The sequence below is a fragment of the Centruroides vittatus genome, unplaced genomic scaffold, assembly GCF_030686945.1.
Source record: "Centruroides vittatus isolate TY-2023 unplaced genomic scaffold, ASM3068694v2 contig_2604, whole genome shotgun sequence".
In the NCBI taxonomy this organism is placed as follows: Eukaryota; Metazoa; Arthropoda; class Arachnida; order Scorpiones; family Buthidae; genus Centruroides; species Centruroides vittatus.
Genome location: NW_027121655.1, coordinates 523,430 through 667,608, shown reverse-complemented (window position 1 = coordinate 667,608; position 144,179 = coordinate 523,430). Strand labels below are relative to the sequence as shown.

The window sequence follows — 144,179 nt, the reverse complement described above, 5'->3', positions numbered from 1 at the left end:
TCACAGACAGTATTGGAAAACATCACGCACAAAATGTACGACGACAGAGCCATAAACACAGATAAAACAATTTACCACAACAGACGAGACAACACACTCATTGACAAACACAATAATATCACATACATTATAGACATATCCATTCCAAACACTCACAATATACAAAACGCATGCACTGAAAAAATCAGCAAGTACACAGAACTTGCCCAGGAAATAAGGCATCTGTGGAGGATGGATAGGATGCTTATTGTATCTGTTGTTCTCTCCTTTACAGGTGTCATACCACACACACTATACAAAAGCCTGGGTACATTACAATTGAATAGAAATACATATATCACACTACAGAAGGCCACTATATTGAATACATGTCATATTGTGAGGAAATTCCTGAATACAGACACACACACTGATACACTTCTTTAATTTTTGTTTTGGTCACTATGCCTTGACTTTGGTCTGGCATAGTACACAGCCACCGGTGTTAACCGAGTATATCTCACATAACCCAACACAATAATAATAAATGTCCATAACATCAATATTGATAAAATTAGAAAATAAAAAATGTGAACAATATAGTATACGGTTCATGTTGTCTGAAAATGTATTTCTTTATGATGCTATTTGATTACAGTTTGTAAACAGTAAAGATATATGATACTGTATTAGATTTTATTCTTGACCAATAAAATGACTTTTCAATATCATTTATCCAACAATAAGATCAAATATAAATGCAAACTTTTTTGATATCACTTAATATCCATACAATATATTATAATAATTTAATTAAGATTATAAGATTTAAGCTTCTCATTATGATGAAATTATCTTAATTATTTTAGAAATTTTAATCTCATTATTTCCAAATTGAAGAAATAAGTTGCTGTCCGAAATATTTCTTTTGCCTTTACATTGAAAATTTAAAAAATATAAAAACATTAAAAATGTAAAATTTTGTTCAGTATATTTTTCAAACATTTAAAATTTAGATTTTCATAAATTTGCAATTTTTATTAACTAAAACTTATATAGAATTAAGTAGGCCTTATACATTTTACTTATTTAAATATGCTATAAATACATTATCTTATTTGAATATTAAACAGAAATTTTAAAAAAAATGTTCAAATGTATAAATTTAGAAATTAAAAATAAAAAAACTGTAGACATAAATCTGCAGTTAGTTTAAATTAGGAAGCTTTTTACAAAATTACATTTGATTCTAAAATAGTGAAAAATAAAACAAATAAGAATTTTCAAATAGTAAACTAAAGCATAACTTAAATGGCTACAAAAAAAACAATTATTATTATTAAATTTTCTAGTTTATAAATTTTAATTAATAAAATGAAATAAAAATATAAAAACTAGTTTAGGTCACAAAGCTTTTAACCTTTAAATAAAATATGCTTCTTTTATTCCATTATCTGATAAAGTTTCTAAAAAATATTTCTTCTTCCTTTATGCATTTAATATAACAAAGTATATTTTTTATAACATTACAGTATATCAATTTTTTTCATAAATATACAGATAATTTCGTTTTTCTTACACAAATTTTGTCATAGTTAAGTAACTATTCATAGACGCTTGCAATATTAAATATATATATAAATATATTTTATATTGATTCATCTTTTCTGTATTTATTTCCCAGAGAAATCTAGATAAACTTCTGCTTTTTCATAATTCAGCAAAATAGAATTTAAAAAATTAAATTATATACGTAGTGAATAATATATTAAGAAAATATTTACCTTACTGTTATGCAGATTTTATAGTTCTTTACTAAATTATGATTTGTATTATTTAAAAAATGACTGTAGCAAAATTTTCTTACACTTTAAAACAAAATATACTTCAGAATACATTTTTCAATGTTAGATAACTTTTAGAAAAAAAAATCTATATTTTTTCATTGTTTTTACATTTTACTGATAAATTTTATTAAATAATTCTGTTTATATTTTAATAAGAATTGTTTGTAAGTAATTAATGTATTTACATATTTCCAAATATTTTAAAGTTAGTTGATTAATTAACAAACTTAAAAATTTGCTTTATTAGAATTCATTAGTTTACATTGAGAATCAGTTTCCAACAACCAAATCCATACAAAAGTGCTTTTATCTCTTGATAGGTTCAATTGTCCATCATCACGAGATGCAAAAAGTACTCTAGAAACTGTCCACATGTTTCTATATTCAACGATTGACTCAACGGTGAAAAACGATGTTTCTAAATAGACCGTTGAGATTAGTGACGTCAGCCCTGTTTCATCGTTGGACTCAATGACCTTAAACGCCGTTAAGTAGACAACGAACTAACATGGCAGCTTCCATGAAACAAGTAAACTTTTTGTACAGAAATTATCAATTCACTCTTGCTGTGGACAATGTAATAGCGGACAGATTATTGAAAGGTATATACAGTAGAGAGTCGAAAATCGGCATCAATTGGGGACTGGGGTTGTTCAGATTAGGGATTTGTTCCGATTACGGTCTATGTACGAAAAAATATATTAACCTGTCCGATGTTCAAATTTTTCTTCGTTGCGTGTCGCTTCCTGTTGAATTTTTCTCCGTTGCGTGTCGCTTCGCGTTTAATTTTCATCGATTTTAAGCCTAACGAAAATTTTTATAATAATAATCGAGGCTATCATATTGTTAAAAATTATTTCTTTATTTTGTACAAACAAAATAAATATATTGAAGAATATAAAAACATGAAAATTATACTTTAGAAGTAAATTTAGTATCAAAAACGTTCGATTCAGCACGATACAGTCCGACTGAAAATCGTGCCGATTATCGGGCGATTCAGATTACCAGGGTGCCGATTTTCGACTCTCTACTGTATACGATAAAACGTGATTGTACGATTACATTGGATAATTTGGTCAGTATTGAAATACTACGCTTTTTTTTTGTTCAGAGGCAAATTATCTCAATGAATTCTTTAAAAATTTGATTGGAACAGATATTTGGCCATCTTTAGGTTTGCCTAATGACTTAAATATTGAAGAAATCAAGCTTATTGAAGATAGATCTAATATAGAAAATGATACAGGTAAAAATTTTTTCCGAATAATATTTACATGAATTACTTTAGTTATTACTTTTTGTATTACATTAACAGGAAAGAAGGACCAAAATTATTCAACGAAGAAAAGAGGTAAGCATATGATTTAGCATCTGTCTTCCAGCTAATGAGCATGTCATAAAATCAGAAATAATTTTAGTTTAGCTATTCTTGACATTTTTTATTTCCAATTTTACAGATGTATGGACAGATGCCATGATTAAATTACTAATTTCAGAGAGATCGGTAATTGAGGAGCAGTTTGGAAAGCCAGGAAATAAAAAAAAATTATGGATAAAAATACAAGGGATAATGGAGTCACAAGGATATAATTTAACTGCAGAAGATTGTGACATGAAATGAAGAAATTTGGTGGCAACATACAGAAAATACAAAGATAGGGCTAGAAAGAGTAGTGAAGATTGTATCACCTGGCCATATTTTCAACTTTTAGATAAAAAAGTATGGTTATAAAACAAATATATCTCCTCCAGCAGAAACACTATTGTCTTCTCTTCCCAGCCCTATCTACTCCCAACAACCTTCACCTATTAACACATCAAATTCTTCTGAAAACTCTACTATTGCAACTACTACTAGTCACAATTCTCCCTCAGCCTCTAATGACCAAAATAATACTCCACATCCAAAAAAACCAAAACTGTCAAAAGAACCTCCAGCATGGTTTAAGAAATATGTTGAAAATAAGAAAAAAGAAGATAAAGAAAGAGATGTTGGAGGGAATTCCAAAAGGTGGAAGAAGAGAAACTTAGTTATGAAAAAATTATTAGAAATATTGAAAAAATAACTGAAATGCTTTTATGTACATATTTTTTATACAAAATAAATATATATATTGTTTATAACTATAACTTTGATTTATTCTTTAATTTGTGGATTATCTAGAAATAAACTTTAGATAGAAGTTTTAGGGAGGTTTCAGTATATTCAATTTCTTAGGCCGTGACTCCACTAGCGTAAAAACGGCCGTAAAAGCTTTTAATCACGTGACCTATTTGCGTTTGCGCTCGGATTGCGCTGGAGGTCCAGCTAGCAAAGCTTTTTACGGCAATGGTACTATTACGGTTGTATACATAATATATCGATATAAAGATAATGCTTACATTGTACGAGTTTTTTTCTGTACTATAGTTACAAATGTAGTAAAAATAATATCTTTACTTTCATATATTAACTTTTATTATTGTATTTTTAAGATAATATACAGCACTTATAAGCTTAGCTTTTTTATTATATACTCCTCTAAATGAAGGATTTTCCTTTGGCCGTCCATATCTCGTGTTTTAGGCATTCATTATTATAAATCGGGATACCTCTTGTCGTAGCTATATGAATACTTTCAGATGTTTTCGATAAATCTTTCCGGATCTATTCTAGTTCTTTTCCGAGTAGCCACGAGAAAACGTACACAAAAGCTTGTTTTCCGCCATTTTTGCACTGTCACAATGACCTAGATTTCACTGACTTCTGACTGGTGGATGGTACCGTTTTACAGCAGTATTCGCTTCTAAAGTTGAACACTGCTCAACTGCTCTTTTACGTTGGTTTTACAACCTGCTTAGACACAAAATATCATGGTCACCTGATTAAAAGCTTTTATGACCATTTTTACACTAGTGAAGTCACGGCCTTAGTTATTATTACTGGTTCTTGGTATTATATGTATATTTTTAAGTTTGTACATTAAATATAAGATGAAGTGTGTTTTACCAACATTGCAAAGGCTCATGGACAGTATCTTTTGATAAAACACTTTTTCCTGTAGATTCAATAGATTTCAGCCAGTATAGAGATAAACATAGTTGATTTAGATTATTTTAAACATTTATTCTATAAGATTTATATTGTAATGTTTGTAAATCACATAATTCATAAGAAGTTACCGATTACATATACCAATAAATATTTTATTAATGTAGTGTTTATCTGTTTGACAAACTCAGGGCAAGTAGACAAAGATTACAATTTCATTTACTCTCATTATATAAGAGTAAGTTTTATTACATTATCTTACATTACAGAAACCTACATGTTAATTATTATATATAACAATTCTAATACATAAGAGAAATTTGTTTGCTAAATTTATTTTTACTGGCAAATTGTTAATATATCTATTAGCAATATGTTCTCTTTTTTTTACTGCATCATCTCTATTCACTTCTGGTCTTTGAGTAACATTTCCAGAGACAGCTGCATTCCAAGATGATGCAGAATCACAATTATCAAATACATCTATGAATTTATCATTTTCTAATATACATAAATTTTGTAGAATACAGGCTGTTACAATAACTTTTGGGAATTCGATCAACTCAAAACAAACAAATAGTTTAGTCTTCTAAATCGCCCAAATAATTGTCCAAATGCTTGTTCAATGATGACTCTGCTCAAACTTAAAATTTGATTAAAAAGTTTCTCTTTCCTTGTCAAATGACCATTGTCTTTATATGGTACCATCATATTTAAAGAAAGTGGATAAGGTCCATCTCCAAGGAGATGGGCCCCTTCTGGAATCATACGACAGGGCTTCACACAGGGTGAGTTGCTACAAACTCTGCAATCATGAGAAGATCCCAGCCACCCTGTAAACACATCCATAAACAATAATTTAGAGTCACATACTGCTTGGAGAATTACGGATGTATATTGCTTTCTATTAAAATATGCATTTTTTGGTGCTTTTGGGGCTGATATTGATATATGGGCTTCATCTATGCATCCAATTACATCCAGAAAGCTTATATCTCATAAGGTCTCAGTTCCTTATGGTGCTTTTAGCTTTTTTGCCTTTAGGCCAAACAATAATTTTAGACCTTAACAAAGAGACAGTTTTAATAAAATATACAAATTCTCTATAGGCATGTCTTCTTATTCCAAATCTCTCCACGACCCCATGAAACAACACCTGATTGCCTAACAACCATAGTGACATCAACACAATTGTTTATAGTGATGTTTCTCTTAGTCCTGTTTGACCAGGGCCAGTCCTTTCTTCAGGAAGCTGTTCCATTAACCTCTAAAATATCATATTATAGTATAACACAATTATTTATTTTTAAACTTTAATAAAAAGCTAAAAAAGCCAAATAAAGCAATTTTTCTGTAGATAGTTACTACAGCTAACAATTCTTAGCAGAGACTTACTTTGACAGTGCTTCTAGAAAGACGAAAATGAGACTTCAAGTCCATTTCACTGTATCTGGGAACAATATTTTCGACATAGCCTTCTATTTTGGCCTTCTTCGATTTTTCTACTGCAGCAGCATACAGAAATGGAATAACTTCACTATCTTTTTTAGATTTTAAAAACATCTCATAACCCCCCTCTACTCTCAGAAATACTATTTAATAAAACAGTCATAATCGCCACCTTCTCATTAGTTAAGTCAGCCATCTTGAAAAGCAACCTCTCAACGAAAGCATTTTTTTTTCCTACAAAACATGACGTCAGATCGTTCAACAGAGGGACTCAACAGAAAATCACCGTTGAGTCATCCATTGAATTTAGAAATGTACAGTGTAAATTAGCTCCAATAAAATACTTTTTAAGTTCATTAAAAATATGAGATTTTATTCATTTATTGTTATTAAAGTAAATATTCCTCTGATAAAACTTAATATAACTGTATGAAAATATAATTTTCACACAGATTTTATATTTTTATTTAAAAAAAGACATTAGAGACAATTTCAAAATCCTAATGATTATCTTTGATGTTCTATACTGTACAATAGGATAAATTTTGCAATTAATGGAAAATAATTAACTTATCTAATCAAATTTTTTGTTAAATTAACTTGAACTGAATACTTTATCATTAAATGGCAGAGTTTTAACTACTATTCAATTATTGATGAGAAAAACATTCCAATTATGGCATTGGAAAATAAGTTTTTGCAGCAATGTCTACATCACAGATAATATTAAATTTCAATAAATTGTCCAAAATTAAACCATATGAATTACTACTAAATCTAATTATAATTAAATTCATTTCTTCCTCACAAGTTTAGGCCAAAATAGCTGTTCTAAGTTTTCTAACATCCATTAAAATAAGTTCTCCCATAGTAAATCACAAGTCGGAATTATCGAATGAATCATGAATTACAGAGAGAGCTAAACATATACTTAAAAATGATTATTTAAAAATATATTTGTGCAGAATTATTAGCAAGTTTATTAAAAATCATACAAATCGATGAAAATGAGAATAGTGAATTCAGTTATTTAGCGACTCGAGCTGTCATGAGCATGCGCAACTGTCCAGCGCCATCTTTGTGACTTGTTTACGTTTTGTGTGTGTTCACGTGCGCTTTAACTGGAGTCCTTGTGTTGTTTTTTTTCATTGCGAATATCACTATGGTGATTTGTTGTGTAATTGGGTGTAATGCTAGTTCACTCAAGAACAAAGGAACATCATTTTTTAAAATTCCCAGCATTATTTGTCATCAAGGATTCCAAACTGAGGAGCTTTCACGACGAAGGCAAACTGCATGGCTCTCGAGAATTAACCGGAAAAATTTCGTTACGAATAAAGTGAATATCAAAACAAGAGTTTGTCACAAACATTTCATTTTAATATTTATGTTAATAAACACTAAGTTATATTTTAAAACCTAAAAGTGTTTACTGATTTGCTTATATTAATTTAGTTAGGTATAGTGCATTTATAAACGAATAACTAATGTAATTTCAGGCTTTAGCTAGTGCAAACTTATAAACATTACACGTTAAAACTAAAAGCAAATAGGCTTATTATATGCTAGTTTCAACTAGAAAATAAAGGTCCTGAACAATTTGAATTTAAAAATTTCCACAGCTATTTTTAATTAGACTTTTACTTTCAGACAAAAATTCTTAGTTAAGAAATACGTAAAAACACAAGTTTAAACAAACAAAAGAAAACATATCTTTCCAAGTAATATTACTTTGCTGTTATTCATTTCTTTTACTTTTATATCAGGAGAAACCCAGCCACTTGTTAAATAGTTATGGGCCTCTAAAGATTTATAAGCTTTCATTTGTGACAGGGTGTAGAAATTTGTTGTCAAAACCAAATAGTTTATATCACCAAATTCTACTTTCGGCCACAACTCTAGATCTACGATGAAGTCTGATAAACTGGCTTCGTATGGATCGCCTTGACATAACGAAATTTTCTCTTCGTACAGAGCTGCATCTCGTCCTGTTAGACTGCTAGAATAGCCCGCAAGAAAAGAATCTTTTTTAACTTAATCCATGATAATAGAACTGCAGTATTTTTGTACATTTAAACTAAAAAAAGACGTCGAACAACAGACCATGTGCAAGCTAAGCGAGCAAAAACTACCACAAAAATGGCGAATGGGTGGAGCAAACGTGTGTTTTATCACGTGACATGCGACCTTGAAACCTCTCTATTAATGCTAAGTAATATCGTAGATTCTGTTGTTCTGTACAAATTGGCACCAATTTCAACGTCCTATCTCTTCATCATCAAAAATTTTACTGCCCAAATGCTGCACTGTGTTGCCATTTTTATTTTCATGTGAAACTACTACCCTCCCCACGCAGAGCACAGCCCTACTAACCACCATTTTAAATATGGACATAAAACTTCTATCCGACAAAATTTAAATCGTGAGGCTATCATTTATAGTTCACGATATATAAGAACAACAAATTTTGACATTTGTTTGGTCGCTTGTTATCGTAAACCTCCTTATACCGAACCGAATTTAAAGACATGTTCGGATCAAAAGAGAGTGAGAGTGACAGACAAATTCTGCAGTATTTGTGGGTTCCCTGACTTTCAGGTCTGTACGGACCCTGTATATGAAAGGGATTTTTGTTTCCTATAACTTAACAACACAGCGGCAGTTGTGGTTTTGAGTCCTGCTCAGGCCGAGTATTTTCTTCCAGAAAAATTCTAATTCGATAGTTCGGCAGATCATCTGGCTTTAAAAGTATTTTTGATTGGTTCCACACCTTCCTAATTAAGCATGTGGAAATGACCAAAAAAGTGAGATAATGACTTAAAAAGTGAGAAAAGGGAGGATACTTCAGAAAGGTGAATACAAGTGAGAAAAGTGAGCAACTCCAAGGCCTGCTTAAACTGTGACAATTTTAGTAGTGGTAACGTATTATTTAACATTTTGACACACTATAATTTTGTTTGTATTACACATTAAAAAGTAAGTTTGTATTTAGATTTTACAATATTTATTTTATTTAATTTAATCAATTTGCAGGCATTTGTGTCACCCCACAATGATACACTTTTTATTACTCACTAGGCCTAGTATCAATTTCCACGCAGTGATATTTCATCATTATTTTAACTCAAAATTAATTTGCAAATGCACTTATGCTTATAAGGAGAACCAGGGAGGTTGTCATCACAGATTTCAATGAAATTTTGTTTACTTGTAGTATTTCCTCGTACAGTAAGACCTCGCTTAATGTGGAGGATGCGTTCCTAGATCACAAAGTGCTAAATAAAACAGCGTTAAACAAGGTCATTTTAACATAGAATAAATAGAGATAGGGAAACACGCAACCAAAAATTTCTGTATGAGAAACCTGCTGTAAAACCTCTTCTTTTATACACATTGTAGGTGTCACTACTGCCACCTGCCTTGCATCAATGCGTTGAAAAGCTAATCATTCGCATATCACAGCATGTTTTATGTTACGCAAATTTCATGTGTGTGGCATGCCGCCTTCCTGGTATAGCAATTTCAATAACCAGTAGTATATAAGAATCTACATTACATTATAATCACATTTTGTATTGTTTATGTATTTTGTAAATATGCAGAGATCAAATTAAAATAATAATAAATTTTCAATGACTTTAAAAATTGTACATAAATTCAATGACAATAAGATTAAATTATAAATGTAAAAAATTTTTATCTCATACGAGATTCAAACCCACATATTAACATTCTTTATGAAATGCCTAACTAATCATGCCACACCATGAACATATGAATGATGCTTCTCCATAGGTATTAATAGTTCTAGAAAAACTTTAATTGTGATTTTCTGAGAATTTAAGTACAAATAAATACTACGTATCAACAAAATTTCTTTAAAACTGGTGATGACAACCTCCTTTGTTTCCCTTTTTAGATATGGATCAGTGTTTGAAAACCATTACAGTAGAATAGTTGAAATACAAAGTTTTGCAAAGCCAGAAATAAAAAATTTGGCTGTACTATAGATTGCCACTATGGAATTTCAGGACTTTGAGTATATATTTGAACTTGGGGTTCAATGGTACCCTACTTTTTGACAAGAGACAAAAAATAAGAAAGTTAGCATATTTACAATTTCTTGCCTTTCACAATGCATTCAACACCATTTTAGTTTTCCACTAGGTAGCATTTGACTGTTCGTGCTCCCGACAGACCTTTCGGAGGGGAGCCGCCAGCAGGCCGCAGAGTGTTTAACATCACTAGTTATTGATTCAAGGTAGTTCTGCGGCAAGTGACATGACTCCCAATCACAATAGCTGGAAACTTAATCCAGGATTTTGAGGACTTACGTCCTTGAATATCGAATCCACTGTAAAAAAATAGAAGAGTTAGTGATTCACCCTTTACTACTCACATAACCTAGGTCATGTTTCTCATGTATTCCAAGGCCATACTGTCGTGCGACCAAAGTGGCGAGCAAAGCAAGCCACGAGGCTGCAGCTCCCCCATAGAGTTAGTGGAACTGAGTTGAGTGCCACCTGTACGCAGGCAAAACAAACTGCTTCGGGAAAACACGTGCATCTTTGGGTTGGATACATACTGAAACAATGTGCTTGTTTTCTTCCTGTGATAATGAACCACAGCTTCTGCCACACAAAACTTCAAAAAATAACTGTAGTGTGGTTGGTTGTAGCGTTTCTATATTACTGTGCAGCCAGGTACAAAGTTAACCAGTAATGTGCAATAGTACAGTACAGCATCATTTATCCGAAAGCCAGTCAACCAAAACGTTGGTTAACTGAAAGCTTTCCAGTCAGACTGTGACATGCTGAATCGAACGTTTTTGATACTAGATTAACTTCTAAAGTATAGTTTTTTTGTTTTTATATTTTTCAATATATTAATTTTGTTTGTACAAAATAAAGAAATAACTTTTAACAATACAATAGCCTCGATTATTATTATAAAAATTTTCGTTAGGCTTAAAAATCGACGAAAATTCAACACGAAGCGACACGCAATGGAGAAAAATTTCAACATCAGATAGGTTAATATATTTTTCATACATAATCGGTTATCCGAACAACCCCAGTCCCCAATTGATTTGGATAAACAATGCTCTACTCTATTTTTTTAAACATTGATATTAATATCGATAATACGACATACGTATGTGCAGACTCAATACATTAAGTCAAAATGATCTACAGTCACTTCAAGTTACGATCACCTCGACTAACAACAAAAAAAATTTTTTAAATGTATCAACTTTTTATAGTTTTTGTCAAATTTAATACACTCAAACCTGTTTTTGTGCGGTCTTTTTTTTTTGTGAGATTTTTTATATGTGCAATGTGTTTTCTGCAATTATTTTTGGTGCAGTATACCAATTTGAGTGAAATTCATATACCGCACACACAAAAAATCACACAAAACAAATCGCACAAAAAAAGACCGCACAAAAACAGGTTTGAGTGTATATCAAATACACATATATCTTGCAATTGATTGTATCATCTTTAGTTTTGTTCTGCAGTTAGTTACCCTTTGCGTGTGCCTGTGTAAAATGATTAACTGTTTTGTTGTCAAGTACAGTCACTTCTCAACTTACAACCATTTCGACTTACGTCTGAAGTTGCAGAAACAAACCCTGTCCATAAGTCGAGAAGTGATTGTATTGACTAATGAAGGCATTACTTTGACCGTAAATTGAATGTATGTATATATTATATATTATTTTTAAATATATATTTATAAATAATATATAAATTTATAATTTATCAAATTTCTATTTATTAAAATATATATAGTGTTACATGTAACATATAAAATTCATACAGGATAAATTCATATATTGCAAGAACACTAATATTCCTCAACATCAATCAAATGAACAAAATGTTGAAACAAAACCTAATGAACATGAAGTACAGGTAACCCCATATAACATGAAAGTTATGTTCCAAAAAATTGCTGTGTTATGCAAATCCATGTTATACGAAACAAAGAACTAGTACAAAAAGAGGGGTTAGGTTCCAAAAATTAAAAAACATCCTATTATATTTTCATAATTAAGATAAATATTTTTATTAAAATTTTCTTAAGTGATACATAATAATATAAATTAAACAAAACCAAAAGTAGAAGCGTCGAAATCTGGCAACATTGTAACAAGTTTCGAGACAGACCACGTGTATCAACAGAAGGCAGGAAAAGAAAACTTACATACTGTACTTAAGTACTAACAGTTCACAAAAATTATGCAGGAAAATCTAATAGTACATATGTACTCAAATGAAAAATGTCAAATGAGGTATCTTTTGCACTTAAAAGCTTTATCATGTTTATTAAACTGTTCTACAGGAATTTCCATAATTTCAAATTAGATAAAGTTCGCTTTTAATAGTTTTTATTACATTTCATGTTGTACAAGGGTTTTACCCAATTCTTGAACCATGTTAGAGTGAATCCATGCTATAAAAGCACTGTGTTATATGGGGATGTTCCCAATTCTCAAACTGTGTTAAAGTGAATCTGTGCTATCGAAGTGCAGTGTTATACGGGGGTTACCTGTACTAAACTTTAAAATTATCACATTGAAAAATCACTAATAAGATCATCATCAGAATCTTCCTCACTAGAATGTTTTTGTATGGTTGAAGCAGATGATGGTTTCCAAGTGTAACATTTTATCATTGTTGCTTTTAAGTAACTCCTTTGCTAATAACAGTGCTTCACAGGAATCGGTAAGAGCTTGATTTTGTAGTTTAGTTTTTATTAAATTTAATTGCAAAAAAAATACATTCAACTGCTGCACTTGAATGAGAAAGCAATAAAAACATCTATTTACTGCCAAAGTAAAAAAATATAGAAGAAAAATGAATGTTTAGAAAGGTACTAAATTGAAAGGAAAGGTATTAGGATTTCATGAATGGTACTAGGAAAATGGTGTTGAGTATCTTGGTACTGAAACAAGTAAAAAGGTACTAGATTAGTACAAAAGTACTAGGTGGAACAACACTGGTGCTGCATTTGTAGCCCAAGATTTGTAGCCCTGCATTCTGTTACCTGGCATCGCTGCTACAGGCACCTTGATCTAGTTTTGCTGTTCCTTCCACTAGCTTTATAGGCTAAAACTTATACCTCATTCGAACCGAGCGTTTCAATCTAGATTGTGACCAAGGTCAGTGACTAGGTTTTGGTGCAACCTCCCTCGACCGAAATGATATTCAATTGCGATCGACTCGAGAGTTCCTGAAACTAGATCCAGTCATAAGAGAGATCCCACAATCCAACACGTGCAAGAAAATACAAGATGGCTGCGGAACACGTGTCAGGCTACCAACAGAGAAATAAAAAAAGATACCATATTTAGAGAGACGATGACATCTGTCTATTATTAGATATATGGCAAGAAAAAGTACTGTATTTATTTCTAACCAAAACTTCTATTTTGTTTGTTGGTGTTTGTGACTTACTGCCTAGTTATGTTAGTTTTATCATTGCATGTAATAGCCGAGTTCTCGAGTGGACTGCATGTGCGAACAGCACGACATTCAATTGGCAACAGTCGCAATCCAGATTGTAGGTAAATCAAGATCAAAGTGAGTCGTGGATTGTGTGCTAACGTAGTATTACACTCCAGGCAAATCCTGTTTGAACCACTGATGTATCCAATCTCGTAATTCACTGTAGGTCCAGTTATCGATGGTTTTGAGGTAGACAATTTTAATTTAACCTGTCGTCATACACGTGCGCAGTCAAATAGAAATTACGCGCTCTCAGTCAATTCAGCACCAATTTAAAAAATTAATTAATGAAAATTTAGTGTCTAAAAACGGGTATTTTCACTTTAATCCAGTTTAAGTATCTACATACAATTGTGGAACACCGGGGATGTAAACCACACTTTCGGGAACCTTTTTCCGATGTTGGATGCAAAACGAAAATCTTATTTATTTTATTATCTATTATTTAGAAACTTATTATTTTTCATATAACACAAAACTGGCAAGGAGACACTTAGCACAGGCTTCAGTACAGATACACAGCTGGATGACCTTGAGAACAGCTGATTGTAAACTTTTCGCGGGATGTTCCAAACAACGCCAGAGAGGGTGTAAGTTTTCTACACACGTCTGAACTAGTTACTGTAAATACTCTAATGTATTTCATTATTTTCTAATAATTTTTAAATCAGTTTCTTCTTACTACTTATATGCTAAGCCTAATCTCATTAACGGGTTTTAAGCCGGACCAGAAAATGATGTAAAATGTTTTAACATGTTGCTGTTTACACGTTCTAAACACAGTACACAAATTATTTATAACACAACAACAACACTATTTGTAATTTATTTTCAACACTAGTGAGTAACACTCAGGCACCCGACAATTAATAAAGGCACAACACTGGTTCTTTGCCAGCCACACAGCCACACACTCCGGTCAGCACTGCTACCCTCTCTCGTCAGCACTGCTCGGCCACACCAAAGGGAAAGCACAATTTTTCCTTCTCTAGGCAGGAAGACCTCTCCCCGCATTCCCAAGTCTATAGTTACACAACACACCTGACACATGTGACAGAGCTGTGGACTGTACATCAACACTACATAACATAAACACACGTGTTACAATTTTGTTAAATTGAATATCAAACTTAACATCCTACCGCCTTGCACCATTTCCCTTAGTCACGTAGTGGTTAAAAATTTGTATAGAAGACTGCGTACTTCGTTTGCATTTATACTTTTGTTAGAACAGTGTAAGGATTCAAACATCGTTGCTTTCAACTACATCAATATGGAGCAAGCACACTTTTTACTTTCAGACACGGATATGGAAAGAATTCTATATGATGATGAATTATCTGAAGGTGAATCTGATATCTGTGAAACAAGAGAGGAAGACACTGATACAGAACAGAAAGAAGAGCTTGATGAGAAACAGACTATGATACCATCAACTTCTCAACAAGGTGAGAGCGCGTATTATATAGGGCGTGATTGTAATACCCGCTGGAATAAATTTCCAACATTGCAACTAGGAAAAACAAAGCAGCATGACATAATAATGCATCTTCCTGGTACCATAGGCGATGCCACTAAAGCAACCTCCATTATGGATTGTTGGAATTTATTTATAGGAAAGGATATTTTAGAAATATTGGTAAAATTTACAAACGAACAAATTAAAAAAAATACAACCAAATTACGGAAGAGATAGAAACCCAAACCTAACTGATTTAATTAAAATAAAAGCATTTATCAGAATTTTATACTTAGCAGGTTACAAAAAACTAAATCGGGGCCTTTTTATACTCTCTTTTGAGTGGTAAAGGGCCTTAAACCACAAATAAAAAAAATAAAAAAAAACTAAATCGCTGCAATTGCGATGAATTGTGGACAATGGATGGAACTGGCCTTGAAATTGTTAGAACCGTAATGAGTGAAAAAAGATTTAGATTTTTACTGTACAATTTACGATTCAACAATAAAAATTTAAGAAAGGAGCGAATTAAAACTGACAAGTTGGCTGCGATGAGGGATATGGTGGACATATTTGTAAAATCTTGCCAGCAAAATTATTGTATATCAGAATACTGTACGATAGATAAAAAATTAGAAGGATTTAGGGGGCGATGCGGATTTCGACAATATATGCCGAAGAAACCTCAGAGATATGGCATTAAAATTTGTGTGTTAGCGGACGCACGAATGTATTACACACATAATTTAGAAATCTACTGTGGAAAACAACCAGAGGGCCAGTATTCTGTTTCAAATTCACCAGATGAAGTCGTAAAACGATTAATAAAACCTATAGCGAAGTCAGGGAGGAATTTGACAGTCGATAATTGGTTTACCAGTTATGGCTTAGCCTCAGAATTGTTACGGAACAGATTTACAATGGTAGGAACAATAAGAAAAAACAAACGAAAACTTCCTCTTCAATTTACAGATGTAAGAGGTAGAAAAGTCTATAGTAGCCTATTTGGATTTTCAAAAGATTTAACTTTAGTCTCTTATGTACCAAAAAAAAAATAAGAATGTCTTGCTTTTGTCCTCCTTTCATCATGATGACACTATTGACGATAATACAGGTGATCATAAAAAACCCGAAATAGTTACATTTTATAATTTGACCAAAGGAGGAGTAGATACATTAGATCAATTAACTTCAAATTATAACGTTCAAAGAAACACAAGAAGATGGACAATGATTATTTTTTATTCTTTTTTAAATATTGCTGGTGTTAATGCACACGTTATACACCACAGTAATAAGATTACAACAAACGATATAAGCCGGAAAGATTTCTTAAAGCAGTTAGGAATGGAACTAATGATCGAACAGATTAATAGAAGAAAACATATGTACTGGCTTCCAAAAGATATAAGAGAAAGCGCCGAAAGGATATGTCCATCACCCAGCTCATCTACAACTTCAGTAGAAACACAAAATAAAAGAGGAAGATGTGCATTACGTGGAAGGGCAAAAAACTGATATACAAGGTTTAAATGTAAGAAATATAAACAATTTTTATGTTTGTCACATGTAATACCGGGTATACTATAGATTACTCCCTATGGAATTTCAGGACTTTGATTATATATTTAAACTCAGGGGACCGAGACAAGTTCAACGATACCCTATTTTTGAACCGGAGACGAAAAATAAAAAAGTTATCATACTTTTTTCCGGCGATCGCGTGATGATAGGGAGTCGCGTCGCTCTCCGCTAAGTCAGCTTCGCTATTGCAATCGGGAGTCGCGTGTTTGCCGTTAAATTGCCTTTAGTAGACGTTTCCCTCCTTTTTACTTTGTTCAAGAACTACCGTGAATCGATCACTAGTTTAGCACATGGCGGAGTGTGATGGCTCCCATACAAGAGGTCAGTCGGGTTGCCATGTTCGCTGCCATAAGTAACATTAACCGAAATGGCGATCGCGCGATGATCAGAAGTCGTGTCGCTCTCTCCGCTCTCGTATCGCGTGTTTAACGCTCCGGGAGATGACCGTACCCCAACGTCACGGTTTGCAGACTTTACCGCAAGATGGCAATACTAGCAACTACGGTGCCGTCTGCATGAGAGCATTAAAAAAGTATGGTAACTTAAAATAAAATAAAAAAGTGTGCTAACTTTTTATTTTTCGTCTCCGGTCCAAAAATAGGGTGCCGTTGAACTCGTCTCGGTCCCCGAGTTCAAATATATAATCAAAGTCCTGAAATTCCATAGGGAGTAATCTATAGTACACTCGTAATACCTATGTGCGAAAACTGCACTGAAGAGAACTGAATTTCTATTTATTTTTTCTTCAATGCAGGTCCTGCGTTGAAAATATCGCTACAGATTGTACCGTACTTTTCATGTTATCTATATATTTTTAATTTTTCTTCCTTTTAGACTGTATTTTTGTATTAGCAGTTATGAACAGTAATGTTTCATGTATATACTTAAATTCTTTTCATTTTATATTTTCTGTTTCACGTAAATGATTTAAATAAATTTTGTTAACCTTTTTTAAATAGGGTTGTTTATTTATATAGCACAAATTTAGTACCACAACGCATTCATATAAGCCGTTATTCTGTGTTTTTAACTATCAAAGCAATAATACTAAGGAAAGATAGTAAATGTAAACAAAAACGCCACACCCCTTTTCAATTAAAAAGTCTCATAGATATAAATAAACAACAACTAACCCGTTACATATAAAGATCAACAACTGCCGAATTATCGGGCTAGCAAATGGCTATAGTAATATTAATAATTAAAGTTAATTTGCTACTAGAGTTAGGCGTTAGGCGCCATCTCTTGCTAAATTTAATAATTAGAATTTTAATTAAATAATTTAAATAAATTTAGGCCTAACTGGAAGAAAAGAATCGGCCCGAAGCGGGATTCGAACCCGCAACTTCTGCTATCCGTGCAGACACGTTACCAGTTACGCTACCCGGACCTTCGCTCCGATCTTCCCTTCCAGTTGATATAAGATTACCATACCACCATCGACGGTCATTACAATGCCGGCTGGGGACACATTATTAATTATTAAATTTAGCAAGAGATGGCGCCTAACACCTAACTCTAGTAGCAAATTAACTTTAATTATTAATATTACTATAGCCATTTGCTAGCCCGATAATTCGGCAGTTGTTGATCTTTATATGTAACGGGTTAGTTGTTGTTTATTTATATATATATACGCTTTGCTGGGGTTTGCGATGGCCGGTTGAGTGCCTTTGGGAGGACGTGGGCAATTAATTTGTCCCCAGCCGGCATTGTAATGACCGTCGATGGTGGTACGGTAATCTTATATCAACTGGAAGGGAAGATCGGAGCGAAGGTCCGGGTAGCGTAACTGGTAACGTGTCTGCACGGATAGCAGAAGTTGCGGGTTCGAATCCCGCTTCGGGCCGATTCTTTTCTTCCAGTTAGGCCTAAATTTATTTAAATTATTTAATTAAAATTCTAATTATTAAATTTAGCAAGAGATGGCGCCTAACGCCTAACTCTAGTAGCAAATTAACTTTAATTATTAATATTACTATAGCCATTTGCTAGCCCGATAATTCGGCAGTTGTTGATCTTTAAAGTCTCATAGTTTTGTTGAAACAGTGTCTTCTATTTCTTGTTTTGTTTGATGTCACAACTTGGTGAATTTAAAGACACTTGGCAAGATTCATCGATTTTTATTTCATCAAGTTGTGACATCAAACAAAACAAAAAAATAAAAAGTCTCTGACAAGGTCAACCCTCTGACAAGATAATAAACACAGTGGGGAGTCAATTGCTTCTTGTAAGGGGAGAACTAATGCACTTAGAACCTTCTAACTTCTTTCGTTCGAAAGATAAGAAAATATATGTAGCTAAGAAATGTGGCACAATTCTAGATGTTTATGAGGGGGTCGGGACCTTGACAGGGCGTTAGAGCATATTAATAGGAACAAAAAAAGTCTAATAAACCATGGGTGTACGGGCGACCCTTCGCGAGATATAGGCCCCCAAAATGACTATCGACATCAGAACTGAAGCCGCTTTCTCCGCTAAGCCTATCGCGCGTTTAACAGGCAGCAAGCCCTATTGGGTGTACTATAGATTACTCCCTATGGAATTTCAGGACTTTGATTATATATTTGAACTCAGGGGACCGAGACGAGTTCAACGGTACCCTATTTTTGGACCGGAGACGAAAAATAAATGTTACTTATGGCAGCGAACATGGCGGCCCGACTGACCTCTGGTACGGGCACCACCACACGCCGCCATGTGCTAAACTAGTGATCGATTCACGGTAGTTCTTGAACGAAGTAAAAAAAGGGGGGAAACGTCTTCTAAAGGCAATTTTAACGGCAAGCGACGCAACTCCCGATTGCGATAGCGAGGCCGGAACTGACGTAGGCACATCTTTCGAGGGCTATATCTCACGAAGGGTCGCCCGTACACTCATAGTTTATTAGACTTTTTTTGTTCCTATTAATATGCTCTAACGCCCTGTCAAGGTCCCGACCCCCTCATAAACATCTAGAATCTTTCCAGAAATGTTTCAAATTAAGCAGAACGTTGGCAGTTTTTTAAATTTTTACCCTTTCCTAAAAATACTTAATTTCTTAAAAAATTTAAAATTAAGTATTTTTTAAAATTTGTACTACATTTAATAATCGTAAACTGTGAGACTTTTGCGACAAAAATAAAAAGAAATATCGATTCTAGCCAGATTTTGAAGCGAGATATCGCAATTTAATATTAAACTCAGCGAAGTCTGATTATACACTGCGAGAAATCTCGTCGCGCGCGAAAAATAACAGCGACAAAAACTTTAAAACTTAAATTCGCGAATACAAATTGCGCTAACTGTACAATTTTTGTTTCTTGCGTAAGAATTTCATTTACGTATTGTCACAAATGCATTTTTTTGATGAAATTTCGAGAATATTTTTAGTTATAAATAAACGAATTTGCGCATTCGACATCATGTGGTAAATTGCCGAATTTTCGATGGTCCACACATTATTTTTTTGATTGCTTCATTTCATGCACACAAAACATTTATATCTATACTATCAACAAAGAATTTTGATAGATTGAATAATATTTTAAGCGATGTCAAGTTTTATATTAGATGATCGAGTTAAGCCTAACACACGACTATCATATTCAAAATTAAAAATAAAATTCATGTGTAGAAATATAAAGAAAATATCTGTTAAATTTTAAATACAACATTCATATGAGTAAAACAAAATAATAACTTTGTCAATTAGTCGATTTGCAAGTCAGAAAGAAGCATTTGAAAATAGGGTCATAAAACAATCAACGTTTATTGACTTTCGCGATAGGGGGTATAGCGAGGTATATTGACAAATTTTTTCGCAGTAGTACGAAATTTTTACTGACTTCACTTGAAAGTGTCATATTTCTTCCGCATTTACGAACAAACCCGATGGCGATCGGTGAAACTTGAGAGAAATTACGGCGAGTTGAAATTTGATGTTTATTTTTTGCGTTTTACGTATCCAATTACGGTTAATGTTACCCTTGGTGGCGAGATGGCCGCCATAGGGATTTTTCCCTACATTCTAGACGGCGACGGGGAAATTTTTTCCTCCGTGATCACGTGACCGACGCGTTTCCGGTCGCCGACGTGGTCTTCTATGGAGTCTGCGCGTTACGCACTGTATCGTAATAACACGACCTAGTAACTCCTATACTATAATAAGCTAATTCGACCCTATTTTAATAGAAATAAAAACATTTTTTTACTCACGTTGATTGTCTGTCATTTCCCTTTTTTACTTTTCTTCCGGCCTTTGGAATTTTGATCTTCGTTTGTTATAGATCTTTTTTCCCCCCTTTAACGGCTTCGTTTACTACTGTCGATGACTTCTTATTTCTTCCTTTTTTACTCGCGGTGGACGATGTTTCATTATCCTGATCCTTCTCTGATTTCTTTGAGTAATTCTTCTTCTTTTTGTCGACGTTTTGAACGGGTGCAGACGGAACCGTCTCGGGTTCAACCCATTTCGGAGTTTTTCCTGTCCCTGGATAAATCATAGCAAGATGTTCGATGAAAGTTTGAAATCTTTCTCCGGCAGTTTTTTTAGGCCAGTCCATGAACTTCTTGTACATGAACAGATACATGTATGAGTCCGATAAATCGGTTGTGTAATGCTTTGGCAGGTGTTTTTTATTTTTTAGGTATCCCCATAAGCGTTCTATGTTTTGAGTGTGGTCCCCTGTCTTCGGATTCACGAAGTTTTTCGAGTGATTTACAGTTCTATGCACTACATCCACGCCTTCGATGTCGTCAATGTGGTTGTACCCCTTCCACTCGTCGGTTATTATCAAACTTCCCGAATTGACGTATTTGTAAACTATCCAGTTTAGAGTTTGTTCAGATCCGTCGTTTACCTGACAAATAAAACAGTTTCCGTCCTGTCTACATATGCCGCCCACAACCCATTTCGTTGATTTCAATAACCTGCCTTTTTCGTACTTCCTTTTGCAAATGACAGTTTCGTCGATCTCTACGATCTTGTTCGGCCCGCCTATTTTGAAGCTCGTCATGTTACTTAGTGATATCATCATTACTAGACGTATGTGATTCGACCAATCCACACCAGCTTTTCGAGATATCCCGGATGCTAAAGCCGAAATGGTAGCTCCACATTCTAGACATAGGTAGTGCCATATGAATGACAAGATACATCCCCAGGAAAGACGACCGCACTTGCTTTTAAAAGTCCCTTCGTAAACTGAATATTTAACTCCACACGAACTGCATCTTAGAAGACATTCATTTCTTTCTCTTCTGTAATATAATTTGCATATCTTATCGCACGCAGAACACGTCGACTCTATCTGCTGTATACCTAATTTGACCGCAAATTTGAATGCATTATCAATTGCCGGGTTCAATCCCAAATCAGAATAATCTGCTTCCATCATTTTATAAAACTTCCTTGTAGTGCATTTTGCCCATAATTCCTTCGAACTGAAATCAACGTCGCCCATGACTAGCACAAAATTAGTACCCGCCTTGAAAAAAATATCCTTAGTACCGAAGTTACTAAAAAATAAAAAAAAAACAATTTAACAAAACAAACGCGCAAAAAGAAAGCAATTTCGTATTGTTTGTATTTGTAAAAAATATAAATTACCTCTTTAACAATTCGGAAAGAACAGATATTGTAAAAAAAAAATTCTATGCCAACAACGAACATGCACCACACCACTGTCTTCTACACTCCCACCAAACAAAATTTGCATAATTCGACGATCTCGGCACCAACACATTACGTCACATTTCTAAAGAGCTCCCTCTCACGTCACAAACGCGAAATCGCGCGTCTCCGTTTCGAGGTTACAGGAAACGCGGTCGCCACGTCGAACGCAGGGAAAAAAATTTTCCCCGTCGCCGTCTAGAATGTAGGGAAAAATTCCCCCGGCCGCCATCTTGCCACCAAGGGTAACATTAACCCAAATTACATTAAATTCGACACAAATAAAGCATTTGTGTCAATAAGAAAATATTTGACACTGTTTAAAAGTAGAAAGAATAAAGAAAACAAAGATGTAATAATAATTTTTGAAGCGAAGCCAAAAATTTTACAATTTAAAGATAAAAAATGGATTCTGTCAGACGCCGCGCGATAAAGGGGGGTGGAATAATCATGCGACTATAGAAGTGTTATTTTACAACTTCAGAGTAGTAAAGCTTGTTTGTTTTTTCCAGCGAATATAATAGACTTGCTAGACCTCCACTGTGAAAAAACAAACTGCTAATCGTTTTATTTATCCGACGGCGACTGTTGGAAGCGAGACGCGATCACGTGACTACCTCGGAAAAACGCCGAGCCTAACTAAAAAAATGTATGTTGTATGTAAAAACTACTACTACTACTGCCACTACTACTACTACTAAGTATTCGAAAAAAAAATTTACTCACATTTCCGAAGGCTGTCATTTTCGTTTCTTTTTTTGGCGACGACGACGTGGTGACCGGTTTTCGATTCGGCTTGGGACGATTCTTTTCTTTTCTTCGTCCGTTTTACATTCCCACTTGTATTTTTCTTCCCCTTAGTTTCCGTTTCCTCCTTTTTCTTTCTGGGTTCTGGGGCGGCGGGCACAGACGGCGGTTCCTTCCATACGGGGATCTTACCCGATCCCGAATATATGTAACTTAAATGTTTCGCAAACAGTTCGAATCGTTTTCCAGACCGTAGTTGGTGCCATTTAAACAACTTGTACATGAACATGTACAGATAAGAATCCGACAAATCCTCGGTATAATGTTTGGGCAAATGCTTTCTGTTTTTTAAGACTCTCCATAGCCTTTCTATCTTCAGAGTGTATACTACGCCGGTTTGAGAGTCCACGAAATTTTTCGAATGATTCACCGTCTTGTGAACTATTTCTACACCTTCCAGGTTGTCTATGTGATTATAACCTCTCCACTCGTCGGTAAAAACCGTGCTTCCAGATTTGACGAATTTCGAAATTATCCAATTCAACGTCTCCTCGCTCCTGTCGTTGACCTTGCAAACAAAGCATGCGAGGTTATCCTCGCGACACACTCCGCCGACTACCCATCTCGTGCCCTTCAGTTTGCGACCCTTTTCGCATTTACTTCTGGCTATCACGGTCTCGTCGATTTCCACGGTTCTGCCGGATCCTCCTATTTTAAACGACGAAACATTCTCCACGGCTATCATCATTACTAGACGGAAGTAGTTTGCCGCCCAATCGACAGACGTGTGACTACTGATAGAGCACGCAAAGGCCGCGTTCTTTAGCGTGCATTCCAAGCACAGCAAGTGCCATACGAAGGAAAACACTTTGCCCCAAGAAATGCGTCCGCACTTACCCCTAAAGGTACTGTACGTTCGAAAGCGGAAGAGTTCTTTTTACAATAGGCGCATCTCATCGCCACGGAGTTCCTGTCGGTACGGTACACCAACTTAGACGCACGGGAACAAACGGCCTCGACATGTTGCAAACCTAGTTTCACGGCCAATTTCACGTCGGACGGAATTCTCTCGTCCATCCTCAAATCGTTAAATTCGCTTCCCAGCAATTCGAAGAACATTAGCGAATCACACTTAGTCCAGAATTCTTCCGAAAATATCACTTCGGTCGACATTATTATTCTCGGGGGTTTTCTTTTTTTTTCTAAATTTCGAAAAAACGAAATAAACAAAATGCAAAATGTCAGGAATAAACCTCGATACGAAAGGAAGAGGCACGTACAGTACCGTAAAAACAACAGTAGGAAAATTCTGAAGAACCAAAAAAAAAAAAGTCTTGCATACGCCACGACAATGAGAAAGGAAACGAAAATTTGCATAATTTTACCGCAAGGAAAAAATCTACGACGAAGCAATTTGCATACAAAAATTGCCAGATTTCGAAAAACGCCCTCTACAGTCGCCAGTGCTAAGCTTTCCGAACGGGTCACGTGATCGCGTCTCGCTTCCAACAGTCGCCGTCGGGAGCGTCGGCAGTCGCAACCGGAAACGCCGCCATCTTGGACTACCTAGGTGCATTTTAACCTTACTTTTTTCAAAAACTCTCCTCTGTCAGCTGAGGGTCAAATAGCTGAAAAGTTGTGTTCTTCCACTCAGGGGAATGTTATGATGGTGTCATAAAACTTTATAAAATAATTAAAAAATACCATTGTAAGAAATTAAATTATTTCCGGTCAAATTTCAGTTTATTAGAAGTAATTCACTTTGAAATAACGCGATTATAAATAATGAAGCACGCGGGCGGCCGCTGCGGCTATTTTTAGTAACGACGACTGGCGGGAAATTTGAAATCCGAGATCACGCGCGCCATAATGCCGTTTTGGCACCAATAATTAAACAGAAATAATGAAATGGTTTAAGCAAAAAATGAATTGCGCATCGTAAAATTGAAGAAAAATTAGACAGGTAATAATTTTTTCAGATTTTTCACACAGAATTTTTACACGAACTAATTAAAAATCGATTGGTGCAGAATCGGCACTAGGCGCGTGTCAACGGGTTTAAATACCAATCGATTCAGCGTGTCAAATTACATCTAGATATATCTCTGTCTACTCGTTAAAATAAACAATTTAACAAAACAAACGCGCAAAAAGAAAGCAATTTCGTATTGTTTGTATTTGTAAAAAATATAAATGGCATGATTCTAGGACGGGTGAGGAGGGAAACCATCAAACGGTAGACCCCGTCTGCGATCACAAAATGTCTAATGAATCACAGCCGTAGGGGTGTGATTCATTAGACATTCGGACCTAGAATTGTGCCGAGGAAACAACGATCGACGCAACGTCATTTCGCTTTCTCGACTACGTGTATAGAGTGTTGCCAGGTGTTTTTACTTTTGCAGCCAAAAAATTTTTTAAAAAGTAGCCTAAACATAGCCTAATAAAAAAAATTCGTTATCGATAAATAACCAGACGTATGACGATAAATTTAAAAGATCACCAATATTTGCAGAAAAAAAATTTTATTTTATTACGAAACTGAAGACACCATCGTTACTGTTCCTTAGAAAACAAAGCTTAGAACAACTACGGTACAGTACATTCAATATCATTTTAGACTATGACGACCAGACGTTCCGCTTTTGCCAGGACAGTCCCGGGTTTTAAAAATTTGTCCAGCGTCCCGCAGCGTTTTAAAAAAGTACTGAGTTTTGGAAAGATTAGGTTTCTGTCGATTATATTTCATAAACTTATGTCTTATGTTTAAGATTCGTAAAGATCATTTTGTATCACACGTATCATTACCAAGGTGTGAGTTAGCAGAAAAGCGAGAAGAGGTACGAATAATATTTTTTATAAATTAAAAGAAAACCTTAATTAATCAAAACATTATTGGTGTTGGTTGTACAGCGCACATAATACATTACGCTATTCAAACAGCTGCCGACTTGTTGCCCATAGATGTGGAAAATATTATTAAAATATATTCATATTTCTATATATACACTGTGCGAGTTGTTTGCCTTAAAGAATTTTGTGAAACTGTAAAAGTTGAATATCAGAAAACACTTGGATACAGTAAAACGCTCTGGTTAGCTCTTGTTAGCTGTTGAATGAATTTTGAAAATATACAATCCTTTGAAATCCTACTTTCTATCACAGGATAAATGTCCTAGAATTTTAGAAGTGTTTTTGAAAGAGAATCTTCAAACTTTGGATAGAGTTTGTACACAATCAAGCAGCTCTTTTTCAAAATGCTGTAAAATTTATTGAAGGTGGCAAAATTTCGGTAATCGAAGTAGCAAACGAAATTAAAAATTTACAATAATTTCAGTATCAAGAGCGGTTAGAAAATAATTTTCTTCCATTAACCATTCGTAATAATATAAGTCAGTTAGAAGAACGAAGTGCGATAAATCGCGCAGATTTCATGAATCACGTCGAAAAGTTCTATAGTAAATGCTTAGATTATTTAGAAGAGTAGACGGTACATTACAATGATATTGAACATTTTCATCGGGTTATATTAAAACAAGAACTTAATTGGGAATATGTGCAAAAATCATTCGATCGCATTAGTCAACATTTTCCAGATAGTAATACAGTATTTCCGAAAATGATCTTTTTAATGAGTAATCATTATTAAAAAATTATATTGATATGGAAAAGGTTAAATCTTGGACATCGGCAAAAATCTCAACACAGAACAAATGGTTAGAAATATTTCGTTGTGTTGAAACAAACTATGTTACATGCATTAAAAATTGTGGAATACGCGCTGTCCTTACCAGGAACTAATGCCGCAACTGAACACGTTTTTTCTACCGTAAATAAAGTATGGTCATCTGATAATTCACAATTAAATGTTGAGACTTTGAAAGCTATATTGTGTGTGAAATATAATTTAACAAATTCTTGTGACAAACGACAGTAATCTACTAAAAAAATTAACTCAACTGAGAAATATGCAAAGAATACAGAGTTTTTAAAGATTTATAATAGTATATATTTTACATATGTTGAAATTTAAAAATACAGTCGAATCGCGATAAGTCGACACCCGGATAACTCGACACCCTCGGTTAAGTAGTCACTTTTCTGTAGTCCCGGCCGACTTACATAGGCATTAATGTTAAAAAAACTCCGGTTTACTCGACACCACTGGTTAAGTCGACATACTTTTGCCGTCCCACACTCCGATACATCGACACCCCTCCTGAAAAAATGAATTCACTCCGCACGTGTGGTGCGAACTCATTTTTTTCAAGAGGGGGAGTCAATTTATTTATTAATATATAATTAATATATTTAATAATATAATAATACATTAATATATATATATATACATATTAATAAAAAAGCCTTAACATTTTATGAATTTTTATGTATAAAATAACAACAGATGAACAAAAAGAAAATATACAATCTACATCAACGTCACACCAGAATTCAATTTTTTATTTTCTCACGCTAGAGGCATTAAGAATCCTTAGACGTTACTTGCCAACAATTGACAATTGCGAAGATGATGTTTTCAAGGCGTTCGTGATCGTTGAAAAGAAAGTCGAGACAGTTAAGTGCTCAAAACAGACAACACTAAACGAATTTTTCAGTTTATCATCTACAGAATAATTGTAAATAGAGAACACAATGTTTTGTAAGTCTATGCTACTGTATAAAGTACTACTGTATTTTATTAATTGTAGTTTTGTGGTTTTTTTCCAACTTCGCTTTAGTCGACACATCGGATAACTCGACACATTTCCACTTTCCCTTGGGGTGTCGACTTATGCGGAGTCGACTGTATATAATACAATACAATTTTTGCCTTCTTTGATGATAAAATTTTGTTGCTCTACAATTTTTACAAAACAACCATTCCCCTTCCTGTCAATTTTGTCCCGCTTCATCAATGTTAAAATCTGGTCACCTTATTTTAGACACAACATTAACATCTGTCCAAGAAAGATTTCAACAAATAAAAACTTAAGAATAAAATAAGGTTTCTTTTTAATATAACTAAAATAGGCCATTTAAACGGATTAAGAAAACATTGAATTGTAGGTATATATGTTCCATTGTCAACAAGGCTTCTTCCCAGTACATCTTCCTTAAAAAGTCTTAACACTTTTTAGTTAACATCAGGACCATCTGATCCTATCATCAAAACAAGGGCAAATGACAGGTTGGCATCATTGATAGTTTTGATAATGTGTGTATGTAATGTTTCTGCATCTGCTTGACCAAGAAAACGTATTTAGGTGCCTGCAGACAACTTGTTCTTTTTGCTCATTGCTGGTTTCCATCATAACTACCGTAACTGTAAAGAATAAAAACTGGGCTTCTTCTAGCATTGTTTTTATTTTTTATTTTTTTTGAAATATGGAGCCAATGCTTGTTATTAAATAGCACAATTTCTTCTCTCATTGATATTCATTCACAAAGTTTAGTTTTTGGAAGCATTGCTTGTAGTGTTGGAACCATATTATATGACCTGAAAAGTGAGCAACTCAGAGGCCTGTGCCGTACATATAAATTTACTTGATTATCATAGTGGCAATATTCTATGTTAACAATTATCATATAACATAATATATTCAAAATAATTCAAATAAGAAAAGTTGTAAATTAATTTCTGAATTAAATGAAATAATAAATTAGGACAATGAGTCATTTAAAATGTTCATTACAACTATTTTGAAATGCTTTTTTCGTAATTAGATTTTCTTATATAATATGTATACAGTTGTTAAAAGAAATAAATATCTGTATATAAATAACTATTTGTGACCAGATGGTTTATTTAAATGAATCAGAATATCCAAACAATTGTCTTTTGATGTTAGATGACATTATAATGTGATTTCAATTGTATATTCACATGAATTCTTAACTTTTCTGTCTTCTAAATGTTTTGTAAGCAGTTAATAAAAAATGTTTATCTGTTTCACAACGATAATGAACTAAAATTAAAAGCAATAATAATTAAAATAAAAAAAACTTTTAGTAAATATATACTTTATATGAATGCATTTAACAAGCTGACGCCAAATGATTATGTAAATATCATGGATATACAAGTGAAGTTAATTAAAAACACTAATCATTATTTTTTATTTATAAATATCAAAAAGTATATTGGTTAATCTTATGTTGTTATTACTAGAATTAACATTTATAAGTTTTGGAGAAATTATTATTTTATTTTATTTTTGCTCTGATATACTTCTACGGTAATCATTTGCAGAGGTCCCCAAAAAAACAATCATTCTCTAAATCTAGAAACCAAAAAATGCTGTAAAAGATAGCACATGTGTTAAAATATATGTAAGATTCTATGTTAAAACTACTACTTCATTTTCTTGTAGATAATGTAAATGCTAATAACACAAAAAAAAAAAAAATCAAAACTTTTAAAGAATCGCAGATGCTTTTTACATAACAAGATAACATATCTTTATGCTTTCCATAAACCATTTTTAAAATATTTTTAATCACTCTGCAAATTTCAATATACTGTATGAAGATTTTCCATATGATCAAAATTTGTAAACATGAATATCAGCAAACATTTGTATGTCACACAAACAGATATTAAGCAGTTATGGTCTTCTCCACCATGTTATCAGGAATTGTAGGTAAAATTAAATATTTCAAAGTATTTAATTTTTTATATTATATGTATTTGTCAATAATCCATTATTAAAAGCAATTTAAATTTGGAAAAATGCCATCCTACTTTCTCCAAATTATTATCTAACCAAAATTTATTGTATTGAATTTATCCATTTTTTATTTACTGTGGTAAGTATTATGTAAGGAAAGCTTTTTTAAGAATAATTTTCCTTTCAAAACAACCTCAACGCTTAATTCATGAAGATGAAAAAATTTTCTAATTTATAAAAGTAATGACTAAAGTTTTCTAATTTGCTTTCAGACACAAATTTCTCTATTGATGAGCTAATTAGCTCATTAAGACATATTTAAACATAGACAACACTTTTCACAATTAAAAACAACAACTGTACATTAGATTTTTTTAAACTTTCAGCCTATGGGTACTAAGAAGGGCCTTTTTCCATGCTACAAGAGATTAGGATATCCTTACAAATTAGGTGTCAAATTGCCTAATATGTAAATTATTTCAATATAACAGATATCGAAGAAAAACATTCTTTTATAGTCAATTTTAGAAAACCAAGAATTTTCATAATAGGCCTATATGTGTTTTTTTTCTTTGAAGCACTCTCAATTAAACATCATAAACGATACAGATTGATTCAAAAGTGGTATGGTCAATTATTCAATTCACAATATAAAATGTTAACACAGTCTGGTCCATTTGTCAAGGATAATAGAGTTAGAGAAAAAAATCCTTATTTCAAATCAGTTTGTTATTTCAGCATAAACTAGCATGAATTATTAGTTTAGAAACAGGTTACATTTAGTAAACTAGCACTTATAGAAGAAAACCCGGCTACTAGTTACTTAACTTTCCCAACAATAAAGTGAAAATTGTATGCAGCACTATCTGCTATTAGATTTTATTTTAAAAAGTTTTTATGTATTATTATTATAAAATGGCGAAAAAAGCTTAATTCTGAAGGTGAGAATGAGTTTTATAAAAAGTTGTGAATGCTAATAACTAGTAAAATCTTCATTCCGATTCCAGTTATGACATACAATTCCCCTTTATATCCCCACCTCCTCGACCTTTAACCACTAAAACTTAATAGAATCAATCCCCCTAATAAGCAAACCTCCTGGCAAAATTTCAGAAATTTTCGACAAAAAGCACAGGAGTTTTTAAGCTTCAAACAGGGTGAGCAAAGTTGAGCTACACTCGCACACACATCAACGTCGATACATACAGAAAAAACTATATATTATTGCTTACCATGTATGTACTGTACTTACCAGAGTTATGAGACAGTAATAAACAAGTAAATGATTGAAATCAAATAAATAAGTATATTTTTAAAAATGTTTTAATTGTATTTAATTAAGAGCGGTGATTCCTAGATTTGAAAAATAACGTGTTAATTTAATTACGTATAAAAAGCATTTTAAGTTTAGGTGTTAATTTTTTTGTGACATACGAACTAGAAATTTTGTCCGTTAAATCGAGGTTTTATTGTAATTATTTGGCAATCAATCAATTCATATTTAATGAAACTCCCCAATAACAGTCAGTAGGCTAATAAACTAGCAGTGATGTGTTATAGCTTCATGAAGCCCAGACAAATTTGAATTAGGGGACACCATGGAGTGTTGACTTCAGACATTTTTCTTTCAGGAAATTTTTGAGGGAAATATTTTCTTATAAGGTTAGTTTGTGGCCCAGAAACTTTTTGCCCTTTTTGCTCATAGGATAATGCTCCCCTGCATTGTATGCATATTTCGAATTATCTGAATTCAAAATACATGCAAAATCTCACTCTCTTGGTCATGGTCTAAACTTGACTTCAAATTTTCCATAAACAAGATTTTGAATACAGTATATCAAAATAAAGAAGTTTTACTGTACAGCGATACTAAATAAAACTGCAATAAAGAAACAAACACTATCAATAGTTTTAGTAATAAGTATCAGTAATAAGAAAATTAAAAACATTCAATTTTCAAGACATCTATCTGGGACAGACCATCCATGAAAAATTAATTTGTCAATATTGATAATGAAATTCTGATTGTTTTATGGCAGCAATATGTACTAGCCATTAGAGTATGCTGGTTGGCTTTGCTGCAATTGATCAGACACTACTGATTTTGGAATGCTCAGACTTCTTGCTGAAGCATGGTAAATTTTACACTTCAATATGAGCATTTTGTTTCAAGAAGCCTATGATTATATATGTTTTTTTTTTATACATCTTTTTTCTATAGTTATGTAATAATAGTTTAATGTATTAATTAATAGTACCTGCAAGTCCCCTTTCTAAGTGCTGACTAACTAGACGGACAATGTGCCTCATAATGAAGTTGTTAATCCTATTTACACCTCACTTGTCATCCTTTGACAAAAACTCAGCATTAAGAGAACCCAAAAAATATGCCAATTCTTCCAGTTTTATTTTGGCTTTATAAAAGACATGATCAGAGTCAGTTTTGTGCATGTTTTCTATATGCTTCAAGCAGACTGGCATGGTAATTAAATGGCACTTTCCTTCAGCTGAGAAATGTAACATCAGGTACAAATATGTTGTGCTCCTTTTTATGTCAAACCAAATATTTTGCAGTTCTTTTGTTAAATCTTCAAATGTAAGACAGCTACTAAAGTAGAAAGGTGTGATAGTGATGACACCATCTTCACACAACCACCTCCATCGTCAACCATTATCAACATTTTAGTCCTCTCCTCCTGGAGTTAAGTGATGTAATATATGGTCCGCTTCTTGGCACATGAGAATATTTTATATCATAGATTTAGCAATTTTGGCACACACAATTACAAATGTTGCCCACTCCTGGCCTAGGGTTAAGGCATAACCTACATCTCTGGGAGACCCAGGATTGAATCCAGACGAGCATTCCCTGGAGTTTTCTCAGGGAGTGGTGTTTCACAGAGCCCATCCCTCAATAATGATTGCCATATTGTGGAGGTTGCCAAACATATGATGGGCCTGTAGAAAGTTCCTGTTAATGCCCACAGAACAGAGTCAAAAAATAAGAGATCTGCCACTGAGAGAGCAATTTTCTTTCTTGCTCCATCCTGTGGGCATTAATGAAACCTTTTCTTCACTGCAAGAAATACATTAAAACAGCTTTTCAATTTAGATACTGTATTAGACAATGTATTCTAAAATTGTTTTAACAGATAGGAAAAAAATTTTTATAATGAAATGTATTTTTAATAAACCATTAGTTTTCATAATGCTTAAATGTTTTTCCTCTCTGCAATCTATCTACAATCTGAAGCACTCTCACTTAAACAGTAAATATCAGTAATTTAAAGGTTTGCTAATTGTATAAAGGTTTAATAATTTGATACACATGTAATGAATGAACTTTATTCATTCTATTATTACAGCTTTCAATGCATTAATGCAAAGTGTATTCTTCAGAATATACAACATTTTTTTCTTTTTTATTTTGTAATTTACCATATTTATAACAACAAATTTTTATAAGAAATGTTTTATAAATTGCATTTAGAAACTGCTTTAAGTACTGGAAAATTCCTCAGTACATTTTCAAATAAATAAATAAATCACATATTTAATTCTTTAATATAATAAAATTATTTATCCTTTCAAACCAAATGTATTTAAATATAAGGATTCTAAAAGAAAGCTATTAAAAAGTTACTATTACTATATTCATAATAACAATGTTTATATTTAAATAGAGAAGTTTAAATTTTTTATCAATAATAAAAAAAAAGTAAAATACAATATTCAAATTTATAATTTAAATCATGTGAGATTACATGAATAATGACCACAATATAAAAAAACTATACAAACAAATTACATTATATAAATTCTAATTACTGCAATTCTGAAGATGTAAAATGCACATTATTATTAAGATAACTCAAAGAAAATATGGATAAAGTATACTATTTTATATCAGTGAAAATAAATACATATAATTTTGGCATTTCACTTAAATTTATTTTTTATATTTCAATTTAATTCAAATCAACTTACAGGAAAATTGTCTTCATTCATTTTAAATTATTATATTAATAAACATGACAACATACTATAATTATTTAAAAAGTAAAAAATAAAGTTTTTATGACATTTTCGAAAGCATTTTATGGTATGTGTTGACATTATTGAAAGAGTTAACATTTGTAACAGAACACAATTTAACATTTTATATAAGAGAAGAAAAAAGCACACTTTAAATACAAATATATTGTTTAATAGAAAATATTTATATATCTTTATCAATAAACTTTTTTCATGATAATGGCCTTAAAAAACTTTTATATATGGTGAAAAATTACATTTGTTAGTTATATTAGTAATTTATTATACAACAACTTTACACACAATAACTTACAAATATACATATTTGAACAATATAAATTCAAATTAAACTTCACAAAGTCTGAAGAAAGAATAAAATATGCACAATGCTGGAATGTAAATCACATAAAAAAGTATTTTACAGGTTACAATAATAATTATTAATAAATGTACCTCAACATATATATGTTTACATTTTATACAGCATAAAGACGTTCAGATCTCAAATCATCTTGAAATATTTATGGTACGTAAATGAATATAAATTTAAATGAGACGTTTATTCCAATAACAGACAGATATTATTCAAAATACTAGAATATTTTTCTTGTTTTATCAGGACTACAATTCTTTAAATTATATTTAAAATTATTACAAGTATCCAGAGAAAATTTAATGATATTGTAGCTTTCAAATAAAAATCACTATTTTAATTAAAACAATATTGGCAAACATAAATTATTATTTTATTGTTATACAGTAATATTCTACAATAAACATGTTTTAACAACAGCTATAAATCCAACTCAAAAAGGATGGTAGTAAATTTATATATAAGTAAAGAAACCTATAGTAGCTTACTTTCTTCAAATGAAAAGTAAAATGTGATAACAAAATATTATGTCTCCTAACTTGTGTTTCATCTGAAGAAGGAATAAAGCTGATGAAAGCTTAAGTACATCTAGCATATGCTCTGCATTTCATTTGTTTCAATTATATATTTCATCATAAATGTAACCTGTAAAACTGTACACTTTTTATAGCAAACAGTATAAAAAAAAACTTAAAATGTTTCAGTTAAGATATTTTTCATTGATGATGCAAAAAATATTTTTTAATAACAAAAAAAGTTTTACATTATTTTGTAAAATTGTAAAACACACAGCGAGAATACGGACTAAAGTTAATAAGCTTTATAATAGTTTTAGTAATATATTATGTATACTGTATAATTTTTAGCATATTTTTTTTTTATATATAAAAAATTGAATATATGTTAAAAATTAATTTATTTCAACTTTCATCTAATCTAATCACATTAATATTGATTAATATGATAGTTATAACTTAATAAAAACAACATACTGAATTGGTATGCAATTATTATTAAAACTGCTAAATTGTCAGAATTATTAGACAACTAATACAAACTGTCATGATGATTGTTTTTATCTATTGTTTGACAATTCTTTTTTTATCTTCAACAATTTGGAAATTTAATTCAAATTCAGGGGCGTTACCCATTGGCTCCATGAGCCTTACTATTGATTGTATTGATTTATATTTAAAGTAAATAGATAAATAACAAACAAATCTAGTTGTCAGTATTTTTCTGCATTTCACAGATTGAGTTTTGTAATCTACTTCTAAACATTGTATACACAAATAATCGATATTATGTCTTAAACATGGATTTAAGAGGCAAGATGAAAGTACTTTTTCTAACAATTATACTATCATCATTAAATATAATCAGAGAAGAAAACAGGAGGAAAGTTTGATTATTTTCTTTGTTTTCTTATATGTGCTTGACAATCTTGTGATGAACAAAGAAAAAATTACATGCATCTCCTTAAAATATATCTTATAATTATAAATATAAACTGTATTCAGATGTTTATATTAAAGTTAATAATTATATTGCTGTGTATTTTACAACTTGTGTTTTTGAAATTAAATTATAGAAAAAATTTAGATGTTTTGCATGGTCCAAAATACAATTCATAGCCAGCGTTATACTTTAATTAAACTATATTTCACTTACTTTCCTTGAAAGAATATTTTTAATAACTGTATTAATGAGATAATTCATTGCAAAATAAAATTTATAATTTTTTAGAATAAATTTTTCATTTTAATCTCATATAATAATTTGTGCATAAAAATAATAAAACAATAACAATCATAGAAAACTAAAATTCTGAATCAATCATTTATTATTAGAATATAATTTTTAAAACATTTACACGTAAAAAAAAATAAAATAAAATCAAGTTTAACAATATTTTATTTTATATAATTCAACAATTTTTAAATTTTTTAAAACTAAGTTCATTATATGTGAAATTATATGACCATGTATTATATGATCCAATCATTATTAATACACAAAAATATGTAATTTTTATAAACAGAATTATATAAAAATAGAGTAATTTTTTGGCCACATTTTGACTAGTTATTACATTGATAACAATTTCAATCATTGACTAATGAAGAGTTTCTAAAAGCTATACTGATAAAAAAGTATTTTATTAATATTGATTATAAGAAATAATCATTGTTTGATATTTATAAAAACTTTTTTGTATCTTTATTAGACTTACATTCACTATTTATTCAATTCAAATCAAATGATTCTTGCATTTTATTAAAAAAAATGTCCCTCACTTATGCTTGATAACCTCCAGTCCTTAAAAAGAAAAAAAAAGTTTGGACCATGCTGGCATAAAAAATATACATATTGTTACTTAATAAAATTCTTTATTTAAATAAAGAAGGAATGTTAATTTTTATTATTTATAAAATTTAAGAAAATATGACTAGAAATAAAATTATATGAAGTTACTGCTGTGGTGGTGCATATGGTGGTGGTACGTGTATATCGGGAGAGGTGCGGACTGGACTTCCAGTATCGACGGGCGTTTTTGGCACGCTTTGTGGTACAGGATTATCAATATCTTCATATGGTCCCCGTCCTAAGGTGTACATAAAATTATATAAGCTCATATAATTGAAATAAATTTTATTTTAAGTACAAAATAATAACTTACCAAAATTAAGGCCAGGGATACTGAAAGTTGAATAGCGGCCACTACGTTCATTATAAATTCGTAATAATATTATTGCTGATATTGGACGAATAACTATATTTGCAATACTCATACTGATAAATATCAAGGAAACTTTCTTATAAAATCTTTCAAAATCCATTTAGTTAATACGTTTTAACTTATGTTATTTTGACTAATAGACACTGATATTTCTAAATTTCTTCTATGAAAACCTCCAACATTTATAGAAATTGTCTAATTCCACATGGTAATGAACTAGACAATATACAAACACACAAGAATGCATATTTGATCATGTACATATTTAACAGTCTTCCAAAAATACATTCAGACAGATTGCAAGCTACATGTCCAAACTTAGCAGAGTAGTGTATTTATCATCCATTTACTAATTATTTAGTAATTATTTCAGTGCATATAAAATTTTTCATATGTCCTGAAACATTTCAAGTCAAAAAATTGTACATTGAGAAGTTCAATAATAACTAAATATAACAGGACATAATCATCATAAAAATATAAAACTAGATATTCAATACTACTATTATGGTAGTTTCATTTAACATATTTTTTGCTTTCTAGAAAAATGCAAATTCAGGATATGAAGGCACTTATCATTTATTATATTAGTTTTAAAATAACGTACAGGTCTATAAAAAATCAACATAAACACTTTTATTTTGCTATAAATCTTATATTTGTGTTTCTCAATGTGTTCCCCTTTTGCATAGTACAGGAAATCCTTTGTTCAAAATTCAATACAAAATATTTGCAACTTCAAATTATCGAGTTTTGAATTATCTGAGATTATTATTATTATCTGATTAATATATATCTGTACAATATGTCAAATGCCATGTAACTGATGTAATTTATTAAGCAACGAAATACGGATACGTACAAAGGATGCTATTTTTGTTAATAATAATAATAATAAAAATAATATAAATGTGAAGGTAAACAGTATGTGTCCAGTGAGAACCTTTCAGGTTGTCAGATAGATTTTATAAAAAGTAAACTAGAATTTCTCAAAATGTAGCCCAAATTATTTTTTTAAAGTGCCCAAAAGGTAGTAATTTGCCCAAACATACTAGCCTATAATCCTATAAATATCTCAATCTGCTACTTGTAGCCCAATCTTGCAATACTGAAAACCAGCCATATTTTATGAGATGAGAGGGGAAAAAAAACGGTAGTCCATGGGTAAGGTGACACCTGAAAATGTGTTACTGTAAAACCAAAGTCATATTGATCAGATTAAAGTTGTCCTTGATCTATTGTTCTCTTATAGCATGGAGGCACTTTGATCTAAACAAATAAGTTAACATACTCTTATCACAGTTCAGACAGAATTTTCACTTCAAATTATGAAGTAGCTGTATTTCAAACTAATGAAATTCCTTAATATGTAAATCGCTATATCCATGGCCGAGACCAAAGTATGGTTATGAACTAACAGGATTTCAAACTATCCGAGTTCAAATTAATGAGGATTTCCTGTTTATACTTCTCACTCCACATAGCCAAGCCTTTAGTACCCGATCTATCATCTCTTGGGGGATTTTTGTAATTTCTTCCCAAATGGCATGTTTTAATCCATTTAATGTGTGTACATTTTGATTCTTAAGTGCTTCAGGTAGCTCTAAAACAAATAATTGCACCAAGCATCATCAGGACTGTTTGGCAACCATTGTGAGGATTTGATAAATGCAATTTTACTTACCTATAGAATGCAATTGTAGCCTTTGCTATATGTGAAAGCACAGAGTCCTTTCAGAAGAAAGGATGAAGAATCTTCTCAGTATAGTATTTTGATGATACTTTTGCCACAGGATCTATGAAAATGGACTTCGTTGCTTCCTTCACTGAAATTCTGCCCAAACATAACCCCTTGTAGATGAGATGCTGAAGTTGATGGTGATGGATGATACTTCAGAGTGATTTTGATTCCTGTTAGGGTGTAACTATGCAGACATGAGCGAGCGGGAATATGTGGCAAGAAGAGGTGAGACGTAATAAATATCAAAACCTGTCAGATATGTGCGAGAACCAAAAATTCGCTCTCGCCAGTGTTATTTCTCGCTTCTTGCTTGTGCATGGCTTCCTTTGAGAAAACCAAATCTCTCGCAACCTCTTGCTCGCTCTAAATTCGCGTCTGCATAGTCGCACAGTTAATGTAGCAGACCTTCCTCTTGCCTTAGGATTTAGTGAGATAGATCCAAGCTTTATCAGTTGTTCTAAACTTTTGCCATCTATTTTATTTCGGTAGGTGATAGAATGGTCAAGACCTACAGTATCTCTACTGGGTTGATGCATTGGAAAGCTCATGGCATGCAGGTTTATTAACAAGTTTAAGGCCCATTTTCTTTAGATTATAATTGGCTACTTGCTGACTAATACCAAATCTTCGTCCCATTTCTGATTGCAATGGATTCTCCTTACTGGTCATAGTCTTTAGTGTGTAATATCACCTTTAGTAGGATGCATTTTTAATCACCATTGCTTTGCTTCGATCCTTGTCTGGATGCTCTTTGCTTATCATTTTAATGTTTGAAATCTGTCTAATGGAAATGCATTGTCCTTTCATCCTTAAATTCTTCTGAACTTGTCTGAAGGCCCATCCAAGTTCTAAAAGAGTCCTAATTATCTCAACTGTTTCATCACTTATTTTCTTATTCTCCATTTTGTCCTAGATAACTGATCTGGATACAAGCACTTGCTAGACTTTCTGCAATTCAAATGTCTCTCGTATAATTATTCAGTTTGTTTGAACGTTACCAAATTCAAATTTGAAAATGATTGAATATATTATACAAATTTTTTCATCTGATTTTGATTCTTCAACTCTAAGGCACAATTTATTTATCTATTTTTTTTCCAAAGCAGAGATGCCCTAGAAACAATGAAATCTTATGTTCGCAGACCAAAACAACAATCAGAATTGATCACAAGCTTCATAAATAATTATGCAAATCACTTTCATTACTCTACATTCACTAAAAGTATTCACTTTGATTTTTGTAGACCTGTATAGAGCTTATATTTTACATGTAAATAATATTAGATATAATACAGGGTTATTACAAATGAATCATTGAATTTCAAGCAACTATATTTCTGAAAATAATTCCAATGTAACAATGAGTGATACATCAAAAGAACTAGAAACCGTCCAAGTTTGTGTTGTAGGAATACAGATGTTCTGTATGTGTTCCATTGGTAACATATTGCATGTCAAAGCAGTAGTCCAGTTTGCCCCATCCATTGTAGCTTGTTTCCCTGGATAATCATAACTGGAGTGGTAATGAAGTCCTGGAGCCAAAAATATAGGTAATGGCAGTACATAAACCCTGAGCTTTACATACCCCAAAATAAGAAAAATCACACAATGTGAGGCCTTATCTGGGAGGCATTTGTACAGCACTAAATCATCATTACTGCAATGCCCAATTCAGAGATATGAAAGTTCTGCATTCAGGTATCATCATATCTCAGTGTGTAAATTAAGTAGAGACTATCTTACTAAAATACAAAATCATTGAAAATGCCTTCTGCTACTTAGCCATTATTTTGATAATAAATGTCATGCTGCCACCTGGCATGTTGGAAGGAAATCATTACATGTATATTTCAGATTTGGAGTTTTTTTCTTTCATTTCATGTCTAACATGGATGACCCAACTCAAAACTTTGGGAAATTACAGGACTTTAATATCTGATGATTCATTTGTAATAACCCTGTATTTATAATGTCATATACACCAGGGGTCACCAAACTTTTTTCACGACAGGATAGATAACCGAGAGAATGATGAGTGCGGGCCACATAACCATTTTGTTTAATACAGTATACTGAATACACAAAAAATAAAGAGAACCAACGTATTTATTTGCCAATACACAAACATGATGACTGCAGCAAGCTCGTAATCGCTTTTCTTAGAAACTTCATTGCAGATACACAAAAAGCACTCTGATAACCAAAGTCACAAAAAGTCACCAATTTTTTTATTTCACTGATTTTCCTAAATATTATATTACTGTCAGATGCAAAAATCAGATTGAACCAATTTCGACATTTTTACTTACACTTATTTTAATTTTTTTACATAAGTTTCTACAAGCTATGGTATTTCCATATAAATAATTATATTTTAGCTCACTTGTGGCACAGTGCTGTGGCGGGCCGGATAAACTGACCTCGTGGACCATAGTTTGGTGACCCCTAATATACACTATCAAGTCAATCTTATTTTTTTTAAAGTTACTGGCAATGGTATATTTTTTTTAATATAAAAATATTGATTAAAAGCAAACTTAAAAACAAAAACTGATGACTTCAGCATTTACATTATTATATATAAAGATTAACTTACTGACATATTCTGTCAGTAAGCTAGTTTTTAACATTAAAATTTATGTAAAGGATACACAATAGCAAATCTCATGGTATGAGAGTTAGCTGTGAAAATAAAAAAATTCCATTATATAGTAAATATAATAATACAATAAGAAAAAATAACAATATTTTTTTAAAACAACTTTCTACAGAATTATTAGTATTTCATATACCCACGGTGGCCAAACTGTGGCTCTTTTCTAGTATACTTGTGGCTCACTTCAAGATACTTAAATTTATACCAAATTTGTTTTTATTTTTTTTAATTTTGCTTTTATTATTTTTTATGTATGATTCCTGGATAATATAAAATAAATAATATATTGTTTGAAATAAAAAAGTCAAAATGTGGTAGCGTTATACATTATTTATTAAAAAATAAATGAAATATTTATTAAATAACATAATACGTAAAAACATTAATAGAAAAAATAATTATAATTATGGTCATTTAAAAAATGCAGCATGTCGACTGTTATCATTATTTGGGTCAATGTATGAAGTTGAATCTTTATATTCTAATATGAAATTTATTAAATTGAAATTTCGTTTGCAGCTTACCAATTCCCATTTAAATGAATTGCTCAGAAGTGCCGTTACAAATTACACACCAAATTATCCAAACTCAGTTTCCAATTTACAAATTCATCCTTCAACTAGTAAAGACTAAATATTAAATGATTTCGTTTTGTATTTTTTTTTTTTTTTTGCGTTAGTCAGTCAATTTATTGTTATTATTTTTAATAGTGGTGCAATCTTTTAAAGCTTTATGTATCAATGTGATTTTTTTTTATTTTCCTGCAAGTTAATTAATAAATGTAATTTTTTCAAAATTGTGTTAGTACTGTTTATTTTACTATATAAAAACTGACCAAATTTGTCTTTAGCTGTGGAAAAATATGTATATATGTATATGCGGCTCTTCAACAAATTCTGTTTTCAATATATGGCTCAAGTTCTAAAAAGTCTGGCCACCCCTGTCATATACCATCTATCAATGTAGTAATAGAATTTATGAAATTTTCAGTATAACAAATATATCTTGTTCATTATACTGAAAATTTCATTAAACTGGCATTCATTATACTGACATTTCACAGTTTTATGTGAAAACACTAAATTTAGTACACTTTTTTAAATATGAAAATGACACATTTTACTAAATGGTACAGTTAATCTGCATAATACATTTTTTTTTAATTAAAAATTACATAATGCATATTGACATATGTTTACATTATAACTGGTCAAAGCTGAATGTAATTACTGTATTTACTCACATATAAGACAAGGTTTTTATTCATTTTTCATTGCTTCAAAAACTTTGATCATCCTATATATGCAAGCGAAGCATTCTTTACATTTTTGCAATAATTTTTGTGAACCACGTTATTCTCATTTTTTACCAGTGCTCACCCCCTGGTGTTTAAAAACAAAAATATTTTACCTGGGTCATTTCAATTGTTCTTGTATATTGTCAGGAGTAAAGATGAATAGCAATAGGAAAAGCAAAGCTTTTGAATTGAATTCCAAATTGAAATTCCAAAATCACACGAGAGTCCGATATAAGTTTTAATCCATTTCCATGCAAGAACAGATGATTATTCAAAAATCATAATTCAGAGAAACTCATAAGTGTAATCGACAGAGAATGGATTCAACTATTAAGAACTGGCAAAAAAGTTCCTGATTGTCCAGCTTTACATGAACAAATTATGTTGTCAATTTTACAAAAATTTTTCTTAAAGTTTAAAATGCTAGTAATTTTTGCAGTACAATGTGTGCATTTACTTGCATTTGATATTTTATTTGTGATTAAATGAAATAAAATTAGAATTGTATTAATAAATCTAATTTTCATTATTTTGATCTTTAAAGTCACACCTCATCCTATATACAAGAATGTCTTGTATGTGAGTAAATAAGGTAGATTAGTAAATTATTATCCTTAATTATTTTGTTGACAAACTTAGTAATTAATTATAAACATTGCAGTATTTGGAATTATTTACTTTTGTGAAATTCTTATACTATACCTGCCAATTTTGTGTAACCACCTCAAAAACTGCCATCTGCCATTCAAAGCCTAGGTATATTGTGTCTGTTTAGAAATCAGTGTTATTCAATTAGCAGTTGTTTTATTTAAATAACCATTAAAGGTATTTTGCTGAAACTGACAATTAAAAACACAACTATTTTAAATTGTTTCATCTGACTCTTGGTTCATTCAGATTAGTTTTATTTAAAATAGCTGCTAAATAAAATCTGCTTCAAATACTTTTAATTGAATTGAAAGTATTCAAATTCTTGCAAAATAATATTATTTGAAATAATTAGATCAATTTGAGAGATGAGACAATACTTTTAATTAAATAAAACTAATTTAATCTAAGTCACATTTGTTAAAAATTCCATTAAAAGTATTTAAATAAAAATATTTTAAAAATGTTATTCAATTTGTCATTTTGAATAAAGATTAACTGGACGCAATCCACATTGAGGGGAGCGAAGTAGACTAGATGAGTGCATTAAAAAAAGTGGCCACATATAAAGAGACTTATAAATAGTGTATTGACTAGTGTGTACAGACAGCATGGATGAACTGTTTGCTTCTCTTAAATGTGTAATTGGTGATCAAAATGAAAACACCTATTACAGATGAATTAAAATTGATGATGATGACAAAGTATTGCATCATGCAATCTAGATTCAACAAAGACAGCGATAACATCACTTAATTAGCTCCAATTTCACACCTCATTTGATGGTAACCTTTTTTATATACAGGTGACCCCCGTATAACACGGTAGTTACGTTCCAAAAAATTACCGTGTTATGCAAATTCGTGTTATATGAAACAAAGAACTAGTACGAAAACGGGGGTTAAGTTCCAAAAATTAAAAAACTTCTTATTATATTTTTATAATTAAGGTAAATATCTTTATTAAAATTTTCTTAAGTGATACATATTAATATAAATTAAACAATGTTTTCTTCGTCATCACTAAGCACTATTAACCGAGGGGGTGTGGTGTTCGTAACAAGAGGTACACGATCCCGCGAGCGAAATGGTACAAAATAAAACTTAATACAAAGTAGTTTTATTCTTTCTGAACAGGTTCTTTACATAGGATCCCAACTTTACAACTTCTAGAATTTTATATATACAGGAATTAAAAGTTTGTCCTCAAAAAACAGTTATCTTGCACACACGCGACAATCTGACGAGGACCGTATTCACTTACACTAACTTATACTAACTTAAAACTAAAAGAAATTGGAAGAATAGAAGAAATAAGGAAAGATAAGAAAAGTAGTAGAAATACCCGGGTTTCTTTGCGATGTGTCTTTTGGTGGGGAACAACTTCGGATCTCTCTCTTTTGTTACGTTTGTAGCCCTTTTCCTTATAGATCTTTCGTCTATAATCTTTTTCTTTCAGACTGAGTCGTCTTTCCTCGATGATCTCTCTCTGCACTTTATCCTCTTAGATCACCCTTCTCCCTTTCTGGAGCACTCCTTTTCAGCTCCTACCTCTTCGGGATTCCAACCCAGACTGGCACTCTTTCTGTCTGTTTTGCTTCAGGGCCTCACTCCCTCTTTTGTTCTTACTATTGAGGGAAAGATAATCCTCCCCCAAGGGCAAAGAGTTAGACAAAGAGAGTTCTAGGAAGAGTTAGACAAAAGAAAGTTCTAGAAAGAGTTAGACAAAGGAACAAAGAAAATCTAAGACTAATTCAATATAAAATATACAAAATATACAATATCATGGCCGACGGCCACATACGCCCCCCTCATAAGAGTCACACTCCGTAGTGCAATCTACGGTAGTTGACTTTACATCTACGCGTATTATAGGGGTGTTGCGGCGTTTTTTCTTTATCATCTTCAGTACACCTTTCACCGGCACCCTCGTTCTCGACCTCTTCCACATCCTGTGTGGGTGAATTTAGTATGGGTCTTCTCCTGGGTAACCATGTCCGTATGTAATCAGTGGGATCTTCATCATTCTTCCTCATCTCTTACGGGTGACTCTCTTCTCTTCACATACTGAGGGTTCCTCCTCCTACCTTCTTTATATATTGGAGCATAACACGGTTCGATCCGGTCGGTGTGTACCACCCATTTCTCATCTTGGCGGTTACTGCCAAGTTCAACAGTTACAGGACCCAACACTCGTACTATTCTATATGGGCCCAAGTACTTTGGAGAAAATTTTCCGGTGCTCTTTCTCCTCCCTCTCCGGAGTAACCATACCCGCTGCCCTTCTTCCCATAATTTTTCCTTCCTACCCTCGTTTTCTCTTCCCCTATTTTTTAGGTTACGTTGCCTTCCTAATTCATATGCAACTTTCCTGATGTCTTCCCTTCCGATATGACCCTTAAAGTTTTCCCTCGTCTTCCTTAAGAACTCTCCATCTCCTTGTGATTCCACTACTTTACTCCAGAGTTCTTTATTCTCTCTTACATTATTATTCACCTTCTCGGCCCTATTGCTATTAACGTTCATCCGTGATAAAGTATCCGCCACCTTATTGCGCTTCCCTTTTATGTGACTTATTTGAACATTACAGTCCGCTATCTTCGCTGACCACCTCATTAACCTTTTATTGTGGTTTCTCATGTTACCTATAGTATCATTTGCATAATCATCGTACACACCTTTACTTCCCCCATTACTGCTTGCACTTTCCTCCATTGCCCTTCTCACACTACTGATTATTTCATACATTCTCCCGAGTATATCCATTCCCAAGATACCGTCGTATTCTGTGTGTCCAGGAAGCTGCATGCATGCTACGGTTATCTTGGATGCCTTATCCCTATATCCCACCTCGGTGTACAAAACTCTCTCACATTCTGTTACTTCGCCATTTATGCCTCTTATCCCTAAAAATTCACCCTCAATAGTTGCCCTAGCTATGTCTTGTCTGGAGATACGTTTCATTACCGTGGAACTCAAGACTGACCTTTCGGCTCCCGTATCTATAAGAAAGCACAGTCTAATACCCTCAACTTCACCATTAATTAGTGGAAGACCTTTTCGTGACTTAAAAGCTTTGTCGGCCAGCTTAATTCTTACACAAGGAGCGCTATGCCGGCCTGTATGGCACTCCTTTATCAGGTTAACCGATTCCCTTTTACGTTTTGGACAGTTACGGGCAAAATGGCTAGCATCACCACATACGTAACATCTTTTATCATTCACCCTCCTATCCTGATTCCCTTTATCCAATATCTTATTCACTGCTTCTACTAATGATTCGATTTTCTTTTCCAACCCTTTAATTTTTTCCTCATTTTTATTATCCTGAATTCTTGGATCTTCCCATCTTTCGGCACCCACGGCAGATTGTTCCCCAATGTTCACATTTACCCCTCTTTGTTCGAACCTGCCACCACACACTATTTCTATTTTTTCCTCTCCTTCCGCTACCTCGAAAGCTTCTTCCAGAGTTTTTGGCGCTCTCCTTAGTACGTTGGCCTTAAGGTTCCCCCTCAATCCCTTTATAAATCGCTCCAAGATTATATCATCACACAGTACGCTTATTTTATTATTTTCCCTGGTAGCCCGTGCCAGTAACGTCTTTGTACGGATCGTGAAGTCCGTTACGGACTCGCTATGCCCTTGCTTCAAACTTAACAACTTATCTATGAAGTCCTTTTCTGCAGCCTCTCTCTTCCCAAAACATTTTATTAAATCACATTTTATCTCCTTGTATTTTCCAGGGTATTGCTCTACCAAACATAAGAATGTGGCCAATGGTTCACCTTTTAACCGCGACTGCAGTACCGCTACCTTGACCTCGTCATTCCATCCGGCCAACTTAGCTATATTTTCTATTGTCTGGAAAAACTGCTTAATGTTGACCGTATCACCCTGCGTTCCAGAGAACATAGGGATCATGCCCAAGAATCCTGTAACGACTAACGGTGGGCTCGGATCGAAACCTTCACCAGAATTCGAGCTCCCCACTTGGTTGTTCGTGGCCATTACAATACGTATATATACAAATAAGATAGACTAAAATTACAATGGGATATTACAAGGAGAAAGATATACGACAAAATGTCTTCGTGTTACAGTTGGGATCCTGTCGCGGACGCCATTTGTGGTGTTCGTAACAAGAGGTACACGATCCCGCGAGCGAAATGGTACAAAATAAAACTTAATACAAAGTAGTTTTATTCTCTCTGAACAGGTTCTTTACATAGGATCCCAACTTTACAACTTCTAGAATTTTATATATACAGGAATTAAAAGTTTGTCCTCAAAAAACAGTTATCTTGCACACACGCGACAATCTGACGAGGACCGTATTCACTTACACTAACTTATACTAACTTAAAACTAAAAGAAATTGGAAGAATAGAAGAAATAAGGAAAGATAAGAAAAGTAGTAGAAATACCCGGGTTTCTTTGCGATGTGTCTTTTGGTGGGGAACAACTTCGGATCTCTCTCTTTTGTTACGTTTGTAGCCCTTTTCCTTATAGATCTTTCGTCTATAATCTTTTTCTTTCAGACTGAGTCGTCTTTCCTCGATGATCTCTCTCTGCACTTTATCCTCTTAGATCACCCTTCTCCCTTTCTGGAGCACTCCTTTTCAGCTCCTACCTCTTCGGGATTCCAACCCAGACTGGCACTCTTTCTGTCTGTTTTGCTTCAGGGCCTCACTCCCTCTTTTGTTCTTACTATTGAGGGAAAGATAATCCTCCCCCAAGGGCAAAGAGTTAGACAAAGAGAGTTCTAGGAAGAGTTAGACAAAAGAAAGTTCTAGAAAGAGTTAGACAAAGAAAGTTCTAGAAAGAGTTAGACAAAGGAACAAAGAAAATCTAAGACTAATTCAATATAAAATATACAAAATATACAATATCATGGCCGACGGCCACAGGGGTTTTCTTTTTGGCAAGCTATCCTTATCTTCTGAGCATTTTCTGCATTATCTTCAGATCCATGCTTTACCTTTTGCAAAAAGTATGTAATTTTAGATTGCTTGCTTTTAGTTAACAGATCCTTATAAACTTCTTTATATGGTGCTAAGCACTTATGAAGAATAAAGCAAGTATGGAATAAGGAAAAAACATCTGGCAACCTCAAAAGCAGAAGTGTTGAGATCTGACAACATTGAAACAAGTTTCGAGAAGGACCATGTGTATCAACAGAAGGCAGAAAAAGAAAATTTACATACTTAAGTACTAATAGTTCATGAAAATTATTATTTTCGTGAACTATTAGTACTTAAGTATGTAAAAATTTATTACATTTCATATTGTACGAGGGTTTTACCCAATTCTCGAACCGTATCAGAGTGAATCTGTGCTATAAAAGTACTGTATTATACGGGGATGGTCCCAATTCTCAAACAGTGTTAGAGTGAATTCATGCTATAGAAGTGCCGTGTTATACAGGGATTACCTGTAAATACAATGGAAGTAAAATTAAATATTAAATTTTTATCACATTTTTATTATCAAGCACAAATCACTAAGTACAAATACTATTTAAATGAACAAATGGACCTAAAAGCTTTGTACCAGTTTCCCTTACTTAAGACATTGTTTTTTCTGTTTCAACCAGGGCAGTGGAGTCGGAGTCGTGGAGTTTTGGTATTTTAGCCAGAGTCGGAGTCATCAAAAATCCCCCGACTCCGACTCCTTTTTACTTTCCCAACTTGTTATGTATATAAAAAACGAAAAAGTATTTCAATCGTGTCACATTTGACTCTCCGAGTTTTTTGCAAATCTATACGTTTGGAGATCTCTCGAACCCAAAAAATGTCAAATAAAGGGAAAAATTCGCACGTCCACGAGTGTATGTTGGCGTCTAATTTGTTTAATTTCTTTATTCTGTTCCGAACTATTAAACAATATCTCAGAATGAGTAAAGTTTAAGAAACAAAATTTGGCACAATAGCTTGTGTATAAAGGGTATTAATGCTATTAAATTTTGGTTCTTTATTAAAGGTCGACAGGGTAGAGACATAGAAGGGGTCGTGTGTCATATCTCCAGTGTGGTTGGACTTAATGAATATTTTACTCGTTATTAGCATTCACAATTTTATAATATAATCGATCTTATAATATAATAATAGTAATAATGTAATAATAAATAATGATAAGCTCAGAGTTCAAATGGTTAACAGTGGAAATTTGGTGCACAGTTAGGATACATCACAGGAATGTACACTAAGAAGGGATTTTTCGAAATTCCTCTCATGGGGAAAGAGGGAGAAGGTTAAGCATTACCCTGAAGAACTCCGTTTCTACCGTACTATTTTAGATGAGGTATTTTGCATTTTTGTGAAAAATCGAACATACTCTTAGACCCATCTAAAATTCTCTAATTAGTCTCGGAAGAGAGGACCTAATTCTTGCACCCAGTGGAAACGGGTAAAATTGGCTATAATCTAAATATCTTAATCTTCGTTATCATTACTTTTTGCGTGAGGAACATCTGGCTCATCTGCTAGTTTTTATTTTTTTTATTTTTTTATAAAACTCGTCTCTATCTTCAAAATTATGCCCAACTTCTAATCTGAGAACAGACAGAAAAGGAAATCTTACAAAATTTGAAGATGATATTTATTATGCACTGGAAAAAATAAATCACATTGACCACTCTTCAAGTTTGGATGTTAAAACGGCAATACTGAACTATTCAGACATTATCCAAAATACAACATTGTCACAGCATTGCCACAAACCAAGTTTCAGAAGAGCATTTATTTTCTGCTCTTAAAATTATTAAATATGATTTAAGAACTTCAGTGAATGCTGACTTAATAGAAGTGATTTTTTTTGTAAGGAGTAATTCAGATTATAACAGAGATGAAAAATAATAAATTAATCAACATGACAAATTAAGCAATCTCTTTTTTACCAGTCTAAATGTTATATTTCTCATTCTTGACTTAGTTTGATGTATCTGTATACTTATATATTACCCAATATACTCGAATATTATGTACTGTACAACATTTTTATTAAACTAATTTGTTTGTATAAGAATGTATTTACTATTTTTATTCATACATGCTTACCAAATACCAATGCCATTATCAACTGAACTTATATATTCAGTAGATGTGTCAAATTTTAATGTTTAATTAATTTTTTTAAATCGTTTTATTTTGTATTTTTTTAAAAATAATCAGAATCGTCGTCATTATTACTTTTCCGGCTGTTATACAATATAGGTCTATAGCAAAGGAAAAGAATGACAATCAGTCAAAAAATGATTTTCTCAGATTTTTACGCTTTTGGACTCAGGAACCCTCGAAATGTAAAGAAGTGCAAAAGTATTCGGGGTTTTTTTCTGTACACACGGATGTTAGAATGTGTACCAACCGATTTAGTTCAACCATTTTCAAGCTTAATAACTTCTGTGTTAAACCATCTGACTCTGATTCAAAATCGTGCTTCCCATACAGTCTAAGATTCATACATACAGAAAAAAAACCCAATCTTTTGCATATCTCGACATTTCGAGTGCCCTGAGTCCAAAAATGCAAAAATTTGGGGTGGGATCATTTTTTGAACAATCGCTACACTTTTCCTCTGTTATATATAACAACAGAAAAGTAAAAATTATCGCATTGACTCATTACTTAGAGGCATATTTTAGCTTTGGAATAAAAAAGTTTCTACGTTCCATCTTTATTAGAACTATATTTATTGATGCTAATATTCTGAGGTCACGTGATGACATCAGAATTTTCGTGCCTACTTTGTTAACAAGTCCGCCCATGGTCAGAGTCGGAGTCGGAATCGTGTAAAAATCTACCAACTCCACAGCCCTGGTTTCAACACTACCTTACCATCTTCAGCAGTTCAAAGACAGTTTAGTAATAAGGGGTCATATTATGAATCAAAAAAGATACAATCAAAATAACTGACTATTTATTTGAAGTCATAGCTATTTTGAAATGTAAAGTAATGTAACACATTGCATTTATTTGAAATTGATTATGACTTTACTTTGTTATTATTAAATAGTAACAAAAAAAAGTTTTTTTCTTACTGACCATTCATCATACAAAATTATCGAAACTTATAACTCTACACACAAAAATTTAAACAATAAAGATCTCTACATAAAAGTACACATGTATCAATAATAATGTACAGTATAATTCATTGTTTAAATAAAAACAGCAATGGACTTCACAACTACATTGGATATAAGACCAAAAGAAAAAAAAAACAAACACATTTAAAACTCTAATTTATAAGTTTAAAAAGCCACCTCCACCTCTTCGCCAATTGGCCATACCAACATGTTTCCTCCCGTCATATGGAAATGCTACTGGCCTGCCTCCGCATGGACACGGCCCCACTGAAGGCCTTCCAATACTCCTGCCGCCTTTGCAACTCGCCACTGTGTTCTAATTGCAGAGCAGAAGAAACACCCCATCACTATTGGCTCCATTGCCCAAGCTACAAAGGACCCAGACATATACCCTTGGCAAGAACTTATCCATCAATCCCAACCTCACTCTTACTTTAATCCCAATCTACTGGCCGACAGCCGATATACCGGCAAACCAACACATTGCAGCCTTGAAAGTGTATATAAGACAAATAGGCTGCTTTATTTAACCGCCAGGCATCAGCACTTCGGAGAAAATAACCTAGATGGCTGAAATCTTCAGATGAACCCAACAGACAAGACAAGTTTTAAATGCATAAAACCTTTGAAAAGTTTTGTATGGTAAGAGAAATAAAGATATATATACAGTAGTTTTTACATGATCAATATAAATATATGAACAAAATATGGACATGCATCATAAAAATTTTTTGCAATTATAGCCTATCATTGTAAAGTGATTTCCATGCCATTGACAAAGAATCAGCTTCTCTATGATTAATACATTTTGTTTTTACTTGAGATATATAAAGCACAAGTAAGAACAAAATGTATTAATCATAGAGAAGCTGATTCTTTGTCAATGGCATGGAAATTGCTTTACGATGATAGGCTATAATTGCAAAAAATTTACATGATCAATGACAATATAGCAAAACAGCATTGTAAAGCTCATCAATAGATCAACAAACTTGAGAGCATCTGCATTAAAAAAAATAGAATTTCCTGTTTAATTGATTAAAAAGATAAATACTTTTATTCATTTTTTATTTAACAAGTAAAAATGTTGTTTTAACTTAAATGAATAAATAGCTAATTAAATAGGTCAGAAGAAAAAATAAATAAATACTTGCTATTATTTCATACAAACTAATTGAAATTTATTCAGCTACTTTTTATTTGAATAAAAGTAATCGAACGCTAGACATCCATTAAATTGATTGATTAGTTCAATGGAAGAGTCAACTATTTAAATAGACAGATACCACAAATAACTTGTCATTGAACTTAAATAACAATTAAAATGGCAGTCCAGCTGTGTATTTAAATAGTCAATTAGCACAACACTGTCAGAAATCCAGTCCTGACAACAGAAAGAAACATCTGAAAGTGCTTAGTCCATTACAAAAAAAATATATTTTAATGGCACTAAGCATAGATAATGTTTTTATATATCTGTCAAGTCAAGCTGATTAAAACCTCTACACTAAAGGCAGTATCCATATCACCCTCTTCATCCAATCTCTTTCACTTTCATTAAATAGAGATGTCATCTGCAAGGAAGAAGTAATTTTCCTTAACCTTTGCACTGTCATCTTAAAAAGCACTCTTAGATATCTAAAAGGTATATAAATATGTTATTTTTTGCTGAAGACCTCTTATTAATCTTACAACACCTATCTAGAAATCATCTCGAAAGAAATATATACATTTTAAAATAAATATTTTAAATAACTATAAAAACATCCATAATTAATGAAATAGTTCCACAAATGACGAAGCGCACACACCTCACAACAGACCTTAGTTGTAGGTTATTGCTAGAGTTGGAGTTTTATCCTCTCTGCATTCTTCTGTTGATACTGCCCTTTAATTTACATATTATTTAATATTAAAATTACAAAAACTGTAAAACATTTTTGTAAAAGGGCTTCATCACATTTTATTTTAAAATAAATATTTCAAAGAACTATTTCATCAATTATGAACATTTTTATAATTCTTTAAAATATTTATTGAGGCAGAGCAATAGTGAAGCCTCTTCTATGTGGCTCACAGAATTATGTTCATTCTTAAAATTGTTTGATAGATTTTGATTAAACTTTCCCATTTTCCATTAATTGCAATGAGGAATCCAAAAATATAATAAAAAATGAGGATCCATAACTTTGTTTTTCAGATATAAGGTTGTTTTATGAGCATATATAACAAAGTCACACAATGCTCCAAGGTCATTAACATGTCTTCTATGTGGCTAATAGAATTGAGTTCATTCTCAAAATTTGAAAGATCAATTTTGATGAAACTTTGCCATTTTCTATTGATTACAATGAAGAATCTAGAAATGAAATAAATGTAAATGTAGAAAACAGGGGTCCATGATTTTGTTATCGATATAGTGGGATCAAGTGACAATGTCCGTGTTCCTTGAGCACAGCTAATAGAATTTAGGGATCAAATTAAAAATCAGCATTGCACAAGAACAAAGAAATTGGCATTGATTGCTTTTAGTTTCAGTTTTATTCATATAAGGCAACGCAACACATGGACAATTTGCCGAAGGGGAATACCACTCAGGAGGTCTTTTATGGAAAACTAGACCCCTGTTTAGGTGTTACTAATGTGAATAAAACCTGGAAAACTCCATGTAGTCAACCTGTAGCCAGGTGCAAAGTCACAACCAACTACCAGTATTCAGTGGTTTTATACACATTGCCATCAATTGCTGTGTTCTTGGATTGTCTCTCCATGTCGGTAAGGGCAAGGATTATCTCTGTGTGCTGGCCAGTACAAGAACCACCTCTCCCACAACCTGCAGGATATGAGGATCGCGTCTCCTGTGACCAGTAAGCGACAAGAATAGCCTCTCCCTTGGCCAACAGGAAATGAGGATAGCCTCTCCATGATCAGCAAGTGCAAAGATGCCTCTTTCATAATGGCAAGTTCAAAGTTTGCCTGTCCATGACCATCAGATACAAAGATTGCCTTTTCTGTGTCTAACAAATGCAAGGATTGTTTCTCTCTTTTAGGATCAGCCTCAATTCTATCATGATATGACAAAGTTGTGCATTGTCCTAGTTTTAAAATTATATGTGATGAAGCACTTTTACAAGAAATATTTACAATTTTTGTAATTTTAATATAAAATATAAAAATATTTCAAGCAAACTGGCTATAAAATCATCCAGATAAAGCAAAACAAATGACAACCAGAGTCTGTCAAGATTCATCTTGGAAAATGGACCTACAGAAAGAGTAAATGACCACATCTACTTGTCTTGTCCCTGTACAGTACATCATACTTTTCCTTTAACGACAGAGTCACACTGGTCATCTATTAACTGCTTTCAGGGGAAAAGTTTTGAATTAAAAATAAGTAGTCTTGCAATTTGCATTAGAAGTTCATATATAGTTAATCAGAACTTCCTATCCCTAATGTTTTCATATATCTAACTCCGTTCTCAAGATTAAGGAAAGACAGACAGATGGATGACAGTGGAAATTTATAAGTCTACCATTTTTTCAAATTGCAGCCTAAAAATTAGCTCAAACATACAGTACATAAAAGTCACAATATACAGACTTGATCTATATAAACAAAATATGAACAAAATAATAAGAACACAGTCCAAAAACTACTCAATAAGCAATTGAAAAATACAATTTGTAGCATAAGTAGAGTTGAGCACAAGAAACACATGGATGTAATATTAAGCCTTATTTCTCAGATGTGTTAGAATAAAACTTCGCAGGTGGATCAGCTAGATGGAAAGAGTCAATAATCAAAATATTGGAAATGTGCTGGAGAAAAAAGCTAGGGACAGAAAAAGGTAGAATCATTGTAACCTGCAACCTGCAACCTAGGATATATTCTGCTATTACAGGTCTGTTAGAGTAATCAATGTAAAGTGCTAAAATCAAATATCAGTTTATAAATCAGTAGTATCTATGCACGAGTGTAAATACTACATGATTTTAAAAAATTTTACATTAAAATTTTGTATTCTATTCCATTTACGTTGTTCCAAATCTGTACTTCAAAAGTTTTGTTCTGAAAAAGCATTCTATTTCAGTTGTCTAATGATAATATTTATATGAATATCAAAAGTGCTAGCAAAGGTATTAAAAAGCCCTTTAATGCCATTTTCTGTTGATTTATTCTTTTTTTCTCTCAAGTAAGTTTGTTGGCATGACTTCCATACTACATTTTTACTTTATTTTATCAGTTTTTAAAATTGTAAACGATGCTAGATATGTAGAAATCAAGGTTTATTTAGACATTAATGTTACCAACTTAACAGAAATATGTTTGCAAAAATATTATTGACATAAGATGTAATCTCAATTTCAATATCATGACCATAATAATTACAAAAATATTCATTATATTTAATTGTCTATTTTAATATTTCAATTCAAATGTTTCATTCAATAATATTAGCTACCTATTTGTTAATGTATGTATTCTTTATCAATGTGTTGAGAATGCTTGTGCTAAAATGTTGAAATTCCAAAATTTCTAAAGAGAAGCATGAGACTTTAATTTACATGTACATACAATTGTCAGATTCTATTTAAATTTTTAAATAAAAATAATCAAATAACTGTTCTTGTTTGAAATTTGTTTGAATGTAATAGTCTTTTATTTTCAGTTATAATTAAATAATAAATAAATAAAAATTTTAAGTTTTAGAGAACAGTCTTTTTTACCTTGTAGCCTTCTGAAGATAAAATAAAGTTTATGACAGTCTAAAAAAAAATTAAAAAATTTGATTCCTTTTCAATTTGAAGCTTCTTTTTTCATATAAAGAATAAATATTATGATAATTATAACAACAAGCAGTTATTCAGATCATCAAAGTGTGAGATAAAATATTTTATAAAATAATTTGTATTAATGTTAACTGAAAAAATCATCTATACGAAAAATATTTCATATATTCTTAAAGAATATTTTATTTAAATGCACATCGTAGTTTGAATTATACTTGTTAAATAAAACATTATTATTTATATTAAAGATGGTTAGCGTCATAAGAAATGATGCCAACTATCAAAGATTCATGAGATGGCAAATCACTTATTTTTATTACAAAATTTCATAGTAATTTAATTAGATTTAGCCTTGAAGAAACTACACATAGTCTGTCTACTTGGTTTAATATACAACAGCAGTTTCTTTTTCAACCTCCAATGATCCATAAAACAAAGACAAATGTAAATAACAAAATGAATTTATTACCAGAAGTTAGGTACAAACATTGTTACTTTTCGACATAATTGTCGTGAAGATTGAGACATTTGTCTGTTTGTGGACAAGCTTTGAAATCCCCTCTTCATAGGATGTTGCTGCCAGTGACTTGAGATGACCTTAACAACAGTGTTTTGAAGATCGTCATTAGTCTCAAACCTCTGCCCTCCTAACCACATTTTCAGTTCAGGAAAGAAGTGGAAATCTTCACACATTAAAAAGTTGGGTGGATGTCTTCACCACCTTTAAACACACAGCATATAACCCCAATTTAGCACTGAGCGATTTCCACTCCTTTCCTGAACTGAAAAAGTGGCTAGGAGAGCATAAGTTTGAGACTAATCTTCTTTGACAATCTTCAAAACAACATTAGTGCCCATCTCAAGTCATTGGTGGCAACATCCTATGAAGAGAGGATGGAAAAGCTCATCCACAGATAGACAAATGTCTCAATCTTCACGGTGATTATGTTGAAAAGTAACCATGTTTGTATCTAACTTTTGGTAATAAATCCATTTTGTTATTTACATTTGTCTTTGTTTAATGGACCATTGGAGGTTGAAAAAGAAACAGCCCTCGTATCAAATAAGAAATTTGTTTAACTATATTAAATCCAATTAATATTAAAAAACATCAAAAATTTGAAGTTTTCCATATTAATATTAACTGATTAACTTTTCACTTTCTTTGATAAATAATTTAAAAACTAAAATTATCATCATGATTTAAAATAAACTTACCATGGTTAAAATAGATGGAAATTGATATCATATCCAAAATAATAGCAGCAACATCAACTACAAGAGCCTTTTATAAAAAAAATATTCGTAATTACCACCATTATCAACATTTTATAAAAAATTGTGAAAATTTTTACCATGAAAACAGGTTCCTCAGAATCTCTATAATGAATAGACCAGATTATTAACAGGAGAAAGACAAGATTATAATATCCATAAGAAGGAGGTAACCAATCTATCTGCAATGCCCTAAATTAAATTAAATAGACATGTAAATGAAATACATATATAAACTTAATAAAACTCATTCCATATTATAGTTATTATATTCACATACATTATACACTGAACAATCATTGAATAAAGAACATCAAGCCAGCAGAATCTCAGTAAAAGTAAAAGAATGATCTTGCTTCATCCCATTCACTGCAGTTGTGATGTGTTGATCTGTCATTTGCATAATAGAAGGTAACAGTTGCAGTTATGAGTAAACAGGGTGACTTGAGTGACTTTCAGCATAATCAGATTGTTGGGGTCTGGAGGGAGGGTGCCAGTATTTGTGAAATTGCTGCACTTGTTGGTTGTTCTTATACCACAGTGTCTAAGGTGTACCACAAGTAAATGGATAACACACAAAGATCTACAACAGAGGTGTCAAACTCAAACTGCTTAAGTGCCAATGTTTTGTCTTGAGTATGACAGTGGGCCAGATATGTTTAGCTTTTGTAGCCAAAATTGTTCCAAAAAGTAGCAGACTCAAAAAATTCCTTTTTAATAACCCGAGATTTCACAATAAAATAAAAAGACACCATTTCTAGTTTTCCAGCAATAACTTTAATCACACAACAAACATTTTTGGCCAATTTACAGGCCTGAAGCAGGTCTGTAAAATAATTTGGAAATAAGGATGGCAATACTCAAAATACAAGCATAAACGGTAATTTACTAATATGTCGAAAACACGCATTTTATATGCAAAATAGTGAAAATTATGCAATAAATGATCTTGCCAAGAACATACTTTAATTTGACATTCAAAAGATCAAATAGAGAAAACATAATGTAATCAAGAAATTAAGCACAAAAATAAATCAAATAAAACAAACATCTCTAAGTAATATGAATAAATAAAAACAAAAACAATAATTGAGTTTGACAATTTTGTTTATTACGTATTATTTTTTTAAGTACAAAATATCACATTTTCTTTGGTATCAAAATAATAAAAACATAAACAAATAGCATTATTGAATTGATGTCACAGGCCACAACTAATTGTCTCGCAAGCCGTATCTTTGACATGCCTGATCTACAAGATTGTACAGTTGTCAGCAATATGTGACTGATCCTAGGGGTAAGTATTGCATTTAAGACTGCTATCTGAACAAGGACATACCACAGTGGAACAGTTTACCCACCAGTACAACAGTGGACAAGACAGACATGTTTTGACAATGACCGTGCAATGTATCTTGTGTTGACTGGGGTTCAATAACCATTGACCTACACAAGTGCCTCTGTTGACCATGCTTCATTACAAACAACACCTTGCATTGGCAAGAAAAAATGTCATTGGACTTGGACATGAGGAAGAAGGTGGTCTGGAGTGACAAGACCCATTTCATGCTAAATCATGCTGAAGGCTCAGTTTAAACCTGACATAAACAATACAAAGCTTCATCCTTTGTTGCACAAGCTGGTGATAGCTGTATCATGTTCTGGGAAGCATTCTCTTGGCAAGGCCTAGGGCCTTGGTCCTAGGCCTTGCCAAAGAGAACACTTGGTCATCATCCCAAGTATCATCTCATCTCTCCAGGCTATGTTTCCTTACAACAATGCCATGTTTCAAGGTGATAATGCACTGTGCCATCAGGCAAGGATCACTTGGGAATGGTTGTAGGAACATGACAATAAAGTCTACATCCTACCTTGGTCTTCAAGCACACCAGATTATTAAGCATCTTTGAAATAAGTTATGCTGGAACATGTGGTGAGGTTATCACCAACTTCTCCATGAAATGTGCACCAACTGACAAAACTGCTCAAGTAGGCATGGATTGAGTTAAGAGCATCTGGTAAAGTCCATGCCTGGGATTTGCAAGCTATAATCACCAAGAAAGATGGACCAACCCATTATTAGGCAGGTGTTCCTAATGTAGTGATCATTCAGTGTATATTCAACATAAATAAAGTTAATTAGATGAGTGTCTAATTTTAGCATTCAGAATAGAACATAACACAAACCATGATATTGTGGGAAACGCCGGGAGGTAAGACGGAAGTCGGACCTCCTTTTTCTCGGCGAATAGGTCAGCAAGACCCGCCCCACTGTCAAGGATGGCTAATTTTGCGCGATATCCCGACTTGTCAGGATCGGTCAGTTACTTGTCAGGTCGAGTGGAGGAGTGTGTGTGGGGTCGTCGATAAAGAAAGGCAATATCTGTATAACAGGACAACACAGATAATGGTTTATTGGAACATAGGAACTACTACAGAAACGCTACGCATCCCATCCCTAATCGTGGGAGAGAGAGAGCTCACAATTGTTAGGGGATTCATACCTCTCAGTGATTGTTTTTGATCGAGGATGTTCGTCGACTCGGGCGTTTTCCTGGCGGAGCGACAGGTGGGCAGCAGGATTGGCTTGTCGGCGGAGGCTTCGGCGTCTCGACTTGGCTTTCGAGTCGGATACGGTGTCGCCGGGCAGTTCGTCTTCTTCGGACGTCAGCTACCCCGTTCTTAGAGATCTCCCCCCTATTTATACTCTAAGTCCCTTCCGCCACGATCACCAATCGCGAGGGAGGATGATGACTTGAATTCCGTGACTCAGGTCGGATCCTGAGAAGGAGGGAAGTGAGTTTGACGGCGGAAGATTGTACATCCTTCGAAACTTGATCGTTATCGCGGATCTCGATCGTTATCTCCCGAGAGGGCTTCGAAATAATTAAAATTTAACATTGGACCGGCCTAATATGGGTCTCACAATATTAAGATCTATTTCATATTTATCCAGACACCCATCAACAGCAACTTAATAATGAAAGCAATACATTGTCTAAGTCCAATAGACACAGAATAATATTTACTGTATTTACTTGCATATAAGACAATATTGCATACAGGACAAGGTGTGACTTTAAAGATCAAAATAAAGAAAATTAGATTTATTAATACAATTCTAATTTTATTTCGTTTAATCACAAATAAAATATCAAATGCATGTAAATGCACACATTGTCTCGCAAAAATTACTAGCATTTTAAACTTGAAGGAAAAATCTTGTAGAATCGACAACATAATTTGTTCATGTAAAGCTAGACAATTCAGAACCTTTTTTGTCAATTCTTAACAGTTGAATCCCCTCTCTTCGATTGCACTTATGAGTTTCTCCGAACTCTGATTTCGGAATAATCATCAGTTTTCACATGGAAATGGATTAAAACTTATATCGGGATCCCATGTGATTTTTGAATTTCAATTTTGAATTCCATTGCTATTCATCTTTACTCCTGACAATACACAAGAACGATTGAAACAACCAGACAAAATACCTTTGTTTTTAAACACCAGAGGGTGAGCATCTGGTAAAAAATGCAAATACACTGTTTACAAAAATTATTGCAAAAACACAAAATATCCTTCACTCACACGTTTAGGACAACCTAGGTTTTTGAAGCACTGAAAAATGATGAAAAAATATATAGTACTGTTGTTTTACAGATATCAAAAACAGCAATGTATCAAAATAAACTGTTTCAAATTTATCCAGACAGTTATTACTTTTCCATGATAAAACTAAAATATGATAATACTAGCTTGTTATGCCTGGTTTTGCAGAACAAAAAATTTACTCCTTATGAACAGGGGCAAATTAATGCATATAAATCAACAGAAAAATCAGTAAAAAAAATTGCTGCACTTGATAACAGACCAAAATCAACTGTAGGTAATTACTTATCAAGATGATGGAGAAAGGACATTTTAAAAAGGAAGAGTGGCCAAAACCTAACCTGACATCCCAGGCATGTAGACAAATAGCATTAAGTTGTGCCAGAAAATCTACATCAACAAGGAAATTAAAGAAGGAATTAGACTTGCCTTGTATCCATATAACCATATGGAGGACTCTGCATAACTCATTTACTCTAAAATATAGATAAAAAGCTACTAGACCACAAGCTTAATACCAAAAATATGTGAGGTTTGCCGAACGACTGCGTAAGTCAGAATGTCGCGCAGTCACGATCCACGTGTGGGAGTGAAAGAAACTCTCAAGAGACAGGTTTTCATTCGTAACCCGTTTATATAACAAAAGGTGCTTACAACTACAATATACTTTTATCAGCGGCGGCGTTCGAGTCTTCTGGGCCCCCTCTCGGAATCGAAAGTCCACAAGAAAAGTTCTCCGATGTTTCGCAGGAGTATGATGGCCCCGGGGCGCACTGTTCAGCTTCTCGAGGGAAAGTTCCGGACGTAGGGACGATTCCGATTACAGGTGACAAATCCAAGGGAGTGGGTGATCTTCCAAAAGAGATGTAATCCAACTGCCGAAGATCACGGGAAAAAAACCCCGTCGTAAAATCGCGAGACAAAGCTCTAAGAGCCAAGAACCGAGAGAACTAATGACCGAGAGAACGTCAGCTCCTCTCTTTTTTCGGGTTTTTATAACTTTCCTTTGAGTCCCAGATCGAACATTCCGATAGGTCGATGTCGATTTGCCTCCGCTCTCTAATTGGTCCCCCCCCTCGTTACGCATTGTAACGAGATCGGAACCCCGGTCGTCGGATGAGTCAACATCGACTGACAATTCGATTCCTACCGAAGATGTTCGATCTAAGCACTCAAATTCATCTATTGTTTCAACCTGAGAAGAATAACTTTCTCAGAAATTTCTACAGACATGTCCTTTTATGGACATGTAATATTCACTTTTCGTTTAACTATTTTTTTTTCTTGTCTGACGGTTTCTTTTTACAACGTTAATTTATAATAACAACAATTATTATTATTTGCTTCTATACAAAAATTACAAAAAAAAATTTTTTTATTTGCACAAATAGTAGGCCCACTTCCGAAGCTTCACAAAATAAACAAGAAAGGCTTAATTAGGCATGCAAATACACGACTGGAGCAATGAATGGATTGAAGTGCTCTAGCGATGAGAAGTTTAATCTGGATGGCCAGATGGATGGGTCAATTACTGGCAGGATTTAAGGAAACAGCCAGAGATATTTTCAAAGTGGTAGGTGATGACAGATCAGTGATAGTACAGGATACTTTTGGTTTTAATGGAACAGCAGAATTAACATTTATAATCCAGAAAATGAATTCAGAGGATTATCAAAACATGCTTCATGATAATTTAGTTGAAACTGGACCAACATTTCTGGCCCAAATTGGACTTTCCAACAGGACAATACACCCATACACAACTCAAAGTCTACAAAATCATGATTCAAAAATAATAATATAAAAGTTACGGACTGGCCTGCCAAAAATCCAGACCTAAACCACATGAAAAATGTTTGGGGTAGCCACAAGGGCAGTTTCAAAGCATTACTGAGCTCAGAGCTACAATTGCTGATGCTTGGGACAAATTGAAGCCTAAATATCTGCAACATTTAATAGAAACAATGCCAAACAGAGTTTGACATTATTCAGCACCAAGGTAGCAATATTGAATGGTGATTTTGTGTGCAATGATGAGATACAGCATCATATCAAGATAAATTTGAAACAGTTTATTTTGATACATTTCTGTTTTTGATATCTGTAAAACAACAGTACTATATATTTTTCATCATTTATTGTATTACATCAAAACTTAGTAAATAAATGTTTTGTATATACTGGACTTAAACAATGTGTTGCTTTTGTTATTAAGTTGCTGTTGATAGGTGTCCAGATAAATATAAAACAATCTTAGAGCACTACAAAGGTTTGATTCAATTTAAGTTTTTGAAATATTTTTCTTATGAACTTTACAAAATTATAAATATTTTTTAATTCTAGATTTTATAAACATTTTAAGCAAATTACAATATTTTTTAAAATGATATTATTAAATAATTACTAATTAACAAATATGTTATATAATTCTCTAAAACTTACCATGTAGTCAATAAAAAGTGTAGAAAAAAGACTATCTGAAAGGCAAATAAAAACATTTTAATAAAGGTATTATTATTATAAAAAATATATGAGATTACAATTTTTCTTATGCATCTTTATACAGTAATTCATAAAATCATTTACTATAAATAAAATAATACTCTCATTAAAAATATTAATATGGAATATCAATTGAATATAATAAAAATAATTTTTAATAATATTTCATATAATGAAAACCTGAATTTACTAAGGTCAATGTAAAAAAATGAAATAATAAAGAGATAATTAACTTTTTTATACAGCATAATTTTTTCTAAAATATTCAGAAAAAAACACACATTTATTATGAAGTGTAATTTATTCAAAATGCAAAATAAAGTTACTCATGTGAATAGTATAATATGTTGGCGACAAATTTATAAGACTGAGTGATATTGACAACCTCCTGTTTAGAATTTCGATGAATCCTATAATGAACTACTGACATCAGATTTGACCAGTAACAGATTAAAACTTTTGCCAACTATTTATTCACCTTGTTAATCAATCTCTAGCTTGATTTTGCATGCTATCCGTTAGTATAGCCCTTTATGATAAGCCTGAAATTGTTCAATCAATTGGAGTTTGGATACATTTGGAGGGTTGTTTTCTTTAGGCACAAAATTGATGCTCAACCCAGTGAGCTTTGTTTGAGTCTGCAGTCATAGTAAGCAGTGACGAGATCAAGCAAAAAAAAAAATGTATCCTTCATTGTTTGGATAGTGCTTATGGATATAAGAGACCAATCCTCTCTCAATACTTTTAGTTGTATAAGTGTCCTTCCTAGTTTATGGCTCTTTTTGACCTCATAAAAAATTACTCTGATGGTCTTTTTGGTCCAACTAAAGCTGAGCTAACAACTCTTGTTCAAATTTTGCATTGCAGTGTAATCTTTTCTTGGTATCATGCATTTCTCCTTTTACAAAATAAGTTTTAGGATAAAACTATATATTATTTATGAATAATGAAAACTATAGTGTAAGAAACTACATATTTATGAATAATGAGTACTACTAAGAGTAATAAAAAGGAGTATCTCTGGTACCTTTGAAGAGAGTGAATAGTCACTTTTGTTGCCTCTGTTCTTGATCTGGTCAGTTTCTGGCCTTTTCACTACATATCCCTTGTCAATCTCTACCCTTTTCATAGTTTTGTCTGATACTTTATATATTTTAACAAACAAGTTGAAAATGAAACTAATTTTGGTATTGAGGAATGCTTCAAGTTGCAATTCTCTTTGTTGTCCAATTGTACTTTACCTTTGGTTGATGTAAATCTGACTTTCTGCCACTATCACAACCTTATTTTTAGTCTATCCAGCATCTTGTAAACTCAACTTTCCTTGAAACCAGTAGTCACAAAATGTTTAATGATGTCTGATTTTTTCATATCTGGATGAAGCATGCAAAAAACTCTACTTTTTACTGACTCTCTTTCTGTTTAGCTCCAGTCATTTTAATATTTCTGAAAAAAAGTAACTATCAATAAATATATTTAATACCATTTGAAAGCAGAAAGTCCAAGGTCTAACTTATAAATTCATTCTACCATTACAAATGCACACATGCATCATGAATTCAAGAATGTATTAAAATTTGTATGTTGTTTTTTCCAAATTCCTTAGAATACCCATACTTGCAAACTGCAGAATTCCAAAATAAAAACTGAAAATTGCAAAGGTAGTATATTGACTTTCCTGCATACATTTTATGCAATATTGAATGCTAGACACTTACATATTATTCACAAAATAAAATTCTTTTTCATTTAATTCATTGAAATATCAACAAATTTTAAAAATTTTTTATCATGCTCAGCAGAAATTTTTAAAATAATATATCACATATTTTAAATATAATATTTTATCAAAAAGATTTTTAGTATTTCTATAAAATTATACTGAGCTAATTGTTTATCCAATAATTTAAAAATAGCTGATAAGATTAATTAGATTTCTTTTATCTCAAAGAATCAACACAAAAACCTCAGTTCACACAATCTATGATACAAAACAGTTTATTTAAAATTTAAACAATATGTAACTAAAATAAAAGCACTGGAGAAGCTCATATAAAATTTGAGCTTCTCTAGTTGATAATGTTCTAAAATCAAATTTAAGTTCAAATGCTTGAGTTCAGATAGTTTAAATGTTCATAAAATACATGAAAGATTATTAAAATTATTTTTCACACTTTTTATTCTCATAAACATTTAAGAATTTCATCACAAAACTGACACAATACCAATGATGAACAAAATGTTTCATAAAAAATTTGATAAAACAATCTACTCTAAAAACGTTGTTCATATTAACTGAAGATTTATGGCTTTTCACAATATTCATAATCAGGTACATTAAACAGATCAAAAATAAATCATTAAAATCATTATATAGCAGTCATAACAACAAAAAAAAACAAGAATGTAAAATTGTAGGAAATATTAAATAAATTATATATTGTCCTATTAATGTATACTTCCTACAAATATTAATTTAAAGTAAAGCTAGTAAAGGTTTCTGTATTAAATTTCATTAATGCAAAAAGCTTTACTAGAACTATTAATCAAATAACAAATGTTTCATTTACAATAGAAAGACTTATGAATTTTAATGAAATCAACAATACGAAGGTTAGGAACTACACATATGATGTAGCTACCTTTCTTATATTGTTCAGGATTTATAAAAACATAATTTGTCAAAATGCATAGTTTCCTATACTGCAACAAAAAGCAGAAATTGTAAAAAACTGATTTTATGCATCACAAAAGTATAGAATTGACTAGTAAATGAATGCAAAAAGAATTATATACTGTAAAATAGTTTAATTTAGTAATTTATTTGTGCACCTCCTTTACTGATAACATCGAAAATGCAATTTGGCATGCTATCAACAAGATTTTTTATGATTAATACCTCCAGAGAGTTCCAAGCAGTGACAATTGCTTGTTTTAAGTGTTCAATGTTGGCATACTAATGATTTCGATCATAAATTCGGTCAACCAAGATTCCCAAACATTTTCTATAGGGTTGCAATCAGGAGAACAAACCGGTCAATTCGTTTATTTTCAAACCACTGTTTCGTATCTCGTGATACACGAATAGATGCGTTGTCCTGTTGAAAAATAAAAGGAACTCTTCTGAATCTATGTTTGTATGGCAGCAATTTGTTATCCAGAACTTGCTGATAGTTGGCACTGTTCATGCAACAGGTAACGAATGCCAAATCCAATTTTCTCAATGCAGAAAAAGCACCCCAAACCATAACACTTCCATCACTGAAGGAACTTCAGTGGTGGAAGTGTTATGGTTTGGGACTTTTTTTGTAAATCATGCCAGTAAAATGCTAAACCATTTGGCCCATCCAAATTAAATTTTTTTTTGTCCAAAAACATTATATGACAAAAAGGTTGTTATTTCTTGTGCTAGCACGATAGGTCTAAACGAAACAAAAAACTTATCTTATTCCATTGAGTGGCCATATTTTTCCTCGCATAACTGAGTTGGGCAGCTTTGTGTCAGGCTTAAGAGCAGGACACTTCTCATTTGAGATCAAACAATATTGTTGTTGCCATGTATAACCTTTCAAACAGTTTCACGATGTACTTAAATACCGAAATCGTCCCAAATTTTACATGTGGACACTGTGGAATTAGAAACTGCATTAATAATTCATCTGCAGTCTTGCAGGGTAAGATTTGAAAGACATCCACTTCTATGCTTTGGTCCATAATTTGCAGAGATTTGACAAATAATGCCGAACAATCTTTTTCAAACATTTGATGCTGTTTTCTACTGCCTGATGACTTAAATCACTGCTTCTCAAAGCTACAATTTGTCCTTTCTTAAAGTCTGTTAAATGGCATGATGCATGAGGCATGATGAAAAAAAATACTTTCACACTTCAAACTTGTGAGAAAGATAGCAGTTCTATACTTATGTGGCAGTATGTAAATTGACTTCCTCACTATTTCACAGTCAGCCACGAATTAGTTTTCTAAAATAATGTTTTTATAAGTTAGGTGCCGAATTACATGTTAAAAAAATCTATTTCTCTCTATTAGTGCATGTTCTGACCTTAAAAGACCAATTTTTTGAGTGGTTCTATACTTTTGTGGCACACCTTATCAATCACCCATTTTTATTCTACCTCTGTTATTGATAATATAAAATTTTCTCTAGAAATTCATTTTTTCCTTTATATTATTTTTTCAGCAATCTGTTACCTTTTCTTTATCAACATTCATCTTGATTTTGATTTAAGATTTGTCATTACCTAATTACTTTTGTAACCATCATTCCTTTTTCTGAACTCCAGAATACTCTTAAATATAATATTATGTTATCCAAGTTACAAATATATGTCCAAGTTTTATCATTTCAGAATTTTATTTTTTATTAACTTCTTTGTAACTATGGAAACATCTCAAAACAAAGCTAAATATTTAAATATTTTTACCAGCAGCTGCTACACTAATTTGTAAATTAAATTAATTTATAAATTACATCATAAAATTAATCTTAAATGTTATTTTTTAAGACACTTCTTACATAAAGTGTAAAATTGTTAACAATAAAGTTTAACACAAACATATCTCCAACAAAAAAATTATAATTATAATAGGTTCAATGATATAGTAAGTTGTGCTAATCTAACTTTATGGATTTACAACACTTGGCATATTGTTTTTCTCTTACAAGTTAGTTCCATTGATTTTGCAGTCCTTTTTACAGCAAATTGAAATTTCTTTATTCTTTTCTCTATTCCCATTGGACTGGCCATCTTTCTTCCTTTCCCTTTTTTTCTAATCATTTTACTATTTTCCATGTCAGTGAAAGCCTACTACTACATACAGAAGTTTTTATTACTTTAGAATCTCAAGTCAAACTTGATATGTAAACTATCTGTAAGTTTAAATATGTTGCAGTTTATACATATTAAAATATTTTTGTACACAAAATATAAAAGAAAGAATGTAGGAAATATTAAGCAATCATTAATACTAAAGTTTAAAAATTTTAGTTAATTATCATTTAACTAGCATTGGCATAATAAATTACCATAACTAGCACTAACCATAATAAATAAAGTATAAAGTCAAACTTACAGTAGTATTCAAATTTAATACTATAAGTTTCATATATCCAAAGTAAACCCAACAAAAGTATGAAAGTTAATCTGATTTTTTGAAAATCAATAATATATAAAGGTATAACAAAACTCCATGAAAATATTTAAGAGATGAATTCTAGGATCAAAAATAATTTTACAGTCCTTTATAAACATTTTTCAAACTTCTTTTTTGAAGTCTGACCTGCAAAAAAGAAAGAAAAAAAAAAGGTACTTTTCAAATTTCCTGCCAAGATACTAACACTAGAATTGTCTACTTTTCATAGTAATTTTATATTTTTTTTTATGCTTCTGTCAATGAACTAAGGTAAGTAATTGTTGCCCATTTATTACAGTGGGCCCTACTGTAATAAATGTAAACAAGGCCTTATCCACTTTTAAAAATTTTTAGTATTTGTCTGCTTTAAGTAAAAAAAAAAACAGTAATCTCTGCACACAAAGCTAGAACTAATTTAAAATCGTAGGCACAAAAAAACCTTTCACACTCTATTTCTAGCAGACAAATTAATGAGCACAAACGTTTTCGGCCGTTTTAAAAGGCCTTCTTCAGGTGCACTGAGGACGGTTGGAAAGTCGGATAGCCAATGTTTACGTGACGTCATTGTTTATGAGGGGTTTCCTCTTACAAGTGACGTCTTAGCAGAGAAGGTTTAAACGAAATTGACCTTGGAAAATATTTTAAGATTAGCCAAGATGCGTGAACTATTGTCGAAGATATGCGAATCGTGAAAGGCGGAAAAAAGGAAATAGAAAGAAAAAGGAAAAAGAAACCTGATAAATTTAGAAACTGCACGAGAGAACGAAACGGACAAGGAGAGGGTGGACCGGCCTATTTAATTAAGGGGGTTATCGAGGAGTGACCGCCAGGCAGGGGAAAGCGAATCTGCATCCCTGCTGTTAATGCAGTTTCCTTTGAGGGATTCAGTAAAGATCTCTATAGCTTCGATTGTTCTAAGTTTGCTAGAGTCAAGAATAGGAACGGTAATCCTAGCATCTTCCCATTCGGCCGTTATACTGGGTTCGCTTGCGTACTGGGCTAGGGTGGAATTAAATTTTTTGTTGCGCGCGTCGTACCTATGCTCAGCTATCCTTTTGGTAAGCGATCTGTTGGTTGAGCCTATGTAGGTTAATTTATTGCTTGGCTTAACTCTATTGTCCACCAGCGGAACAGAGTAGACCCCTGGAATCCTGGCTTCGCTGCATTTATCCTTGTTATTTGTTAGAAGCTTATAAATCGAAGGGCTGCGCTTGTACGTAAGACCAACTTTGGCTTTTTTGGATAAGATTTTATACGCTTGGCTCAACCTAGGGTCGAAATCAACAACAACTTGCTTACTTCGCAGGTTACGATGACTGGAACTGACGGCTTTGTTAACAACGCGATCATGTATTCTCTGGGCCAGCACATCTATAAATTTACCGTTGTAACCGTGGGCTACGGCGATGCGTTTGATGTGCTGGATTTCACGAAACGCGTCATTAGTGTTAGAGCAATGGGTATAGGCCCTACGGATCAGGGCCCGGTAGGCGGAAATTTTATAGGTAAAGGGGTCGTTCGAGGCTGAGGGGATGAAGAAAGGTAGAAGATTAGGCTTATGGAATACACTAGTGGTTATACAACCGCGGTCTAGGAAAATACTGAGGTCAAGGAAATGGGCCAACCTATCATCCTGCTGATCAAGCTTTAACTTAAGCCCAAACGGATTGTTATTAACAGTCTGCAGCAGCTTACCAACGTCCGGTTCGGATCTCCAGATAATAAGAATATCATCAACATACCGCGTGTAGAGTACAATGTCTGCATTGAAGGTTTGTAGGACTTCGCTATCTAATTTTCTAACCACTAACTCACAGAGGTCTCCAGACAGGGGGCTACCCATTGGGACCCCTCTTCTTTGAAGGTAGATTCGCTGGTTGAAGGTGAAAAAGGAGTTGTAGCATACTAGGTGGGCCAGCTCCAAAATCTGCTTGTGGTGCTTAGGTCCGGGCGGAACGGCTTGGAAGAGGAAGTCTCTAAGGGCACAGAAGCACGGCTCCAATTTAATGGACGATACATAGCTTCATAGTCTAACACTGTGATAAATTCTTGCCCGGTTAAAGCAATGCCTTGTAATTTAGAGACGAGTTCACCCGCGTTTGAAACGGTGTAGCTATATTCTTTCAAATAAGCTCTGAGGAGCTCATGCAGACCCCTTTCAAGGGGGAGTGTTGGGGATCTTGACTTGTCCACGATCGGCCGTATTTGTTTGCCTGGTTTATGGGCTTTAGCATAGCCAAAAAGCCTTGGTACCTCGGGAGACCGCATCGTTGCATTTCCTAGGCGTAGGTGTTTAGCTAGAGGTGAACAGGTAAATCTAACAACTCTATTCTGGAGCTTGTCTAAGAAACTTTCCGCGATATTTTGGCATTCCGTAGACCTGATATATTCCTCGAGGAGCTGAACGTACGTATGCTTCTTCATAAGAACGACGTTTCTGCTTTTATCCGCTCTAGTAAGGGTGATATCGTTAGCTTGTAACCATTTCTTACTCTTATCTACGCTTGTCCAGAAAACCTTGTCTCTGTCGTCAACCTCTTTAATTCTTCTGCTGAGCGCTGTATTCCATCTAAAGAACTCTTTATGTTGAGCTGTAACGGGCAGTAGAAGTTTCTCGATATTCGGAAGATAGTATAGGCTGCAAGAGCAAGTTCAGCAGTCTCTACGCAGGAAATATGCCAAAAAATTGAGTTGGGTCATGAAAAACCAAAAGAAACAGCGCAAAAACAAGCTGGAATGTCCTCTCATATGCTGGGACAATATTAAACCTCCGGAAGAGTTGGTTCAAGCCTTTAGATTTGGGCCTATGTTCGCTCCAAAACCTCCGAAAATCTCAGCCTATACTATCGTTCCGAATATCGAGAAACTTCTACTGCCCGTTACAGCTCAACATAAAGAGTTCTTTAGATGGAATACAGCGCTCAGCAGAAGAATTAAAGAGGTTGACGACAGAGACAAGGTTTTCTGGACAAGCGTAGATAAGAGTAAGAAATGGTTACAAGCTAACGATATCACCCTTACTAGGGCGGATAAAAGCAGAAACGTCGTTCTTATGAAGAAGCATACGTACGTTCAGCTCCTCGAGGAATATATCAGGTCTACGGAATGCCAAAATATCGCGGAAAGTTTCTTAGACAAGCTCCAGAATAGAGTTGTTAGATTTACCTGTTCACCTCTAGCTAAACACCTACGCCTAGGAAATGCAACGATGCGGTCTCCCGAGGTACCAAGGCTTTTTGGCTATGCTAAAGCCCATAAACCAGGCAAACAAATACGGCCGATCGTGGACAAGTCAAGATCCCCAACACTCCCCCTTGAAAGGGGTCTGCATGAGCTCCTCAGAGCTTATTTGAAAGAATATAGCTACACCGTTTCAAACGCGGGTGAACTCGTCTCTAAATTACAAGGCATTGCTTTAACCGGGCAAGAATTTATCACAGTGTTAGACTATGAAGCTATGTATCCGTCCATTAAATTGGAGCCGTGCTTCTGTGCCCTTAGAGACTTCCTCTTCCAAGCCGTTCCGCCCGGACCTAAGCACCACAAGCAGATTTTGGAGCTGGCCCACCTAGTATGCTACAACTCCTTTTTCACCTTCAACCAGCGAATCTACCTTCAAAGAAGAGGGGTCCCAATGGGTAGCCCCCTGTCTGGAGACCTCTGTGAGTTAGTGGTTAGAAAATTAGATAGCGAAGTCCTACAAACCTTCAATGCAGACATTGTACTCTACACGCGGTATGTTGATGATATTCTTATTATCTGGAGATCCGAACCGGACGTTGGTAAGCTGCTGCAGACTGTTAATAACAATCCGTTTGGGCTTAAGTTAAAGCTTGATCAGCAGGATGATAGGTTGGCCCATTTCCTTGACCTCAGTATTTTCCTAGACCGCGGTTGTATAACCACTAGTGTATTCCATAAGCCTAATCTTCTACCTTTCTTCATCCCCTCAGCCTCGAACGACCCCTTTACCTATAAAATTTCCGCCTACCGGGCCCTGATCCGTAGGGCCTATACCCATTGCTCTAACACTAATGACGCGTTTCGTGAAATCCAGCACATCAAACGCATCGCCGTAGCCCACGGTTACAACGGTAAATTTATAGATGTGCTGGCCCAGAGAATACATGATCGCGTTGTTAACAAAGCCGTTAGTTCCAGTCCTCGTAACCTGCGAAGTAAGCAAGTTGTTGTTGATTTCGACCCTAGGTTGAGCCAAGCGTATAAAATCTTATCCAAAAAAGCCAAAGTTGGTCTTACGTACAAGCGCAGCCCTTCGATTTATAAGCTTCTAACAAATAACAAGGATAAATGCAGCGAAGCCAGGATTCCAGGGGTCTACTCTGTTCCGCTGGTGGACAATAGAGTTAAGCCAAGCAATAAATTAACCTACATAGGCTCAACCAACAGATCGCTTACCAAAAGGATAGCTGAGCATAGGTACGACGCGCGCAACAAAAAATTTAATTCCACCCTAGCCCAGTACGCAAGCGAACCCAGTATAACGGCCGAATGGGAAGATGCTAGGATTACCGTTCCTATTCTTGACTCTAGCAAACTTAGAACAATCGAAGCTATAGAGATCTTTACTGAATCCCTCAAAGGAAACTGCATTAACAGCAGGGATGCAGATTCGCTTTCCCCTGCCTGGCGGTCACTCCTCGATAACCCCCTTAATTAAATAGGCCGGTCCACCCTCTCCTTGTCCGTTTCGTTCTCTCGTGCAGTTTCTAAATTTATCAGGTTTCTTTTTCCTTTTTCTTTCTATTTCCTTTTTTCCGCCTTTCACGATTCGCATATCTTCGACAATAGTTCACGCATCTTGGCTAATCTTAAAATATTTTCCAAGGTCAATTTCGTTTAAACCTTCTCTGCTAAGACGTCACTTGTAAGAGGAAACCCCTCATAAACAATGACGTCACGTAAACATTGGCTATCCGACTTTCCAACCGTCCTCAGTGCACCTGAAGAAGGCCTTTTAAAACGGCCGAAAACGTTTGTGCTCATTAATTTGTCTGCTAGAAATAGAGTGTGAAAGGTTGTTTTGTGCTCTAAGTAAAAAAAAACAGTAGTTGGAAAGCAAGAGTTTTTCAACATAGATTTACTTTGAATAGCATTTTGTTTTACAAAATTAAACATAATAATTTACAAGAATTGTTCAAAACATCTTCCATACATGCAAATACATACTTGAATTTTTGACAGAGCAATTCTTAAAACAAATTGAAATTTGAAAAATGCTTATAGAGAATTTTAAGCTTATTTTTGACCCTAAAATCTATCCCTAAAATATTCACAGAGTTGTTATACCCTGTAAATATATAATCCTTAAGATGTCATTACAATCAGTTAACTTAGTAATGAACAGATTAATATTCAAAATAATAATATTAATTAAATTAGAATTAAACATTATAAACAAAAACTAGCATATCTAATCTAAGAAAATTCATTTTATACTTGAATTCCTTCAAGTTAAATAAAATATAGAATTTTATTTTTATAGATATAATGTTTTAAACTCCATCCAATTGAAAGTTTAGTAAAAATTAAGAAATTAATTGAATGCAGACTATGTTCATTTTATGTCACTTTCATTTGTGATGATTTGCAATACTGGTTTCAAATTTTCTCTCAAATAAAACTCAAGAAAGTTTTTCCTACAATGTATAGAATATTTTTTGCAAATGCAAATATTTTCTTCACACCTGGAGGTAGTGCCGATAGCAATTATAAGCAGTGTTGTTTTGTTTATTATTCCAAAGTGTTTACTGTTCATTTGGTACAGATCATGTTATATATAATGGCTGGACTATGTATGGCACTTGGTTGGGACTCCAGAAGTTATATAAAATTCAAGAATCCTTTTATAGTAACACACAGTGACATCATCACATATTCGACAAATAACCTGTTTCATTGACTAAGTAAATAGACTGGTCCTTGCTATTGTGAATTTTACAGTCCAATCAATATTCATGAAATGAACTATGCATCACCATTTTAAAATGAATTCATTGCGTAATAATAAAATAGAAAAGGAACAGCATGTCAAATAAAGGAAATTAGTAAATCTAAATGTCTAAGTTGTCAAGAAATTGTGTCAATGCATTACTTTATAAGATCAACTGAAGTCGTTCATTATATGGAAAATGGTCAAGACTGATCTAGTGTTTATAGGCAATGAATTTCCCTTCACCAACTGTTATCATGAATAATGAAAAAAACAAAAAATTCAATGCAGCAAGCTTGCATCCATAACTCACTAGTGATGCAAATAAGTTATTCTCACTTGCATCACACTTGAATATTCTCTAGGTAAACAGTAAAACAAATGGATAGCTATTAATATTGTGGATGGAAGACTTGAGTCAGAACATTCCATAAGTCAAACTATTATTCATGATAAGGTTAACTCTATTTCTCTATTTTGTATTAGTAAAATTTGGTACTAAACATTTGAATATATATTTATAATTTTTTTACGTGTGTATACCCACACACACTGTGTATACCCACACACACACACACACACACACACGTACTCATGAATATCTACAATACATCCCTACTTATTTTTAATTTATGTAATAAAAATGATTTATTTTGTCAACTTTGTTTATGCATTTCTTCCAAGAATGCATCACCCCCGGTATAATTCGAGGGCAGCCTCTATTTACGTTGTACGTAAACAATTGTATTATCTGTAATATTAACTAACAAAAATCATATCATTGTTGATCTAAATTTCCTAACAATTTTTACATTGACAGAAATTAAATAATCCATCCCTGATCCTAACATTAATTAATATATTACATAAATAGAAAAATATATCATCCTCCAGCATTTCAATTATGAAAGTTATATCTGATTCTGATAATTGTCAATAAATATGAATAATATGCTATTGTACCTTGTCAAAATTAACTGTAAATTTAATATCATTTAAAATTTTCCTTGGCAGATAAATTTTCCTATATATATATATATTATTATATATATAATATACATATATATATACAAAGTAATATTGTTTTTCAAAACATTTAAATTGTTAACAATTATAATTAGATGATGAGAATAATAAAATCTGATATTACAGTTCTTTGACATTTGATAACAAATCTAAAGTAAACACATTTCTATATTTAAAGATCCCAATGAAATAGATTATTTTTTACGGTAAATAAAATGCTTTTTTACCTTTAATGGCGCATTTGGTACGTTAATCATTGTTACGAGTTATTTTGAAAACTGTTACGTATTTATCGTCTTTAATATTCTAATACATAACGTTTGTATATCATAACAAATATCAATTAAACAGCATATGACGAATTCCGCGAGTAGTCACGAGTTACAAACGCCACACAACGACAAAAAAACGAACTAATCATGAAATTTCTATTCGATTAATTAAAGCGTAATTATATTTATTAATTGCAAATTTTATTGATTCTGATGAAAATTTTATATTTTAAATAAAATTAAAACACTTTTCGATCAAATAAATACAAATATAAGAGAATTTCTACAATAACGTTATTTTAACCGGAGATGTAATCGTAGTCACATGACGGAGATGTTGAAATTCGGGCAAGTATTTATGAAATATTTAAGAATACAGTAAAATACGTAATAAAAACTACGTAGCTGGAGAGAAAAATACTGTATTAATTGTTATATTAATCACTAGGGAAACCGAAAACAGAAACCATTAATCAATTTAAATGTTATTTTACATGTTTATCATAACAAGAAAGGGCATAATTAGTAATTTGAACAAATAAAAAAAACATTTATATTTTTTTAACTTTTCATATATTTAGAATCAAAGTCTTTCATACACGAGACCAATAAGGCCCTACATTTTTAAAAAAATCTTTTCGCCCTGTGGGCATTAAGAGCTTTTTTCAGATTTATTCTGTGTTTAGCCAGGCTCATAATATGGCGGCCGATAGGTAGGAAAGGAGACGTATCTGAGACAAATCACCCTGAAAAATTCCTGGGTTTTTTTATTCTCTCGGGTTCTATCCCAAGTCTTTCGGAACTGATAGCTTCGTAAATGTAGGGCCCAGCCAGGTCATCTTACCTGTCTGGGCCCCACATTTACGAAAGTTTTTATAAATTAAGTTAGATATTCCGTTATATTTCTCGAGCATTTTAAAAAGTCTTTAATTTTGTCTATTTTATGCACCGATTTAATGCTATTCCATTTTTTTATACACTGGAAGTATCAAAAATATGTTCTAAATAAATTTGTATTATAAATTTATTTAGCACTACATCATATAGAAATTAGCTTTTGTAAAGTAATTAATTTATTTCGCAACATCCTATTTATAATAAAATAATATTTAATTTTCAGATTGATATAACGATAATACAAAAATGAAGTCATTTGGCTATATCATATTTTTAATTAAAATATTTATAAAATATAAATATAATTATATTAAGATAAAGAATTTTTGAATAGATCGGATTTAGAATATAGTTTAGATAATACATCAATAATAATCTTTTTTTACATAGATTTTTAAATACAGTTTAATAATTTATCAGTTCTGATATATAAAATGTATGTAAAAATCGATAAAATTTTATAATTTAAGAACTTTTTAAAATAAATAATCTGACTTAATTTATTAATTTAATATCAATTATTAATAATAATCTTAAATTAGTAATGAAATAAAACGATAAGATAAAGAAAACGGAAGCTCGTTAACTATTGTAATTATCTGATATATTGAGAACATCAAAAAATTCCATCAAAAATTTATAAAATTTTGTTTAAAATTTAATTATAATACGCTTTAGATTAAATTAACTGATCATTCTCAACAGCATAATATTAATTATATAAAATACAACATATTTTAAAATGATATATTTCGAGATTTCTAGTCATGTCGCTTAGAGTGATAAACAGGGGCGTATCCTGACCAAAATTTTTGGGCATGCTCAAAGTTATGATAAGAATAATAGGCCTATCTCTAGCAATAAACAATAGGCAAAAATATTATTTGGTGTAAATAAAAAAAGTATGGACTATTATAAAGCCCATTATATCTACACATGAAGTAAAATGAAAAAGTATTAAAAATTAATCAATTTTTGTGGACCCTCGACACTGGAGGCTCAGGGCTTGTCCTATTAATCTCTTGTAGATCCGCCCCTGTACACAACACATGTAGGCTATATTGACTGGGTGCCGCATGCTTTCGATACAATGTAGCCGTGTTAAATGCTTCGAATGACGTCATGCACGCGCACTTGTTTGTCGCGACAAACCTCCACACTAGCAAGCGATCGAGTTCCGGGAAGCATCGCACTGACTTAAAACGGCTAGCCTCTAGCTCTCAATGTAAAAACAAACACAAATGATAAAAGAGTTTACACGTTAGAATAAATTATTATTGGCATATTTGTTCTCAGTGGCGTGCCGTGACATTTGATGATAGGGAAGCTGTGTTTCTGTAAGAAGCCGACTTCCAGGGGCAATCAGTTAATTGCGCGTCAGTAATAATCTAGGGTCCATTCGTACATAGGTGGTTGCTGTAGAGACAAAGATGACAAGTATCTGACAAAAACCGTTTATTTTAACATAAAATAAACATACACTATGTACAAAATAGTTTGCTTTAGGACAATCGGCCGTTCGGACGTCCTGAGCGTCGATGTGGTTCTTCGATGGTCGATCGAAGGTGGCCCGGGACCGTGGTCAAGTCTGTAAGGCACGGGGAGACTTCGTCCGTTGGAGTCGGAGACACGGTCTAAGTCCTAAGTGGTACGGGTTACAGGTTGGCACAATAGACGAGAAATTGTTTTTTTTTTTTTTTTTTTTTTTTTGCGCGTTGACACACGGCGTTTTGGTTATTCGGAACGTTAACCGACTGCCAGGTGTCCTCGATTGTCAAAGATTATATCAATCTCCGCTCTTTCTTTCATCCATTTTGATTGGTCGTTCTTCCTCAGTCACGCTTCCCGAGTGGTTGGTCCCTGGTTACTAAACGTAACGAGACTCTTACCTGGAGAGTGAGAAAAGTCAAAATGGAAGATGAATTCGATCTTCCACCGATCATAGGACGACTTCCTTCCGCGATTTATGGTTTCTGCCTGGCAGTTTGATATAAACAATGGGTGTCCGACTACGAACGACTTTTACCTATGTTTTTTTAAACTAATAAATTTTTCTCTAAATTAACTGTTTTTTCGCGTCTTTCGTGACGGGTCAGACCTGTCCGGTACATCACATTTCCATAAAAGTTTTAAACAAATACTGGAAATGACAAAAATAAACAATTTATGTATTTTAGTTCTAAAATACAAATAGTACATACGTAATACAAATTGATACAATACAAACAATGATAGAAAAACTTGATTTTTTAATTTTTTATAAACTAATTCTATTTGGCGATTTTTTCCGCAAAGTCGTTAATTACTTTATCATAAAAGTCGCTGGTCGTCGACTCCATCAATGTATTTAAAAGCTCCTTTTCTATCGAAACCAACGCTAGCGACGACAATTTTTCCTCCGACCGAGTGTTCCTGGCCAATGTATGAATTCGCTCCGTGGTCGAAAAACTGCGCTCAACAGACGCACCGGTAGATGGTACCATAAAAATTAATGATATTAAATCATATAATTCTTTTGTACGACTTTGTTCGGATCGACATTAATTATAATATGTTTTATGTCTAAGAGTTACTTGTCAATATAGTCCGGACACGAATATAAATATTGCGATTCACTACGTAATTTAGATAAATCAAAAAATTTCCCATAAAATTTACTTAATTTAAAGAATTAAAACACGCTTGGAAAAATTGTTAATAATTTTAATATTATGAAAAACATCTAAAAGTGATAAAAATTCTAAAGATTTGTCTGAAAATCTGTCAATATAATTATAATTTTCTTTTAATTATATTGTAATTAAATAACTTTGCAAAAAAACGTACATAAAAATAACATTGAATACTCTTTACTTTTTAAATCTTAAACAATTCGCTTAGTCAGATAGCTCCTACCAGTGGCTAAGGGATAGAATCGTTGAAAGCGTTACACGTGTGGTAGCTTCCACCAGCTAAACCGGCTGATGTTGGTGCTCTGTAAAGCGCATGCGCCAATGCCCTCTGGCTGCTTTGCACCATTTAGTTATTCTCGCCGTGGAAGCTGTCTCGGAAGCGCTTCCATTCTGCTACTAACATTCGAATATACAATAGCAATATTATCGTTTTTTCACAAATAGTATAGAATTTTTTAATAAGATACATAATGCAGTTATAATAAATTATTAATTTTAATTAGTTCAAAGTAAGTTAAAATATGAAAATTTATATTTTAGAAAATACAAGGGAAGGTTATTGGAAGGTGGATGCGGAGCTTCCACCGCTTCCAATGACGGCACGCCACTGGCATATTTGTTCTCATATAAAAAGTATACTGACAGTCAAAACTTTCTCTTAAGCATGCGGCGCGTACTAAGCAAGCCCAGAAAATTCGCCCCGGCTACCTTTCTAGACACCAGGATCAAATTTGAGCAGTCGAAATGCCTCGAGAATTTTTCATGGACAGTCAGTCTATCCCGGATATACTCGTAGTATGCCGGGTCCCTCCATCATCATCATCATCATCCGTTGACCTCAACGTGAACTTGGTCAAACCCACCATGAGAAAACTGATTGTCTTTCTTTTCATTTTAATAAATATTAAGAGCGCCAAAATGTATAATTATAATATTAAAAACTGTGGAATATTAAGTGCCAGAACACTAACTGCTGAAGATGTACGACATCTGCTGGCTTTCACTTCGAGGATGTGTCAACAAAATTTTGGAGCAGGACTCGGCTTTGCAGTTGTACTTTCTTATCAGTATCTATAGGAGTTATTTTTCATTTCAGATAGGTTGCATCATATTTTCCAAGATCTATTCCAGAAGCTTCATTTATTAGCTCTTGAGCTTTGTGTCGGAAATCACAATAAAGTTCAATATACTGTTCTATTCCAAGCACTCAGTGATTAAAAATTTATACTCCGACACAGAACCGTAGCAAATTTTTTGGAGCCCTTGACAATGGATTAGCTTTTTTGTCCACGGCACATAAATGTCAAAGGCTGCGAGGCTATAATTGTCAAGGTTGCGAGGAGTGAGGGGAGCCAGGCATTTCTCGCGCCTGGAGTCCTTGGCACTTGCCCCATTGCTAATGCATTGCTAAGATTCTGTTCTGGCAAGACTGCAACACACAGGACTCTCCTAGAAACTTAAAGGTTTCATACGTTAGAGACAGAAAACCATGTCACGGCTACGTCGAATCAACAGGACTTCCATTTCTTCTATTAATTTGAGACCCACAAAGGAATTCTGGGGAAATTAAGCAATGAATATCCTCACATTTTAAAGTTTGCCGAAACATTATTGTGTTTTCAGGTGTCAAACGCGGATCAGGAACGAATGTTCTCTGTTTCTTTGATATAAACAAACAGACGTAAAAAGAAATTGCTTTCCTACAGATACTGTCTATATCCAAAACTAATGTTTGCAAAGGGTGGACTAGGTAAAAATTCCATTTTTTCACCAAGAAAACGCAATGCTTGAGACGTTGAATGCTTCAATGTCTCAAGCGGCTGTTTTGAAGTGATTAAGATACGTTGAGTGGCAATTTTGATGATCCATGAACATTCGTATTTACCATAATTACAATATTGTAAAAGCTTTTTAGCAATTATCAATTTCGTTTTCTTTTTTCTCTGTGAGCAGAAAAAAGAAACGAATTTGTCTGATTAAGAATGTGACGTCAGATATTCTTCCGATGCCTATTAAATGATATTACAATATAATAAAGGACTTATTATATTAAATATAATTCAGCTGTGTTTGAAGTGATTAAGATTTTTGTAATTTTTTTTTTCTGATCTGGTTACGCTACGTTTCGGTAGATTTTTCCGCCCCATGAATGGCAGGAGATGATGATAGTCTGCCATATTCCCTTTCTGGAAACGATTGTATAAAATTATTTTATATTTCAAGATTTAGATTAAAAGTAAAACCTTTTTATATGACATTTGTTATAGAACGTTGATTTCAAATCATATTCGCTGTTTTTTAATGGAAGAATAACTGTGGACACAGAAGCATTTCAAATTGATAATCTAACATTTTCTGCCACGGAAAACATTAGAGTATAACAAATATTATTTTTAATATTAAACCATAATGAAGCACATTCTTTGTTTTTAAATCTTTTTATTAAAATTTCATTAAAAAATAAATAGAACAAGAAATTGAATATTTTAAAATAATATTTCAAGAACATTTTATTAAAAATTTAATATTTATATTAATTTAATTTTTAAATTTTTGACGTTTACATAAATTATATTTCAAATGACACAATTAAAATACTCTTTACCAAGAGAAACTGGCTCTGAAAAGAGCCGTTGGATTGCCAATAAATCGGCAATTCGTGCCTTTCTTGTCGCAACAAATTCCTATTTAACAAATCTTCCTTTTCTTTTTTCCTTACAGATTTCTTCCTCTTCGATACCCTTCGATCAACACGGCAGCAGGTGACAAAAAGCTTCTTCCTTTGCCAGAAATAATAAATTAGTAAAAATGGAAATTTAAAAGTAATATTAAAATGTGTATTATATGAAGATATGACTATTAATAAGAAATTAAAATTAACGATAAATTAGAATTAAAATAATAACGAAAGCAAAATAAAAATCAATAATAATTAATTTTCGCTTTGTTCGATGTAATGTCTAATACGGAAGAAATTAATACATTTGATTTGATATATCTTGGCTCTATACGTGACTCTATTACAAAATGGATTTTATTATTGCTCTTGATTAGCGTGGGACTGGAGACAAATTTAGGCCCGAGAATATATACAAAATATAAGAACATATATCACACCCAAGGGTGTTTTAAGGGATCCAAACAGTTAAGAACTACAGTGTGTATGTATATACAGGGTGGGCCAGCGAAAACGAAACGGCAGTGTGTTCGTGTTCGTCCAAGCAAAGCGCTCGGACAGGTCGATTTTACTCTCGAGGGGACATCTTTTGCAATAAAGTTTTTGCGATTCTGAATATTAACTAAACAAACATTTTTTTCGAAATAAATGTTTATTTAGTTAATACAAAATAAATGAGTTTTTAAAATTTTTTGTTGTCTTTTGTATTCAGAATCGCAAAAACTTTATTGCAAAAGATGTCCCCTCGAGCAAAAGATCGACCTGTCCGAGCGCTTTGCTTGGACGAACACGAACACTCTGCCGTTTCGTTTTCGCTGGCCCACCCTGTATATATATATATATATATATATATATAGTGTACCAGAGCTCCTTTAGTTGCCGCTCGAAATCATCAAGTGTCGTTTCTACTTCCCAGGGGTTAGATATAATGGGCGGATGGCCAAACGCTCCACTGATCTACTTACTGATCCAGGGATCGAGACGAACGGGTCGAAAATCTAAGAATTTTTCAAGTGGTGAACCGTCTGGATATGTCGGATAACCGGCCTTGCTAAAAAGTCCTTTTAGTGACCATAGGGCGCAAAGAGTTAAAACAAAGTTTGGATTTTGGGAATGAATTTTGCTGATTTTTTTCATAGAATGGTGTTGTTTACAGCGATGACCTGTGATATGTAAATGAACGGATGCGACAGACAAATTACATAATGATTCAATTCTAAATGTTACCGCGAGAGGTGTTTGTACAGATGAGTTGTAAAACTAAAGAAAGTAGAATCTTTTACCAATGAAATTCATGCTGATTATCCACTGCTGAATATCCAGCAATCTTGAAAGAATGTCGTGAGTGTATCAAGCCATGGATGTGATTCTCCGGGTGCCACATCAGATCAAGGCGTGCTTCTCTGCAAACTCTTCATTCTTTTCACTCTCTTCAACTATCTTCATTGTCTTCGATATGTGTTGTAAGAGTTTTATTTAGCGATTGTTTCCAAACCTATCGTTTAGAATTTCGCAAAGCTGTAGACTTTCAATGCTACAACAGTTGAGTTCCCGGGTCCCACGTTAGGTCCAGTCGTGCTCCCGGGCACTCAACCGTTGTACTAACAGAAAGTCCACAGCCTTGTAAAATTCCAAATGATAGACTAGGAAATAATTGCTAAGTAAAATTTTTACAATACGGAAACGATTTTCTTCATTGTCTTCCGATAAATATTGTTTCTTTAACAATATGCATCGAAACAATGAGTATGGTTAATTATTAAATTTTTAAACGAAATATTTCTAGTGAATTTTATGAATTAATATTTTTATTCTTTGTTTTGAAATTACTGTCATATTATATAATATTTAAATAATTGTGTTAGTTTTTCTATCTTCGTACAATACCAAATACTTGTTAGTAGTAGTAGTAGTAGTAGTAGTAGTAGTAGTAGTAGTAGTAGTAGTAGATTTGCCAGACAGAACTGTTAAAATCGGGAGGTTCCCACGAACATTCCCTGAAAGACATTCAAATTTAATATTTATGTAATGGCCTACTTGCTGAAGAAGGTCTAGTAAAGACCAAAATGCACCCCACGAATAAAAATAGTCTCTTTTATTGATCTGATCTCAATTTTTTAATGCTCCAATACAGTTTGATAAGCCCGTTTTACGTAGTTTTTTGATGTTTTGTTTTAAGTGATGCTAAACATTGTGCATTCTTCAGATGACAACAGAAGAATTTTTATATTTTCTGATACTCCTTATCTTATAAAAAAACAACCAGAAATTGGCTTCTTAATGGACGTAAATTTCTATAAACTTATTTAAGAAATGTAGTTCTGAAAAGGAACTGTCATCATTGAGAGCTCCATTTTTTGCTTTTTTAATATTATATTATAATTATATTTTTTGCATTTTTTGCTTTATTTTTGCTCCATTTTTTGCTTTACACTATGCCACACTTCTGGGCTGAGGACATCAGGAAATTTTTGCGTAAGAAACCTGAATGATTCTAATAAATCTTCTAGATTATTCAATCTTTTGAAAGCATTGAATTAACAGATATTCCATTCTGATCTTTAAATATGCTTGTCTTGAAGTCAAACTTGTTTCGCTCTTGTTAGATGACTGATGAATCTGAAATCATCCTGTGAAACATGCGAATGTTTTCAAATAAATTTCAGCTTCTTTGGAAACTAACTAAAATATAGAAATGTACAGCTTTTAACAAATGATTATGAAGTAATCAAACATTTTATTGGTTACTGCACTTCCGTTTTCCTCTCAATTTTACTTCCACTGGTCAATGATTAGAAACACTCGTTGTCTGGAATAGAAATTTTGAAATAGAAATCGGAATAGAAATATCGTTTATTCTTATATCATTTTGCTTTTCTATGATTTCTATTTATTCACAATTTAAATTCTCTCCATCTAAAAATAACATTAAAAAATCCTAGTAATAAATGTTTAAATTCATAAGTTAAATGTAAACTGTGTAATTTGTTTTTACGTGTTGTATTTGAAAAGAACGTTATGTATTACATATATAGTATGTGTAATGATTACTATTTGAAAAATACAATGTTAAACGTATGAAACGTATAATGTCAAAACAACAGATTCATCATAGCAATAACTTGTATTGTTTTATATTATTATTACCAGTGGCGTGCCGTCATTGGAAGCGGTGGAAGCGCCGCATCCACCTTCCAATGACTTTCCCTTGTATTTTCTAAAATATAAATTTTCATATTTTAATGTACTTTGAATTAATTAAAATTAATATTTTATTATAACTGCATTATGTATCTTATTAAAAAATTGTATACTAAATGTGAAAAAAACGATAAGATTGCTATTGTATATTCGAATGTCAGTGGCGGAATAGAAGCGCTTCCGAGACAGCTTTCAAGGCGAGGATAACTGAATGGTGTAGAGCGGCCAGAGGGCATCGGCGCATGCGCTTTACAGAGCACCAACCTCAGCCGGTTTAGCTGGTGGAAGCTACACACGTGTAACGCTTCCAACGATTCTATCCCTTAGCCACTGGTAGGGAGCTATCTGACTAAGTGAATTGTTTAAGATTTAAAAAGTAAAGAGTATTCAATGTTATTTTTATGTACATTTTGTACATTTGTACATTATGTACGTTTTATTGCAGTTATATTTAATTACAGTACAATTAAACGAAAATTATAATTATATTGACAGATATTCAGACAAAATCTTTAGAATTTTTATCACTCTTAGATGTTTTTCATAATATTGAAATTATTAACAATTTTTCCGAGCGTGTTTTAATTCTTTAAATTAAGTAAATTTTATGGGAATTTTTTTGATTTATCTATATTACGTAGTGAATCGCAATATTTATATTCGTGTCCGGACTATATTGACAAGTAACTCTTAAACATAAAAAGTATTATAATTAATGTCGATCCGAACAAAGGCGTACTAAAAGAATTATATGATTTAATATCATAAATTTTTATGGTACCATCTACCAGTGCGTCTGTTGAGCGCAGTTTTTCGACCACGAAGCAAATTCATACATTGGCCAGGAACACTCGGTCACAGGAAAAATTGTCGTCGCTAGCGTTGGTTTCGATAGAAAAGGAGCTTTCAAATGTGTCGATGGAGTCGACGACCAGCGACTTTTACGATAAAGTAATTAACGACTTTGCGGAAAAAATCGCCGAATAGAGTTAGTTTATAAAAAATTTTAAAAAGTTTTTATATCATTGTTTGTATCATATTAATTAGTATTACGTATGTACTATTTGTATTTTAGAACTAAAATACATAAATTGTTTATTTTTGTCATTTCCAGTATTTGTTTAAAACTTTTATTGAAATGTCATGTACCGGACAGGTCTGACCCGTCACGAAAGACGCGAAAAAACGGTTAATTTAGAGAAAAATTTATTAGTTTAAAAAAACATAGGTAAAAGTCGCTTGTAGTCAGACACCCATTGTTTATATCAAACTGCCAGGCAGAAACCATAAATCGCGAAAGGAATCTTTCTATGATCGGTGGAAGATCGAATTCGTCTTCGATTTTGAGTTTTCTCACTCTCCAGGTAAGAGGCTCGTTACGTTTAGTAACCAGGGACCAACCACTCGGGAAGCGTGATTGAGGGAGAACGACCAATCAAAATGGATGAAAGAAAGAACGGAGATTGATATAATTTCCGACAATCGAGGACACCTGGCACTCGGTTAACGTTCCGAATAACCAAAACGCCGTGTGTCAACGCGCAAAAAAAAAAAAAAAAAAAAACAATTTCTCGTCTATTGTGCCAACCTGTAACCCGTGCCACTTCGGACTTACACCGTGTCTCCGACTCCAACGGACGAAGCCTCCCCGTGCCTTACGGACTCGTCGACGCCACTGTCCCGGAGCCACCTTCGATCGACCATCAAAGAACCACATCGACGCTCAGAACGTCCGAACGGCCGATTGTCCTAAAGCAAACTATTTTGTACATAGTGTATGTTTATTTTATGTTAAAATAAACGGTTTTTGTCAGATACTTGTCGTCTTTGTCTCTACAGCCACCACCTATGTACGAATGGACCCTAGACCATTACTGACACGCAATTAAATGATTGCCCCTGGAGGTCGGCTTCTTACAGAAACACAGCTTCCCTATCATCAAATGTCACGGCACGCCACTGATTATTACAATATTGTAATAGAATAATATAACTACAGAACTATTTTTTAGGAATAAAAATAGTACTGTCAGGTAATAAAAATTACATTTAAAACTGGTACATTTATTTTCTTTGCTGGAGCTTGGATAATTTGTTCTTTGCTTCTATTGCTTCTCAAGAATGAGAAATTTTGCTTTTAGCAAAACATAATTGTATTAAAACAATAAAACTTGATTTTATTCAAAAGTTTAATATATATCAAAAATAATTTACAATTAAGTTTAAAATTTCAGCTTTCTAGACTGAGTAGTTTTATCTATTTTATCGTTCCAAATTGCAATTTCAAAGCTATACGAGAGCCCGAATAAGCTTTACGTATTCCCACATGAAAAACAATGATTATTCGGAAATCAGAATTCGGAGAAGCTCACAAATATAACCGACGGAAAAAGTGGATTCCACTCGTAAGATTTGGCAAAAGAGTTGGTTGTTCTGGTTGTCCAGCTTAATACGAACATGTTATAGTGTCAATTATAAAAAATTTTCCTTAAAGTTCAAAATGCCGGTAATATTGTGTGGGACACAGGCCATTTCTAGGCCGTAAGCTGAACTCTGCCAGGCTCCTTGCCAACCTGTCAGAATTTTAGAAATCAATCACAAAACGAAAAAAATTAACATAAACGTATTAATTAATCAAATACTACACAAAGTAAAATGTAAAGTATATTTTGTTGGTTTGTAAAAAGAAAAGAAAAAAAAAAACATTCTTATTACAAAATTTGACTTAAATTTTCTTATTTGTAGAAATTTTCGACGCCCGGTGGAACTCGAGGCCCTAAGCAGTATCTTGCATACCTTACTTGTAAATCCGGCCTTGACGGGACAGATGTCAAAGCCGACTTTTTTAACACAAAGAACACAAATATGTATAGAACGATTGTCCTTATTTATTTCGATAATAGCACATAAAATGGCCCGTTCAGCTAACAATAATTGTTCTCCTTTTATAAAATTTCTCGATAAACAGGTACAAACAGCGTATATCATTATACCGGACGGTAACATACGATTAATTATACGTTGACAAGCGATCCACATAAAACAGCCATTTTGTAAAAATGCAGAACCGTCTAGAGTTCATGTAAAATGCCAATAAACTAATTTTTATGTAAGAAGGCAGAATTGTACAGATTTTCATTATCAAAAATATATCACAAATAACATACTAACAAACTAGTATAAAATAAAGATTCATTTGATTTTGAATACAAATGTTATTATAAATTTCATTTCTAGTAATCGAGCGGATACTTTAAATCTCCTATTTATAAACCAATACAATAATTCAATTTTATCTTAAAATGTTATTTTTTTTATAGCCGTGTCTATTGAACACTTCTCGACATTATTTAATTAATATTTCAAATTATTAACTTATTATTTACTTTATTTTTATCATTGCTACATTAATGTTCAAATTATTTATCTGCATTACGAAAAAGTTGGAATATATATTTTTAATTTTTTACTTTACAATCATTGTACAGTCAAACCTGTTTTTATGCGCTCTTTTTATGTGCGATTTTTATTTGTGCGATTTTTTTAATGCGAATTTTTAATTTGTGCGGTATAGTTGGCGACTAGTCTCGTGCGATTCGTCATGTCTCACGTTGACTTATTATAGCTAAATAAACTTATTATAGCATAAATGCACTTATTATAGTAATATTATTGCATGAATATGCGAGAAATGAAATAATTTACTTTTTATGTCAACAAAACACCACCTGGACAAAAATATGTAAAACAGACGATAGACCAGACGATGCAGTCAAGTGCTGACATCTGTTGTCAATAAATTCTATTTCGTACGGTTTTGAGTTATTTTCTATGTGAGACTTTTTTTATGCGGTCCCTGTTGACCGCATAAAAAAATTATTTTTTTAATTGTGTTGCGAAAACTATTATTTACAGCCATTCGTGAAGTTTCGTGAGATTTTTTTTAATGCGTTTTTTTTAATGCGGTCCCTATCCCCCGCATAAAAACAGGTTTGACTGTAATTGACAGCCGAACAATTTCGGTAACTTTTTGCCATTTTAATAATTTTGTCAAAAAATTACTAGTAATTCATTCAAAAAACAATTATAAGACATAATTACAAGAAGAAAATAATAATAACTACGTATTAGAGAAGAAACTGATCGATTCCACACGATTAACTGTGCGATGAACTGCGAATATCCCTTGGTTCGTCTTAATTTCCAGAAACGTTAATATTTATTTGATCGAATGGACGTAATCCGATCGATATTAAATGACTTCTAATTAAGGTATTTTACGGCATGTAAGACGTACTTCCGTTTTGGCAAAAGTATTTAGAAAAAGTATCGTATTTACGTCGTAGTAACAGTACGTCCTGCAATCTCCGAAATAATAATAATGCCGTGTAAAATATGAATAAAAAATTACTTTTGAGTTACGTAGAAATTTTCACAAATAGAAAAAGTTTATTGAAGTTTGTTGGAAACTGCTTACAACAAAAATGCCTTTGAATTGAGTTGAAAATTTAAAGAAAAACGTGAACTTACATCAAACTTCCAAGTTAGAAGGTAATTTTCGTTATTTAACCCTTTATCCCGACATCTTGTTTACGTTTATTTCGCAATCCCTCCTAAGGCAATGTAGGTCAGCCAGGCAATACTATTTTAAAAATTCAGCAAAAATTAAATTATCATTATATTCTTATGAAAAAGATTACGTACTGTACATTTATTAATATCTTTAGTTTTAAATACGATATTTTTAATACATTTTATTAGAAAAATTTATAAGAAAAAACAATTATATATATTAGAACTGACGTTTAAACTTGATAATTTGTAATTTTTGTCAAAATTAACATTGTCTAGTTACCTAGTATTTTGCTGACACTGAGCCAGAAAAAAGTAGAATATTTTGTACAACTCGATATAACACTTATGCATGTATACGTTTATCTGTTGTGAATTTATCACGCATTATGGGTGCGTTCGTTAATAGCGGTCGTTTTGCGTCTCCGTTACTACGGGAGCGCGCTGCTGTTTGTAGGCATTTAGGAACGACGGTGAAAGAAAGAAAGATGGCGGCGCCCGCACTATCGATAGTATGGTAATGGAGGAATCTACAATTCTAAAATATGAGCTTTTAAAGGCAAAAGAAGGGTTCCAATTGTAAAATTTAACCATAAAATGAATTATTTGTTGAAAGAGCATTCAAAATAGCCACGAAAAAATTAGAATCCCGGCTACCATTCGAAAAAAATTCGAAAAGACACTTAAATCACCGCGTGCACTAACTTGCTCTTTCACAACTTCTAAATTTTCATTCATAAAACCACATAATGGACCCCGAAACAAAACTATCTGAGCCATGGAGGACGCCATGTTGCTTTCCACCGTAAACTACTGCTACAAGCGGCCGTTTTTGCCGTTCGACGGCTCGCACTCCGACCGGAATTTAGGAACGCGTTCCGCAGGAATTTTTAAACGGATGTCGCTCGCGCTGAGTTACGCGGAGGAATAAAAGAACGCACCCTATATCAAACATTTGTTTGAAATCAAAACTTTATTCTGCTATCAAGTAATGTAATGAACTAATATACTTATTCACTTCATATCGAACAAGAATATAAATTTTTGTAATAAACATATGATTACCAGTAATAATACATGTAACATTTGTTGATTAAATTTTTTTAGATTGAAATTAAAAATATATAAAATATCAGAACTGAAGGTGGCAACTTGAATGTTTATAGAACGTTGACTTATAGCTGAATAAACTTATTATGGGAATATTATTGCATTAAAATGTTAAAAATGAAATTAAAAAATTATCAGGAAATGAAAACTTAAGAAAAAAAAGTATTAATTAAAATTTTTTAAGTCAACAAAACACCACCTAGACAAAAATATGTGGAACAGACGATAGACAAGACGCTGCCGTTAAGTGCTGACATCTGTTGTCGATAAAATTTAAAAAATTCGATTTTTAATAAAGTGCCTATGAATCGGTACCCTCGAAGTTTTGCTTAACAATGGGGAGTACCGATCGGTCGGGACTTTCGAGGGCAAAAAGTTAAATAAAACATAATACAAAATATTATTGTAAATTATAATAATAAGATTTTAAAAAGCAAAGATGGTCGATACTCCGATTACCCAATTTGATTCCTATTTTACTAAAGAAAAGTACCGCTACCGAGAATGCCCTTTTCGGTTCAATTGATGTGGGAGGAATCGTCTTTAATGCATTTAAGAGAAGACGGATGTTATATGTTTTTTCACCTGTAGCCTGGAAGATTTTCAGTTTGTTTTCCAGATGCGTTGCAGTACTTTTTTTGCTCTCAAGTATTCTTGATTTGTCTATCTCGGCTGCTTTAATAGCGGCATCGAGCTTACAGCCCATTCGACAGTTCGTTTGTCTTTGATAATCGGGTTTACGAAGAAAAACTTCATACTTGCAAACTTCGTACTCGTTTGTATCCTTGCCCAATTTGCACAACCTGGCGTTACTCAGTTATTGAAGCTACTGGGCATGGTTAAAATTAAGTCAGCATAAGCACAATTATTCTAGATATTACAGGTTCTGACAAGTAAAGAATTTTCACAGTCTTGCCACAAATAAGATACATATTGATTATTGACAATCTGTGACATGCCATAATAAGCAATAATTTAAAAAACTAATAAGCAGGCTTAAAATAATAAATACATATGTATTCTGACAGTTTATGGGTTAATAATTATACTTTCTATTTGCAAAATTTCTTCAATTTTAACACAAAATAAGAAAAAAAGTGAATTTTTAAGAAATTTTCGACTTTTCCCAGGATTAGAAGATTTCCTGGGTTAAAAAATAGCCATGATTCCGGAGATCCCGGGATTCCGTTTGAGAAACCCTAATTAGGGGTCAGTTACTCCAAAAAGATCTCCCGGAAGGCATTATTCCCCGCGTAAAAACAAATATATATATAGGGCCTAATTACTAACTACGTCACCAGGGACGGATCTAGGTTTTTCGGGGTCTAGAGCTTATTGAAATCCAATGAGGTGGGCCTCATTTGGCTTCATATTTACCACTTTTACTAAACCTAACCTAACCTATTAACTGTTTTTTACTATACAATAAGTTCTCATTGTTAATGAAAAAGTATTAAAAATTTATGATAATAATTCAAGTTTTGTGAACCCTTGACACTTGGGGGTTTGGCTTAAGCCCTATTAGTGCCTTTGTACGTCACAACTTACTACGGGACACCATAGCCTAGTAATTCTGGCCCAACGTAAAAAGACAAGACAAGATCCAATGTAGACGAAAAGTAATTAATATATAGAAACCAAATAAATATTTTGGGTGGTATTATGACGTTATCTAAATTAGTAATATATTACCAGAACTGCCGAGTTTCATAGCAATTGGTCGAACGGCCGAAGAGTGCATAGCAAACAAACAAACAAGCATTCTCATTTATAGATATTAATAGTTAAATCTCTGCTAGTTAGGCTTGGATCTTCCAATTTGTTCTATGGCTGCGCCTTTCCTTTTGGATAAAATTGCTGGAGTTCTTAATAAAATGTATTCGTCTTTAATAAATTATGCAACTTACTGTATACTCGGAATCCTAACTTAGATTTTCCTTTGTTTTCTAACGTATGAAATACAGGGTCATTATAATTAAAGTTCCACTTTGAAATGGCAATAAAAGGAAAACTATTGGACAGAATGTTATCAAACTTGGAAATAGTTTACAGGAAGTCATGGGATTGTATTTTCCACAAAAAATAGTTCTAAAACTCACCACCAGCGGAAAATAGCGCTGTCTACAATATTGTTAAACGAAATAAGACACGAAGACATGGGTTGGTTGAAAATGTTTTTAATCATTTCTAAAACGTGTTACAAAGCATGTTCAAATTCATAGGGGGAGTGGAACTTTTTATTGTAGGCTACTTCTCCGCTTTAATATTCAAAAGCGTTAACATTTTCAGGGCCAAGGTGCAATTATAAAAATATATTAATTAATAAAATGGCCAAGACGACAATAATATATTAAAATATTCAATAAAAACATAAAGTTAATATAGATAACGAGTAATTGTTTATTGTGACATCGTTTTAATGCAATTTTTAATTTATTTAATTTAAAATATCTGCTCTCCACCTCAAATTAGTAGTGGCTTGCCCCTGTACATCATACTTTTTCTTTTAACAATAGAGTCGTGCCGGTCATCTATCTAGCTCCTTTCTGAGGAAATTTTTGAATTGAAATAGCATGACTTCCGGTTTTCATTGGAAGTACATTTATAATTAATCGGGCCTACTAATAAAACCACTAAACACTGGTAGTTATCGATAGTTGATCGCGGGTTCTCATCTCACCAATATGTTCACGTGGAGTTTTTCGGATTTTTTCACGTATCTAACACCTACTTTCCCATAGAACGTCCTCCCCTCCATTGGCATATCCTGCATACGTTGCATTACGTTATTATATCATTCAATTCAATCAAATGAAGAAATGTTTATTTAATGGAAGACAAATAAAGACACTCGATTATTATTATGTAATGATAATAAATAATGACAAATAGATAAATATTTGAATAACGATATTCAAATATTTATCTAATTTATTACACTTGAAACCTCGAAAAGATTTTAATTCTGTAAGTGTTCCTCGCCGAAGCATTTGAACATTCAATTTTTTATTTTTTATTTTTGATACTTTCCATCCTGCAGGCACTAAGAAGGCCTTTTTTTCAAGCTCGTTTTGGATTCGGCCAGGCCACAAGAGGTAGACCACCCCAAAAATTAGTTGCTCTCCCGGATTCGATTGTGGATCTATGTAGCCTCAGTGGAGTCTGTACCCGTCGGTATATAGATTCTATTCACATAAATATTGACATATAAATTAGTATATAAATATCCAATTTTTGTAAAAGTCAGTAATTGAATATTGTATCAATTACCAGCTTAATTAAGTTATCGTTTTTCCATTGTTACTCGCGATCGAATCGGATATTTTAATTACTTTTTCTACATTATTTTAAAGGGCAGATGTTCCTATAGATCAACGATTTGAATGTCATTTGCATACACCCAGCTATCATCGATTCCTGATAAATTAATATTAGCCAGCTTTTAACAAATTATTTTCCAAATTGCATTTTCACAGTAGATAAATTGCCACTTTTAAAATTATCTCAGCAATTTTCATAATATATTCTATAGTGTCTCCATTTTGTTTTTTTATTTATTACATTTATTCATGAATATTTTATGTGTTATTTCATATTTAGAAACTTGTAATATTATGATTTGTTTGACTATTATTCCAGGCTTTTATTAAGTGTTTTCAAATTGAAGACCTACAAATTCCAAATGTCGTCCGTTTGTCCGTCCGTCTTTTCTTAATCTCGAGAACGGAGTTAGATAGAAGAAAATCGAAACCACATATGAAAAGGTTAGGAGCTGGGAGCCCGATTAACTATATACGAACTTCCGGCTTAAACCGGAAGTCACGTAATTTTTTAAAATTAAAGTTGTAGCCCGACGTTACAATAACTAATCGTGCTGTTGTCATCGTCAGCCGTAATTTTAAAGCATAAAAGTAATTATAAAAAGCTTAATTTTTGTATCAATTAAAATGATTTTTCGATATAATTACAGCGATTAAGAAATTATTAACGTACGAGAAACAGAAAGAAAAACAGCAGAAACAGCAAAAAATATTTCCTTAAATATCCCACGGCTCTTCTCTCTCACATACAGGAAAAAAAAGGACTTAAATTTTGAAAAATAACGCATTAAAACTTAAAATAATTAAATATTAAAGTTAAAAACATAAACAAATGTAAAATAATTCTTTTTTTTTTCCTTTTCGTCACGCTAGATGAATTATTATTATTTTTTTTTTCTGTTTATATATTGCATTAAGAATGTTTTAAATTTTAATAATAATTCATTTCTAATTTAAAAGAATTTCACGTCTATCTATGACATTTCCTTATTTATTTTCTCGATAAGATACATGTCAAGTGTCTTCTGATAATATCTCAATTAAATAACACAATTAACTTTATCTTCATTTCATTGGAAAAGTAGAAATATTCTCTTTTATCATCCCAACTTCGGTGACGGTTTGTAGCTTCACTGGGCCCAAGAAAATTTGAATTCGAGGCCCCATGTACGGTGCTGACTTCAGACTTTTTTTCGAGAGAATTTTTTGGGGGGATATTTTTTATAATAAATTGGTTTGGGGCCTCCTGTTGGTAGGGCCCCACACAGTTGCCCTTTTTGCCCACTGTGTCACACCCGTATAACGGTGGATTTATACATAAGCTAAACTAGCTACAGTTTAGGGCCTCTCGCTTTTAAATTTGATAAAAGAGGAGGCCTTTTAAATTGTACTCGTTAATTTGAAGATTTTTTTTGCGTTAGTAAATATAATTAATGGAATACAAATATGACATATAATTATTTAAACGTGGCGATTACTTACACTATCCTTATCGGTAGTCTTTAATTTCCTGGAACAATTTTCTTTAAAATTCTGATGAGACTAACAAAAATGAGGAAGAAAAATAGCTTCCTTTATGGCATATCCTTTATAAAATTTGATAAAACTCTATAATGTAAAAATAAACATTAATGATATGTGATAACAAGAAGAAAACCCTATTAAATTTAATTGAGAATATACACATTCCTTCTTATTTTTAGTAAAGAAATCTTAATTTATTCTACGGTTTAAACAGTTTTTCTTGATACTCGTTTCGTCCATTTTCTTAAAATAAGATATATTAAGCCGGTTATACGTGTACCGGTATACCTGACAGGTACAGTACGTACACCCGTCTCGTATACCTGAACGTGTGGATGACAGAAATGTCAGTTTCTTTTTCACACATGTTCAGGTATACCGTAAAGCTAAACTCATACAGGTATACCTGTATAAGTTTATCTTGCCGGTATATCTTTCCATGATTTATTTATCTTTATTTAACTATTAGAAAATTTATAATGGCATCATATATCATTAAGAAAAGGGGAAAAAAACGAGATTTTTTCTTCTCATTTTGTCTCCTATAATTGTCATAAGATAAATCGTCGAACTGATAAGAAACGGAAATTTTGTTTTTAGTTCTAGATGAAAATTTATCGTTAAAATTAAATCCGTTAAAAACGTAATTTGAAATTCGACTTGACTAATTTCTTATAAATTAGATTTTTATGCATTATATTTCTTTCTTTTTTACCTTTAACGATTTAAATTTGTCTTTTTATTACGACAATTTTATCACATTGAAACTGTTTTAGACGTTAATTTTTGTGTAATATAATCAATACCGAATTTGTTTTAGACTATTTTTTTGTTATTTATTTTATGTCGGAAATAACCTTTAATCATTCTAATGGTTGTTTGGAGTTGGAGATAATCATTAAAGCAAAGAATAATTACGAATCTGAAGAAGATTTCTACATTAATCAAGAATGAATTTTTGTAAATACAAAAATCGCGTGACTTCCGGTCCAACCGGAAGTTCGTATATAGTTAATCGGAACTTCCGGCCCGTAAGCTTTCTATATCTGGTCTTAGTTTTCATCTATCTAACTACGTTCTCGAGATTAACAAAGGTAGGACGGACATACAAACAGACGGAGACAGTGGAAATGTATATAGGCCTATACATTCCCGCTTAGGGACCGGTTGACTATATACGAATTTCCCATCCGGACAGGAAATCATGCAACTTTTTTAAATTAAAATATGTTTAAAAATTACAGCCCGGCATTGTGACGACGTCGCAATAATATACATTCGATTTCTGTGTTTAAAAACCCGAATTAGAACTGAAGGACGACAGAAATAGATATTTTATTAAGTACTAATCGATCGAATACATTTCTCAAATGATTCTCGGATATACGAATTTTCTATATCATCGATTATACATAGAGCCTATCTATTGATTATAAATATTTCGATCTAAAATAGACTTACAAACTTCAGTATTTGAGAATATTCTCGGGTTATTTCTTAATTTTTATTATTATTTTTTTCATTCCATTAGAAGGAAATATAAAATTTTGTGTACAAGAATAAAGTCGGAAGATTTTTCCAATTTAAAAATAGAAATATTTATAAGATATTTATAATCAGAAATATCGAAAAACTTTTTCATATTTTTTGAAGTTCGCTTTTACAAATAATTGAAGAAAATCTTTTTTCTATCGATTTTAGATTTGTAATCGGCAACATTTTGTAATTACTTTAAAAAACATATTTATTTATGTTTATTATTATCCTTTTTCATTACATTTTCCATTTAATTATACGGTAAAACCTGTCCAGAACGTAACCCGAATAAAACCGTAAAATAAAGTGCCGTAAATATTCTTTATCTACGGCACTTACACTTGTGATATTGTTAATAAACAGTCGACAATGTTACAATTGTTTTAATAAATTTAATGTCTTATTGTATTGTTGGACACACCCGACGAAAAATTACTATTCAAATTATACAATATATCTTATAGATATCCACTTAAGTTATATATAATAATGGCTTTCAGGAAAACCATTCTTGTAGAGAAACTGGAGATTAAATGTTTACCTGTTTAATTTAAAAACAGAACTTTAATTTTAAATATATCTGACGTATTTAATAATTAGAAAATGTATTTGTTTTATATATAAGAAGACAGTTTTGCATATTTTCAATGAGACAAATTAGAATGATAATAGACCATTTAGGGCGGAATGATTTCGATATTAGTTTCATAATTTTAATTTAGTTGATATAAATTATTAATAATATTTTAATTAATCGTATTAAAATTTAGCAATTGCGCCTTTACATATGCATGAATATATATTTATTATTCGAGGAAATATAGTAAAGATTTGCATCTTTCAGTATCCGTGCAAAGTTCTGATCGATATTCTCCAACTTCTTTTACAATTTTAGTATTTTATTATAATGATTACTCTTTCAATTTCAATTTACTTATTTATTTGCCTGAAAATACTCTACTTGAAATCTCTTTGCTGTTATATAATAAATTTGAACTTCCTTTCAATGATCACCTGCAGCTTTATTTAATTTTATTTTTCTCATGATTTCTTTAAATTTCTTGAAAATATTTATGAAAAATTATTATTAACTTTTAAAATATGATATATATAAAAATTTATAAATTCAACTTTAAAGAATATAATAATAATAATAATAAAGAAATTGGGTTAAGTTAGATATACTCGGTTAACACCGGTGGCTAAGTACTATGCCGGACCAAAGTCAAGGCATAGTAACCAAAACAGAAATTAAAGAAGTGTATCAGTGTGTGTGTCTGTATTCAGGAATTTTCTCACAATATGACATGTATTCAATATAGTGGCCTTCTGTAGAGTGATGTATGTGTTTCTATTCAATTCTAATGTGCCCAGGCTTTTGTGTAGTGTGTGTGGTATGACACCTGTAGAGGAGAGAACTACAGGTACAATAAGCACCCTATCCATCCTCCACAGATGCCTTATTTCCTGGGCGAGTTCTGTGTACTTGCTAATTTTTTCAGTGCATACGTTTTGTATATTGTGAGTGTTTGGAATGGATATGTCTATAATGTATGTGATTTTATTGTGTTTGTCAATGAGTGTGATGTCTGGTCTGTTCTGGTAAATTGTTTTATCTGTGATTATGGCTCTGTCGTAGTACATTTTGTGCGTGTCGTTTTCCAATACTGTCTGTGGAATGTACTTGTAGTATGGCTCGTGGATGTCTGCTAATTTGTGTTTCTTTGCAAGCTCTTGGTGTATTATATTTGCTACTTGATTATGTCTGTGTAAATAATCTGTCTGTGCCAAGAGCTTGCAACCAGAGGTGATGTGTTGTATAGTTTCTGGCATGATGTGACATTTTCTGCATGTGTCATTTGTGAGTGTTGCATCTTTGAGTATGTGTTTTCTGTAGTTTTTAGTATTTATGACCTGATCCTGTATGGCAATCATGAATCCTTCCGTCTCCCCAAAGAGGCATCCCCGAGCTAACCAGCTGTTTGACGCAGTTTTGTCAACAAAATCCTGGGCCAGATCGTAAGGATGCCTGCCATGGAGTGCCTTTCGAGCCCACGATTGCTTAATGGTGTCTATGCTTTTTATATGTTGTGTTGTGTCCATATGATGTGAGTGTAAGTTTAATGGTGTGTTATTCGAGTCTGCTAGAGTTACTGCTTTATGTAATTGTGATGTTTCTTGTTTTTTGTAGAAAAACTCTCGCAGTGACTGTATTTGTTTGTAGTGAAGGTTAACTATGTCAATCAGGCCACGTCCGCCATCTTTACGTGGAAGAGTTAATCTTTCTGTGGCGGATTTAGGATGATGTTGTTTATGCTTAGTAAGTGTTGTTCTTGTTTTCCTTTGGAGTTGCTCAAGATCAGTGTGAGTCCAATGTATAACTCCAAAAGAATATGTGAGTACTGGGATGACATATGTGTTTATTGCTTTAACTGTGTGTTTTGCATTTAATTGTGTTCTGAGAATAGCATTTAACCTACTTTGGTATTCTTTAATTAATCTTTGCTTTATTTGTGTATGTTCTGTTAGTTTGGCCTGTTGGAATCCTAAATACTTATAGAACTCGCCCTCTTCCATGGATTCAATAACGTCTCCATTTCCAAGTGCAAAATCTTCTTTCTTCAGGATTCCTTTTTCTATGTGAACTGTTTTGCATTTATCTAGGCCAAATTCCATTTGTATGTCCTTGGTGTATGAATGTGTGATTTGTAGGAGTTGATGAAGTTGTTTTTGTGTGGATGCATAAAGTTTTATGTCATCCATGTACATGAGATGTGACAGTGTAAACTGTGTTGTTTTTTCGTGTCTGATATTGTAACCATATTGCATGTTGTTTAACATGTTGGATAATGGGTTCAGGGCTAAGCAGAACCAGAGAGGACTCAAGGAATCTCCTTGAAAAATTCCTCGCCTAATAAAAATTTGCTTTGTTTGTATGGAAGTGTTACTAACCCTGAGATGTAGTGTTGTTCTCCAGTGCTGCATAGTGTTTTGAAAGAATGCAATGAGTGATGGATGTATTTTGTACATGTGTAGGATATGTAGCAGCCAACTGTGTGGAACACTGTCGAATGCTTTTCTGTAGTCTATATATGCCATGTGTATGTTTCTGTGTTGTCTGTGTGCTTGCCGTACAATGACTGAATCTATGAGTAACTGTTCTTTGCATCCCCTGTGATTTCTACGGCAACCTTTTTGTTGTTCTGTTAGAATGTCGTGTTCTTCAACATGTTTGTATATTTTGTTTGCAATACAGGATGTCAATAATTTGTAGAGTGTTGGAAGACATGTAATTGGTCTGTATTGTGTGGGGTCTGTGGTATTGTTGTTTTTAGGTTTCATGTAGGTGATGCCCTGAGTAAGAAAATTTGGCATGTCTTGTGGATTGATGATGATGTGTGTTAGATGTTTAGCTAGTTCCTGGTGCAGTGATGTAAACTTTTTGTACCAGAAATTGTGAATGTTGTCTACACCAGGTGTCTTCCAGTTGTGTGTTCTGTTAACAGTGTATTGGAAATCATGTATGTTTATTTCAACACAGGGCATAGTTGGTATGTTGTGCAAGTTTCTCTTCTCCTCCTCGATCCAGCCTGCATCAGCATTATGCGTGACAGCACTGGACCAAAGAGAAGACCAATATGTTGTGAGTTCTTCTTCTGTTGGTGTGCCACTGTGCTGTGTATCAGTGTTTGCTTTGTTATTAATTTGTCTGTAAAAGAGTTTTTCATTGTTTGTAAATAATTTATTTTGTTGTTTTCGTAGTGTACATGTTTTGTAACGTTTGAGTCTACGTGCTTTGGCAGCAAGTTTTTGTTTTAGTGTATCAATGTATTCTGTAATGCGTGTGTTGTGATGTTCGTGTTTTGTGTGTGTTTTTATTTTCTTGAAAATGTTTTTGAGCTGTTTCCTTAATTTGGGTGTTATGTTGTTTTTAGTGTATTGTGTCAGCCTGCCTAATTGCTGTCTAATGTCATTTATTTGTATTTCTATTCTTCTCTGCCAGGCAGGCTTGTGATAGAATTTTGTTTTCTGTGTGTTTGTCTGTGATTGTACTTTCAGTCCATGGTGTGTCACTACTGTGACTGCCCCAGCATAAACTAATGTATGAATGTCTGCGAGTGTAGAAATTGAATGAATGTAGTGTGGTAGTAAGTGAATGTTTACGTAATTTAGTGTTTTTCCTACTTCTTTTGACGTGTTGATTTTTGGTATTCGTGGTCGTTGTGTGGGATCTGTGCCTGTATATTTAGTGAGTGTTTCCTGAAATATAAGTGAGAGCGTATTAACTAAATCCATGTCTATGTTATCAGTGATGGATGAGGAAGTGTCTGTAGTATCATTGGTGGTAATTGTTGTATGTGTGTTATTATCAATGCTTGTTGCTGGATTATCCTGACAGGTTACATGATCTTCATTAATGTTAGATGTTTCTGTCTGTTGATGTATTTGATCAGCAACCTGTTGTTTGATAAGTTCAAGTGTTGTTTGTGGAATAAGGTTGTTGTGTATAATTGTTCTTTTTTGATCAACAACCCTTTGTTCGGTGACAGTGAGATGAGGATACTGTTGTGTGAATCTATGGTGTAGTTGTTGTCTGTATGCTGTCATGTTTGTTTCGAGTTTTGTGACTGTGTAATAAGTACGGATGATAAACTCGTTCATTTCTACTGTCCATTTCATCCGTTGGCGTGGTTTTCCAGCCTTTGTGGTCTGTGGATGCATTGCCACAGAAACACCAAGGCTGGGTTGGTTCCTCACATCTGTTGAGGGCATTGCAGTAGCCATGCTTGGGCCGGTGCTGCTTTCGCCACCGGTAACCAGGGGAGACTGTGGCCTATTTTTCGAACGTGAGCCTCTGCCTAACCCACGAACGCGGACCTTGTTAACCCGGGCGACGTCCGAGCCGGTATCATACTTTGATCTAGTTATCACCATAATAAATATCTCCACAGAATGTGGGTGTGGTCACTCTTAGCTTCATTTCTCCCCATAGACCTTACTGGCATGGGTGTCCCTACCAGGAGCTTATGCTCCAGCCTGTATTGCCCTATGGAGCAGTAAAATTACTGGGCTCTCCCACCACGACCAGGTGGTGACCACGGGAGAGTTATTATTATTATTATTGTTATTATAACAACTGCTCCATAGGGCAATACAGGCTGGAGCATAAGCTCCTGGTAGGGACACCCATGCCAGTAAGGTCTATGGGGAGAAATGAAGCTAAGAGTGACCACACCCACATTCTGTGGAGATATTTATTATGGTGATAACTAGATCAAAGTATGATACCGGCTCGGATGTCGCCCGGGTTAACAAGGTCCGCGTTCGTGGGTTAGGCAGAGGCTCACGTTCGAAAAATAGGCCACAGTCTCCCCTGGTTACCGGTGGCGAAAGCAGCACCGGCCCAAGCATGGCTACTGCAATGCCCTCAACAGATGTGAGGAACCAACCCAGCCTTCGTGTTTCTGTGGCAATGCATCCACAGACCACAAAGGCTGGAAAACCACGCCAACGGATGAAATGGACAGTAGAAATGAACGAGTTTATCATCCGTACTTATTACACAGTCACAAAACTCGAAACAAACATGACAGCATACAGACAACAACTACACCATAGATTCACACAACAGTATCCTCATCTCACTGTCACCGAACAAAGGGTTGTTGATCAAAAAAAAACAATTATACACAACAACCTTATTTCACAAACAACACTTGAACTTATCAAACAACAGGTTGCTGATCAAATACATCAACAGACAGAAACATCTAACATTAATGAAAATCATGTAACCTGTCAGGATAATCCAGCAACAAGCATTGATAATAACACACATACAACAATTAGCACTAATGATACTACAGACACTTCCTCATCCATCACTGATAACATAGACTTGGATTTAGTTAATACGCTCTCACTTATATTTCAGGAAACACTCACTAAATATACAGGTACAGATCCCACACAACGACCACGAATACCAAAAATCAACACGTCAAAGGAAGTAGGAAAAACACTAAATTATGTAAACACTCACTTACTACCACACTACATTCATTCAATTTCTACACTCGCAGACATTCATACATTAGTTTATGCTGGGGCAGTCACAGTAGTGACACACCATGGACTGAAAGTACAATCACAGACAAATACACAGAAAACACAATTCTATCACAAGCCTGCCTGGCAGAGAAGAATAGAAACACAAATAAATGACATTAGACAGCAATTAGGCAGGCTAACACAATACACTAAAAACAACATAACACCCAAATTAAGGAAACAGCTCAAAAACATTTTCAAGAAAATAAAAACACACACAAAACATGAACATCACGACACACACATTACAGAATACATTGATACACTAAAACAAAAACTTGCTGCTAAAGCACGTAGACTCAAACGATACAAAACATGTACACTACGAAAACAACAAAATAAATTATTTAGAAACAATGAAAAACTCTTTTACAGACAAATTAATAACAAAGCAAACACTGATACACAGCACAGTGGCACACCAACAGAAGAAGAACTCACAACATATTGGTCTTCTCTTTGTCCAGTGCTGTCACGCACAATGCTGATGCAGGCTGGATCGAGGAGGAGAACAGAAACTTGCACAACATACCAACTATGCCCTGTGTTGAAATAAACATACATGATTTCCAATACACTGTTAACAGAACACACAACTGGAAGACACCTGGTGTAGACAACATTCACAATTTCTGGTACAAAAAGTTTACATCACTGCACCAGGAACTAGCTAAACATCTAACAACACATCATCAATCCACAAGACATGCCAAATTTTCTTACTCAGGGCATCACCTACATGAAACCTAAAAACAACAATACCACAGACCCAACACAATACAGACCAATTACATGTCTTCCAACACTCTACAAATTATTGACATCCTGTATTGCAAACAAAATATACAAACATGTTGAAGAACACGACATTCTAACAGAACAACAAAAAGGTTGCCGTACAAATCATAGGGGATGCAAAGAACAGTTACTCATAGATTCAGTCATTGTACGGCAAGCACACAGACAACACAGAAACATACACATGGCATATATAGACTACAGAAAAGCATTCGACAGTGTTCCACACAGTTGGCTGCTACATATCCTACACATGTACAAAATACATCCATCACTCATTGCATTCTTTCAAAACACTATGCAGCACTGGAGAACAACACTACATCTCAGGGTTAGTAACACTTCCATACAAACAAAGCAAATTTTTATTAGGCGAGGAATTTTTCAAGGAGATTCCTTGAGTCCTCTCTGGTTCTGCTTAGCCCTGAACCCATTATCCAACATGTTAAACAACATGCAATATGGTTACAATATCAGACACGAAAAAACAACACAGTTTACACTGTCACATCTCATGTACATGGATGACATAAAACTTTATGCATCCACACAAAAACAACTTCATCAACTCCTACAAATCACACATTCATACACCAAGGACATACAAATGGAATTTGGCCTAGATAAATGCAAAACAGTTCACATAGAAAAAGGAATCCTGAAGAAAGAAGATTTTGCACTTGAAAATGGAGACGTTATTGAATCCATGGAAGAGGGCGAGTTCTATAAGTATTTAGGATTCCAACAGGCCAAACTAACAGAACATACACAAATAAAGCAAAGATTAATTAAAGAATGCCAAAGTAGGTTAAATGCTATTCTCAGAACAGAGTTAAATGCAAAACACACAGTTAAAGCAATAAACACATATGTCATCCCAGTACTCACATATTCTTTTGGAGTTATACATTGGACTCACACTGATCTTGAGCAACTCCAAAGGAAAACAAGTACAACACTTACTAAGCATAAACAACATCATCCTAAATCCGCCACAGAAAGATTAATTCTTCCACGTAAAGATGGCGGACGTGGCCTGATTGACATAGTTAACCTTCACTACAAACAAATACAGTCACTGCGAGAGTTTTTCTACAAAAAACAAGAAACATCACAATTACATAAAGCAGTAACTCTAGCAGACTCAAATAACACACCATTAAACTTACACTCACATTATATGGACACAACACAACATATAAAAAGCATAGACACCATTAAGCAATCGTGGTCTCGAAAGGCACTCCATGGCAGGCATCCTTACGATCTGGCCCAGGATTTTGTTGACAAAACTGCGTCAAACAGCTGGTTAGCTCGGGGATGCCTTTTTGGGGAGACGGAAGGATTCATGATATCCATACAGGATCAGGTCATAAATACTAAAAACTACAGAAAACACATACTCAAAGATGCAACACTCACAAATGACACATGCAGAAAATGTCACGTCATGCCAGAAACTATACAACACATCACTTCTGGTTGCAAGCTCTTGGCACAGACAGATTATCAACACAGACATAATCAAGTAGCAAATATAATACACCAAGAGCTTGCAAAGAAACACAAATTAGTAGACATCCACGAGCCATACTACAAGTACATTCCACAGACAGTATTGGAAAACAACACGCACAAAATGTACTACGACAGAGCCATAATCACAGATAAAACAATTTACCACAACAGACCAGACATCACACTCATTGACAAACACAATAAAATCACATACATTATAGACATATCCATTCCAAACACTCACAATATACAAAACGCATGCACTGAAAAAATTAGCAAGTACACAGAACTCGCCCAGGAAATAAGGCATCTGTGGAGGATGGATAGGGTGCTTATTGTACCTGTTGTTCTCTCCTCTACAGGTGCCATACCACACACACTGCACAAAAGCATGGGCACATTACAATTGAATAGAAACACATACATCACACTACAGAAGGCCACTATATTGAATACATGTCATATTGTGAGAAAATTCCTGAATACAGACACACACACTGATACACTTCTTTAATTTCTGTTTTGGTTACTATGCCTTGACTTTGGTCCGGCATAGTACTTAGCCACCGGTGTTAACCGAGTATATCTAACTTAACCCAACAAAATAATAATAATAATAATAATAAAGAAATTGTTTTTTGACCTTCACTTAGATGACTTTTGTCCAGACATTTGAAGCCTTCATAAATAGAAAATACTCGAGAGAAAATAATTATAGTGAACATGAAAATAAATTGAATTAAAATGTAAATTAAACTAAATTATTATTATATTTATACATATAAAATTTAACAGTTTTTTCATACTGGCTGAGCTTATACTGTTCAACTAACTAAAATTATTCTGGGCTGAAATTTTTAATTAATTTAATTTAAAATATATGCTCTCCATCTCAAATTAGTAGTGGTTTGCCCCTGTACATCATACTATTCCTGATAAAAGCGGAGTCGTGCCGTTCATCTATCTAACTCCGTTCAAGGGGAAATGTTTTGAATTGAAAACACTTGAATTATATAGTTAATCGGGGCCTTCTACCCTAAACTTTCCATATCTGATCTCAACTTTCATCTGTCTAACACGATTAAGGAAGGACAGACAAACAGTTAGAAAATATTCCCAATAATTTAAAAATCTTTTTTAAAATCAAGATTAGAATGAAAATAAAGCACATAATATGAGCATCTGAAGAGCAGTTATTTGCAATAGAGCAGCATAATTGAAAATTAAATCAGCTGACCTATTCACGTGTACTGCAAATTGTTACATTCCATTTAAATGCTTTATATAACAAGGAATTTCATTGGTCGAGATTACTCAGAAATTGAAACAAAATATATAATTAAAATGAAGAGTAATTTAAAAATAAATACTGTAAATTTAAAAAAAAACGAGTGTTCGGTTCTAATTTAATTCGAATGAATTTAAGAGATTATCTCTGTCATTTGCAGAAGGCAGTGTGTTAAATACGCAACAGCGAAAGCTTGCCCTAATAGTTCAAAGTTTATGCAGAACGGTTTCTCGAAAACATAAAATTTATATTCGTTTTATATATAAAAATATAATTCAATTTATTTGATGCAACCTTCTGCGTTTGGATGACGACGATACCCTTTTAAATTCATCTATTTAAATTGGTTCAGGTCACGGGAAGTAATTTAACTTGGCGAAACTTTGCGTTAAAAAGAAACTACCTTTTACGTGAACAATTGCATTTTTCTCTCCCGTTTTTCTATGCCTTTCCCTATTTACTAGTTATAAAATAATTCTTGAAATATCCGCAAATGGAATTTTTGGCGCTCCCATAAATGTTATACTGTAATTGAAAGTATTATGTGGCATTATTTTTTTACTACTATCAGTTGAATTACTTCATACGTATTGTATCCTTTTTATTTATTTAAATATATATTATAATTATTTTATAGTAAGAACCATTACGGAACGTCAATTAAATGAAAATATAAATACGAATCTTTAAAGCGTTAAAGAAATGTGTGATATTCAATATTATTTTGGATTTGAGATATAATCTAAGTTTATTTTAAATAAAATGTTATTTAAATATTAAATCTGTTTGTAATTATAATTGTAATTAGAGAGTTAATAATAATAATGAAATAAGAAAAATTTTATTTGTGACAGAATGTAATGAGATAATTACTTCCATAATTTGGCAAATATTTATTTTCTAGAATAGGGGACGATGGAAGTTTCAGTTCGGAATTAACTCGAGTGAATTTCGAATTTTTCCCCTTATACCGTGTTTATTTACTACACAAATACATTACATGATCAGAAGATATATCTAAATAATCATAAAATAAACAAGATTGTGTACAAATGATCTTTAATCATAAATAAAAGTACTGAATGTCACGTAGGAGAAGCATCATTTCACTCTCTATTCTTGTTATATTCCTGTTACGTAGCTTAAATAACTTTTATACTGCGAGTTCCAGAAAGTGAAATTTTAAAAATTCCAGCTGGAAATTACATATATTATAAATTTCCGACCATCCATATCGAAGAAGAAAAGATTTTCTTGCGTTATGAAGGGCGTATATAAGCAGTTGGCGGCGAGATGTACTGTACAGTACATCTCTTCCTCATCCATATTATTTGACTTATTATAAGCGACAAAACTGAGATTGGTCTTATAGTCAATTGTAGCTGGCGTAATAAATTCAGTCAAACAGTCAAATGTTATTTACCAAAATTTGAGTAACTGATCCCTCCTGATCCCAAGCCAAATCTGATACTTCCATTGCAGGAACCGAACAGATCTTCAGTCCCTGGGAGTAACATTAAAAAGAAAGTGTCTCTCGTCTAATCTTTCTTCGAATTCTTTTGAAGGATCAAAAGAGAAAGAATTTCATTAGAAGAGAGAGAGACTTTTTTAAGTAGAAATTGTAAATTATATGTTTAGATAAGAAAATAAGAACTGATTGAATTGAATTTTATTTTATGAAATATAATTTACATCAATTTTCTCTCTTTACCAATATATAGGCTATATATTGGTTTCAAGAACTGTATATATATGATAAGATGACAAAAACCTTGATTTTGAGGATAAAGATGAGTTTTGTAGAAAAGAATTTGTAAATGCTAATAACGAATAAAATCTTCAAGTTCAATCTCACTCGACGTATGATAAATGACTCCCCCTATCTTCCCATCCCTTCGACCTTTAACCACCAAAATTTAATAGCATCAATCTCCCTAATAAACAAACCTCCCTGCAAAATTTCAGAAATTTTAGACAAAAACACAGGAGTTATTAATCTTCAAAGTGGATGAGCAAATTCGTGCCCCCACACACACTAACATCCCTATATACAGAAAAAACTCCCGAATATTTTTTACAATTCTCTACATTTCAATGTCCTCCCAACTTTAAAAAATTTCGATTTCGTTTTCTAATTTCTCTCATTAACCTTTAAAATTTCTAAAATTTATTCCTAATAACAGCGATTTATTCAGTTTCGATTACTTCATTAACTATGTATTACTCGATGACATGTCCTTTCAAAGAGGCTACAAAAAAAACGAGAGACTACTTATTATGTCATCGATTTTTATGTAAATTAATAGAGTAAATTAAAAAGATAAGTCTTCAATATATATAGAATTAAGAGAAGAGTCATCGTGGCGTTTGTCTTCTTTGAATTGAGATAGCAGTGAAAGTGAGTTGTCCATCGTGACTTGCCTTCACTCTTAGTGTCTTTGTAACTATTGGCGCTCGTCCTGTGTCGTTATCTTCTCTACGAAATGAATGGGAGCTTAGCATCGTCATTCTAAGTTGTCTTTTAGCTTAGCATCGTCATTCCACACTATTCCGGCCTTGTCGTCGATGAAAAAAACACCATTGAAAAGATATAATCTCGATATAAAGAGTGAAAATGTTTCGCCGTCTTCCACAAAGCGAAAGCAATCGGTAATTTTTTACAATCTTTCATATTATTTACCTACAACAAATTACTAAATTATAAAATTAATCTCTTAATGCGTGAAATTATATTCCAATTTTTGGTATTCGTTGGCTTTTTAATTAAGAAAATCGATTGATTAATCAACTAGAAACTTTTGTGAAATATTGGTGGATTTGTCTTTACGCAATTTAATCATTATTTAAAATTTTATACGTACAATACTTAATTTTTTTCCGTTTTATTTCGAGTAGTGTGATCTTGATAATCGGACCCGTTTAAATTTTTATTTATATTTTATAACGAATCTACTCTTATATCTTTGTATTAAGTTGTTCACATACTCGAAAAATTATTTCATATATGTTATAAATATAGAATAATATATTTATAAGAATTTGTGTTGAATAATATGGAAAATTTAATTTAAAAAATATGCTCTCCACCTCAAATTAGCAGTGGCTTGCCCCTGTATATCATACTTTTCCTTTAACAATAGAGTCGTGCGGGTCATCTATTAACTGCTTTCAGGGGAAAAGTTTTGAATTGAAATCAGGTGGCTTCCGGTCCTTACTGCAAGTTCGTATATAGTTCATCGGGCCTCCTATCACTAAACTTTCCATATATGGTCTCGAATTTCATCTATTTCACACTGTTTTAGGGAAGGGGTGAAAATTTATAGGTCTACAATTTGAAAATTGCTGCCCAACAAACATACAAATATTGTATATGCAATAGGTTTTAACGAGAATTAAGATTTCGTTGATTTTAATTGTGTTTTGTACAAAGACATCGTCTACGTTCGTTAATATTCATTTTGTGTAAAGCAAATAAACTGTACACAAATTTATACAATGTAATAATGTTTACGTTTACGAAATATTTATAAATAAAACATTTATATATTTAACAGTATAAAACAATTCTAAATAATAAATAATAAACATCTGATCTAACTCAACGAATATTAAATTGTAATGTAAAAATTTCATACAACAAATGAAAATTAACACCAGAAAGTGCATACTCGTTAAAGTTAATCATAAAATCCCCAAATGCTGTCACTAAATATTAATATTTATACAAGAACTTTTTTTTCGTAGACTTAAAATAAACGAATGCATAATATTAAAATAAATCTCTACTATGAATATAATAATTTCAAGAGTCTCATTTGTTTCTGTTATTTTTATAAACTGCCTTCAAACAAATCTTTATTTTCACACTGGAATTTAATGGAGATTTCGAAAACTTAACATTATATGAACACATACTGTACGTATAAATATATAAATGTTATATACGTGTATACATTACACACGTACTGTATATGTAGCCTACGTTATGTATACGTAACGTATTTGAGCTGTGTTATTTTAATTGTAGCGATTTAAAGGTAGATTTAGCGCCGATATCTGTGGCACTAAATCGAGTGTGGCTCTAAATTGAAGAACTTTAAACAATAATAATTCATTATCGCTTTACAAGGACGATATATTGAAGTTTTATTGCATGTTATGATTATTGGGCAGTGCCGCGTGATAGCTTCATGGGGCCAGGCAAATTCGAATCGGGGGCCCCGTGTATAGTGTTGATTTGAGACATTTTTCTTCATATATGGGAATTTTGGGGAAAATATTTTCTTACATTTTTCCTAAATTATAGAAAAGGTAAAATATTTGAAGTATTCTAATCGATAAAATTAATGGTTCAAAATCCTTAAAATGTTCATACACAAATTTATTCTACTCAAAAAAATGTCTCCAAGTCTGTGTTTGGAGCAAAATTCTAATTCTAATTTATTTAGAACGATGCAAATTATACTTAAAATATATATATATATATATATATATATATATATACAGTCAAATCTGTTTTTATGCGGTGGATAGGGACCGCATAAAAAACCGCATAAAAAAATCGCATAAATAAAAAATCGCACAAAAAAGACCGCATAAAAACAGGTTTGACTGTATATATGGATCTATGTGTAGCCATAGAATATTTAAATTATAAAAATATTAATAAAATAGTAATTTATCTCAATTAAAACCATTTCGAACACGTTTATTATCAGACCAACGTTTGATTTATTTAAATGTATGATAAATAAGTAACCAGCGTTATCATTAAGCAAACGAAAGGAGCATGTTTACTTTTCACAGAACTTCACAAATTTAAACCCGAATTTGTTCAAATTTTAAATAAGAAATTTAAATTTTACAATGTTAATATTTTATTAATTTGTACGTTAAAATTTTTCTAAATTATCCAATCATTAACATCAAACAACTAAGAGATTCTCCTCTACAACACCGTATTTCCCTGAATAATATTTCTTGTAAATTTTTAAATATTTCGAGAAAGTTTTTTTATTTTTTTTAAACTTCCAATTCAAGTAAAATTCTTATAATGTCGCTATAGAGAGTAATATTTTTAATCGCCTGAGAACATTATTATTATTATTATTATTTTCCTTTTTTTTTAAATTTACATTATAAAGAAGGAAATTCTTCTGATATTTGTTGCCATTCTTGTCACAAGAACTAACGTTAACATAAAAATTGTATAGTTAATGACCAACCTGATAAGAGAAAGAGGGAAAAACTATCTGATATATAATACATTAGCAATAAATTGTTAATGTAAAAAAAAAATTTAACTTTGTTTCTAGAATCTCTGTGGGAAAACTCATAAAATTTGTATGCGGAACGGAAACTTTTTCTTCTGGAAACAATGAATTTAAATTTAGATTAATGATATATATCTATATGATGTGATGTGTAAAAAAAATAAAGTGATTTTGAAGAAGTAAATAAGAATCGTTGGTCCGTATATCTGTTCTACGAAGCAACATCAAACTGGAAAAAAAAAAATGTACATAAACTGTGGAATTGCAGCATATAACTTTGTATTTGGAGCAAACAGATTGATAGTGTTTCTTTTCAGATGTATAAAAGGTATATCAGTGTCTATGGTATAGCCTAAAGGGAGAATGGAATAAAATTATGAAAGAATGACATGAAAAAGTAATGCAATTACATTAAGTTAGTTCATAAGAAACGATATAAAATTTTTAAGATGGAAATTTATTGATTATATCTTTAGAAATTTGAAAATGAAAAATGGTTTGAAAAACAGAAGAAAATTATCTACTTTTATGATTATAAAAAGATCCAGCAACGAGTTGCATAACTTTCCCGGCAAAGAAAGTTAAAACTGCGTATGACACCGTCTGTTATAATATTTTATTTTTGAAAATTTGTATGTTATTATTTATTATAAAATGGCTAAAGCTTAATTTTAAGGGTGAAAATAAGTTTTATTCTTGAAAAATTGTACATGGTAATAACGAATAAAATCTGCATCATGTCTAACATCACTCGACATATGATAAGTGACTCCCCTATATCTTCCCACCCCGTCGACCTTTAACCACCAAAATTTAATAGCATAAATAACCCTAATACACAAACCTCCCTACAAAATTTCAAAAGTTTTCGAGAAAACGAGCGTGAGTTATTAAGCTTCAAAGTGGGTGAAAGAAATCGTGCCCCCCCACACACACACACGCTATCATCCATACATACAGAAAAAATCCAGAATATTTTTGCATTTCTCGACGTTTCAAGGTGTCCTAAGTCCAAAAATGTAAAAATCTTGGGGGGGGGGTCATTTGACCTCTGTTATATAAGACAACCGGAAAAGTAAAAATTATAACCGTAATAAAAAATTCGATAATTATGTAAAAAAATAAACTGAAAGATAAACAGAAAGGATTCAAATTATATTTCTAAATTATTTTTTCCTAAACAATTTTGTAAAACTTCTTTTATCATTTTATATTAAAATGTCTGCTTTCACAATATACCCAAAATTTGGCTACACGTGTATACACGGCAACGTTCCTTAACACATTCTTTCTTCTACAAGAGAAAAATATGTGAAAGTAAGTATGGAAACGGAATACAAATCGAGAATGAGAAGATATATGTTTCTCGTATGCAATTGATGCGATGCTGTTGGCAGAATGTAAAAAAGTCTCATGCTCCTTCGTTCAGCTTGGATACATAATATAGTCTAACGTTACTTCTAAACTATGATATTTTTCTACCTTATTTTTAAAGATATTGTCATCTCCTCAAAGCAAATTTTAGCTTTAATATCATACATACAATATATTTCAATTACAGACGTTTTCATTATTCCATTTTAATGCTTAAAGGCAAATATTCTAACACAGGAGGAAAAAAAATTAAATTAAAAATTCAAAATCGCTCGTATTAAATACGTTTTGCAAGGGTATAAAATGTGTAAAAGTTTTTATCGAGATTCGAGCCATGGGCATCGAATGATTTGTCTTTTTCTCTATTTTTTTTTTATAGGAATAACTTGTGAGATAGGCTGGAAAGAAAATCATTCACGTGCCATATCAGAAAAGTGAAGCGTAACCAAAAAAAAAAAAAAAAAATTTAATAATGACCTCTAATCTTTCAAAGAAAATCTCACGAACCATTGGCATTGTTTATCCACCTAAAAACCTACATTCAAAAACGTCTATCAATGGCAGAAAATAACCGAGATATTACTCATATATCAGTCTTATTTTTCTCCATATCAATTTTACTTATCTTTCTATTCACTCTTTTATATACGTTGTTTGAAAAGCGAATACCTTCAGCTATTTGTATAAGGAATGTCTTTTAACCGTTTTTATCCTACTTACGATCGTAATTCGATCTAAAAAAGAATAAAGGAACTAGATACAAAAATGTGAAGTAGAAGCACTATGAGAGACGGAAAACTTCCCATTTTTGCTTTATAAAATTCGATATTAAATAAACAAGAAAAATTCTATTTTATATACTGTTTAAAAATAATCTAACAACGAGTTTCCCGGCAACATTTAAAATTTTGGTGGTGCCATCTGTTACGATATTTTATTTTTTAAAACTTTTGATATTTTTAATTATTATAAAATGACAAAAAGTTTATTTTGAGGGTAGGAATTGGTTTTATAAAAAATTGTAAATGTTAATAACGAGTAAAATCGTCATTAATTCCGACCTTACTCGAGATATTATAAGTGATTCCCCTATATCTTCCCACCCCGTCGATCTTTAACCACCAAAATTTAATAGCATCAATGGCCCTAATACACAAACCTTCCTGCAAAATTTCAGAAATTTTCGACAAAAAGCACAGGAGTTATTAAGCTCCAAAGAGAGTGAACAAAATTATGCCACCCCCACACACGCGCTCACACATATGTTACATTCATACATACAGGAAAAAAAAAACAATTTTTTTACATTTCAAAGTCCCTTGACCTTGTAAATCCAAAAATGTAAAAATATTGGAGGTCATTTTTTGTCCTATCGCCAAACTATCTTTCTGTTATATATAACAGAACCGAGAAAGCAATATCAATTCGTAATGTTTCCTCTCTAAATGTAGGCCATATTTTAAATAATTATCGGATAAACTAAGTAATTTTAATGCTTAACTTTCCTTTTTTTCTCTTTTTTACTTAAACTCAACTAGATAAAAGTTAGTGTTTACTCGGGATCAGCTATTTTTACCACCCAATTACGAGTGTAGCAAAGCCATATTGCCTAGTCCTTTAAAAAAAAAAAAAGTAAAAAAGAAGGGGAAAAACTTTCTACTTGAAAAAAACAGTATTGATCAATATAAGCCCTCGAGTCTTATGGATGTATAAAGAACCGTCTCTACTTTAATTTATTACGATAAATCTACTTGAAAATCGCTAAATTATTTTTCTGCACTTTATATATATGTGTACGTATTTAAGAACGTAAATTTTTAAATATTTGCGATTATTTTTATAGATTTTCTTATCAAAAAATCGTAAATAAAGTCTGCTAGTGCCTGACAATACAGTTACATCGATATTTATTCATACATATTTTAACAAAAGCAATAATGTAAGTTCTGAAAGTAAATGGTTTGTTTGTGACATTCGATATTTTCTTGCCTCCTTCTCTTTTTTTCTTTCTTTTGCCCTATTGAATACAAGTTAAAAGCGATTTGTAGTCAAACGAAAATCGTCTATTGTGATACAATTTAGTCGTCGACAGAACTATTTTTTCACGAGACATAAAGTTGAATTTAAAAGACAATTTTCGCTCAGCTTGTCCGTCATGAAAATGTCATCACTGTACTATAAGAACATAAATCCAACACAGAAAAAATAAAATAAAAAATAGAAATTTTCAAACAATTTTCTTTACAGAATATTGAAACGTTTGGAGAGTATTAGAAGTTTCTTTCTCTGATGATATTTGCAAGTTCAGCATTTTCAAATTTATAGTATACTCCAAGGAATGTACCGTGAACGAAACGGAAAATAATAATAAAAAATAAAATAAAATATTTTTCTTTAATCTTCTTTAAATTATATTATCGATACAAGCAGTAAATAAATATTGCTTTTCTTCTTTTAAAATAAAAAAGAAAAAGAGAATTTTGCTGGTATAAGACAAAGAAAAACAGGAGGATAAACTAAGAAGAAAATGTTTAATTACCATAAACGATTTTTAAGCCAAATAAGCTTTAAAGAAAATTTTTAAAAAATTTCTATAGAAAATTAAAAAGTATACGGTTGTTTGAACGGAATAACAAGTAGAGAACTGTTGACTACGGTAACCTGAATTTTTATTTTATTTGTTTTTTAAATAGAAATAAAGTAACACCCTGTCGTTAGAAGCTTACAGATTTTTACATTAAGTTCTTATCAGAACGAAAAACACAAGTAAACGATTTTTTCCTATTCTGTTTGAGTGTAAATATCGTTTATCCAAAATTATAAATTACTTTTGAATTCTACTCTGCCTGAAAACAAAATGATTTAGACAGAAAAATCTATAATATAGATGTAAAAAGTAAACAGATGTAATCTGCTCATCACATCTAAATATTTGTTATTATAGCAGCTGTAGAACAGTTTCTCTTTATAACTTATTTATAAAAAAATCCACGAGTTGCTTGACTTTCCCGGCAACATTTAAAATTTTTGTGGCGCTGTTGTGAATTATTTTAAAATTGGTGGGTCATTTTTTGACCGATCGCCATACTTTCCCTATGTAATAAGTAATAATACGAGATAAATCGTTACTTTATAATAAAACTCGCATAATTTTGTAACAACGTCACATCTCGAGCATTTAAACAACGTATGATATAAATCTGGGTGATGCGAGATTCGATCCGTGTCAATACTGAAGGACAAAGCATATGTGTGTTACTAAATTGCGAACAATGGATGGAACAGTTGGACATCATTGAACTGTCGAATGCATCCAGTGGCACGCAACGTTTTATATATGGATAGTGTATACTTCTGAAAACAATCTATCTCAAAACACTGTTGGAATGTCACAAGATTTTCACAAGAATTCAGCATCTATAATTTCTGTCTGGATTTTTCTCTTACAAGAGATTTGCTGAATGTAAGAAAAGTTATATATCTTAAGGATATATTAGTAAGTCAACAGTGAATAAACGTCACCAATATATTGTTAATTATTTATTAATTGTTAAATATGTTACTATACTTATTTAAAATTTTAATACAGTTCATTTAAATAGGCAAATCATATATGTCAATATAGTGATCCACATAAAATTTAATCTAAAATACCTATTAAGATTAGAAAAAATTTTACATGTTTAAATTAATCTTCTTTTTTTTTCTTCTTCTTCTTCTTCTTCTTCGCTTTATTATGATAATTATTCTAGTTATTCTTATCTTAATAGGCTATAAAATATTGCGATTAGTATCAGCCATTTTAAAAATTTACTGTTATTTTGATTTAAGTCATAGACAAGATCAATAGAACAGACTTTGTAAAATTGCTACATTAAATTTTAAGTATTTTCTTCTTTAAAAATAAACTAAGTACTTTATAAATTCACCTTTTACTTTGTAAGTTTAGTAGTTTTCTCCATAATTACATCACAGAAAATAGAAATCTGACAGTTACTCGAGCGAATTGAAAATCATTATTGCGTGAATTCAAAATGAAAATTGAAAATTCGAAGCTTAATTATTTCTTTGATGTTTTCGAGTGTCTAATTTTATATCCGCAGTTTATTTTAAAATATATTTTAATTGTTTTTATGGTTTTTTTAGACATTTGATTTGTTTTTTTCTTTCTACCCCCGCTGCCACATTCAATCCAGAACAAAATATGTAGAGGTAAAAGAAATGCTGTCCTTTATCAAATGCAAACATAACATATATCATAAAAACAAAACACAGATATATAAAGGCTAACATATATGTAAACATAAAGTGAAAAATTCGGATACAATTTAAACAAAGCGTGCTTTTTAAATCATTAATCTGTAAAACTTAAATTTTACGAGCGTAGAGGGGGATGCAAAAGTAGGTATACAGTGAATCTGAGAAATACAGCTGTTTTGTGTTTACTATTAATTTTTTATTCTTTATTTATGATTTAATTTATGCATAAAAATTAATGTTTTTCTTCTGTTTATCTAACTGTATACCTATTTCTGCACTCCTTTGTTTATATTATGTATATATTTAATATTTGTTTATATCTGTTAATATCAATTTTACAAGGTCTGTTATATTAATTTTGTCTATAACTTAAATTAAAATAGTAATTAAATCTAATTAATTTTATATAAATTCTAAATATTTGCTAATTTATCTAACTGTGATGCCTAAAGGTGATGCAAACATACTAAGGTTGTGTAAAGTACTAGGAGGAAGTGACTCGCGAGGTGCCTTTTATATAAAATATATAAAGTTTTCACTTAATATTTGATATAATACAAAGTTTAGGATACATGTCTAGTACCAGTTTCCAAATATTGGATCAGGTATAAGTGTATCTGAGATTCCTAAATGAGTGGCTTTTGCTTAGAGTGCCCATACTTAAAATGTCATTTACAGCATAAGATAAATGATAATAATTTAAACAGCATAAGTATAATCTGGAATAGAGTAAGCACGGAATATAAAACAAATACTCGAAATTATTCACGTAGAATAGCGTGTTTTTTTAATAGAAATTTTCCATTAATGCGATACTTGAAACTTTATCCTACCAATAAATAACAGATTAGATTAAGTATGACGGAAATATAATAAGTGAAATTCTACGAAGCATAACTTGGATTTAATAAGTAATCAATCAAGAACGATATCGAAATTACAATATCTGGTAAATGATACAAGAAACTCAATATAACAGCTTGATGTAACGAAAAGTAATAACGATTTATTAATGTCACTTCGAATTTCGAAAAGTCTCGAATTTACTGGAAGCAACAAATAAAATATAAATGGTTTTATCCCCTTTATTATCAGATGATGGATCTACGGGGTACAGCATGTGATGGATCGCTTCATCACGAAAAAAATGATCAAACATTTGAAGTTCTGCTTTGGGATCATAAGAAAATAAAGTTTAGTAGAAAGCATTGCGTTAATACCCAAAGGGGCCAATAATTAATATTTATTTTTTACAATTTTAATTTTACATGTTGGATTTTAAACCTTAATTGTGATTAACGCGAGTATTTTAGAATTAAATATAAATTTTAACCATTTTAAATTTATGTAATAAAATTAATTTCCAGTGTTTATATGGGTTTTTTAAAGTAACGTATTCATAAATTATGAATTCTGTTAGTGTGCTAGAAATGTCAAAACATTTCAATTCTAATAAGGAAAAATTTAATGCTATCATTCATCATGTGTTAAATCCAAGCGATAATAAAATTATTTTTTAAAATATATATTTTTTTAATTAAAAATATTGCTTGAAAAGCCTAACATAATTCTAAACCCGTCCGTAAATTATGCAACATCAGCCTTTTGACTTAAACCAGAAATCTCAATTATTTTATTATTTGTCATTACATTAATTATGTTATAAGAATAAATGAATATCCTTATTATTCTTTAAGTATAATAATATTTAAATCTGTTTTAATTTATTAAAGATCCTGTTGAAAGATGCATATTTATGAGAGTTTTCCCCTTGTCATTTCAATTTCATTAATATCTCTGATTCGTTGTGATTTAAAATTAATCATTTAAAAAATTTTGACTTCAAAATCTACATTAAAAGCGGCGAGGGTATCTTAAGCCGGGTACACACGTACTGGTATACTTGGCAGATATACCTGAACAGGAGCTTCTATCCGGTATACCTGAACGTGTGGATAAAAAAAAGTCTGACGGTTCTGGTATACAGAACAGAAGCTCCTGTTTAGTTATTCCAGACAGAAGCTCCTATTCAGGTATATCTGTACGTGTATACCCGGCTTTACACTATATAAATTTTGTCTAATTATAAATACACAACAAAAATTCATCATCACTTTAACTAACCTTTAAAGCATACAAAATTTATACACTAACTTCCAGTCCCATAAACTATGTCTACAATAGCGCAAGTCTTGCCATAACAATTCATTTCTCAATTGTGGCTTATTTTCCACCACACCAATTACAAAACGCATTTTGAAAACTTAGTTTTCCTCTTTAGTTGAGGAAATACAAAACGTTTATAAAATTGCCTAAAATATATTTAAATTTCTTTCTTAAAACACAGGCTACACTTTTTAAAAAAATCGACACGGAAGACATAAATTTCAATACTTTTTTAATATAAATGTAGGTTATCGTATAAAATTTTTATGCAGTTTATAATAGGAAACTTGTTGGATGGTCTAACAAGCCTATAAAGATAAAAAGCAAATAATTTATCTTTGAAGTTATATCGCTGTTAGCAATGCCAAAAGCGGTCTGATCTTTATCGAAGAAGCATGTGCATCAAATATGGAAGTATGAGAATGTCCTGACCCAATATCAAAGCTGGCAAATGGCTCTCGTTTTTCTTTCGCTATTAGCATCATAATTTAAGTTGCAGTTTTAAACAAAATTGTATTAATAAATCTAAGTTAAAAAAATATTAATATTTTAGGACAATAAAAAACAAAACTCTTAAAATAAATTACAACACCCTTAATAATTCAACAGGATATTTCTTTACAGTTTGGCCTTTGATGTAGATAGTTTTAGGAAAGTTTTAACTGAAAACTAAATTTCTATTTTAATTAAATATCGCAAAAATTAATCGCCAAAAATTCAATTTTTATTAAAGTTATATAAACTTAAACGTTAAATCATTAATTAAAAACTTTCTACTAATCTAGTAATAGCGTGTATTTTTACGTATTTAATAATCATATTCCTGTTTCTTGAATATAAATAAATAAATAACATTTTAATCATTTTATTCTAATTATTACATTTAGTCTAAGACGTCTTTATCAACTACCACACGAGTAGAAAGTTAATTAGGAACTCAAATATGTTATTAATAATTGCAAAATATTGACTTTTAAGCATTGCACACGCAAATCAATAAGAGTAACATGCTACAGAAACATGAAAACTAATATTGAGATTACCATCCTTCATTTTAATTCAGTCTATAATTCGGTGTTTAGCCCGTGCACCGAAGCAATTAGGCCAGCTTGTTTCGTAGATTGCCAAACAACTTGCAATTGATGAATCAAAGTATACGATCTTATCTGATGTTAAAAATATATCAAATTTACCGCTACTCGAATCGATATTATATTTGTTTTTGATAAGCTAACCAGATAATAATAATAATAATAATAATAATAATTAATTTTTACTCCGGTTAATTCCTTCCCGCTTCTAATTATCCCATCAGGCACATATTTTTTCAGCATTTGTATCTCGATACAATATGATGTAGGAGGTTTTTGCGTCATTAAACCCAAAACAACCGACCAACCGTTAGACAAATGATAAGTTAGATGACATCGAACGGTCGAGAAATTCGTCGGATCGATCAATTTTGGCATTCCTCTATAGCCGAAATCAATCAACAATTTAAATAACAGGTTGGAAAATAATTTATGAGAGAATCGAAACTTCACATCATCTCAAGAGAAAAAAAGAATGGAGAAGAAGAAGGAGTAGGGTTTAACTCAATATACAATAAATAAGCATCATACTTGCAGGTAAGAACTATTTTTTATAACTCCTTCAACAAGTTAAAAACTGATTTTTTCCGCTTTCGGATCTATTTTTATTTTATTTTATTTTTTTTCAGCATTAATCCTTTTAGAAAAACGATAAGAATACAGCAAACAAATTACTCTTCTCATAACGCTTATCATTACGGAAAAATACAGGCCTACGTATTAAGGAAACAAGATAAAAAAGAGACAGAAATCAATATAGCATCAAGCTATACCCATAAATGCGATCAAACTATAAATAAAAAAAAAATACATTGCTACTTTTTGCTGATTTTAACGTATTATTTTTTTTCCGCATCACGTAGATAAACTGTACAGAATTAAATCACGACATACAAATTTCTGTTTGGTTAAATTAAATACCTCATTAACCGTTAAAAATGCCCTTTATTTTAATTTCGACCGTTATTTAAACATATTTAAAAGACAGAGATTGAACAGTATTTATTATCAATAATAAATTTAACAGTAGAAAAATTTGATAAGATTATTTAAGTTATAATTTTTCATTTAGGAAAAAAGAAAACACCCTCACATCTATGCCGTTTTCTTATCGATAGATGCTTATCTTATTTTCTATCCAATACGGTACCTGCCGCTAAATTCGTGTTCAAAAAATACAGTAGCTGTTTTCTCACCATCGATTCTCTTAAAATGATTTTTGTAAACCTTACTCTATCTAGAGAATGAATAACTTTCTTTCTTATTCAATATGTTTGTTACCAAGCCTCTCTGTTTTCATGAACAAACTTTAATATTCCAGTTTATTCATACCGAAATCGATAAAAATATCCGAAACAAACAAAAATATACCAAATATACTATTCAGGACTGTAAATATTTTATAAAGAAAAAAAAACATTTTAAATTATAAAGAAAGAAAATTACGTTTTTTGTAATAAAGTAAAACCCTAACGAAAAAAAGAATCAAAGTAATTTGTACATAGAAAATATTGTAGATTTTTTCATCAACCGCAACAAATTAATGTGTTAGGGAGCAAACTTTGTGTAATTAATATTACAACATTACATTTTTAAGTGTTAATTTTATTTTCTAGAAAACTGCAATTAACTTTTGCTAAATCTTTTTCTATTTTTAATCAGAATTCAACCGTGCCAAGTATTTATTTATTTATTTATTTATTTATTTTCGTTTAATATGCCTACAGCAAATAGAATTTTCTAATTTTAGTTTAAATTTTCTTGATTTTATTTCAATTTTTAAATGATAGTTAGGAAAAAATTAATCAGGATTATTTTAAAAAATAAACTTAAGTTCTGAATTATTCATTGGAGTGATAGAATAGTGATTATATATATATATACTGTTTTAAAATTAATTATTTTTTGTTTTTTATATTTCTAAAACGACGAGAGTACTTAAAGGTAAAGTAGAAGTATTGATCTGATAAGTGGTTTTCCACTTTTTCTTGTATTGCTACCTTTGTTGTTGTGAACTTGCAAATAAAACCATTCCTTTCTTACTTTCTACTCATCAAATAAATCACTTTACTCTTCCAGAAACTATAGAAATAAAACTTTCATTTTACTTATTATCTAAACGTCACGTATCAATTAAATTTTTATATTAAAGCATTTCCAGTTTATGTTAAATTATTACAGACTTTCGAGTTCCAATATCTTCCATACAGCTACAGAAAACTTCCGTACAAGAATATCTTCTTATTCCTTCCAGCTTAATTAATATAAAATTACTTCGGGATTATTTTTATTTCTAGATAAAACTACTTACAAAGTCAAATGAGAAATTTATGCAAGCATTTTAATTATTTTTAGTACGTCTGCGTGGTTTATTTGTTTTTTAAAATAAATTACCATTTCAGTCTGTGTACAGATGTGCATCGAACACAATGAGTTCTGCATGAAAAATAAATAAATTTTCCGATTTCTGTGCGTGTTTTGCCGTTTTCGATACAAAGAAACTGGCAAAATACATTATAAAAATTTATAAAAAATATATATATATTTAAAAAATGTAATAGTTTATTTAAATTTTACATGGCTTAATATAATTCTTCAATAAAGTTAATTTTTGAAAAATTTTTCCTCTTCATCGCTCTGGATGTTTTTCAGATTGCTTTAATCACACCAAAACTTTAAACGTAATCCCATTTAATCCGTAAAGTTCTATGTAAAACGTTACCAGAATCGATCGATTTATGACAGAAGTTAAACAATGCTGCATTTTATATTCCATGAAATCATTATTATTCAGGAAAGATCTCAAAAATCCCCACAAGAAGTTGTTAGACTTCCAGCAGGATTCTTCTTTTATATATATATATATACATTTTTTTAATATAAACTTTGTTTATTTTAGGTTCGTTCGTAGTATGAATGAATGGTATGAATAAATGCGATGCTCTTCATCCCTTACAGTAGATGCTAGTTCATCATTTTGAGTGCAGGTGAATATTTATTCTCACTGTTCGACGGAAAGAGATTTGTGTTAAATCCTCCATAAGCTTAGTATATTCTAGAAAGTCATCTTTTCTGGCTAAAAGTGTAGAAAAAATAAAGAATGATAGTGTGCGGTTTGGAAAAAAAAAAAAAAATGTATGTTTATATAGGGCCTATATACTCTCCAGTCTTGTTCGTAATATAAGAATACTTTTAAAGCAATTTCTTGCTGATTAAAAATCAAACATTTATATACACACACATATAAAAAAAATTCAAATGTGCAGAGTTTTATTGCAGAATTATAGTTTGATTGTAACATTATCTCCATTTGGGATGACTTCATTAGAATTTTATAGGTCCATAACAGTAAAGTCTTGTACTTTTTCTCCATTTTCTCTTAGAGTAAACACAAAAAAAAACACATTAAAAATTATTCATTTATAGGAATTATTTACCGCATACATCTATATTTTATTTTATTTTATTTTTTTAATTTCTAAAAGTCAATAATATTTATTAAAAATTACTTCGCTCTTCGCTTAATTTATTCGACTTCCATTAATCAACGATAAATATGCTAAAAATTTCATCAAATTTCATTAATATTATTGGAAATTTTCGCAAAATTTTAAAACTTAAGTCGAATCTTTATAGGAAAAATATGGACAGAATAAAATATATCGTCATTAATTTTAGAATTTACTTAATTTATTACGACGAAAGTTGAGAAATATTTTATAAAAATGATGGAAGAAATAAAATATCAGTATCACTTTACAAAATAAAATATTTAAAAAACACGAAATAAATAATTACATATATTTAGTTCTATAAAGAAAAAAATATTACTTGATAAATCAATATTTCATTGAAATTTTTATTATATTAATCTATAATTCAATAATTTTATTCTAGTTTACGTTAAAAAAGAAACTTTTAATTTTTATACCTAAAGCTTATTAAACTTATTAAATATTAATTCGAGCAAATCCCGGGTGAAAATAAATTAAAATTTACATGTTTAGTGTCAAAAACTATTTAAATTTTCATACTAATTACTACCTAAATAAAATATTGACAAAATGTTATTATTTAAATATTAGCTTCAGAGAATAAATATTAATATTTAGAAAATTTTCATTTAAAATTATTAAATTAATTTTTAAAAATAATAATAATATTTTAAAATGCAATTTTATTTTTTACTATGCAATAAATTTTAAACGATTCAAGTGTAATAATTTACAAAAAAGTCACGTCTTTTTAACTTTTATTGGGCTGTAATTTGAAAAAACTGTAGACCTATAAATTCCCACTGTCCGTGTCTGCTTACCTGTCCTTCCTTAATGTCTAGAACGGTGTCAGATAGATAAAATTCGAGACAAGATATGGAACGTTTAGGGGTAAGAAGCCCCGAATAATTATATAACAACTTCCTATCTAAACCGGAACTCACGTAATTTTAATTCAAAAAAGTTTCCCCTGAATGGAGGATGACCGGCGCGACTGCATGTTATCAGGAAAAGTATGATGTACAGGGGCAAGCCACTACTACTTTGAGGTGGAGAGCATATATTTTAAATTAAATAAATTAATAATATGATTAAAAATTGCAGCTCGATGCCACAATAATTTTTGCACGTTCATTTTAAATTTAAATATTTTATTGCATTCAGTTTTAATGGAAATATTTATTAATTTGTTACTCATTAATGGACTAATTATAGTTCCAATAAAATATTTTATTATTATTATTATTATTATTATTTTAAATCTAGTTTACATAAAAATCTCGGTTTACTAATCGTAGATTTTATGTAGAGAAGACGTAAGCTTATATATCACATACGAGTTACATTATAATAATTGTAAAATATGGATATTGATAATTAAGACAACAATTAAGCCCGGTTACCTTAATTTAAATAATTAGATTTTGTAGAGATACGAAGTTGTTAATACGTTAAGAGCAATTTTGGATGCGATACATTTCCCTGATGTTACTTCTGTAATTTTCTCACCTTAAAAAAAACGGCAATAATGCAATCGAAATTGTAAATTTTTGCTGTTAAAATTATCATTTTTGTCTGCAAAATATAGAAAATTTTAATAATTATTCGAGTTAAGTTATTCGAAACGATAATTTGTAGCATGATATCAAGCAAAAAGATAGGGAAGAATGTCAAGAAGAATGATCAATAATCCGTTCTCTTCATCACAAGTAAATTTAACTGTACATTCAGCGTTGTGACTTATCATTGATGAAGTTTTAAATTAATTATATACATATATGTATATATGAAAAAAAGATTCTTGTTGCAATGAAAGATAATTACTTGAATGGACAAAAATAAAAACGATCGATTTTTGCTTATCGACAATTTATTAATATGTTAGTGTTACGTATATCTAGGAACTCTGAAAGGTAATCAGTAATTGGTACGATTATCTCCGTTTTCAATTAATTACAATAAAGTGACACTCGAAAGATTTTTTTCAAATGAAATTTTTAATTTCCTTCTTAATCATGACATTTCGACAGTTCTTTAAATCCTTTAATGTTATTCAAAAGAAGAAGTCAAAGAAGCACTTTTGCTGAAGGAGATGACCCATCTTGTTTACGATGGCTCCGCGAACTTTCATTAAATTACCAAGTACTACTTTTGTCTTTAAGCTTTTAAGCATTAAATATCGAGCTCATTACTATGACAACGAAATATCAGAAGTTTAGCGAGAATTTGAAACATTGGTTAAATTGTCTGAGTGTTTACAAAGGTAATAAACCAACTAAAACTAATGTATAATGCAATTTTATACTCAAACTAGAAAGCGAATAAATAGAAGTACATTAAACAAACATTGATAAATTTTATAAAATAATTAAAAGAATATTTTTATTCCTTAGGAAATTTAATTTGATCTTGTTTAAATTATTTAATTCTCTCTTTAATCTTATTTCGCGATAGAGAAGAATTAAAACTGAGACAAACACAAAGGAAATTTTTTCATTCAGTTGTTTTTTCTGTCGATTTTTATTAATATTTTTTTTTTGTTTCGGTCGATTTGGCACATGGTGCAGTTAACAAAATTGTGCAAAATGCAAAAAAGACAATTACAGTGGTGCAAAATTTATATTCCTTTACAAGATTTCTTTGTTCGCATAACATTTAGAGTATGAACAATCACATCATTGAGCACTTTAAAACAATAGATTTGCATAATAGATAACATTATCAAAAGTGCGAGCAGAAGAATATTCTATAAAATAGGTGCAGCTACACATTAAATGTTTAAATCCAATTTAAATACAAAGAGAGCGAGTTATAAAAGAAAATGTATATATACATATATATATATATACGCTAATTATTATGAACAATATGTTATTTAATATTCTAGTAAGATTACAATGCTTTTGCAGATTATACAGGAAATTTTTTTTCCGTCTTTTCTTGACTTTACCCGACATTCTTTAAGTTACTTAAATTGTAAGAGTAGTTATACTTAAATATTCAAATTTATTTTAATCCCTAAGCCAGAAAGGATTTTGATATTATAATCTGTTTGTTTGAAAGGAAGCCAGACACTGTGATCGAAATTAATGTAATTATTCATTACCATCAAGAGTTTTGGTAAACATGCATGCAAGTTATCCCAGTAATGCAAGAATAACTAATTGGATAAAGGAATTATACATATAAATTATTCTCGTGTTTTTCAAGTGGCAGTTAAACAGTTCTTTTTCTTGGTTACATACTCTTTTTAATGCCACAATAGAGGTTAAAACCTTGCTGAAACGCTTATTATTAGCTACTTTAAAAGTCGCATTCTTCTCTAAAGAATAATTTTAAAGTACAACATGTACATTTAACGAATAAAAGGGAAAAAAAAACTGCACATAAAATAGAAAAAGAAATTTTACGACTTAATTGCATCGCGGTTCTAATTAAAAAACTATTCAGACTTTCTTATTCAATGCACTCTTGTTTTTTTTCTCTTCCTTACCACTGCATAAGCATTGTAAACTGTTTGTAATCTTGGATAATAAGCAAGATATGATTAATTTTTAGAAATTGAATGATGAAAATGTCGAAACTTTCGTTGTCTTTTTTTTACCGTTTCGACACTATTTTTTTCCTACTTTTAGACCTATCCATTATGCAATGTACAATTACAACAGACAATATAGCGTAGAGTTGCCAGATTTCCCGGTATTCCGAGATTGTCTCGGATTTTTTTCGATTGACATTTAGCGACACGAGGACTTTTATTCTAAAAAACGGTTCCTTTACTTTTTCCACATTTTAAATGTATTCCCGTCGCTGGCAGAATAAAAATACACATTTATTGCATGTCACAATATCTTTCGGGAAGAACTCATTTTTTTCCCGCACCAAGAATCTGGCAACACTAATATAGCACGATAAATAAATAGTAAAACATCTCGAGATTTCCACAATTTTCTAAACTAAAACATTATAACAAAAAATAAATTATTATTAATTCGTAAATAAAAAAAGAAAAAAAAAAGTTTTTCGACTTGATGCAACTACTTACATTGTTTTGTTGCTCGCTAGGATAGAAAGTTGCCAGAATATAATTACCAAACACAAAAAATCAATATTTTATTATTATTTTTTTAATAAAACAAATATAAATTTAAATTAAATATAAAATATTATAGATCTTATACATTAAAAATAAATAAATAGAAATGAGTAAAACGAATATTCACACGCCGACGTATCACAAATTTTACGATGATTTTTTTTTTTTTTTTTTTTTTTGGCAACACTACGTCATCCCACAATTATTTTTGCGCGAAAATGTACTATAAAAATAATTCAAATTATGCGAAATTTCGGAACTTTTCACTTCAACAATTTCCATTACAACATCAGAATTAGGTTTTATAAAGTATTAAGTAATTACTTAATATAACGAAATACATCTTTTTGCCTTTGGTTTTTCTTTTTTAAAAGGGCAAAACTCTAGAGATTAGAAGATAGAAAGGCAATGTGTCAGAAGAAGAAGAAGAAGAAAAGGAAAAAAAAAATCGATAATATCCATTTTCTTGACATTACAACAATTGTACACGATTTCGATGATGATGTAATTCACAAAATTGGCTTTAGAGAAATATTAAATTTGCATATATCTAATAAAATTATATTTAATTTTTACTCGTTGGATCATTTCATTGTTTCGAATCTTTTCTTTGGTCCGTATTGTCATCGATACAAGAATTGATTGTAAAATTTAACGCCTAAAATATTCTCGGATACAGTATTTTTTTTAAATATATTCCCTTTTTTTCTGGCATAAAAAATAAAATATGTTGAAAAGACCGAATTGCAAGTTGTAAATTTCGTATTTATCGAATAATAATTTTTTGGCACATTTTAAACGTCACGTAAAAGAAATTGTTTAAAATAAAAAACGTATATACTGTATTTTTATATATATATATATGTATATATATATATATATATATATATATATTAATAATCGTTTTTTTTTTATTTTACCTTACGGTTTGTGGTTTTCCTCTTTGCATATTCCAGTTTGATTTTTAGATTGATTAGAATTCCCTTCTTTATAATAACAAGTCAGTCCTTTCGAACACATACATGAATTCCAACATTGTTTACCCACCGAAACATTCATCTGTACACAAACTCTTTCTTTTCCATTTCGAATTTGGCAACAGGAACCTTACAATAACAAAAAAAAAAGTAAAGTAAATTCAATTTTGGTTTGCCACTAGAAGCGTTTAAAAAATAAAATTTGCATTCAACTTTAGTTTAACCCTTAAGTAAAAATTTCCTTTTTCATTATTATTTAAGAGCCTAAACTTTGTTTGCACTTTAAAAAAACTTCAATATAATTTAGTAATTATCATTAAAATAATTTTTTTATAGTTCAAATATTTATTTTAAACATTAATGCTGATTTAATTTATAATTTTTTCGTCCTAAACGAAAGGTAAGATTGCGCTTATACGTAGATCATCATTGAAAAATAACATGTCTTAAGCTCACCATTAGAAAAAAATTGTATATAATTCAGACCGATTCAACCTAATCGTTACAAAAATCACATGTAATTCAGGTCATAAAACCTAACGGCTAAGAAAAATTACATGTAGTTTAGACGATTCGACCTAACCATTAAAAAACGTTACTGCAGACAAATTTCTTTCAGATACATCAACCTAACCGCTTGAGAAAATTACATACGATAGAACATACTTCGATATATATATATATATATATATACATTAACACGCAATCTTATTTAAGAAGAGGACGATAAAATTATATATATATATATTTTTTTTTAAAAATAATATAAGAATTAATAATATACGTGACTTACCTGGTAGGCAATTCTTGTTCGTTTTGCAAGTGGAGGTGGAATTGGGTCGAACAGTCGTCACCGATTTACTTGCACTCGGTATAGATGTAGTGGCTGGAGCATTTGTTTTTTTCTGTTGCTGTAATTCAGATAATGCTTTCCCTTTGACGGTCACATTCGAATTTATATACTTCTAAGTAAAGTATTGTTTCCTTTTTAGTATATTATAATCATTCATAAACACTACACTCGATTTTATTAGGAATAATTACCTTTGCTACGTCATCGGTGAGCTTCCTATTGATATGATTGTCGGGATTTTCTGTTTTCGGATAGGGAAAAAATAATAATAATTTTAAAAAAATTCGTGTTTTAATCTTTTCTTTTGTAATTAGAAAACTTATCGCGAGTGATGCAAGGCGATCGTTAAGTGGGATTTGGCATGAAGACGGTTAATTACGAAAGAGTTAATGCGAGAAAGACTTAACGATTTTATCAGTGAAGTAAGAATTAAACATTGAATTATTTATATTTAATATATTTTTTTAATCAATTATTAATCTAATATTTTTTAAAATTTTTCTAATATTTAAATTAATCAAATAACCAATTAATTTTGAAAAATTTAATTGATGTATATTCTAATTTTGAAGCAGGTGTTTTATTAATTGATGAGAGAGAAAGAGAGAGAGAGTGATATATGTATATATAGAATGCTAATGGTGTTACTGAATGAATCATCCTAACCTTTCATACATAAATCAATCATGTTGCTGTAAAAGTAAGCTTTAGGGATGGTACAGAGGTATGATATAGGAAATAAGCTGAAGTGTCGCCAATCTTGTTTTATATTTTCTTACCTTGCTTACCTCTTATTTTATGTTTTTCACTTTCACTTTTCGCATCGATAGCATTCGTTCCCTAAGGGGAGGAATTTTGTATTTGTAAAATTCACAGTATTTCATTCAAAACATTCATTCTAATCTACTACATAAAAATACGTACTCTTTCCGAAGGCGAGATTCCATCTCCGACTAAGTCATTTTCGCTAAATAATAGAAAAAGAGAAAAAAAGAGAGGAAATTATCCCATTTCGGAAGAGTCGAACGAGCAACAAAGATTAAAAAGAAAACAGGAAAAAAGAAATTAAATCTTGCATTATTTCTCCTCTAGAAAAAAGTAGACACGCAGTCGCCAATAAGAATCGAACCGTCGTCTGTATGTCGCTGCTTTGTATCCCCAGGATGCACCAGGGCGCCAGGTTATGTAGCGGAAAGCATAATATTCCCCAACAATATCGAAGCTTCTACCCAACGTAAAAGCTTCGAATACATTAAATTAGATTCTGTTGGAGTTTATTGAGAACTTGTGCATTAGCGCCAAGCTATGTTTCACTGTAAAAGCCATCAATGAAACGGTAACTGAAAGTAGCCAGAGATTCCCATAGGGGATAACACAGTTGGCCAGATAAAGGCCAGCGAGTGCGTTTCGCTGTTTGCTTTTTCACTTTCCAATAATTTTAAAAACGGGCTTACATTCCTCAAATATCCATCGGACTATTAGCTTTTAAAATAACTAAAAACTAAAAGAATATAACGTTTCTTTTTTATAAAATATATATATATGTATCCCGACCTGTTTGGTGAATTATGTCTATTTTTTCCGGAGTAAGTACGCTTGTATTCCTCGATTAATTCACGATTCTTGGAGTGGTGATGATGATGGTGGTGATGATGGTGATGATGGTGCTTTTTCCCCAATCCGATATGCAGTGTTATCATCAATATTAAAATCCCCAAAGTCGACACAGCTTTCTTCATTTTCGTTCGACTTTACTATAAATAAATAAAATAGCAAACTCATGCAAAAATATATAAACGGTAACTTATTAAATATTATTTATTTTATTAATTATAATATATATATATATATATATATATATATATATATATAATCCGCCATTTTGCTTTTAAATTTATACAATTCAAAACAATATTATCACGGAAACATCTTGAAATTTATGGCGGAAGATTAAATTTGATAATTTGTTCGAGCGTTAAATAATTTTTCGAATAAAATTTCAAATATTTTAATCGGTTGTAAGTGCAATTATTAATATATTAAGAAAGGCAAAAACGCATTGACTTACCAAGCACTGCAGCTACGTCAACTGCTTCTCCTTGTCTGGCGTGATCACGAGGTCTGCTCCCTTTTATAGAGGTCCACGGAGATCGAAGAAAAGGAGATGCGAAACAACCAACGGATGTGCCGATTTTAATTGATGTTCTAGTTAATTGAAGAGGATTTAACGCCTTGCCAAGCGCCACAGATGGTACATGACTCATTCGATTCCCAACCCCTGCCAAGGCTTCATTTTCTTTATCATTAATGTTATCGAGTGAAAACAACTTGAAGGGGGACGAACGTTATTTCCAATGCTATTTCCTTTACGCGATTTACTTGTATATATTATCGTGGCAATTTTTGTCAACCGAACATTACACCGAGTCGCTTTTTTCTTTTTGGGGTTGCCATAAAAATGTACCTCAGACAATTAGTTGCAATTAATGAAACTGTTTTGGGGTGTAATTGCAAAGAAGAACGTACTTCAACAGCCAACGCCACTAATCTGTCTACTGTTTATCGATTACTTTTCTGAAGTCTTTGTAGTGTATAAAGCTATTCGGATCTGTCCTTTGAGGCATGCAAATTTCCATCATGCCTTGGCTCGTTTAAGTTATTGAACAAGTTAAATTGCCTTTCCCTCCGTAACGGGTGAACCTTTTAACGTTCAGTGTTTACGTTAAAAATAATGTATTAATATTACACACAAAAAATAATAATATTATTATTATTATCTTTATTACTAAATAACACAAAAAATTCAATTTTTTACATAAATAAAGTCATTTAGGATAATGTAACAGAGGTTTTTTTAAACATGTATAAAGGGGGGCCTATGTACAGGTGTATTTTTATTAAATTGTTTGGCACATGGCGAATGGGTTAACATTCGAATTTCTCCCAAGAAGACGTTTTTGGTTTGTAAGAGGGCACCAAAGTACAATTTGTAAACGGATACTCTTGGCATATTATCGCTTTCACAGAAGCCATTAAAGATTCGGGAGATTTGATAACAGTGGCTACTCCACAATAACAAACATCCGAGGTGTTGTTTTCCGAACACCAAAATCTCACCCGAATTTTTTTAACGTATACACCATTGTCTGTTACTTCTTCGGATATCTCCTCTTGCTCGCTATCGGTTTTCGTAACCGTAACATTTTTATTTCTCGATACTATTTGATATTTATCTCCGGGTCGTACCACTTGTATGGAGAAACAATATCCATCAGCATAACTGTCCGACCAAAAATAGCTACGATTTTTATTAAGGTTTCCATCGTGAAACGTCAGTCGTTTGCCATACCCCATTCCAACAGTCTTAAGCCAAAGTGCTTCACCACCAAACAGATAGTTTTCTGTATTGATAAGGCGTACACGGTACCTGAAACCAGGTACGATGCGCCGATCTACATACGTACCTGCAGAGAAAAGAAAAATAAATGAATAATTTCCTTACTCTAAATTCCAAGTAATATATCTGTTTTGAATCCCGTGATGTATTTTTATTATATACGTAGTCAATAAGTAACCGTAACCTTCCTTACCTATGACTGGAAGTTCGTGAGATTGAATGTCACTGACAATATACGAAGTAGGAACATCTGTAATATCTTCTCCTTTTAATATTTTAAAATCTCGAAGATTAAATATTTGCTAAATAAACAGGAAAACATAGTTTTATAATATATTTAATTCAAATTAAAATAAAAAAACAACAAAACAAAAATCTACTCTCTTCGCTTCATAATCGAACTTCTTAATTACTTAAACCCAAATTTTTCAAAAGTAAACTTACTTTTTGTTTATTAACCTCTTCCGGAGAGTCACATTTAGGTGTATGTAGACAATCTTCGAATAAAAGTTCCCTTTCTAGACTCCCACACACATCACACTCGTTATGTTTCCACTTTAACAGAGACCAGGGGTGAATCGAAACACCAGTTTTATTAATTCCAACAGATTCGCTCCTAATTAAACTATCCGATTGCATTTCTCGAATACACAAAATATGCTTAATTTTCTGTAAAAAAAGATAATAATTTATATTTTTACTTGGCTTGTTAAATACATATTTTTTCCTATGCTAGAGAAGAAAATTGACCTTTTTTCTTCCCTCTTCCTTTTCCAATCTCTACTTCTATTCTAGCGGAAAAAATGTTAATTACACGTTTTTTTTATCGGTAAATACACTCAATTTTCGAATATTTTCTAGAATTTTCTTATTGTAAATTAAGTAAAAAACGATTTAAAAACGTGTTTTGAAACTAACCCAATTTCAAAAGTAACAGAGTGTTGCGCATACAGTACCTGGTTTTCTTGCCTGGGAATCTGTAACAGTTGTCAGTAGTCGAACAGGAAACGATTTTATAGGCCTTTCCACGTTTTGATCATCAGGGGGATTGGCCGAGTCTGATAACTTACACGTGATTCCTTATCAGTGATTGGACTGCTACTTTTATACTAGTCACATGCCCGATACACGTGAAGGGTATTTTATAGCACGTGTAATTTTTTTTATATGTATATACACATACTATTTTCAAATATTTTAACCTATTACAAAACAGGTCAGACTCATTCAAGTACGTTCCTTGTCCTCATTTATCACAATTTCGGTGTGACTTCATTTTTTTTTCTTTTTTTTTTTAAATTAATCAATGTTTAGTGTATGGTAACTCGGTCATCGTCGAGCCGTGATCGAACTTTAAATGTTACTTATTACAGTCTAAAAATAATATTTATTCGTTAAATGTAAACAAACAATCATTTTAAATTCCTCCATTCTCTTAATAGCACGTTTGTTTTTTTAGTTTACGTGGAATTATTGGATAATTTATTTGTGGTTACAGCATAAATACACGCTTTAACTGTAACGAAGAATTTAAATTAAAGGGCGAGTTTAATTAAACTTTATCCAATTTTTCGCTATTATATTCACTTAAAACGTTGGAAAATTATTAAAATTTTCTTACAATCACTTCCGTTTTTTTTTAACTAGAAACAAAAAAATATATATTTTAATTAAACTTTTTATGACCGTCCGGGTGTGATGTCGAGCATATTTAACACAATTTATTGCATTTTAAAACAAAACTATGCTTCATAAACACGTGATTTTAATGGTTTAAGAGGGAAAGTGAATGTTTAAATTTTAACAATTTACACGGTGTTTATCATATTATGTCATATTCTAATCGATAAACGGCTTAAAAATAACTATCTTATCTTTTACGCTTGCGTTAATCGTGATTGTTTCCCTTTAAACTCTATGACAAAATGGCTAACCGAGCCTTAAATCAAGCTCGAATCTTATTAAAATTACACTCTTCCGACCTTAAAAATGTCGTCCAGATGAGAATATGATCGAAAGTCCATCGGAAATCAACCCGAAAGCGGTCGTTAACACCCAAAATATAGGATTAGTTAACGCGCTACTACTATAAACTTTTCAAGGTTTCCTTCCTTTGACCTTTATTAATCTTATCATTAATACATTTTTTTTTTTTTTTTTTAATTTTAATGAATGAAGTTTCATAAATTCTTATGAATGAACGTAAACTTAGCAGCGAATGGCCGCTTTCTTTTAAATCAATAACATTGCTAAATTATCTTCTCTCGATAATTTCATATTTAAAATTCCTGAATGGGAATGGAAAATTCATTACACGTGTTTGGCATTACAGAATTCACGCTTTTATCTTTAATATTTAAGTAAAAAAAAAATTATTATTATATTTTAAACGTTTTTTTTCCTCTCTCCTCCTTGGAGAAAGCATACTTTCGAAGGCTTTTCAAACGGGAGAAAATGACTTTAAATATGTTTTTTTTTTTTTCTTAAAGAAAATATGACTTTAAAACGTATAAAAATGATACAAAACATGTTTTTCCGGTTTAAAAATAGTATTAAATACGCTTTTTTCTGTTAAAAAAAAATTGATTGTAAACATGTTTTTATACTACAAAAGACGACTAAACATATTTCCCATTATAAAACATATTTAGAAATGATATTTCTGATAGAAAAAAAAGCCTGAAAAGTCATTTTTTCAATAAAAAAAAATTGAAAAATGACGTTTATAATCCAAATTTTTAAATTTCAATTTGTTTTGTAATGAAAGAAAAATGTCCGAACACAGACTTTTTGTATAGTAAAACAAAACAAAACAAAAAAAAACTATATTTAAACTGATATTTTGTAATAAAAAAATCAAAAATTACAACCATTTTATAGAAAAAAAACACATTTAAAGTAATATTTTATAATAAAAAGACATAAAAATTATTATAAAATATATTTAAAGTAATGTTTCGAGTTCTTATTGGAAAGACATGTTAAGAGATATATTATATATATACATTTTTTTTACTTTAAATTTACGACTGAGGAGATATATTTCTATAAAATTGATATCAGTTCTGGCCAAACTTTAAAAATCTCGACAAAGTTTGTTTTGGAATATACAGCTTATATGGATTTTTTGGTTGCTGGATAAAACTTTGGATGTTCGATAGAGAGAAACTGGGCCTTACATGCAGTAAATCTGAGTGTTGAAAAGAGAAAAAAAAAAATACACATATATATATATAAAGACGGAATTAGGGCATCAAAAAGAAAGTTACAATAATAATGATTAAATTTTTGGCCCGTGACAAAACATCTTTTGCCAAATTTCCGGATTTTGAGCACTTTATATATATTAAATTTCTGTTGAAACTCAAGTTTCGAGTGCTTCTAGACTGATGAGTTGAAGCAGAATAAACGTTTAATAATTCAAAATGTATTAATTTAAATAAGATTTAAGTTTATATAAATTGATTTTCTTCGGTATACAGTAAAACCTGTTCAAAACGAAGTTCGGTTTACACAGGTTTCACCGTAGTTTTAAGTGAGGTGATGCTTACTAATTTTCAAATTTTAACGTACGTTTTTAATATTTTTTTTTTTAGATATAAATAACTGTTGCTACACTCGAAGTAATTCTATAAAAAATAATGATACTTAAATATGCTTTATGTTTAGTTTTAAAACATTATTTTAATACATAAATCACGTTTTATCGCTTGCTATGCGACCGACCATAAATTCACTTTACTAAAGTAATAAAAAAAAAAGTTTTATTTTTATAGAAAATAAATTAGTTTTTTTATATGAAAAATTCCAAAGTCATTTAGCAGTAATTAAATTAATTTTCGATCAAACTGGAATTTAAAAAAAATAATAATAATAAAGATCAACGGCGTATTAATTAATAAAAATTCCATATGAAAGTCATAAAATGGAGCAAGGTACTGTACATTTTTGAACCTGGATTCACGAGTCACCGATCGGTGAAGGTCTAAAGGTTGTTGTTCTTTCATATTCTTTAACCTTTCTCTAAACCTTGAACTGTTTTTTTGAATTTTGATATTGATTCCCAATGGCAATTTTATTTAGCTTTTATGTTTTCTTCCATTTTCTCTCCTCCTCTTCCTCCTCCTCCTCTTCTTCTTACTTCCATTGGATAGGTTTATTTTTAATAAATATTTATGTTATAAAATTCTGTATCTGTTGCGAATTTCTTTTTCTTTTAGAAGCTTCCGAAACACGGGATGAAAGTGGAGTGTAATTATCCGAATTGCACATTTTGACCCGGGTGGAAAAATCTATTAAGTAATGTTATGTTTTCAGTTGGTCGTTCATTCGCTTATTTTCAATATCTTTCCGGGAAAATTGATTTAGAAAATATCCTAAAACCTTTCTATTTACCTTTTTTTATTTTATTATTATATACACTTTTTTATATATATTTCTTGCAATGTGTTTATTACAAAAATTTTTGATTGAATGCGTTTTTATGGAATCAAACTGGAAATTTTTCTAACGCTACATGTCTTTACACTTTGGAAATTGAAGCAGAGTTTATAATAAATGGAAACATTTTGATCGATAAGAAATGAGAATAAACGGAAAATGTAATCGTTTTATCATTGATATCATTTATATTATATTATTTATCTTTATAATTAATTAATATGTTTGCCTTAATGGACATTTGTAAACGTGGAAGTGACAATTACTATGACTGATCCTGTGTAAATCTTTCGTTTTCTTTTGCCATTTTACCTGTACAACCGGGAGGATAATGAACAGAAGAAGAAGAAGAAGAAGAAGAAGATGATGATGATGATGATGATATATTATATCACCACTTTCACTTGCACAATTGCACAACATTATATTATCCCTGTTCAGTTGCATTTCCTTATTTGAAAATCTTCTCCATAATGTGGTAAAGATATATTATATGATGATAACGATATCATCATCATCATCATCATCATCATCATCATCATCATCATCATATAATATATTTTCTTCATATAATGAAGATTTTTAAATGAGGAAATGCAACTGAACAGGGATAATGTTGTGCAATTCACTTTATGTGCAGATGATGATGATGATGATGATGATGATGATGCATTATATAATGATATAATATATGATGATGATAAGCTTTTAAATGAGGAAATGCAACTGAACAGGGATAATGTTGTGCAATTCACTTTATATGCAATGATGATGATGATGATGATGATGATGATGATGATGATGATGCATTATATAATGATATAATATATGATGATGATGATAATAAGCTTTTTAAAGGAGGAAATGTAACTGAACAGGGCTAATATTGTACAACTCACTTCATACTTTGTCGTGTTACCCGTATAATCAAGAGTATTAAACGGAAGTCGACGATGATGATGCTAATGATGATATATATATATATATATATATATATATATATATATTTAGCGCTATACAAAAATAGTTAAATAAACTTTAATTCAGTGAATTAAGAAGTTATGAGTTTAAAAAGTTAAAAATTAAGTAAAAGTAGGTTATTTCGATCGAATTTTTAACTTAAATCAATGAAAACTTTTACAATTTACAAGAAACAGAATCAGTGGAAAAACCAGTTATAAAGTCACACAAGGACATGACGAATCGTGCAAATCAATAAAAAATAAAATTTACTCTCTCGATTATCCGTGCATGTTCTTAAGGAAATCAATAATTCGAGAAAATTAATTTTTAAATCGAATATAATACGTAGTAGAAGATTTTAAATTCGTAGATTTTATTTTCTTTTAAAAAAATAAAATAAAATAAGAATTTAAAAAAAAAGGAAATTATTCATTTCTTTCTTTTTTTCGTATTTTCTGATAAATTATATTGAAAAGGAAACAAAAATATTTGATCAAATAGAAATTTTATCGATCTTTTTAAGATAATCCCAAACGATATGTTAGACAGAAACACGCCACAGAATTTACATAAATCTTATATTGTTAAAAGGAAAATTTAAAAAAATAATAATAATAATAAATAAATAAATGAAATTTCACGAATAATCGAACGTATTTTATGCAATTTAATAATCAAAATTTCCTTTTGAAAGTCATTATTTTAAGGATTAATTATAATAATTATAAAGTCTAAACATTGAGAATAATGTATTGAAACTTAACCATTGTTAACTAGAACCTATTGTTACAAATACACTGGCATACGTTGTAGAATTGTGATTAAATGCGGACATTTTCACTAAAGAAAAACTTCTCTGAATCTAAACAAAGAAAAAATTCAAAAAAATTTGCCATTTTTGTAATGGTTCTTCTTAAAACGACAAAATAAATCCTGTAATTTATATTCCTCTTTCTTCTCCTCTCCGTGTTTACTTTCAGAATTAGAGCTTATACATGAAATGATTAAACCCCCTATTTAACGTATTTATTAGTTTAATTGTTATTAATTAGTAATTCAATAAACGTTTAAGTAATTTCAATAACTTCAATAAGCGTAAATCTGTATAGATTCGGCAGGAATTCTTGTAGAATTATAAGAAAACGTGTATTTAAATCTGTATAAAGTTAAGGCTGCTGATTCTTATAAGAGTTTTTATAACTAGGAATGCAGAAAATTTCCATATGTTGTAAACAAGTTTGAAAAAAATTCACGTAAACTTACAACATAAAAAAAATTTTTATCGTGTTTCTGGATTTTTATGGGCAAACTAATTCAGTTTCTTTGCTGAAACAGTAGAGAATTCATACAAAATTTACTCTATTTTAAGTCTTATCACTTGTGTGTTTATATACAAATATGTTTATTCATCTAGAAGCAATATAAACCCGCCTTTCGAGGCGTTAATGCTTCAAGATTAACACGCTTTAACATAAATCCAAGTTCGTTGAACTTATCCAGATTCAAATTTGATCAATGTTCTCGTATCATTATCATTAGCGGTCGACAGACAAACAAACAAATCCCAACAGTAAATAGATTACATATCATAATTATCATATACTTTGATCTAAATATTCAGTTTTTTCTTTTTTATATAATGAGATGGAACTTAAGTAAGACTGATTACAATAGCGATTTCTAATTTAAAAAATCCAGCAACGAGTTATGTAACTTTCCCGGCAATAAAGTTACACGTGTGTGTGACTCCATCTGTTGTGAGATTTTTTTTTAATTTATACCATTAATATTTATTATAAAATGGCAAAAAGAGTTAATTTTTAGTTGTCTTCGTTAATTCTGATCCCACCCGAGGTACGACAACTGACCCCCCCCACCTATCTTCCCACCCCTTTGACTTTTAACCACGAAAATTTAGTAGCATCAATCCATCTAATATAAGAACCTCCCTGCAAAATTTCATAGATTTTCGACAAAATTCATAGGAGTTATTAAGCTTTAAATTGGGTGAACAGAATCGTGCCCCCCCCACACACACACGCACTCTAACGTCCATACATACAGAAATATCCCCGAATTTTTTAACTTTCTCGACGTTTTAAGGTCCCTTGAATAAAAAAAAAATTGTAAAAATATTGGGGAGGGGTCATTTTTTTATGATCGCCATGCTTTCCCTCTATTATAAATAACAGCCAAGAAAGTAAAAAGAAAATACTTTGTAGTGAAAGTTATTAAAAGTTTAAGTTACACAAATAGCTTAATTCAATACAGAATATTAATGCCGCTTACATATCAATCGATAGGAAACTTGAGTTAATTTATAGGATTCTCTTGCCATTGAATGTTGCTTTCACTTGGAATCGACATGTTAAATTTTGCATTTCTGAAAACATAAATTTAATAAATGATAGAATATCAATAATATATTAAACTTTTTTTCTTTACTATCTGAGAGATGACTCGTATTAATTTACGGTATCTTATTACCATATTTCAAATTTGATTAAAGACAAAATAACAGATGGACTTTAAGAAACTGAAATCTGTGTGCATTTATCATTGTTTCCGACACTTTTTCTTTGTATATTTATAGAATTCTAACAAACTTTAGTGAACATTTAGAACTCGAGTTGTGATTAGATAAGTTTACCCTACATAATCCTGTTGGCAAAAAAAAAAAAGGAAAATATCCTGGAGCCCCACTAAAAGGAGGCCCCAAACCAATCTTTTATAAGAAATCCCCCAGAAGAAAAATGTCTGGAGTCACTCGACACCGTACACGGGGCCTCCAAATTCAAATTTGCCTAGGCCCCACGCTGTTACTGATATAATCCGGCATTTTTAAATTGTTTCGTGCGGTTTCTTTTTCCCTTTTTTTATACATTTAAAGGCGATTTTTGGTAAACATAAGGGGGGGAAATAGTAAGACGGGAGCACATGTCTTATAAATTTTTTCTGTCACGATAAAATCAAAGATACGCTTTAGAATTCCGAACATTTCACTGGGAAAACATATGTTGGATTCTTGATATTTCTTCAAAATTTAGATTTTTTTTCCATCCCTTCTTCTGTATTGAATTCTTCTGAATGTATATTTTAATATATTTAAATAATGATTTAGTTGATATCTTTATTATAAAATATATTCATTCCTAACATAAATATAAGCGAATTTTTGTTTATTTAGTCTTCTTATATCATTTAATATATTTATAAAAAGTTAAATAAATAAAAACTAGTTTTTTTAATGTACATATTGATATTGCAAAATTATGTCTTGCATGTTTCTGTGATAACATTTTGGGTCAGATTTTAAACAGATAAAAATTGAGATTCTGACCAAAATAATCTCGTTATTAGTTCTAAATTTTAAGAAGATAACGTTCATTTATATTAAAAATTATCATAAATAAAGGAAACTCTCGGAGATTTTTTGAAATGGAACTGAAGGATGCTATTGGGATTTAGTGTTTAAAAAATATATATATATGGAAAAAATAAGATGTATTTATGGTAAATATGAAAGAAATGTAACTTGAAAAATACATTTCGGAAGGTTCCATTCGTGTAGATTTATTTTCCTGTACAGAAGTTTATGCAGACATGTTTTACGTTTTGTCTATATTTTGCTACATTCGTATCTATTGTCATGGATGATGAATATAGATGATGATGGAGTATAGAGGAAGATGAAAACGAAACTTTGGTATCATCTATTATATCAATTGAAACTTTCGCAGATGTTTTGAAAAACCCAGATATGTTTTGAACTGTTTAAATTTTAAAAAAAGAGTAGATCTTGTATACTATTACTTTTTATCAATTAACAGGACTTATTACACTGGAATTATGGATGCAGATATTCTATTTGCAGAATATCTGCATCCATAATTCCAGTATAATAAGTCCTGTTAATTGATTTAAAAAAGAAGTACTAGTATACAAGATATATTTTAAATTACGATAGAGGACACAAAGGCATGGTAATTAAATGTTTCTACTCTTCATTACTGTGTTCTCTGTTTTAAAAAAATCTCTATCCTCCCCTCATTAATAGTCTTTCAGATGCAAAAGAATTATGTATAAAAGAGAAAAATGTTTGAAAATATATTTAAGAAAATATCAAGAAGAAATAAACTTCTTTGAAATTCTTGTTTTATTTTCTTTCTGAGAATATATTGACATTATTACATGACTATATTTCACAAATATAGACCTGTAACAGCATCATTTTATTGCATCTAAATCAAAATATAAACTTTAAAAATTATTTTTATTTTACTGAAATTTAATATAAAATCATTTCTTTAAAATATCTTTAGAATGAAATATTTCATAAAATAAAAAATAAATATATTAAATATTTTTTTAGAATGTAACACCTTGGAGGAATATTTGTTTTATGATTATAGTGAATATAATTATGAATAATAAATTAAAATCTATTTATTTAAATGAATAAATAAAGTGCATATT

The 144,179-nt window shown here is 31.7% G+C and overlaps 4 protein-coding genes across 6 annotated transcripts; 1 reads left to right on the top strand and 3 right to left on the bottom strand.

Annotated features, from left to right (window-relative positions):
- The first annotated feature begins 2,334 nt into the window (after positions 1 to 2,334).
- Positions 2,335 to 3,791, top strand: LOC136971577 (uncharacterized). The gene is made up of 4 exons (XM_067266044.1): positions 2,335 to 2,428; positions 2,941 to 3,075; positions 3,145 to 3,180; positions 3,287 to 3,791. Exons 1-4 carry the CDS (start codon positions 2,335 to 2,337, stop codon positions 3,448 to 3,450), a joined length of 429 nt encoding a protein of 142 aa, XP_067122145.1. The 3' UTR covers positions 3,451 to 3,791.
- Positions 3,792 to 33,266: 29,475 nt separating this feature from the next.
- LOC136971576 (type-1 angiotensin II receptor-associated protein-like) lies at positions 33,267 to 76,203 on the bottom strand. 2 transcript variants are annotated; one of them, XM_067266042.1, is made up of 9 exons: positions 76,051 to 76,203; positions 63,634 to 63,668; positions 57,660 to 57,771; positions 57,523 to 57,589; positions 56,242 to 56,280; positions 41,476 to 41,506; positions 37,024 to 37,136; positions 36,819 to 36,948; positions 33,267 to 36,662 (listed from the first exon to the last, which is right to left on the bottom strand). In XM_067266042.1, the coding sequence occupies exons 1-9, from the start codon at positions 76,078 to 76,080 to the stop codon at positions 36,641 to 36,643; spliced, it is 579 nt and encodes a 192-aa protein (XP_067122143.1). In that variant the 5' UTR covers positions 76,081 to 76,203; the 3' UTR covers positions 33,267 to 36,640. The 2 variants fall into 2 exon arrangements, with proteins under 2 accessions (XP_067122143.1, XP_067122144.1); XM_067266043.1 differs by lacking the exon at positions 56,242 to 56,280.
- A 51,275-nt stretch (positions 76,204 to 127,478) lies between these two features.
- Positions 127,479 to 133,075, bottom strand: LOC136971574 (draxin-B-like). 2 transcript variants are annotated; one of them, XM_067266038.1, is made up of 7 exons: positions 132,972 to 133,075; positions 132,458 to 132,657; positions 131,828 to 131,870; positions 131,683 to 131,743; positions 131,095 to 131,144; positions 130,844 to 131,015; positions 127,479 to 130,179 (listed from the first exon to the last, which is right to left on the bottom strand). In XM_067266038.1, exons 2-7 carry the CDS (start codon positions 132,640 to 132,642, stop codon positions 129,995 to 129,997), a joined length of 696 nt encoding a protein of 231 aa, XP_067122139.1. In that variant the 5' UTR covers positions 132,643 to 132,657; positions 132,972 to 133,075; the 3' UTR covers positions 127,479 to 129,994. The 2 variants fall into 2 exon arrangements, with proteins under 2 accessions (XP_067122139.1, XP_067122140.1); XM_067266039.1 differs by having other exon boundaries at positions 131,692 to 131,743; positions 132,972 to 133,068.
- A 630-nt stretch (positions 133,076 to 133,705) lies between these two features.
- LOC136971582 (uncharacterized) lies at positions 133,706 to 134,966 on the bottom strand. Its single transcript, XM_067266049.1, has 3 exons — positions 134,745 to 134,966; positions 134,494 to 134,602; positions 133,706 to 134,367 (listed from the first exon to the last, which is right to left on the bottom strand). Exons 1-3 carry the CDS (start codon positions 134,937 to 134,939, stop codon positions 133,829 to 133,831), a joined length of 843 nt encoding a protein of 280 aa, XP_067122150.1. The 5' UTR covers positions 134,940 to 134,966; the 3' UTR covers positions 133,706 to 133,828.
- Between the last annotated feature and the right edge of the window lie 9,213 nt (positions 134,967 to 144,179).

What these genes read in the sequence shown, in the direction of transcription:
- LOC136971577 (XM_067266044.1), top strand. Translation starts at nt 2,335, where the DNA reads ATGGCAGCTTCCATGAAACAAGTAAACTTTTTGTACAGAAATTATCAA. An exon ending in AGCGGACAGATTATTGAAAG is followed by an intron (nt 2,429 to 2,940) that starts GTATATACAGTA and finishes TTTTTTGTTCAG; the next exon opens with AGGCAAATTATCTCAATGAA. An exon ending in TTATTCAACGAAGAAAAGAG is followed by an intron (nt 3,181 to 3,286) that starts GTAAGCATATGA and finishes CCAATTTTACAG; the next exon opens with ATGTATGGACAGATGCCATG.
- LOC136971574 (XM_067266038.1), bottom strand. Translation starts at nt 132,642, where the DNA reads ATGAAGAAAGCTGTGTCGACTTTGGGGATTTTAATATTGATGATAACA. An exon ending in AGACATAATTCACCAAACAG is followed by an intron (nt 131,871 to 132,457) that starts GTCGGGATACAT and finishes TCTATTATTTAG; the next exon opens with CGAAAATGACTTAGTCGGAG. An exon ending in TCACCGATGACGTAGCAAAG is followed by an intron (nt 131,016 to 131,094) that starts GTAATTATTCCT and finishes TACTTTACTTAG; the next exon opens with AAGTATATAAATTCGAATGT.
- LOC136971576 (XM_067266042.1), bottom strand. Translation starts at nt 76,080, where the DNA reads ATGATTAACGTACCAAATGCGCCATTAAAG. An exon ending in TATCTTCAGAAGGCTACAAG is followed by an intron (nt 41,507 to 56,241) that starts GTAAAAAAGACT and finishes TTATTTTCACAG; the next exon opens with CTAACTCTCATACCATGAGA. An exon ending in CCATATGCACCACCACAGCA is followed by an intron (nt 36,663 to 36,818) that starts GTAACTTCATAT and finishes TTTCTTTTTAAG; the next exon opens with GACTGGAGGTTATCAAGCAT.
- LOC136971582 (XM_067266049.1), bottom strand. Translation starts at nt 134,939, where the DNA reads ATGCAATCGGATAGTTTAATTAGGAGCGAATCTGTTGGAATTAATAAA. An exon ending in AAGAGGTTAATAAACAAAAA is followed by an intron (nt 134,603 to 134,744) that starts GTAAGTTTACTT and finishes CTGTTTATTTAG; the next exon opens with CAAATATTTAATCTTCGAGA. An exon ending in TCACGAACTTCCAGTCATAG is followed by an intron (nt 134,368 to 134,493) that starts GTAAGGAAGGTT and finishes TTTTCTCTGCAG; the next exon opens with GTACGTATGTAGATCGGCGC.